Genomic DNA, 134,133 nt, shown 5'->3' with positions numbered 1-134,133 from the left:
TCATAATGGTCTTCGCTGAAGCGTTAGACACAGTCTTCCTTATCTATGTGTGTATATACATTTGATTGGACATAGAAAATTATATTCATCTGAATATCACAATTATACTAGCCGATTAAAAAAAAATAAAAAAATTGTTAAGATATATTATTTATTCAAATGTTCTCTTATATCCTTGAGGCATCGTCCCCTGGTATCAACTGCATTCGAGTTACCTATGATGCTTCCTTGTTTGCTTTTGATACAGGTAGGAAAGAGACATTTACACACATTTTACATGCCTATGGCCCATAAGGTATCGCCCCTGGTGTCAGCTGCCTTTAGGAAACCATAATGCTTTCCTATTTGCTGCTGACACAGGATGAGTCATGGACATGTTTAATTTCTACTTTCTTTTTGGCTAATTATTATATATTTAATTGATCCAACTTTTTGTGTACTTTACATATGTGGATATCTATTTTTCTTTTTTTCTTTTTGGGCTGCTTGTTTGTTATCTATATCAACCACACTTGCAATAAAATGCATTAGTATTAAAAAAAAACTACATACTATAGATTCTTTATCTACGTATTCTTTAAGAACTTAAATAGTTCTCGTTTAACTTTCTTTTTTTTTAACTCATTGTTTGTATTGTATTATGAAAAAATTATTGATGTTGTAATGTTTATGCCCTTTGGGGCCCATAATTGGAAAATAAAATATCTTATCTTATCTTATCATCTATAAAAATGACTTACCGGAATACCTACAACACAGCAAGCTTAGACTCTTTGCAGATGACAGCATAATTATTAGTAAAATAAAAACACAAGAGGATTGTTATAAACTACAACTTGATCTAGACTCAGCAGCTCGATAGGAGTCAGATAGGCTCATGGCATTTCACGCTGATAAATATACCAACATTACCATCTCACAAAAGAAAAATAACTACCGGCATAATTACATCCTCCACAATCTCATTCTCGAATCAGTAACATCTGCAAAAAATCTCGGCATTACCTTAAAATCCAATCTAAAGTGAAACAAACATATAGACTTGTTTTTTTTTAATAAATTTAAAAGTTACAAACACAGAAACAAAATCAAGAGCATACCAGGCACTAGTAAGACCTAAACTAGAATATAGAATAATGAAAGAACAACAAATACAATTAGAAAACGTACAGGGAGGAGCTGCTCGCTACGATTACACGAGCAGTGTCACAAACATGCTAAATCAGTTGAAATAGCCACCACTATAGCTGAGAGACGCTTAAAACCCAGACTTATTTTATTTTATTAAGTTTTACATTGTCTTGTAGCCATTCCATTGCATATTCTGCACAAACAGACATCAGAACAAGACAAAATCATACTCTAGACATTTTCTATGTTGTGATGTTATGCTATTGTTTCAGAAAAAGGGAGAAGGTTTGATACCATTAAAACGTTTAAACCGCTGCAAATGTTTGCACCTGTCCGAAGTCGGGAATCTGATGTACAGTAGTTGTCGTTTGTTAATGTAATTTATACGTGTTTCTCGTTTTTTATATAGATTAGATCGTTGGTTTTCCCGTCTGAATGGTTTTACACTAGTAATTTTGGGGCCCTTTATAGTTTGTTGTTCGGTGTGAGCCAAGGCTCCGTGTTGAAGACCGTATATTAACCTATAATGGTTTACTTTTATAAATTGTTATTTGGGTGGCCAGTTGTCTCGTTGGCATTCACACCACATCTTCCTATATCTACATTCAAACTTCAAAGGACACATACAAATGGAACTTACTACCGCAAACTGTCTTTGAAACCACCACTGTTGACAGCTTAAAAGATCGGCTAACACCAGCTGTTTTCTCGTGCTTGAAGTAAACAAATTCAAACCAAACATGTACATATATTTTTTAATAACAACCTGTATATACAAACACTTAAATTGCTATAAGATATTTTTGTGAATTTGTATACATTTTTTGTCAATCACGCTTGCGCAACAACATGTATTCTTCAGTATTGAAGCCTTGTTGTCCTAAAAAAAAGAAGGTCAGAATTGGGACGTTTAATCCCAAGCCTAGCGCAGAGAAGAATGCCAAACTTCTACATGTTAATTATCCTCGCTACAACTATTTAGGGGTATGTAAGTGGCCCGTTGAAAGGCGAAATTTAAATCCCTATCCAATATTCAAGAACCCTCTTTTTTCAGTGGCAGTCTAAATTTCTCGTCCTTCATCTCGGACAACCCAAATAAATGTATTTTTGCTAACTAGTTCTTGTCCTGAATTTGGATGAAACATTTGCTACTGGACTTTGAACAGACAAAAATCACCAACATGTTAAAATAAAGATGCAGAAGGTAGTCTAAGAGTAAATTATCCATCAGTTGGATAACAATAATAGAAAGATTAACAAGATTAAAAAAGTAACAATTTTGAGATGTTTTAGCAAGTATCCAATGCATTGTTTTGCATTTATCTAGTAAAATGTTTTGGAAACGAAATATCTAACGTGTTAAGTTTGTTGAAACACGAAGCCTCACTACGAACACCGACATAGCGTATACGAGTTGGAAAATTAACAAACCGTACGTATATAACTTGTTTTTAGGACTGAAACCGTTATGTATTATTTTGATTTAATTCATTACAATCGTAAAATTATTTACTGTTATAAACATTTTAAAATTCATACATATACAGCTTTATTAAAATTATTCAACCCGGTGACGTTTAGTTCACATTTTGTTTACTTGAGAACTACTCAGGTTGTATTCAAATTTAGTTGGTCATTTCATGTTGACCAGTGGAAAAAGTTGGTCAAGTTAGACAGAATAAATGGATTATTAAGATTGTTATCAGCAGGTCCCAAGCTTTACATTTGAGGATTCAGGGATTCGACGACTGAATAATATCTACAGTCCGAGGTACTTTAAACTTTCACAATACTTTTTTATTAAGAAAATCTCATTATCTCTATTTTCCGTGCCTAACTATATCAAATACATGTATCCTTTCGGTTGTTCTATTATAATATAAGACTTCGAAGTTTCATTTCATTTACATTCAACGTTTTTATTCGGATTTTTTTTTTACGTTCAACATTGATAGTAAAACCGAATATCTGATTAAAACCGTTGAATGTAGCTGATAAGTCTAATATTATAGGACAACCTTTCGGAAGCATTTCTTAATTCACTAGTTCCTAAAGATCAAACTTGTTACCAACTTATATATGTTCAATTTGTTCCCAACCTTGTCATGTGTGTATATATTTGCCACTTGACTTTATACAAACAACATGTAATCAAATCTAATAAAAACAATTTATTCAGACAAACCTAGTATGGTTACCTTAAAATTTAAAAGGTTTAATACTACAAGAACTTTACAATATAAAGTTAAATGCACATTACTTTGATTTAATGTGAAATGAAAAGTTACGATATCATCTGATGATAAACTCTTACTACGTTTACTTAATGCAAAAGCAAAATGGAAACTGCTACTACAGTAATAAATGTTTTAAAGAATAACATTTTCCAATTGAACCGACGCAAACTATTGCTGTAAGTGATTATAATCATGTTTCAATCAATATAAAGAAGAAAAAAGTGTAAATAATAACTGCAGCTTGTGTTTCATTTGAGATTTTTGAAAGACTTCCCTTTAACCATTGTGGTCTGAATGATGATAAATATTACCAAAACTAATCCACCCGAGAACCAAGTGACAAAACATTTTTAAATAAATCATGAAATGGAATAGATAACCAGATTTTACCGAATTTTATTAGTTTCAGTTGTTGTCTAGCCTGTGACTTCGTTGCATTATGCGAGACATAAGTATTACTATCCGGTGTATACTATTTTTAGAACATTCTTCTTTTTCCAGTACAGAGTCGGACTCTTCTTGAGTGTACATAAATGACTGTTGCTCGTGAAATCATGGGGCATTACCTCCACAATTAATAAAAACAGCAGTAACTATTTACAGGAAATTTCTTTACAAATAAAACTATGTACATCTGGGATCTCAGGAGTTCTAGGTGTGAGAAGCTCCTGTCAAGGCCTCTGGCAGGACGGTAAGGGTGACCTTGAACTCTTCTAGTGTAGCTGCTGTTGTGGCTATTTTCGGTAGTGTGTTCCTTTCCATGGTTGATATTGGTAAGGAGTACATATATTGGTCTTTCAGAGTGCGCTGTTGGTGTGTGCGGTGGCCGCCTCTGGTCCTTAAATCTCCGGGTTTTTTAATAGTTTGAGGGGTCAATATCTACCAATCTAATGTGGATCTTGTAGGCCATGGTGAGTCGGTCTTTGCAGCGGCGATCTTTTATAGGTTCCCATCTTAGACTCTCAATTAAAGTCTTTAAGAGCTGGCACAACCTGGGGATTACGTCTTGGCATTCATTGAACACGAACCTAGCTGCCCTTCTCTGTACTTGTTCTAGATCCTTTTCAAGGTTATGTTGGTAAGCGTCCCATACAGAGGAAGCGTATTCAAGGGTTGGTCTGACCATGGTGGTGTAGGCATTAGCTTTGAATTCTGGTTTACACCGTCCTAGGTTCCTTCTCGGAGAGCCTAGTGTCCTTGATGCTTTGACTGCCGTCTGGTTGATTTGTGTCTTCCACTGTAGGTCATGGTTTATGGTTACTCCTAGGTATTTCCCATGCTCAACTGCATCTAGGGTGTGACCATGTAGTTGGTAGTTCCTACACAGGCAAAATTTGCTCACATGAATTTCACATCAATCTCACGTGAAATTCACATGAAAAATTTCACGTGAGATTCACCTCAATCGAGCTTATACATGAAACTCACGTGAACATTTTCATGTGAATTTCACGTGAATTGAGATTTACATGAATCTGATGTGAAATTTTTCACATGAATTTCACGTGAAATTTGCAACAACAAAAATTGATATTTTTCATGATTTTAATTAAATTTAAAAATTTATATTTTATTTGAATAACTCTATTTGAAAAATTCATGTGAATTTCACATGAAAATTTTTACGTGATTTCATGTGAAATTCACACGAGTTTCACATGAGAATCACGTGAAACTCACAAAACATGTTTTCACGTGAGTTTCACGTATAAGCTCGTTTGAGGTGAAATTGATGTGAATTTCACGTGAGATTCACATGAATTTAAATTCACGTGAAATTGATGTGAGTGAAATTTGCCTGTGTAATCGGTGGGTTTCTTTTGTTGGTAATCCGTATCACGATGCACTTCTCGGGATGGAAATTCATCTGCCATCGTGATTTCCACTCTTTGAGTTTGTTAAGGTCGTCTTGTAGAGTCTCGCTATCCTTTAAGTTCTTTATGTTTCTATAAAATAGGCAATCGTCTGCAAATAACCGTGCCTCAGAAGATGTTGATGGTGGCAGGTCATTAATATAAGCCAGGAATAATAGGGGTCCAATGACTGTTCCCTGAGATGACATCTAGGGGGCCGGATTTGTGCCCTCCAAGCTATACGGATTGTGATCTCTAGCTTATGAAGTCTTGTATCCATTTGAGTGGTACTCAACGTATTCTGTAGTAGATTTTTATGTCTTATGTTTCAGAAGGTAAGAGACCAGGATGCCTCATATTTTGGTTGCATATATATTATTATGCTATGAAGCTTCCGTCTGTCATTTGTCCATTTTTCTTTTACATTCTTTTCTTTGTTCAGTTAAGGCTTGAAAACAAATCTTTTTATTTTCAATTTTGTTTGTATTCCTAATTTATATTCCATCTCTTTTAAGAAAATTGATTGAATCAATAAACGAGATTTCATGTGTATGATCAATGGTTCGCTGGTTTGATTTTATACGTTATCTATTCGTAAGAATTTTAATGCATTTCTAATGAACGATAGGATTCAAGTAGATTAGTTCCCGTTTACGAATATAATTTTTTTTTAACTAAAACGCAATAATATCTATCAGCAGTTACAAATGCATTAAATGTATACTATGGTAGGTCCGAGACTTTATCAAAAATTGTATACTCTCTCTAAATTGTCATTTGGTCACTGAAGTGTGACTGTCAATGATGAGAAGCTCAGAGATTGCTACTGAACACTAAATAGTCTTTTCTCCATGAATATGGTTATCGCTCTTCTTTCTTCGTTTCTTTTCTCCCCTTTTTGCTTATTGATAACTTAACGTCCAGTAGCAAATATTTTAAAACTTAATAGGGAATAAAATAGTTGGTATGTTTTTATAGATGATCTTAAACAACAACTAAATATTGTGCACGACTTCAAAGAAATGGACGAATTTAACTACACTCGATGAAAGTTTAACCGTACAACAGGACACATCCAAATTCATTAAATGATTTGCCTTGTAATAAATAGTGCAAATGCCATTTCATTATCCATTGGGTTTAACATTTCTCAATAACCAACTCTGTAAATGGGATATTAAAAATATTTATAAATTTACATAGCAGGAAGTTTTCTATTTTAAGAACAAACAAAACTAGACCCTTTAACGAGAACTAAAAGAATAGCGTAGTCATATTTCTTAAAGCAGCTGTACCGTTGGGTTCATTCTTTCCTTTTCTATGTTTAATTTCGTTACAAAATATTTATTACAAAGAAACACGCGCTGAAGTACAAGACGTACAAACCATAGATTAGATCAAGTTTTTTTTATTATTATTGCGTCCTCATTTGCTTGCTCTTAGGTTTTTTGTTGGTCTGAGATGACAAACGCAAAAGTTTTCAAAATAATTTTTATGATAATGTCCTAAATTATTTAGTTTAAAAGGCTGTTTTGTATTCTTGGTGATGACCGACTCAAATTTTTACCCTTCGAAAATGGGATTTTGGACTACGCGTTTATGTTTATTTTTTAGTAAATCATGTCCGCGTTGAATGTTTATTTTCAGATTGAGGAGGAAGATACCAAGGAGGCTTTTCAAAACAAATAATTCGAAAAGAAACAACTCCATGACATTAAACGAAACACCAGTACACAAAACATTGCATTGAAAAATTAAGACTTTAGCAACACAAACCCCAACAAAAACCCAAGACCGTTCGATGAAATACGAAATTCCTGCTCCTCGTATGGCACGCGTCATATATTGCCATAGTTTTAAATTCAAAATGTTGGCTGTTCGCCGGGTATATAAAATTGATTAGCAGGAACTATTTCTATTTTTAAAAATTTACGTGATCTTGAGTTTTCAGATTTTGTGAAGGGTTTTTCATCCTGCTTGCTAGGTTAAAATAAAATGGTCTTCATTCAACATGTTCAAATCAAATTAAACGAAAACTAAGCCGTAGACACGGCCGGTCTTTGTCATATACATTCCTGAAGTTGTTTTGCATACTCAAACAAATTATATTATTTTAAAATTTTATTCACAACTGTTCTGGTTTAGGGACATTTAGTGAATTATATTAAATTACACTAATTTGTGAAAATTAATTTCGATCGATATTTTCATCAGGAAAAAAGTATAAAATAATTCAAACATAATTTTAGGTCAAAAAGACTTATTTATAAAGTACACAATCAAAAAGGATTCATACATGTAGGTTTTTTCAAACAACACAATACTGTTATACAATTTATAATTAGAATTATTTCTCACAAAGTTAGGGTAAATATTTACCACTTCCTTGGTTACGGGTGTAGTGTGAAACATATATTTATTACGTGTGTACAAAATTAGTATCACACACCAATGCATGTCGATACAATTGTAAAAAAAAGTAAAATATTTGTGTTTATTTAAACTATATGCAGGTACAATAAATATATACTGTTCCTTTAAATCACTTAATGGGATATCAATTGCGTGTCTCGTGATCAAACTTTAATCAACAGAAAAAGATCGAATAAGCCAATATCTATAACACACAAAAATTTGGTGTCACGCGGTGCATCCTTGGGCTACTTTTATTCAACTTTACTTTATTTGGCCTTTTTAACTTTTTTGGATTCGAGCGTCACAGATGATAAAATTGAGAATGGAAATGGGGAAGGTGTCAAAGAGACAACAACCCGACCATAGAAAAAATAACAGCAGAAGGTCACCAACAGGTCTTCAATGTAGCGAAAAATTCCCGCACCCGAAGGCGTCCTTCAACTGGCATCTAAACAAATATATACTAGTTCAGTGATAATGAACGCCATACTAATTTCCAAATTTTAAACAAGAAGCTTAAATTAAAAAAATACAAGACTAACAAAGGCCAGAGGCTCCTGACTTGGGACTCGGGGTAGTCTTTTGTAGACGAAACGCGCGTCTGGCATATACTAAATTTGGTCCTGGTATCTATGATGAGTTTATTTATTTGTTTTATTGTGACAAAATTTTCCCCGATGTGGCAAAGCCCTGTGTGCTTACCTTACCTCAAGTATGTCAAGTGTTAACATTAGAATACAATCATTCAATCGCATCAATAATTGTAAGGCAATGCCCGAAGTATATTTGTCAATGATCACTCTGACATCTAACGGCTTTTTTGTCAGACAGGCTGTCCCGGCCGTATTTCAGACTTGTAACTCTATATAATCCACACTGCAAGTTATTAAAATGTTTTCCCAGTAACAATTCTTGGCGCGACGTTAAGTGTTCCGAGTTCAATTTCAAAATGTAAGGGTCAGTATAAAAGAATAAGTAACTGTTTATATCAATCATACACATGTGTAATAGGTTCCAGAATATGACTTCCAGATTGATTTCAGTAATTATAATTCACTATTTGTTTCTTACCTCAAATATTAAACTGACGCATATGTTATCGTTGTTTATAGATGAGAACAAAAACTCGCCAAAGATGCCAGAACCAATTTTGTTTACGCCAAAACGCGCGTTTTATCCACAGAAGACTCATCAGTGCAATTTTCGCACTTGCTCATTTTTTTTGTCATGCTTGGTCGCTGAGGGAACTCCCACGCACCGACCAAGCATAAAAAATGAGCAAGTGCGGAGATTTAATTTTAATTAGATTGTCATCAGTGTGTACTAAATAAAAAGATAAAACTTCAAAATTAAGTACTTAGTTTGAGCATTGAGGACCAAAATTTTAAAGTCAAACTGCCAAGTGCTGATAACTAGCGTACATGTAACAGACAAACTCAATGTTTCTCGGATGGAATATTTGAATACTTTACTGGATTTTTTTTATAAAAAGTGTACAAGGCCAATTTAATGTGTGCGATTACATATTAATGGGTTACAGATTTGTGTCTTGTGCATAAATATATCAATTCAAACAGTGATATGAAACCAGCCCTTTAATTATTTATTGGGTTTTATTTAAAAAGAAAAAATTATCTTGACGAGGAAGTCATGTGCAATTTCTTTCAATCCATTGTAATCAAATTTAATGCGTCACTGATAAGCAAAATAAACATGAAACTTCAACGAAAAGGTAATATATGTAGTTTTGAATAAAGAAAAAGTCCATGACCTTGGTAAATGATAAACTGGACTTGTTCTACGTTTTATAATTCTTGTCCATTCCAGCCCATGAGAAAATAAATGCTGATGACAATAATTGTGGAGTTGATTTATTGTAAATACTACTACATGTAATATAGTATAGTAACAACAATATATAAAAGGTCAAAATAATTATAAAAATGTCTTACAAAAGAGAACTGTGTTGTTCAAAAGATCAACAGAAACATCGCTGGTAAAGTAACGTTGTCTGCTCTATGGTCAGGTTTTTGTCGTATTGTATTCCTGTAATATTATGTTGCCATTTTAATGTTATATTTAAGATTGCCATTAAAGTGCGAGGTTTGGCATGCCACAAAAACAGGTTCGACCCACCATTTCTTCTTTAAAAATGTCCTGTACCAAGTCAGGAATATGACCATCGTTATATTATAAGTAGTTCGTTTCAGTGTGTGTTACATTTTAACGTTGTATTTCCATTGTGTCGTTTGTTTTCTCTTGTGTTTGAGTGTGAATTCACATTACTATTAGAGGTGTTACGGTAATTTTCTATCCCAAATTCGTATATTTGGTTTTGATGCTATATTTGTTATTCTCATCGGGTTTTGTCTAATGCTTAGTTTGTTTCTGTGTGTGTTACATTTTTATGTTGTGTCGTTGTTCTCCTCTTATATTCATACCAGATGTGTTTGCGTATTGTACACCCCACATAGCCGAACAGATGCTCCACTTCGGCAAGAGTTTGGTGAACGTCGAGAGAACACCTAAGAGACAATATTTCTATTCCCTCGCCAATTACAGAAGCACGATGATGAAAAAATAAGTATGACAAAAATAAAGAGAATTAAAACAAGTTTTATTTAGTATGGCGTTCATTATCACTGAACTAGTATATGTTTTTGTTAAGTGGAATCCGTTGTCTCGTAAAGAATATCACGCTCTAAGAACCAGATCTAAAACTTTTTATAGCGATCCGAAGGTGGTTCATGTATGTTGTCAGGTAAAACATTTGTCCCATAGGCCTATCCAATATACCCAGGCACTTGTCTTCGACATTCCCCCTATATTTCCCTTAACATATCACGTGATGTATTAAGGTATACATACGGGAAGAAACAGATGCAAGATCAAATTCCTCATTTTCCGGTGTCATTCCGAGTTTCTCCGACCTCCACAAAAGCCAGCCCCTATAACAATACCTACCTATTGTATTTCTTGTAAAATTGTTCCCTTTCTGATCATGAATGAAATAGCCGCCACTGGACTTTAAGCAAGCAACGATCAACAATAAGTCGTGATTATTTTACAATAGATCGTGCTTCATTTTGTGTATACTTTTTCATATGAAATTACCCATAGTGTCAATGATCAAAATATTATTCGTTTGATCGATGTTTACTCATACATATTCAAACTTATAGGTAATAAACTCTTTGTCCAAGGTATTCAAGCGTTTAAGGTATCTGATAACTGATGTCAGGTATTGGTATTGCGTTTTATAAATAGATGGTATTTACTAAGTACACACAAGTTATTACATTTTGCAATACGTATTTACAGGAATCGATTTCGAAAAATACCGGAAAGCATTTGCTAAGTAAGGACTGAATTTGATTAAGGTGAGTTCTGTTTCATCTAAGAATTATTTAATCTAAGTCTATATTGACTCAGGTATGTTTTTTAATTTTATATTTCATAATTCTCATTTTATTATCTGTTTATGCGAGTTTGGTCGAACACAGGTATGTTTATAAATTTCATATTTCATAAATTATCATTTTATTAGTCGTTTATGTGAGTTTGGTTAGTGTATTTGAAGTTAATGTGAGTTTGATCAGCAGATTTAATTGTTTTTCGAATAAAGAAATTAAATCTGTTATCATTTGATAAAAAGGAGGTAAAAAATTGTTAATTGATCGAATCATATTATTGGATGGTGTTTACTGTTCTTTTTCATAATTTCTCATTCATTTCTGGTTCACATATTTGCAGTCCGGGTTCAAACCGTATGTCACAATTATTCAGATTATATTTTTTAAAGATTTAAATACATTCTAGAATGTAAATACCTACATATTTCTATCATGGATATATGAGTATCTATTTATTCACTTAGATGTAAATGACATTAAGATGATGATTCTGTTCTATTTATTCACCTAGGGCATAGAGATCAATACAATGTCCTACTGTTAAATTAATATTTCATATCCCTGCTCGATCAGGTGTGTGTTTGTGTTGATTGTATTTACTCAATACGCTGCTATGTTGTCTTGTAATGTTATGGTATATACGGGTTCTTGTAGACAGATTTGCAGCAGACATGTTTCATTTCGAAATGGCACTGACACATTTTGGGTCACTGGCACTCATACCACATCGTCTTATAGCTATTCACTATATAAGATAAGACGAGTAAATAAATGTGTATTTGTTTTATTTTTATGATGCTCCATTAGACACTTTGGTTTTTCCAACGTTTAACTTCCCTCTTTGTTTATCTGTTGTGAATTTTGAAAAGATCACACTGTAATTATACATATAAAAAAGAAGATGTGGTATGATTGCCAATGAGACAACTTTCCACAAAAGACCAAAATGACACACACATTAACAACTATAGGTCACAGTACGGCCTTCACTTAGTTCGCTTTCCAAAATTTTGGTACTGAAAATATTTGAGGAATTATACTTTCATCCTGCACTTTCCAAGTTTGTCTCCTTTATTCCAATATCCGAAATTTTCCAACTCATTCTCCACCAATTTGGCGAAAACACATTTCACAGATGCAACTTTATAAAGAATCGTGCACTTAAGTTTTGTTTGGTACATTTATGTTTGATGTTTTAGGGGATTATCAAACAAACTCCGGACTATAAGATCGTAGTATCAATAAACTAGTCCATCAACATGTTCCTGTGTCTGTCCAATGTCAGGAAACTTCCCAAAAGCTGTTTTATGTCACAATGTTAATTTTTGGTAATTTAGGAGAATTTTGTTAACTTTACCGTCATTGTTGAGTGTATTCAATGCTATTTCGACTTGATAGGATTGAGGGGGTGACATATTGTATAGACACATGTTGTATGAAGATAAAATATTGGACCTCTACATATTATTTTGTTGTAGTGTTGTTGTATTGCTGTCTATTTGACATACATTCCGCGCAAGACCAAAACAATGTTGACAGCACCATGCATTAAATTTGCATGCGTTAGCGATGTTTTAACTGCGGTGCCCTTCACACTATGTTCTTGACCAAAACTGGCATATTCATGATTAATTGTAATTGAATAATATTATAAAAAAAATTAAGAAGATGTGGTATGATAGCCAATTAGGCAATATTTTGTACCCATGCAGTGCCACCAAAATTCAAATGATGGCAATATAAACAATTATAGGTGACATTAAAGACGACATTCAAAATGTGAAGCAATTCAAAACGAGAAAACTAACGGCCTACATTTATATATTACAGTCAATACAATTTACGAAAAGAAACAAAACAGAAGGAAAAAAATATAACAGAGATGTTTGTTAAAAGACGATCATATAAATCAAGGAGATAAGAAAAAAAGTAATAAACTGATATTTACCCATACGTTATCTGATTTATAAGACTGCAGGTCGAAAGTAATTATGTTTTTGGAATCATGTCTTATCATATTTTCATATGTATTATTTTGTGTTATGATCTGTTCTGACAATGTCCCATAGATTCTCGATTACTGTGCCTAATATGGGCTTAAAAAAATATACTTTAAATGAAAAATATGGAAAGACTCATTTCTTAGTTATTAGCTATATAGAGTTTTTATTGACAGTTAATTCTAGAATCAATAATTTACCATTATATCTTATTCATGTGTTTTTTATACTTTTTTTCCCAGCCAATATTTAATTCATCATGTGTAACCCAAAGTGCAGTAAAGTTGCCTTGATTATAATCAATATTATATTCATTGTAAGTATATGTAGTGTTTAGGTTTAAATTATAGTATAATCAGATAAGAAACCAAAGAAAATATAAATTTTTATTGAATCGGTTATTTGAATAAGCAATTTGGTATCAGAATGACTTTTTATACATTGTATGTGTAGAGATATACTTGTGTTCGGATAGAGTTTTTATATGTGAATAGATTACTTGTGTGAAATCATACATAATTATAACAAGTATAATGAGTTGGTTAAATTCCAATTAAATGAAATTCAAAACAAGACATCAGTTAAATTTTGTTTTTGTGTTTTAAGAACCGCATTTAAGCTATTTCGTGGCGGTCAGTTTTTACTGATGGAGGAAGCCGGAGTGCCCGGAGAAATCCATCGACCTTCGATAGGAAAACGGATAATCCTAGAGTCAATTAAGATTGGAGTCGAGCGGGATACAAACTCACAATCTCAGTGTTGACTGGCTTGCGATTACAGTAGTAACTACTTAGACCACTCGGCCGCCGAGACAACTAATGATATACCACATAATATATAACACAACAGCAATAACAGAAAAAAGTCAACTATATGCACAGCATTAACGAGTTAACATGCTGAAAGCGTGGTGGTTTTTCAAAACTAAACAAATACCATTTAACATAAAAAAAAATCTCTGTAAATACCTTATATAATTTGTTTTCTCAATTGCAATATGAAATAGGGTGTTTAAAATAGAATGTTATCATTTGCATATTAAAATGTAGGTCTTTCTATTTTTTACAGTTGCTTGGACTTGGTCTGCTAATTCCAGGAATCTTAGTGATCATAAACGACGATGGAATCAACGACAAAGTATTACCAGCATTGCAGACTGTCGATTTTGGAGTTTCGAATTTTGGTGACCTTGCCAAAGGACTTTCTATTACACTTATTGTAATGGGGTCTTTTGTGTTGGTTCTGTCGTTGTTGGGTGGATGTGGCGCGTGTTGTGATTCTAAATTGCTTTTGACGATAGTAAGTACAGCATGTTAGCTTCTTTCTTCACTTTAGTATTTATTGTAATATGTCTTATATGTTTTATACTATACACATTTTGATTATGAAACTAAGTGGCAAAAATTTGTAATTTTTTTTGAAGATTATTGTGGATGCTCAAATAATTTCTTGAACCGAATTAACTGTTCGTCCGTCTGGATTTCAAAATATGTAAAAACAAAATCTTAAAGATCATTTCTGTCAATGATGATCTTTCCAGGCGGATTGTGCTATTATAGAATATTATAAAGCGTCTTCCTCCTTAAGATTTTTTTCAAAGCGTTTTATTAGTCACACATGCATATTGCAATTATGTTGTATGAATTATGTTTTCTGTAACATTTTCTTGTTTATGAGGATACAGTATTCAGTTAATATAAAAACAAGTCCTATTAGCATCTCATATTTAGACAACAAGTTCATCATCCAGTCTGTGTAGGTTAAACACTATAACAAAATCTATTATAAATCTTGAGACATTTTATGTGAAGATTTATTTTTTTTATTTTCTTTGTAGTATTCAATTGTAGTTGTCATTCTGTTCATCGGAAAGCTGGTCATAGTAATATTGTGGATTGTATTCAAAGCTGACGTAAGTGCCATATTTGGGGAATAACATTTTCATAACATGCATGTATGTGTACATTTCTGATAACCATATTTTTTAAATCCGTACATGGTTCTCTTTGCGCGAAATTCATTTAGAAATTCGAAGTTGTAGAATCATTGATCCATTTACAAACTTTAAAATTGTAAAATACTCTTGAGACGCTTTTGGGCACTTTTACTTGGGAAAAATTAGAGGTTTAGACATTTATTTGGTCGTCTCGGATTTTAGGCTAATTCTGGTCAGGACAACAGGAGTTATCTGAAAACTACAAATAATCATAACATTAGTCGGCTAGACTGTCAAACATACTATCATATTTTGACTTTTAAAGGATAACTAATAGTTAAGTTTGTGTTGAAAAATAGTGTGCTGGGTGAACCATTTTAGTATGACTGCGTTCGTTACGTGCTTAATCCCGATTCTTTAGAAAGGCCAATTTATAAGAATTCTAAGTAAATGTCTTGTGGTGGTAATAAGTTATATTTTTTTACAGGTAGAAACTAAGTTGAAAGATAAAATGAAAGAAGGACTTCTGGAATTTACGACCGATGACCTTACAACTCACGAAGTCTCAACTGGATGGAATTACCTGAATATGAACGTAAGCACATGCTATCTATATATATATATATATATATACAACTCGTCTAAACATCAACCCAACAATGTTAGATCTGTAAATTTGCTTTCGCAAATTTTTGGTTCTTCCCTCGCCGGGATTCGAACCCATGCTTCTGTGATATCGTGACACCAAATCGCCTGCACTGCAGCCGTTCCGCTAGACCACACGACCACCTGGGCTCTCAAAAAAAAGAGCTTTCGGTGGCCATATGTTACCTTTCCACGTCAGTTTTAATCTAGCGGCGTACTACAGTACATGATATATAAGGCATGAAGATGTTATTGTTACAGATCAGCTAAATTATCTATAGTAAAGGATCCTACAAATTAATGTAAGATACAGTCACAGAAAATAATTATATTCATAAGTACGTCTGAGTCAGTGACAACCCTACAACAGATGTATCCATCGGATCGCCATCAATGATGGTGATACATGGCTGTGTACATAATGTATATACAACTCGTCTAAACATCAACCCAACAATGTTAGATCTGTAAATTTGCTTTCGCAAATTTTTGCTTCTTCCCTCGCCGGGATTCGAACCCATGCTTCTGTGATATCGTGACACCAAATCGCCTGCATATATATCAGCAAAATTAATCTGTTATGTTTTGCAATATCATTTTACACACATGTATACCTTAAAATTTTCAAGCTAAAAAAAAACAAGAAAAGTAATCAAAATATTTTTAAAGCAGGTGATAAGGAATCTTGATATAATTAAATCTTGTTTTTTAAATAAAAAAATGGGAACAAAAAGGTTTCAATTATTTTGTGAAATGACTATAAGTTTCTGGTATTCCAGAATTGAAAGATTTCAATTTTTCTAGGTGTACAGCAGATCCAAAGGGTGATTAATGATCATCTATGCTGGTGTTAAGCTCAATATTTCGAAATTGATGAAATGCAGCAATATAAATGTCTAAGTATATGAAAAAATTCAGTCATTTGAAAGTTTATAAAAAATTAAACCTCATTATCCAAATGGTTCACTTAGACGCCACTCACCTTGAATTAGAAAGGTTAAAGGACAAGATTTTTGTCGAGCATGCAACTTTTGTTGCAGGAAGCTCGACATAGGGATAGTAATCCTACGGCGGCGGCGGCGTTAGCTCACTTCTTAAAACCTTTATATTTTAGAAGCTGGAAGACCTGGATGCTTCATACTTTGTATATAGATGCCTCATGTTACGAAGTTTCCGTCAGTCACATGTCCAATGTCATTGACCTCATTTTCATGGTTCAGTGACCACTTGAAAAAAAGTTCAGATTTTTTGTAATGTTGAATTCTCTCTTATTATAAGTAATAGGATTATTATATTTGGTATGTGCGTACCTTGCAAGGTCCTCATACCCGTCAGACAGTTTTCACTTGACCTCTACCTCATTTCATGGATCAGTGAACAAGGTTAAGTTTTGGTGGTCAAGTCCATATCTCAGATACTATAAGCAATAGGGCTAGTGTATTCGGCGTATGGAAGGACTGTAAGGTGTACATGTCCAACTGGCAGGTGTCATCTGACCTTGACCTCATTTTCATGGTTCAGTGGTTATAGTTAAGTTTTTGTGTTTTGGTCTGTTTCTCTTATACTTTATGCAATAGGTCTACTATATTTGTTGTATGGAATGCTTGTAAGGTGTACATGTCTAGCGGGCAGATGTCATTTGACCTTGACCTCATTTTCATGGTTCAGTGGTTATAGTTAAGTTTTTGTGTTTTGGTCTGTTTTTCTTATACTTTATGCAATAGGTCTACTATATTTGTTGTGTGGAATGATTTTAAGGTGTAAATGTCTAGCGGGCAGCTATCATTTGACCTTGACCTCATTTTCATGGTTCAGTGATTATAGTTAAGTTTTTTGAGTTTTGGTCTTTTTATCTAATAATATATGCCAAAGGTCAACTATATTTGGTGTATGGAAATATTTCATGATCTATATGTCAGTCCCGCACATTTTATTTGACCATGACCTTAATTTCACGGTTCATTACACATTGTTAAGTTTTTGTGTTTTGGTCTATTTTTCTTAAACTATAAGTAATAGATCAACTCTATTTAATGTGTGAAAGCATTGTTAGCTGTACATGTCTGCCTGGCATGGTTCATCTGACCTTGACCTCATTTTCATGGTTCATTGGTCTTTGTTTAGCTATCTTGGTTAATGTTTATGTGACAGTTGTAATAAAGCTTTATACTTACAACTATCAACATAATATTAATGATTAGTTAAGAAGGCGAGACATTTCAGTGTGTGCACTCTTGTTTTATTTTTCGTCTCGATTGATTTTGTTAACAAAGGGATTCAAATAACGGATGTTTGTATGTAATATTACAGTTTGAGTGTTGTGGTATTGATGCTGTCACTGGTACAGGAGCGGCCAATAATGATTACCATAACTCTGCATGGTATCAGGGAACAGGATCTACAGAGCTTCCCTTATCTTGTTGTCCCTCGGCTACATCATCTTCATACACCAGTACATGTACATTTACTAAATCCAGCGCCCCTTCTGGACAACATGCAAAGGTAAAATTAGTGGGTTTTTTTAAATTGTGAACCAACTTCGTTGATAGTCATTACTTTTTGTTTATATGTCTTGTACCATAAAGAGAAAAGAAACTTATAGTAAATAGTCACTGCGATTCTTATGGTTTAAAGCCACTGCAAATACACTTATATAAAACCAACTTGCAGCTCGGTCGAGATCACTTTACTATTTTGTATATTACCATTGTGAATATCGAACCTTCTAAAGTATCTCATACAAAGCCATATGATAACTAAGAGGGGCGAAAGATATCCGAGGTGTATTCAGGCTCAAAGATCGAAAACAAACTGGCATCGTCATGGCTAAAAAAAGCAATCGTCAAGGATTAAAAAGAACATTTACGGGTGTCGGTAAATGAGAACGTATATTTAGGTTGTAAACTTGTGATATTCGTATGATCAGAAACGTAATAACTTTTGAAATAAAAATATAAAGATATTGAGATGTCCGTACGTTGTGAACAGTGAAGTATTTGTTTTGTTCTGTGTAATTTATTTCATTTTGAAGAACAGTAAATTTAACGATAATTATGAAATTAGAGGTTTTATTTTAACTACGGAAATCAAACTAATCATTATGGTAAATATTCTTATATTTTTAACATACATATTTGTCAGCATTAGAACGTATGTTGGTCCAGTTGTAACTGTTAATGTTCACTATTATCAGAATCATTTTGTTTTTTCTCCCGTTTTTGCAGGACATTTACCACTGTTTGTGTTTGAATCAATATATTTGAAAAAAATATTATCGCTTTGAAATCAAAATCATCAAAGAATTATATCGTCAGACTCTTCTTGCAGTATTTTGCGATTTCGTTTTCAAACTTTCCGTACTACCAACTTTGGATACAGGTCCAGATGTGAAATACATATTTCAAAGACATTAAAAAAAATTGCAAGCAACAGATTTTGCTTCTTTGAGTTGCATTATCTATTTTACAAGCACTGATTGCATTTATTTGTTACATATACCTAGACATAAATAATGTTTTCTATGGAACGCCGTAGCTGTACAAATTGTTTGTCATATGAATGTCTTTGTTTTATTTAAACAGGGCTGTTACAATGCATTGAAGGACTTTGCAGATAAATATTCAATTGCATTCATATGTGTTGGCGTCTTCATTTTGCTAGTTGAGGTAGGCATATTAACGTTATTAGAAAAATCGCTTAGTGCTGTTCTGAACGGAATATCTATTATGTGATACATATCATCATCATTCTATTTAAAATTGATTACATTCTGCTAATTTTTTAGTGTCAAGAAAGTAAGAACTAAAGCAAGACGTATTTTCCATGATTCATTGGTCAATGCTAAGTTTTTTTGTGTGTCTGTTTTTTACGAATATAAGCAATAAATAGTAAACTTTTGTTTGATGTATGGAATGGTTGTAAGATGAACATGTCTGTGTGGCAGATATAATTCCTTGGGCTTGATTGTGATAAATGTTTCTTTAAATTTAACCCATATGATCCAATAACATGTATGGTCAGCTCGTACTGGACCATTCGCGTATACTAATACGGTCCGACCATACGCGTATACTAATACGGTCCGACCGTACGCGTATGGTCGGACCATACGAGTATACGTATAAGGTCCGGATCGTACGCGTACGGTCCAAATACTCATACGGTCTGGAACAGATAAATGCAGTAACACCTTTATCTCTAAGACTTTCAACAGTACATAAATCATGTTCAGTAAAGCAAACGAGACATTTCTGCGTGTATTCACTTATGTATAAACAGGAAATAAAAAATCTGCATTCATTTGCTACATGTACCAATTTGTTGTTTTTTTGTTTTTTTATTCTAATATTATCCGGACTCGCAATTTCTGTATCGTTCATAAAAAAGATCGTAATTTGAATACAAGTTTGTATTATTAAAAGATTTTTTGTATTATAAGTAGACATATTTCAATTTTAGGTGGTAGCAGTGATTTTTGCATGCTCGTTGTGCAAAAACATAGGCAAGGACCACGTTGTATAAAGCTTCCCTGCCATACACAGTATGTATTTCTTCCTTTATGTAGTATATAATACGTATAATTTAGTATTCATATTTATTATTGTTATCCTTGAATCAAGTTACATAATTATCCACCATCATATTCTCTCTTTACTCGGAGGAAAAAAAAACCTTATGAATTATCAAGGGTTGTTGTTTCAAAGATTTACTGAAAGGCAGTTGCTATTTTTCCAGGTCCGGTCGGATACAAGTATAAGAAATTTAAACCAACGTTGAATGTACAATCTGTCTACTCTAAGATGAGCTGTTCACCAATGTTACGGTTATAAACCATAAACACATGTAAGAGTCGAATGTGCAGAGATAAACAAATTGACAACACAGATACGATTACCAACTTTTTATACCTTTACATTGCTACACAGTCTTGATGAGTGATATTTCGAGTTTATTAAAGGAACTTTTGAAAATAGTTTTTTTTAAGTGTTCTGGTGGAGAGTTATCTCAATGGCAATTATTCCATATCTTCTAAAAAAATATATATTTATGTTTTCAATATCAACTATTATTGCTTGTATTGTGTTGCACAAGGTATTATTTTTGTTTTATTATATATTTTTCAGGTTTCAAGACAACTGTTAGCGTGTGTTGGAAGAATTAGTCTTAAAACTTGCAGAAAACAATATTTATTGATATTTAATATTTCATTATATATTCTTATCATTGCTAAATGCAAATAGATTTAATTCAATGATTAACATTACAGAAAACTATATATTACAGTTTGAGGTTAAGAAAAGTGGTTCAACATTTATAAAGTGGCCAATCAGTTTAATGTATTGATAAGACAATTCTTAATGTTACAAATTGATGAAAAACCATAAAAAGGGTCATAGATCATACAGTTTTTAATGAATTGTTAATATCCGACAATAATCAGAAAATAGATTATATATTAAGAAATTATGAGGATAGTGAAAGTTTAAATCCTTGGTGTTTTATAAATTGTTCATCTCTTTGCTAATGCATTTCACGATCAATAGTTATTTTCGCATCTATAATTTGTTTTTAATGTACATATTGATGGCTAGTTATCGCTGCCGTTTGTAAATACATTGATTTAAGTTTGAAATATAAGAGAATTCTTGAGTTGTTTCTGGAGTCGTCTGTGGTCAACAATTTAGAAGTTTGTCAATGATACTTGGTAGTCAGTTGTATAAGCATTTGGCATGTCACAATTCATTGAAGATTATTTATCTCTGTCTCTCAGTCATGGCTTTTTATAACTTTTTGTATATATGTAGTAATTATCCGTCCATAGTACACTGTTTCGGTACTTACAGCCTTTTTATTGCCATTAAATAATAAGCGCAGTGGGATTTTTTTTATTCAGAAAAGCTTGAATATTTAAAATGCAGAAAAAAATAACAAATATAACGTTTAGTGCTAAAAGTATTGCATAACTTGTTTAACAATTTACTGTATTTGTTTTGTAAATGTCTATCTCATTGCCATTGTTTCTTTTGAAATTAAAAAAAATATAAAACTAATGAATTATGTGTTATAGTCATTGTGTGAAAAAATATGCATCAGAAGAAGGCGAGTTGGCAGCATATTAGTTCATATTGGCATGTTGCTTTGATCCTCAACGATCACGAGTAATTCTGTTTCACGATAGTCTTTGCTGTTTTGGAAAAATATTTTCGAGTTATAACAGAAATACAAGTTGCATTGAGTAAAATAAATAGTAATGAACTTAGGTCGAGCTAAAATGGACCAATAACAAATAATTAGTACTCAACAGCAATCAAGATGACAGCTCAATTTCTTCTTCCCTTTTTGAAAATTGCTAAATTAATTTTCTATGCCTTGTCTAATGATGGTGTATCTAGAAAAAAAATAACATGATATATATGCCAAACGACGTAGAAGCAAACTGAAAGTTAAAAACTTTATCATGGGCATATTTTGAAAACAAAATATTTAATTAGTACTGAAAGTCATTGTCATAATTACCTTTGTGTTCTCAGTTGAATAGGTGTGTAATTTCATTCTTCGTAAAGTAACGGAACAAGATTTTCTAAAAATAATATTTATAAAGATATTAAATGCGCACAATATTCAGTGTGGACATTGCGATATGGAATTTTAACACACAAAGGTGAGTTTTTTTGCCAGTAGAAAACATTTATGATACAAGAAAGTCTTTAAAAATTGTATCAAGAATCGGCCCACATTTACAGTTAACATTAACACGAATAAAGGGAATAGATTAAAAAATGATGCCATACAGAAAGAAAATTACATTTCAAAACCATCACGCTACTTGAGTTAAAATACTTAAAATATCTTGTTATAAAAAATACGATCTTTATCACAACAGTTTTTAAAAAGCTTGCTTTTATATCTTTTAAATTAAGGTGAAGCTGCGTTAGGTCATCTAACCTTTTACAACTCGCCTTTTGTGTAGTTACTTTTTTTTAAAATGAAATCTACGTGCTAGCAATGAAAATAAGTTTACTTAAAATGTCGTGCGCCTTTGTCTCACAAACAAATACCTACTGTAGCTCTATCGATTGTACAGGACTGTGATATCTGCACTGGTATCTATATATATATATAATGACCCCGTCTTTTTGACATGTCACGGTCATATCAAAAGGAGACTCTTGCATGTGGTTTACATTTATGTTTTCCTGTCACAAGTTTTCATATCGGCCTTATTTGTAACACTGCCATATAAGCGGGAGGTTTGGCCAGCTATAAAACCAGGTTAGATTCTCAATTTCTACATAAGGTAGAATGATTTTGCCGTTTTGAAAAAGACTCCGTTTAGAATTTCTTTGGAGTTTAGAGTTCTGTTATTTTACCTTTTTCCAATGCAAATATACCTTCAAAATCATACCAAATTTCAACACACTTGGATGGTCAAATGAAAAACGACATCAAAGAGTATTGAAAACTAAAATTCCCAAAAGATGTGCTAAGTACGACTATGGCTATATATGCTTTGTTAAAGAAAAACGTTAATGTTTCGAATAAGTATATTCTTTTTATAATCTGTTAATTAACATAAAATTTAGGATCAGTGATGTTTCATTTCAATGTGCCTGTCCCAAGTCAGGAGTCTGTAATTCATGGGTTGTCTTTAATTGATGTGTTACATATTTGCTTTTTCGTTCATTTTTTGTACATACATTAGGCCGTTGGTTGTCTCGATTAAATTGTTATACATTTATGATTTCGATGCTTTTTATGGCTGACTATGCGGTATGGGCTTTGCTCATGGTTGAAGGCCGTACGGTGACCTATAGTAACTGTTCTTAATTTCTGTGTCATTTGGTCTCTTATGGAGAGTTGTCTCATTGGCAATAAAAAAAATTGTCTATCCTGCGAAGCAGAAAGCTCGACATAGGGATTGTGATCTTGCTGCGGCGTTAGCTAACTTCTTAAAAGCTTTATATTTGAGAAGGTGGAAGACCTGGATGCTTTATACTTTGTATATAGATGCCTCATGTTACGAAGATTCCGTCTGCCACATGCCATTGTCCTTGGCCTCATGTTCATAGTTAAGTGAAACTTGAAAAAAAAGGTTGAACAGATCTTTTGTAATGTTAATTTCTCTCTTATTATGAACAAAAGGATAACTATATTTGGTATGTGCGTAGCTTGAAAGGTCCTCATGCCCGTCAAACACTTTTCGATTTACCTCGTTCTAATTTCATTTATCATTAAACAAGGTTAAGTTTTTGTGGTGAAGTCCATATCTCAGATACTCTAAGCAATAGGTCAAGTATATTCAGTGTATGGAAGGACTGTAAGATGAGTTTGTCCAACTGGTAGATGTCATCTGACCTTGACAACATTTCCATGATACAGTGGTTATAGTTAAGTTTTTGTGTTTGGGTCTGTTTTTCTTATACTGTATGCAAAAGGTCTACTATATTTTGTGTATGGAATGTTTATAATCATAAACATGTCTAGCTGGTAGGTGTCATCTTACCTTGACCTCGTTTTCATGGTTCAGTGGTTAAGTTAAGTTTTTTAGTTTTTGGTCCTTTTTTTTATACTAATGGTATATGCAATATGTCAACTATACTTGGTGTATGAAAATATTTTGTGATGAATATGTCAGTCTCGCAGGTTTCATTTGACCTTGGCCTCATTTTCACGGTTCATTGCTCAGTATTAAGTTTTTTTGTGTTTTGGTCTGGATTTTTTAACTATCTTGCTGGTTTATATGACCTTAACCTCTTTTTTTTGGAACATGTAAGGTTTATGTAATATAGCTTTATATTTAGAATGATCAACATAAAAGCAATGACAAATAAAAAAAGTCGAGAAATTTCAGCGTGTACACTCTTGTTTTACCTTTGCCACTAGTTAGTTATCAATGACTAATAAAGATAGACGGACAAAATCTTTTGTATGAAAGTAAGGTTTGTTTGTCTTGATTCGTTTGTATTTGTATGAATAAAACAAATGTGTATTTTACCACAAGGCCAACTTTGACTGAGTTATTTGAAAGCTAAATTTCTTTATAATTACAAAATGCTAAAACGGACAATTTTAGAGAGGTTTGCTATAAATCATATCAGTACTAAAGTACTAACTACTGATCTGATGAAAACCCCGCGGACTGATAGTCCACTAGCAGATGTACCGACAGAGTGCTGCAAAGAATACAGCACGTTATAAATTTCAGGCATCCGAAGCCCTTTTCTGGATTTATCTTCATCTGGAAGGCTCTTAGTCGAGTTTATTTTGTGCGTGTAGAGTCTAGGATTATATTGATTATTTTCCCTACAGATGAAAAAGCGATGCGCTTCTTACTTCATTTTATAATACTCTTTTAATCTTTCAAGATAGTTCATGTAGTCTCATACATCGATTTTACATTCGAATGGACGTTTTTTGGCGTGAATTTTCAGAACCCTTGGGATTCCGTGTATAATGAGTGTCGGTTTTCCATCCCGTTACTCTTTCTAACATATTAAATGGATTTCGACTGTATTGCTTTGTTTTACATCATAAAGGAGGGTTTTTTTGTTTAGAACTCCAACATGATCTTATTATTAAATTTAGCATTCACATTACCTAGCATTTCATTATAGCTGAATAATGTGGTATTGTGTTTGTCTTATTTTTTGTTTGGTGGTGTTTTTGATTTTTGGAAGAAAGGAATTACATCGATTCAAAGGATCACTTACATCTATGTTTTTTTTTTAAGTATGTCTCCCCGAAGTAGAATATTCGGTGAATACATTATTGTTGATTGTATACCCTTTTCTTTTATTCTAAAGGTCAAGAACAAGGAAGTGTGTATTCACAAAAGGTATTTTTCTCTTTAAAGTGGAGTTCGATACTTCTTTTTAAATGGTTTATTATGTTTAACTATAGGCGAGACGCAATATTTAACGTCGGTTTAAACAGAAAGTATTATTGAAGTATACTATATTACAACTTTAATTTATTTTATAATTAAAAGTTATTGTTATATACTAGATCATAATTGGTTTATTTATAAACTCTAGCAGCAAATACCAATTTTTGTGTATAGGCCATAAACTTTTATAAGCAGCATTTCTCTAAATCGTGCTTTGATTTTGCAATAGAATGTTAAACAATTGTTTAACATTATAGGTACGATTCACATTGCAGTGTGGCCCCTAAAACAGTTCAATAATATCAAGTTTCTTTATATATATTTAAATACTAGCATAAATCAAAACTTTTTTCGAAAGTTTAAAATATTAGATATATAAATTGCTATTTGCTTTTTACAATTGATTTTTTACGTAAATTTATCTGTAGTAAAAAAAAACACTATCCTACAATGTTGATTATGTCAAGTAAACCCATAAATTTTGAAAATTTAGTCTCTTATTGCACAAGAAATTGTCCATGGTTTTACTATGCAAGATGATAAAAATAACCAATAGATGAGGACAAATGTAAAAGAGAGAACGAATATTGAAGAACAGTCAACATTATCTCCTCTCACTTTTTATTTGTTATTAACTATTTTTATTAGTTGCTTACGGAAGCCGATAAGGGCCATTCAAAAAAAAAATTATGTCGTAATTACGACATAGCATGTCGTAATTTCGACATAACATGTCGTTATTACGACATCGCTATGTCGTTATTTCGACATAACATGTCGTTATAACGACATCGCTATGTCGTAATTTCGACATATCATGTCGTAATAACGACATCACTATGTCGTTATAACGACATCGCTATGTCGTAAAAACGACATCGCTTAATATAAAAGAATATGTATTATGATTGCCAAGAGACTAAATGACACCGATATTAACAACTATACGTCATCATAATGCCCCCAATAATTAGAAAAGCCCCCGCATAGTCAGCTATAAAAGAGGGAGGCAAGATACCAGAGGGAGAGTCTCCGAAATGCTGTGTTGCGGACAGTGTTATTATTCAATTATTAGCTCCCTTGGTAAAACTCCAAATTTCATATTTAATGCATGTTATTTTTAAATAATTTACATGAAGCTTAATAAGTATATACTTGTTAATTGCATAGCTTTTGTTATTTGAATTCATTGGTTAAAGATATTTATTTATATTGTAAAGTTTTAATATTTGCATCGTTGCAAAATCTTTTGATACCTTCTTTGAATACCTTCAGTGAGAAACTTATATATTTTATAAAATACAATTGATGTTAGTGAATTATCGAATGTCAAATGGCTGTAAAGTTAGAGTAGGTAGTTTATGTAATAAAGATAAAAAAAAAAAGAGTAGGTAGATTATACTAAGTGATGAAGCGAGCCTAACTTGCCAGCTAAGCATCCCATCTCCCTCGAAATAAGCGCATACTACATGGCTTCTTTTAATAAGGGTGAATTGAAGTATCAATCGCTCTAATGCTACTTTCAAACGATGGCCACGATATTCCCGTGACATATAAGTTGTCGAAATACACCCCTTCAATTACTTGAACCTTGGCTTGAGAATTATTTCCCAAGTCATCTTCAGATATATACATTTTAAAATATATATATATAGTAACCTACTCCTGGGTTGTCCACGAAAACGGCAAATAAAAATATAATCCCGGGTTTTTTTTTAATTCGATGAAACGGTTTTCGTTGCTGTTTGGGATTCGTCTTTCAATTACCTCCATTTCATGCACAAGTTTATATTGACAAAAAGTTCCGGCTTCGCTAGTACAGGAATGACTTTCATCACGAAATAGCAGGACAAATCGCGAAGTAAAACATTCCGTGAACTGGTATTAAGTGTTTCGATATTGGTGATTGCACCTAACTGAAGTGACGACTTTAAATGATCTACTTCGGAGTACTTCCGTAACATAAATTTCAATTTATTTAATAAAATGGGATTTTTCCCCCATTTCCAAATTCTTTTAAATAAATCGTTAAAAGCTATACAATTAATAAAAGTTGAAAAATTTAACCTGTGTCTAACCTATTTCCCCGGGCGGGGTCTTTAGCAACATGCACTATTTTTTTTCCGGCAGCAATCATTAACATCTTTCTCCAAATTTCATAACACGATTTGTTTTAATTATCGTAAACATTTAATTGAAACTTTAGCACATTTAACGTCGGAAATTAGCGTCTTTAGGATTTTAGACGTTTTCAGATATTTGGAAAAATTGGCTACCGTTTTGTAATGTATGGAAGCATTTTATTCCTTTAAGACCCAAATATGTAGTTAATAAGGAAAGAATATTGTCATTTTTTACTCTTCGTATATCTAACTTTTGTTTTGATCAATTATATAAAAAAAAACGCCTTAACTGCTTTGAAAAATGAAATATCAACTTGGACAAAATGGCTACCGTTTGAAAAACGACTGTGTAGAGAAGATTTTTTTTGAATCAGCAATATTTGAACTCACATGAGGCAAATATTTGTACTTTTGTTAGATATTATTTTGTCTTACTATTTTTATTCGTTTTCTACTATAATATGCAGTCGAGTCAAATGAAATTTGGTAAACTAACGGCTTTAACGCCACAAAGAACCGACACATGTCGTTGTTCCTGTCAAGAATAAAGAAGATCAGAGAATAAGAAATAGGATCACTATACATAAGAGTTAAAACAGTTTTTCATAAATGTAACGTTGGATTGGGACATCCGTTTTTTCACATAGCTTTCTTTTTTTAATCCTCACATATACTAGATATTACTTAGGAGATGATCAAGGGCTGTAAAAACATAATTTAAAACATATATTGAATTTGTTTTAATATTGGTTCGTGTTTTCTAACATTTTTATATTGTTTTGCGGATGAAATTTCGAAGATTCTGTTTTAAATCCTAGGGGTTGTAGGAACATCGCGCGTGCCCAACGTTTGAAAGTAGAAATAGTGCTATCAATACTTCAATACACCCTTATACCAAGAAGCCATGTAGTTTGCGCTTATTAAAAGGGAGATGGAAAGCTTGCCTTGACTTGGTTGTACAATTTCAGTCCTCTAATAAATCCATATTTCATTCTTCCAACATGTGTGACTGCATAGCTATTCTTCGACCGGTAATCTGTTAATCTAAACGACTTTGACTGACTGTACAGCCCTAGCACTGTGGGCCATGTTAACAGCCCAGTAGCCAGTACTTCGGTACTGGCATGAAAATACGGATTTTTTGTGTTATTAAAATTTGCTGTTACAAAATGATAGAAATTATAATAAATTAAGGAATGTATCTCCCTCGTGCAAAGCTCTGATTTCTTTCACGGATTTGGCTATACTTTTTGGACCTTTTGGATTATAATAGCTCTTTATCTTTTATATAAGCTTTGGATTTCAAATATTTTGGCCACGAGCATCACTGAAGAGACATGTATTGTCGAAATGCGCATCTGGTGCAAGAAAATTAGTACCGTTAATTTTATTTACTACCACTGGGTCGATGCCTCTGCTGGTTGACTATTAGTCCCCGAGGGTATCACCAGCCCAAAATGCGGATTTTTTTGTGTTATTAAAACTTGCTGTTACAAAATGATAGAAATTATAATAAATTAAGGAATGTATCTCCCTCGTGCAAAGCTCTGATTTCTTTCACGGATTTGGCTAATACTTTTTGGACCTTTTGGATTATAATAGCTCTTCATCTTTTATATAACCTTTGGATTTCAAATATTTTGGCCACGAGCATCACTGAAGAGACATGTATTGTCGAAATGCGCATCTGGTGCAAGAAAATTAGTACCGTTAATTTTATTTAATCTAAAATGGTATCTATAATATATATAAGTTTCTCACCGAAGGTATCCAAAGAAGGTAACCAAAGATTTTGCGACGATGCAAATATTAAACTTTACAATATAAATAAATATCTTTAACCAATGAATTCAAATAGCAAAAGCTAAGCAATTAACAAATATATACTTATTAAGCTTCGTGTAAATTATTTAACAATAGAATACATTAAATATGAAATTTGGAGTTTTACCAAGGGAGCTAATACTAGTAATTGAATAATAACACTGTCTGCCACACAGCATTTCGGGGACTCTCCCTCTGGTAGATTTCTTCCCTCTTTTATAGCTGACCATGCGGGGATTTTATAATTATCGGGGACATTATGATGACGTATAATTGTTAATTTCTTTGTCATTTAGGATAATTTAGTCTCTTGCCAATCATAATACATATTCTTTAAAATACTAGTATAACGATGCCGTTATTACGACATAGTGATGTCGTTAAAACGACATAGTGATGTCGTTATTACGACATGATATGTCGAAATTACGACATAGCGATGTCGTTATAACGACATGTTATGTCGAAATTACGACATAGCGATATCGTAATAACGACATGCTATGTCGAAATTACGACATAGCGATGTCGTTATAACGACATGTTATGTCGAAATTACGACATAGCGATGTCGTAATAACGACATGCTATGTCGAAATTACGACATGATATGTCGTAATAACGACATAAAATATTTTTTTTGAATGGCCCTTATCGGCTTCCGTAGTTGCTAATGGTATGATAACCTTTGTGTATTTCTTTTGACTCAAACAGAAATAATATATCGGATTGCGGGTGTTTGATTTCCATCGTCTGCCTAATTCCAATACCAATCTCATGGTTTCATAATACCTTGACACCTATTCCTGAGGTATAAGTAGAAGACATTAGTACTATATTAGTGAAATCGGGACGGTATCATTTGAGTTCAACCCAGTTCATTGGCAACGCAATAGCAGAAGGAACAAAGGAATATTTGCGATCATCTAAATTAACAAAAATATTTCCCAAAAATTCTAAAAAAAAGAAAATACCAATATTTGTATTATAAAGCAACCGAAAGAAAAACACATCAAATCATTCATATTGAAATCATTGGTCATTTGAATGGCGGATTGCTATTACTCTCAAATTCGAAGTCCACCATTGGGAATTCATATCAATAACTCTTAAATGTCTTTGGTAAGGTATTGTTTAAACGTGCCAATTAGGCAATAGAATAGGATGGTTAAAAGTTTTAGATCTCGAGATTTGTTGCGTTTTCCAAACTAACTGAAGTTTACAACCACAGTTTCATCCGAACTATTTGTGTGCCTTAATGTGTATGCAAATCAATACGTCTTATCAAACTTTAATTCCGAAATGTTACTGAAAATTAAAGAATCATAGAAGATATCTACACACAAATTATATTTATATATTCTTTATTTTCGTAGTAGATTGCTTAACAATGTAATTTGAACACACTATTTAGTATGTAAATATAAGAATGTATAAAATATCTACTTTATATTCGTATTAGATATACTAAAACATAGAAGTCATGTGTAACCAAAAGGTCAGCAAAGTTGTACTTGTCATCATCAACATATTATTTATTGTAAGTAATCAGTATTATATTTACTTGTCATCATCAACATATTATTTATTGTAAGTAGTAAGTACTATATAGTTAGATTATGTAACAATGACAACGAATAATTCAAGAGATAAAAAACTGTGAAAAACAGTATAAAACAACGGGTACAGAAATACAAGCAACACTCTTATATGTAAAATAAAACTTCTTTTCAAAATCATGGATTCACACCTGACAATAATATGAATAAAAAGGGATTATGGTGGGAGGGGGTTACCTCAATGAGACAGTAGTCTAACGGCATAAACAACGAATATATGTTTAGAGCAATAGTCAATCTTCAGGAATCTATGGTGGCTATCAAGAATATAATTTTTTTTATTTGTCTTGAGACTAAAAATGTTGTTAATAAATTATTTACTGAAAATATCATAAAAATGTGACATTAGACAACTACTGACATGGCGAAGTTTCAGATTTGGTTATGTACAAGCATATTTAGTATTACATGTACTACTGATAATTGACTAGATAATAAGAGGTATGGAACGGATATTGCTAGCAATACGAGAGATACGTTCCCTAAAAATACGTAGAAGGAATTAAAGTCAGATTTCACGTTACCAAACTTAAAACTTTTGCAGCAAAATGACCATCTTTGTGAAATATAATCAGCCATGCATATCTATAAAAAGCAATTGTTAAAACTATAACGATAACCGCATAAATAAGATTATCCCGATTTAGAGTAATTTCTCGCAATTTTATTGGCTGATATTGTCCTAATAAATTTCAGTACAATTTGTTATCACGTCAATTGGAATTATCTCCCTTATTTATTACGTCAATTGAAATTATCTCCCTTATACCATTGACCTAATAAAAAACAAAATTCACAGTTTTAGATTAAATATCTAAAATATATTTGTTGATATTGTCCTAAAATTTATTTTGAATATTATAATATGTCATATAACAAAATCAGGATAAATTCGTTACACAGTGTTCAATTGTCCTAATACGGAATTTATATGAATTTTATTGACCCGATAAATTCTCGTATTAGGATAATTGCACACTGTGTAACGAATAATATTCCTGCACGTCTCTTTGAATTCTATATCTGAATTTTTACAAAACAGACTGAATAAAATTGAGAATGGAAATAGGGAATAAGTCGAAGAAACAACGTTACAACCCGACAAAAGATAAAAAAAAATATCAACAAAAACAGCACAAGCCCACCAATGGGAAAATCCCGCGCTAGAATGTAAAAATGTAAATATCAGCTATCATTTGATAACAAGGATAAGATGATTGTGTATGTAATTTTTTATAAGGGTTCACCACTTCCTTTCAACAACAAATGAATGGTTCTATCTTGTTTTCGTTATTGTTTTGCAGCTGCTTGGCTTAGGACTGTTGATTCCAGGCATACTGGTTGTTCTAAACGAAGATGTCATTAATGATGATGTGTTGCCAGCATTAAAAAGTGTCAGTTTTGGTGTGACAAATCTTGGTGACATGGCTAAAGGCTTGTCTATAACATTGATTGTACTGGGTTCCTTTGTCCTGGTTCTCTCACTGATTGGTGCGATCGGGGCGTGCTGTAAAATCAGATGTCTCCTGATTATTGTAAGTTAAACTATTAACACGACAACTTGTACAAAAAATAACAATTTATCAATTTACTGTGTTATAAGCGCTTATCTGGATTAACCTTAATCGGGAGCGTAACAATCAGAATATTTGAAAGCCAAAGTATTATATATAAACAAAAACACGTGAGGCTCTTTCATTACAGAGACGTAATGAATGTAGCATTAAAACAGTCTAAACATATTATTCACGTAGATATTTAAAATTTATTGCATTTATAGGAATATCAGTAATGCCAAGGAGTCAACCAAAAACTTAAAATATGAAAAGAACGATAACAGCATCATGACCTAAACATATACCTATGGCCATCAAACACTGCCTAAAAGCTTAAATATGAACTGTTATAGCATAAACCTCTTTTAAACCCACGAGCCCCGAAAAGAGAAGGTAAGAGGTTCCTCGACAAACATCATATATTAATATGAAGATGTAATTTGATTGGCAAGAGACAACTGCACAAAAAGACAACATATCAAAGATATGAACACTACCACAGGTTACCGTACTGTCTTAAAGACAGCAACCGACGATATGCACTTGACAAAGGCATATTTGAAAGGATTTAAAATATGTTCGTGAGCGCTCCACTGATTATCACCCTTATCTCAAAACAGCGGTGTAACAATTGTACACTATGCGGCAATGCATTACGTTAATTTTTATATGTTTTCAATACATTTTGTTTAACATATCTTTTTTATTTCCCATTTTTTCTTTCTTTATAGTACATAATCATAGTACTGATTCTGGCTATTGGAAAGTTTGTTATTGTTATTCTGTGGATTATTTTTAACTCTGATGTAAGTATAGTATAGCTATAGAACTTGGTATTCTGAAAACGTCGCAGTCACCCTACTATAACATTACAATAATAACAAAATACTAAAAAAAATGATTCATTTATGTGAATAAAACAGTTTTATCATAAGTCAACGAGACCAAAACATGACCCAAAATACATGAAAGAGATAAAATTTCGATACAATATTTCAAACTGTCTTGTCTACTTTTCTGCGATATCAACATTTGAAAATACATAAAGATCTGTCAAAAAAAGTAAAAACACAAAAATACTGAACTCCGAGGAAAATTAAAAAAAAGAAAGTCCATTATCAAATCGCAAAATCAAAAGATCGTACACATCAAACGAATGTATAACAACTAGCTAATTCCTGACTTGGTACAGGCATTTTCGTATGTAAAAATTGGTTGATAAAACCTGATTTTAAAGATAGCTAAACCTCTCACTTGAATGACAGTCGCATCAAATTATATCATATTGACAACGATGTGTGCACAAAACAAACAGACAAAATAGGTAAAAATGTCCCTCCCTCATTTCAACAGGATGGAAATGAGTTATCCCACATAAAATGTTGCGAATAATTTTGTCACCATAATAGTTGAATTACGAATAATATAGGGTAATTGGTGTTTCGAGAATTGAATGCTCCTTGTCGTAATTTCATTTTGGTGTAACGAAAAGTGTTTACTGATGCAGATTTTGAATGACCAGCGGTATGACCGTTCTATACTAAAAATGTGCGTACAAATAACGCTTATACAACCTTATATAATTACAAAGAGAATCATTTATTCATTATGATTAAATTTTTGCTACAAAAATAACATTGCGAGATATAATAGCTTTTCGTTTGTTTTCCTATGCGATGTTGTGAAGTTATAATGCGAAGCACGTGCTGTCATGAATTGATTTTTCCCCACATTTATCTTTTTTTGTGCAGATTGAAAGCAAACTGAAAACAGAGATGAAATCTGCACTTCTAAAATTTACAACAGACGATCTGACTACTCACGAACTATCATCAGGATGGAACTATCTAAACATGAATGTAAGTGTTTCAAGTGGCAGATCCACGGAGTGTGGTGTATAGGGAATAGTTCGCCCCATCCCCATTTTTTGATTTGATAAAAGAATGTATCACGTGTTTTGCAGTTTTTGGTGGTTTTTTTTAGCAAAATTGCCAAAATACTTTTTATATAATATTTTTTGGGGAAATATGACATCCCTTCAGAAATCCTGGACCCGCCCCTGATTTCTACTATAAAACTATTCTATCATTTTCTCATTGACACCAAATGAAACACCAGTTTAAAGTAAGAATGGGGAGGTATTAAAATCGGAGTCACAGAAACCTGAAAGATGGACAGAACCTTTCAGGGTGATTTTAAACAGAGAGCCACTGGACAAACCAGCACAACTTGATAAAACCGAAAAGAAAATGGAAATACAATATAGATATACCAGCGGAAAACAATGAACTTGGTGAATAAAGAAAGCATTATGTTGGCTCAAAAATGGTAAATCAGCTGGAGTAGATAAGGTCAGTGAAGAACTCGTAAAGTCAGATGTAGACACAACAGCATCAATACAACACACAATATTTAGTAGATATGGGAGGAAGAAGTTGTTCCTAAAGACCGGAAAGAATTAATACTGGTTGAACCTGCCAAAAAGGTGATATGAAGAATTGCAACTGGAGAGGAATATCATTACTATGTGTACATGCAAAGGTGTTCCTTCGAGTTATTGCCAAGTGAATAATAGATGCTTTAAATGACACCCTGCGGAAAGACAAGCTGGTTTTAGAGGCAATAAACTAGTTACTTTGTAGTGACCACATGTTTTCACACTCAGAAACATACTTAAGCAGTGCATATAATGGCAACACAACATCAGCATAAACCTTGTGGACATTAAAAGGGTTTTTGATAACTTGGACAGAGCCTGCTTTTGGAAAATAATAAGAACGTACGGCATACCTGATAAAATAATTAAATCATGATTAAATTATTTTACAACTACAGATGCTGTGTCCTACACAATGGAACCCAATCCACCTGGTTCAATGTACAATCTGGAGTAAGACAAGGATGCTCATCTCTTCCATTTTTTCCTCATTGTCATCGACTGGTGCATGAGAAGAACACTTGGGAATAGAGCAACTGGAATAAGAAGGTCAATGAATGCAAGCTTGGAAGATTTTGAAGACATATGTCTACTGTCAACAAATCGAATGAACATGCAGAACAAAACATAAACTACACGAAACTGCTCTATCTGTAATTCTAAAGATAAACACACAAAAAAAACCAAAAGATTATAAACCTTAATTACAAAACTAGTAAACAACCAATAACAATTAAAGGAGATAACATAGAAGAAGTGGAACATTTTCCTTATCTAGGAACTAATATCAGTCAGGACTATGACACTAGCAATGACATAATGACAAAGATCAACAGAGCCAGGACCTCTTCCTGCAGACTACGAACAATATGAAAAACAACATCAATATACAGGTCCATAATACGTGTCTTCGTAAAATTTGCAAAATCTTCTGGCCAAATACCAAAGGTAATAAAGACCTATACAACCTAACCTTACACAGAGACATCAGAGCAGAAATTACAGAAAGGCGATGGAAAATGATTGGCCATGTTCTACAAAAAGACAAACATGACATAACAAAGATAGCTTCGGACACCTGCAGTGGGGAAAGAAAGAGAGGGAGACCGAAAGATACATGGCGACGCACACTAGACAGTGAACTGAGAATTTTTGGAATGACATGGGGAGAGGCAGAAAGAAAGGCAAAAGACAGGCAACAGTAGAGGACGTTGGAAATGACCTCATGTGCAAGTACATGCAAAGAGGATTGAGTAATTAAGAAATTAAGCCGTTAGTGTTTTATATTTGTGATTACGGGGCCTCGTATATCTATAGACTAGGCGGAAATTGCTTTGCTCATTGTTGAAGGCTATATGATATATATGATCTGTATTATTTGGTCTCTTGTGGAGAGTTCTCTCAATGACATTCATACAACATATTCTTCTTTTATATTATAGCTTGAGTGTTGTGGTATTGATGCTGTTACTGGTACAGGAGTTAACAAAAATAATTATCATAACTCTGTATGGTACCAGGGATCAGGAACTACAGAGCTTCCCGTATCTTGTTGTCCTTCGGCTACATCATCTTCATACACCAGTACATGCTCATTTACTAAGAACAACGACCCAACTGGACACCATTCAAAGGTATATTAATGTAATGTTTTAAGTTGTGAACCGACGTACCTGACTTTCATTACTTTATGTTTATTTGGCATGTACACGCAAATAATAGTAGCGAATGACAAGAAGACAAACATTTTGTGTGGTTTAAAGTCTAATAAAATGCAATTTTACAAATAAATGTGGTCTCCATTTAACAAACATTTCAGCTAATCTGGACAACATGCACATGTTCATTAATGTATGAATGATATATATCTACCTGTTATCATTTATAAAACAAAACATGTGGTGTGCCTTTCTTTGGTTCGAAGTCACATCCATTTTATAAGTTCGGTCACTTTACCACACGTGTCCATCAAGAATGGCTTAAAGTTTCGATTGAACAAATTTTGACAGTTATAGTTTGCAAAAGAGAACCTTGTTGTATATTCTATCTATTTTGTTTTAACAGAAATGTTGTCAGGACACAAATTGTGATTTCTACTTATGCAACAAAGAACCAAAATCACAATGGTCCATTTTAAATATTCGAAACATGTATACTTAACTTTTGAAAATTAAGATGTCAAGAATTAAGAATTGTAATGCAAAAACGAAATAGATCCACTATTAAAAATATCAAGTACTTTTTGTAAGGGGTTTGCATTTTGACGGAATCATGTTTGTATAATCTGATATGTTTTTCGTTCCGTAATGTATGACACCTATCTATTTTAGTTAGATTTCCATTCTCAGAAATAAAGTTAAAATGGTTAATAAAAAATCATCCATCATCTAAAAATCTTTCTTTGCCAATAAAAAGCATTTGATAATTCTATTTGCGTAATACATTTCTCTTCTGAATGTAATTTAGAGTTTTCGATAGCACAAGAAATGTCTGTTTCCTCTTTTTGCATATGCTCGCCATAATCTTGCATTGAAACCGACAGTCAACATCTTCCAATAATGTCTATACATTAAAATTTTAAGGAAAGTATAAATCACATGTGTCGCTTATAACTCGCGACTAATGTGTAACTGTTCCGGACCGTATGAGTATTTGGACCGTACGCGTACGGTCTGGACCGTATGCGTACTTTTTTAAAATACTCATACGGTCGGACCGTACGCGTACGGTCTGATTAATATCATTAAGAAGTTGTTTAAGTTTATAAGTTACAAATGCATGTAAAGTTCATGTACAGATTAACATAACTTAACTCTCAAATCAATATGGAAAAGTTTAATTGTAATTGGAATAAAAACCTTAATTAAATCTGTAATATCTTGTATTTAGCATGTCGATCAGTAATACATTAATTAAAGTATGATCATAGAAATTTACGATATCGGAAGTAAACATGATGTGGGACGACAATTTTAGAATATAAGAAACTTTACAAAAAAATGCAAATGCAAAGGAACATGAATAAACTACAAACACGTAAATGTAAAAAATATTACATTACTTGTGGTAGCAAGTGTCACCTTGGGCGAGAGTTACCAAAATAGGATTCAGATATACAATTAAATAAATATTTAATTTCAATTGTTCAATTGTTCATTTTATCCATCTAAGTGTAAAGATAACAATTTATCAACTGAAAATAAAGATTGTGATAAATGTTTGTTTAAATTTAACCCATATGATCACAAAACATGCATGGTAAGCTCGTACTGGACCATACGCGTATATGCATACGGTCCGACCGTACGCGTATGGTCGGACCGTACGAGTATACGTATACGGTCCGGTACAAATACTCATACGGTCTGGAACATAACTACTTTTCAAATACGAACGATAAAGAACCAACGATCTTTTCTAAGCAATTATGCTGCATAGTCTGTTGAAATCTGTTCGACTTCGATAGATACCATTGAGGCTAATATTTATATACCATTTGAGTTATGACAAATTGAGAGAAGAAAACAACTTTAGTAATTGAAACCACATCGCCATAATTTATGATAAAACCATAAATGATTAAATATGTTTAATAGATTCCATACAAGTCATATAATAGTGTATACATAAAGACAACAGTAGTATACCGCTATTCGAAATTCATGAATCGATTGAGAAAAAAATCAAATCCGGGTTACATACTAACACTGAGGGAAACACATCAAATATAAGAAGAGAACTACGACACAACAGAAAACACAACACTAAAATGTAACACACCGTCAGAGAAACGAACTAAAATGGTGGATTGAACCTGGTTTTGTAACTAGCAAAAACTCGCACTTTTAAGGCAATGTTAAATATAATACTAAAACGATACCATTAAATGCAAGAATACAGTAAAAGTTAATGCAAGAACATTCAGAAAAGAGAATTACGCAAATAAACAGTACACTATAGTACATTTCGACAACAAAACAACAGAAACACTGAAGCGAACAAAAAAAAAACGACAATGCAACACACACAGAAACAAACTTTACGATAACAATTGTCATTTTCCCGACTTTTTTGGTTTCAAAATGAAACCATTAAATGACAGGAATATAGTAAAAGTTAATGCAAGAACATTCAGAATGGAGAATTACACAAATAAACAGTACAATATAGTACATTATGACAACAAAACAACAGAAACACTGAAGAGAACAAAAAACAAACGACAATGCAACACACACAGAAAAATACGATACGATAACAATTGCCATTTTCCCGACTTGTTTGGCTTTAAAAATATTTTGATATGAGCGTCACTGATGAGTCTTAGGTAGACGAAACGCGTGTATGCCGTACTAAATTATAATCATGGTACCTTTGATAACTATTGTTATTAGACATTAACAACTACTTGTTAAAGAGCTTCTTCAAATAACACAAGTCGAAAATTTTATGTTTCATGCTGCTCCTCTGCCTTTATGAGTTAACGCTCTAGCAGATATCTCTTGTGTGAAAGTACATTATTATATTAATGTGGCTAAAAAACATTAACAAATATTTTACAGGGTTGTTATGATGCTGTCAAAGATTTCGCAACAAAGTATTCAGTTGCCTTCATTTGTATTGGGGTCTTTATCGTGTTGACAGAGGTATGTACATTTACGAAGCAAAGAAGTGAAGAAAGGTATTACATAAACTCATCATAGATACCAGGATTGCAAAATATATTTACGCCAGACGCGCGTTTAGTCTACAAAATACTCATCAGTGACGCTCGAATAAAAAAATGCTAAAAAGGCCAAATAAAGTAAGAAGTTGAAGAGCATTTATGACCTAAACGTTTTTCCAAGATATTGTTTCTTTGTTGTTCACCAATAAGTTTCAAGATTATCGTTCATTATATTATTTACAAATTTGTTTTTATATCTCTGTTTTATTGAGAGAAATAAATTAATGTGAAAACAAACAAGCAAAAGAAAATAAAGAAACACATACTTTTATAGAATGACAAATGTTTTATTTCAAAAAATCATTTGAAAACATACATAGAGTAAAAATACACATACTTGGAATGAAACATGTTTTATTTGAAAGAAAAAAACATTTGGAAAACAAGGAAGCAAAATAAAAGAAAAATACTTATACTTTGGAACGATACATTTTTTATTTAAAAAAAAATATATTAAAATAAACAAGCAGAATTAAAGATAAAAATACACATACTTTGGAATGACACATATTTTCTGGTATCAAAATTTAGATGGCTTTGTGACGGTCCTGTATTTTGATCTAAACCAATAAATAAATTTAATTTATTTGACCGCTGTTCTTTATTTTAGATTGCTGCTGTTATTTTTGCATGCTCGTTGTGTAAAAAGAGTAAGACGGGTACAGTTGTTTAGATAAAAGTTGTGTGTATTTTGTTCTATTTTGTTTTATCATGTATATATCTTAAAATGTGATGTATATTTTATTTTATATTTATCATTGTTTGATTACATTTTGATTTCATAGTATGGTTAAAATTACTGTATATTTAAGTATTACCTGTTCTTGTGGAACAAGATTTTTTTCTGTTTCTCAAATATAAAGATATTTACTGTTTAAAAAATTAAGAATCTGACTCACAAACAATCTCAAACTTTTTTTCTTCTTCTGAATTTGGTAGCAATTGCATGGCAAAATCTCATATCAAGATGTAATTGTTGTAGTTTTTGAAGACCATTGAAAGATACAAATTGGCTTGCAATGATAGTTTTGATGCATGTAATTCAGAAACAATGAATATTGTATTTCCAATTACAAAAAGACTTCTCTATAATTTACAATGTGTATCGACCAATTGAGTTTTGCTTTGTAGTTGTTCAATAAAGTTCATTTATGTCACCGACTGACTGTTTTTAATGTCAATGAAAGCTATATCAAAGTGTTTGATATGATTTTAAAAACTCGGGAAAACAACAATAGCTGTCTACAACAATTTCACTGAGAATCTTTCTTACAGCTGGATATTTCATTTTGTACCTTAGAAAAAAAACACAGCATATATATGTATTCCTATTTAAAATGAGGTTAGCTGCAGACGTATATCTAAATCGCATGTCTTACAAATATGAAAACGTCAAACATTTCGGAATCATTTCTTATAAGATAAATTACATTTGTCACAATTTTCATTCTTTGGAATTCCTTCCGGTTTACTTCTACCACGCCCCATCAAGACTGTTTTACTTATATAACCATGTCCCCACTGTAGCAAAGATCGAACATTAACGATCTCTGTATAAAACACCTCTACTACAACAGCCATTGTAGCCATGACAACATTTAGTCCATTTATATTTCTAGTAATTTTCATAAACGGATTGTTAAATTTATCCATCTGTAGTAAAAACTGATTACAGAAAATGTCTTCTTGAGATCCTTTATGTGTCAACACAATTGTTACATAATGCTGTTGATAGTGGCAATAGAAATCCGAGAAATATATATTACAATTCTCAGAGAACATAATGTTTGCCTTTAGATGAAGTCGAACAGGTCCATAAAATGATATAGGAGGTGGTTTAGAACTTGAACTCAACAAGGTACTATAAAACAGACCGTTAATAGCACCATTAATAATAGAGCCTTGGTCGCCATTATTGTCTTTAATATAAGGTATCATTTCTCCCGATGCAGATTTCAAAATGTCCTTATAATATTGTTCGCTTTTATTCCTATAGAAAAATTCTATCGGTTTACATTGTTGTGCACTTGAAGTCTTACTAAATAGGTATCCTAGAGCTAATATATATAACTGCTTGTAATCATCTAACGATAAATCTGGAATGTAAAGTAAAATTCAATGTGATACTGTTTAAAAACTAGAGGCTCCAAAGAGCCTGTGTCGCTCACCTTGGTCTATGTGAATATTAAACAAAGGACACATTTGAATTCATGACAAAATTGTGTTTTGGTGATGGTGATGTGTTTGTACATCTTACTTTACTGAACATTCTTGCTGCTTACAAACATTCTATCTATATTGAACTTGGCCTAAGAGTTTCAGTCGAAAATGTTAATTAAAATTTACAAATTTTATGAAAATTGTTAAAAATTGACTTTAAAGGGCAATAACTCCTTATGGGGTCAATTGACCATTTAGGTCATGTTGACTTATTTTTAAGTCTTACTTTGCTGTACATTGTTGCTCTTTACAGTTTATCTTTATCTATAACAATATTCAAGATAATAACAAAAAACGGCGAAATTTCCTTAAAATGACTAATTCAGGGGCATCAACCAAACAGTGGTTTGTCCGATCCATCTGAAAATTTCATGGCAGATAGATCATGACCTGATAAACAATTTTACTCCCTGTTAGATTTGCTCTAAATGCTTTTGTTTTTGAGTTATAAGCCAAAAACTGTATTTTACCCTATGTTCTATTTTTAGCCATGGCAGCCATCTTGGTTGGTTGGCCGGGTCACGCCACACATTTTTTAAACTAGATACCCCAATGATGATTGCGGCCAAGTTTGTTTAAATTTGGCCCTGTAGTTTCAGAGAAGAAGATTTTTGTAAAAGATGACTAAGATTTACGAAAAATGGTTAAAAATTGACTATAAAGGGCAATAACTTCTAAAGGGGTCAACTGACCACTTTGATTATGTTGACTTATTTGTAGATCTTACTTTGCTGAACATTATTGTTGTGAACAGTTTGTCTCTATCTATAATAATATTCAAGATAATAACCAAAAACAGCAAAATTTCCCTAAAATTACCAATTCAGGGGCAGCAACCCAACAACAGATTGTCCGATTCATCTGAAAATTTCAGGGCAGATAGATGTTGACCTGATGAACATTTTTATCCCATGTCAGATTTGCTCTTAATGCTTTGGTTTTTCAGTTATAAGCCAAAAACTGCATTTTACCCCTATGTTCTATTTTTAGCTGTGGCAGCCATCTTGGTTGGTTGGCGGGGTCACGCCACACAATATTTAAAATAGATACCCCAATGATGATTATGGCCAAGTTTGGATTAATTTGGCCCAGCAGTTTCAGAGGAGAAGATTTTTGTAAAAGTTAACGACGACGGACGCAGGACGACGGACGACGACGGACGACGACGGACGCCGGACGCCAAGTGATGAGAAAAGCTCACTTGGCCCTTCGGGCCAGGTGAGCTAATAAAAAGCATTTGAAAAAAAGGGGGAAAATAACATTATTGCCAATGAGACAATTATCAATAAAGGCCCTATAAGTATATCGGTGTTCAAAAGTCATAAATCGATTAAGAAAAAAAATTCGTGTTACAAACCAAAAGTAACCATGAAGAAGACACCAACTATAAGAGGATAATAAGGGAACAACAGGAACACCTAAGTGCGACAAAAACAAACACAATCACACATAGAATAGACCTTATCGATAGCAACTGCCACATTCAGGACATTTGAAGAAAAATAATCTTCAACTTTATAATTGTTTGGCTTTCTTACTATTTTATCAAAGTTTCACTGATGAATCTTATGTACACAAAACGCGCGACTGGCGTATCAAATTACAAGCCTAGTAATTGAACCGGGTTTTATGGCATGCAAAACCTCCCGCTGTTCGACAATGTTATGAAATATTGCTAAAACACTATATGACAGAAATACAACACACACATTCGCAAGAGCAGTCATAAAACAAGTAAACACATTTTATGTTTATTGATAGTTTAAGTATGATAAAAAAAAAGATATATAATCCTGAAAATAAATCAACTATTGTGGAACAATAATGGAAGAATGGCCTTCACACAAGTACTTACAAACACAAAAGAAAATTCCCTCTTTCTGACAAAGTGTTTTCACAGAAGCAAGGGTAAATATGGGTAAAGATTGATGTTTGATTTTGAATCTCTTTGAAAGATGAAATCAGGAAACCAATTTTAACATTTGTATTCTATTCAAAGCCGTAGATTTTGGACTTATTTACATGAAAATCAAGAAAATTAGTCCTTCCTTTGGTGTATTTTCTTAACCATGATTAGTTTATGATCTGATTACTTGTTGCGGTCAATATTTATATAAAGTCTGTTGTAACATAAATTGGAATTTTTCCTTTGATGTTTTTATGAAATAATTTGCTTAAAAAGTGTGGTGAGAGAAAACCATGGTATATTATATGCAAATTAATGTTGTACCATACTTAACTAATTAAATATGCAACTCAACTAGAATTCAAAGGGAAAAAGGCGGAGCTTCAGCCATGGTATAACATATTCATGTTCATGTTATTCCATGGCTGAAGCTCCACCTTTTTTTTAAAATGTCTCCGCATCTTAAATATTAAGAAACTGTTAAACGTACTAAAAGGTCAAGATCTTCATTTGTTTTCATTTCATTACAAAAAGCGATAAGATATGTGTACCCAAATATTAAGAAACCTTTTTCAAACTATATAGGATTGTAATGAATTCCCCTAATTTTGGAAACAATTTCTAAATGTTTCTTCTTTAAGTTGTGAAAAAAATGAAATGTGAAACTATCATTTCCTTTGCAAAGATCCAATTAAATTTCGATTTAAAAAAGGGGGTACCTATAGAAAAAGGAATAAATATCGGCTACAAATATTTGTGAAAAAAAATGATTTTTTTTTGCGATCAATTAGGGGAACGTACACTATCTACACTCACTGGATCCGCTACTGTTTAAATACAGTGATTTATCATTAAAATTGTGTTTTCATAAATAATCTAATAATCGAATTAATAAAATAACGGAAGAAAGCAGTTTGTACGAAAACTAGAAATGTATAAATGTGCATTTTTCAATTAGATGAAAATTCTGTAAAATATGATTAATTTGTATGATACTAAAAAAAAAAACCCAATTCTCACCGTCATTAGAATATTATTATTTAATCCTTGTCCGACGCTGGAATCCGATATGTTTGTTTACCTCAGTCTGATGACATTATGAAGTTACTTGCGCAAACAACCATACACGTGGCGCAAAACTAAATAAAAAATCGGGAAAATCTGACATTTTCTTTCCTTTTTGCAAATTCAGGGGTTCTATTACATAAAATACACAAAAGATCATACACGAGGCGCAAAAGTGACTTGCGCGAGCTTCCATTTCATTGGATAAAACTGTAACGTGATCAATTTCCAATATTAGTTGAAGGTCTTGAAGCTGTCAATCATTTTATTTATATTACAAATTTTATATACCATGTGTCTTACTCATTAACATATTTAAACAAACTCATCCTTCGGATTCGTTTGTTTAAATATGTTAACTCGTAAAAACCATGGTCTATATAGTACTTATATAAGATTTCAACTCTGAATAGATTTGGAAAAAAATCACAGGCTTTCAAGAAAATTATACAAAAGCTTATTCATAATCTCAAGATATTTCACCATGAAAATATATATCGATAAATTGTCTTTTTATAATAAAATCTTTTTCATAACAAAGTGGACGAGACCATTTCTTGAAACGCTAAGGTTATTAATTGACTGAGTCAGATTAGGTAGACGTTTCTCTGTACATAACATTGAATAATCACATCGTACGTGTTATAGACATTTAAACTGTCGGGTCGCCAAAGGTTCTAAACGCATACATCAAAATTGACATTATACTAATAACAAGGGATTCAACCTTGTGTATTGATTTTAATGCTGAATACTTCAACATATTTTTTCTTCTCATGCACATGTTTTTAATTGACTATTTATTATATCTAAAACCCCACTGTAGGGCCTCTAACAGACTGAGTGAGCGTAAAATCATTATAGACAAGTATTGCGGTTGTCTACACTTATATCAGAAAACCTCCATTGGAAAAATTGAATGATAAAAACTACTTACATGTTTTAAAAGATATCACGTGGCTGTGGTTAACTGTTGCGGCTATCATGTGCTTATTCGTCCTACATTTCTGCTGAGACAAACGCATCATCTGAATTTCAGTCCATGTCCCTGATTCCAAAGTTAGTGGCAATAAAAATGTTAATTTAAATGAATTCAGTATAAAAACAAAAGTTTGATTCGGTTGCTTTAAGAATAATACATGTGTGAAACCCTCGCTAGATTGGCTGTCTGACTGGTATATCGAATAGGTAGCTGGTGGACAACGTAGAACTGTCACATTCATTGGCTTCTGAAAACCAATATATGATTAATAGCAAAGTTCACCTTTCGTTATATCAAATATTGTCTATTACATGTCGACAGTTAAATATGTCTATAAAAAATCATTTCATACCGAATATGGATTATTAACCATTTGAAAAGACACGTTATCACAGTCTTTTTTCCCTTTAACTATCGCTATTTAAATGATGTGCTTTCTTTAAATAATCATAGCTGTAAACTAAGTTCATCTGGTCTATTCAAGAAAGATAGCACTTACATACTCTCCTGATATCACACCTACGCTTATGTAAGCACGTTTATCATATAGTGAAAAATGTAATGAATAAACTTTCCAATAAGGACAATGAGTGAAGTTTATGTTTCTATGTTCTAGTATCAATATAGCAAGTTCAATTCTCAAGACCTCGTATACAAATCAAGTATTTTCATGCAAGGAAATACTCTGTGACACATAAACTGCTAAGTCAGTGTTATATTCAGAAGAAGTGCAGATGTGTCAAAGTAGTTCATACGAATTGATGAATTGTTATCAGCCCGAGAGTTTCAAATTTATCAAAAACATGTTTTCTCAATAGGCATCGACAATAAATGTTGTTGGTTTTTTTTATGTGGTTTATTGTAAGCTTCTTTAAAAAAATAAGTTGTTTCAGAGAGAAAGGTGAAAATTTTATCCAGATCGCCTCAAATGGACAACATGACGGGTTAAGCAGGATATGTTTTCCCCTTTAGAGCATCCGATCAGCGGCTGATCAGTGGACAACAATATGAATAAGAATATGCATATCCCTCTAGTAAGAATTACAAGTAGCCAGTACTTCGGTACTGGCATGAAAATACGGATTTTTTGTGTTATTAAAATTTGCTGTTACAAAATATTAAAAATTATTATAAATTAAGGAATGTATCTCCCTCACGCAAAGCTCTGATTCCTTTCACGAATTTGGTTATACTTTTTGGACCTTTTGGATTATAGCTCTTCATCTTTTATATATGCTTTGGATTTCAAATATTTTGGCCACGAGCATCACTGAAGAGACATGTATTGTCGAAATGCGCATCTGGTGCAACAAAATTGGTACCGTTGATTTTATTACAAATATCTGATGCCATGTTAATAAAATAATTTGGTATCTTTTTTTGTAATATTTACCAACGCTATACATTGTTCTATCTCACCAGTTATTTTTGTATCATGTGTTCAAGATTGTATTCAATTTAATCAGAATCTACATCTGTTAAGCATTTTATTCACCTGAAGGAAATAATTAGCTATGTATTATGAACAAAAAGAAAGCTTATAAAAGTTTGTTAAAGATGAAATCTATAGGAGTAAGCAGTAACATCATTATATTTGCCAACCGTTGCGTTTCTCTTGGTAAAAGTGCCATTAAATATGTTTACTACACAGAATATGCTACAGTATATCTATTGAAAACAAATCAATTCCAATCTTTATTTTATTACCTTTATATTGCGTTTCATAGGCAATTCGACTACTCTAGTTTCTTTCATTTCAAAGCTCATTGTAACATTAGAGATCTCTGTATCTGCAACTAAAAGTGAAATAAAAATACACTGTATAATATACAGGAATTAAACACCAAGATTATTTTATGCACACGACTCATAATACCAGTAAAGAGCGTATGTTAGGATTTTGTTTAGATCTCCGTACATAAAACACGCAATACTTGATTAACCTTTATCCATTACCACCGTTACCTTCTATACCAACATATAAATTCAAAATATATAATATTTGAGAGTATAAAACTAATAAAGTCCTTAGTTCATAGAATTGACAAAATCTACTTTGTTTTACAACAGCTTCAAAAAGTCATTTCAGTGACCTGACGATACATTTATTAATATTGCTCTTCATTCAATATTTGTACAAAGAAACAAGACTATGCTTTCAAAGAAAACTTATCCGTGTGAAACAAAATGTTTAGACTTATGGTAATAAGGATCTATAAGACTACAAATATGGTGATCCCAGTCAAAATTATTGCACTTTTTGTGCTGACATGAAATTGTCATCGATATGGTAATATTTATAAATTTATTGTTTACAATTATTTTATTTTTTTAAAATACTAAGGCTTTTCTACCTCAGGTATAGATTACCTTAGCTGTATTTGGCAACACTCTTAGGAATTTCGGTCCTCAATGCTCTTCAACTTCGTACTTTATTTGGCCTTTTTAACTTTTTTTTATTCGAGCGTCACTGATGAGTCTTTCGTAGACGAAACGCGCGTCTGGCGTATATACACAATTTAGTCCTGGTATCTATGATGAGTTTATTGACTCTGTGTGTGCAGATAATTTTGGCTATCAATTATTGCCATACATGGGGTCGAACAAAGATGGGAACAATTCCATGTAAGTATACTGTTTCATTTCAAAAATGGATAAGTATTGTTACGGCAGCTATAGTACCAATATAATGAATAATGGAAAAAAAATCACCACAAACCATTAGTAGGAGATTATGACATCAAACCATTCAAATAATTGGTCATGACTAACAGAAACTCCTTTTAATTGCATTGATAATAAGCCCTAATGCATTTGTATTCAGTTGTGTTTTTAATCTAAAACTGGTCCTGAATATGCATGAGTTTGATAGTATTGTACAACATTATTCAACTTAATAATTTTCAAACCATGTTTTAATCAACGATCACTGGTGGTCATCGGCTAATTAGTTTGTTACAAATCTATTTCTAAATCGCGTTGAACTTTGATGACATTGTCAGCTTGCTATGCCTTAAAAAAAAATCGACAGTTCATTTTCTAACACATACGATTCGATATATCCAGGTTTCGATTCTGTCTTTTTAAACACGGATTTCCTAATGCTTGCAGAGTAAGACTTCAGTAAGGATTCGGTGCAATTTCCTCTGAATTATTTCACACCCGGGCAAATTTCAAAAAAACTTTCAATTTTTACTGGAATTCCGTGATGGTGTCACCGCTAAATATGTGCAATTTCAGGTTCTAATAATATTGGTTATTGTCTAAACATCTCATTGATGCAAACTTTGATTTGCCACTTGTATCAAAATTCCATCCACTTGAATAGCAACATGCACTGAATATATATATTTTTTCCATTTCGATAAAATATGTCATATTCTGAAACTCTATTTTAAGAGTATGATACAGACTCTCAATTTCGAGTATGATTTAAAAAAACGTTTAGGTTTTGACCCTGTAAGTGGAACAAATACAAGATGAATTTACTCTACTATTTTAAAATACCTTGCAAGTCTTCTAATTTCCTCTTCGAATGACTACACAGTTGATAAAACCTTCCATCATCGGTCTCTTTTACTGTAAGGCCGTAGATACAAATATCGTACTTTGATGACTCAGGAGAAAATTCAAGTGAAGAACAGAATTTCTTTTCTGATGGATTTAAGAAAATTGTCACGCTTCCTCCTGATGATTTGTCAACAATCAACATATACAACACGTCTACGGTTAGATGAGTCGGCCATTTTATAATCAGATCGAATCTTCTACTACCGCAAAGCTGAGCATGGAATAGAAATGTATTGCTCTGAAAAGAAGACATATTTTTACATTATTTATATAAGAACTAATTGCAATTACGATGTATGATGGCACAAAATATTCGACCTTATACTAGAAAGAAAGTCTGCATATTTTCGACTAGAATTTCTATAAGATATATTGTTTGTATTTAGTTTTATATTCGCCTTGCATTGAGCTCATGTCATATTTCTATAATTGTCATCTCACTTTAACTATATTATTCTATGTAAATTTACGATCCATTGTATAGATGGTGTCCTTTCATTGAATAATTCAAAGTATACTAGTTGATTTCCATTGATCGAGTATGTCTTATTAAATTTGAAACAATAAATGATATTACAAAAAAAATTCTATTTCATCTCTTGATATTCATCCACTTTAAATTGACAATGAGAATCGGATGATTCCAATTTCTGATTGAGGGTTTTTCTTTTCTTTGTGGCATTATTCTAGCAGCGTCATATAAGGAGTATATTGTAATATAGAAGTCATCCTTTGGAAATTTTATGCACATCGTCATCATTTGTTCGACCGTTAATCAATATGTATGTCACACTCTATTCCACTAGTCTAAGCCACAATCTTGCCTTCTTTTCCTTGATCGTGCAATTTATTTCAACGAAATTCTAACTTCCAATGAGCAACACGACGTTTACTAATATAGTGGAGCAGGAGCTGTCATTAATACATATTCAGGAGCACCCTAAGCCAATTTAAGATTTTACTATGGGTTTTTTTTTTTTTAAATATAATGAGACGGATGGGTCACCGTGGTATGTTTCAAGCTATGAGTTATTTAAAATTGTCTTAATTTGCTTAGATTTGTCATGAAAAAACACTCTTGAGTGCATAAAAAAATCTGTAGGATAGAATTTTGAAATAAATTGTGAGAAGATGTTTTATAATATGTTTTAAGAAAATAAAAAGATAAACTGGTGTCACCGAACTTGTTTTCTTGCTTCAGTTAAAAATTATAAATTTCCCTATCAGTCTAGTTAATTTATTATACCTTTTTGATTTAAAAAAAAATCATTTAAATGAATACAATAGGAATGCATTGATTATAAGCATAAAAATGATATGTAAAGGGAATGTAACTCTCAAATTTAAAAAGATTCTAATGATCCTGTGTCGCTCATGTGATATTTCTATTTACAATTGATGCTTAAAATAATGCAACCATTATACTAACGCTTTAGTTTCAGAGATATTAGTAAAAATTACATCACCCTTAATAGTTCTATGTTTAGCCATGTCTGCCATATTGGTTGGCAGGCAAGGTCATCAGACACATATTTTAAACTAGATACCTTGCTGAATTTTGCCAAGTTTGGTCAAATTTGTCTCAGTTGTTTCTGGATAAGATTTTTGAACTAGAGAGTTCGCCATGGTCAATGTGAATATTCAACAAAGGACACAGATGGATTCATGACAAAATTGTGTTTTGGTGATGATGATGTGTTTGTAGCTCTTATTTCACTGAACATTCTTGCTGCACCCAATTATCTCTACCTATAATGAACTTAGCCCAGTAGTTACAGTGGAAAATGCTTGTAAAAATTCTAAAAATTGTTCAAAATTGACTATAAAAGGGAATTACTCCTAAGGGGTCAATTAGCCATTTTAGTCATGTTGACTTATTTGTTAATCTAATTTGATACACAATTTTACCCCCATATCAGATTTGCTATAAATGCTTTTGTTTTTGAGATATAAGCCAAAAACTGCATATTACCCCCTTTGTTCTATTTTTAGTCATGGCAGGCATCTTTGTTTGTTGGCCGGGTCACGGGACATATTTTTTTAAACATGATTCCCTAAATGATGAATGTGGCCAAGTTTGGTTAAATTTTGCCCAGTAGTTTCAGAAGAGAAGATTTTTTGTAAAATAGTAAGATTTACGAAAAATGGTTAAAAATTTACTATAAAGGGCAATAACTTCTTAAGGGATCAATTGACCATTTTGGTCATGTTGACTTATTTGTAAATCTTACTTTGGTGAACATCATTGCTGTTGACCTGATAAACTATTTTACCCTAAGTCAGATTTGCTCTAAATCTTTGGTTTTTGAAATATAAGTCAAAAACTACATTTTACCTCGATGTTCTATTTATAGGGCCATCATGGTTGGTTGGCCGGGTCACCAGACACATTTTTAATCTAGATACACCAATGATGATTGCGGCCAAGTTTGGTTTAATTTGGCCCAGTAGTTTGAGAGGAGAAGATTTTTGTAAGATTACAAAAGTTTACAAAAATTTGTTTAAATTTACAATATAAAAGGACTATAACTCCTAAAGGGGTCAATAGACCATTTTGGTCATGTTGACTTATTTGTAGATATTGGTATGCTCTTATCAGGTTGAAAATTATTGCTGCTAACAGATTATTTCTATCTATGATAATATTGAAAGAATTTCTTAAAACTAATGAAAACTACCAATTCAGGGGCAACAACCCCAAAACAGGTTGCCTGATTCGTCTGAAAATTTCAGGGTATATAGATCTAGACCTGACGAACCATTTTATGCGTGTCAGATTTGCTCTAAATGCTTTGTTTTCAGAGATATAACTCACGAACTGTATTGATCCCTGTGTTCTATTATTAGCCATGTCGACCATCATGGTTGGTGGACAAGGTCATCGGACGCATTTTTTAAGCTAGATAACCCAATAATGGTAGTGGCTAATTCTATTTAAATTTGGCCAAGTATTTACAGAAAAGAAGATTTTTATAAAAGATTACAAAAACTTACAAAACCATTGTTGAAAATTGACTGTACAGAGCAACAACTCCTCAAGGGTTCAAATGATCATTTTAGTCATTTGATTTATTTGTTGATCTTACTCTGTTGTACATAGTTTGCCTCTTTCTATAACAATATTGAAGATATAAATGACCAAAAACTACAAAATTTTCTTAAAAAAAAACAATTCAAAGATAGCAACCCAATAACGGGTTGTTTGATTTGTCACAAAATTTCAAAGCAGACAGATCTTGACCTGATAAACAATTTTATCCACTGTCAAGATTAGCTCTTTGTGCTTTGGTTTCAGATATAAAAGCCAAACAATGCATTTTACCCTTATATTCTATGTTTAGCCATGTTGATTAGTGCATGAGGTCATCGGGCATAATCTTTCAAACTAGAAACCCTAATTATGATTGTGGCAGAGTAGGGTTAAATTTGACCCAGTAGTTTCACAGAGAAGATTTTTGTAAAAGTTATCAGACGACAAACGATGACGGACGCCAATTGATGAGAAAAGCTCATTTGGTTCTGCCCATGGGACAGGTGAGTAAAAAACGAAATACATGTGGAAAAAATGCCGAAATTTTAACAGTTGCTTTATCGCATCTATTGAGGAAAGGAGCTGAAGTCAAACCGGGACTTAAGGGAGGTAAATGGTAAAAGGGAGGAAGATCACTACACAAATGGATACAAGAGAGAAAAAGTAACTTCTTATTCACGTCAAATAAAAACCAGATGCTCCGCAGGGCACAGCTTTATACGACCGCAAAGGTCGAACCATGAACATTTCGGGCAAGTATGGACACAACATTTAAGCTGGATACAGCTCTGGATTTGGATTGTGACTAAATAGTTGACAACAAAGAATGAATGTGGTCGAATAAACTTAATTTTTTTTCACTATGCTGTTAAATATCAATCCCCCGAAAAAAAATATTTGAAGAAATTTTCTTTTTAATTTCTGAAATGATAAAAAAATGTACCCCCTCTCCAATTTGTTTTCAGCTCCCCTTTTCCTTATGCCGAAAATAATCTTAATTCAAATTTTTACTGGAGTTTGCAACAAAAAATACTCATTTAAATACATCATAAAATATTGAAATATAAAATGAAATACAGTCATGGTTAAAATCAATATTAATTAATATAAAAAATACCGTTAATCGTCTCAAGACAATCATCATTTCTTAATACATAATTTTCAAGCAAGGTGAGGTAATCAAATATAAAGTCCATTAAAAATCGTAGGTTTCCTGATATAAAGGGAAGTTTAGGTATATGATATCTTATACTATCAGATTATTACATGGCATTTTTCATATCGCATGTATTATCAGCCCTATGTTCAATATCAGCCCAAGAGCCGCATGTGATATGAAAAATGACACGTTATGATCTTTTTATCATATGCTTCAACAGTAGAGTTCACGGACGTCGGACCCACAATTTTATACATTCAATAAGTAAGTAAGTAAGTAAGTAATTTTCATTGGTTTGAAATCCAAAATTCCAGGATTGATTCGAAGACAATACAAAACATACAAACATATATATCATACCAAATTCATACACATTGTATATTTATATTAGGAGGTGGTACCACAAAGTTATTTAGTACTTAATAAAGCATTTCTAGAAATGTACATGTCGCTTATAATTTTAACATTAATTCTAATTATATCAGTCTCACCACACGTATACAAAAATTCAAATCTTCCTTCATTAGTCATATTTGAAAAAGATGGAACTATTTCACCAATTTAAGAAAATAATTGGTCTCTAATTATATTTAGCTTTGTACAGTTTAAAGTGAAATGAAATTCATCTTCTACTTCTATGAGACAAAAAGGACAAATTCTATCTTCTACAGAGGTTTTAGTGTGACGCTCAATTCAAAGAACAATATTACTAATGCGAATTTTAGCAAAATGCCCAATTATTTATGAAATCTTTCTATCATATGCATAAACAGAGAAAATCAAAGCGCTGTTAGCACTGTAGGCAGTTAACCAAAAACCAAGGCAAGTCAGGAGCCTGTAATTCAGTGGTTGTCGTTTGTTTATGTGTTACATATTTGTTTTTCGTTCATTATAAGGCCGTTAGTTTTCTCGTTTGAATTGTTTTACATTATCGGGGCCTTTTATAGCTGACTATGCGGTATGGGCTTTGCTCATTGTTGAAGGCCGTACGGTGACCTATAGTTGTTAATGTTTGTGTCATATTGGTCTTTTGTGGATAGTCGTCTTATACCACATCTTCTTTTTTTATATAAACATAATTATGAAAACTGTGGCAATGTTGCTTCAACTTTTTTCAAAGATTTAAAAGAACAAACATTAAAAATTCATATATAATTGTACATTTATGTTCATTTAATGAATTAATCATTAAGGCAAATAATTCATATTTTATCAAGGTTTTCAATAGCAACGCACATGACCACGAAAAGTCATGAGTCTTTCATGAGCCAGCAGTGGTACAAATTTGCAATGCTTGCAGTTCTTCTAGTTGATCGTAATTGTTCATATTAGTTGACTGTTGTAGTTCAAGTAGACTTTAGTACGAGCTTGTAAAGGTATGAATGAACTTGCTTCCCTGGAAAGAAAACTGAGTTTGTGTTGTACAGTACAAAAGTTATGAGACACAAATCAGACAAATGTTTACTACTACAGGAATCAATGTATAAGACTATATAATTAAGGGGTGATGACCTCGAATGTTTCCAAGTTCTCAAACAGGAGGGTGTACAGTGACCGTAGGGACCCCCTTATAATTCATTTGATTTGTAATATTGTCCAATACATAAATATATATATTGTTTAAATTTGTGGGTCTCGACCATTATACATTCTCAAACAGAAAGGGGTAGAGTGGCCCCACGAACTCCAACTATATTTCATATAATTTGTTATATTGTCCCTTACATGAATATATATTGTTTAGGGGTAGGGATCTTGACCGTTACCAAGTTTTGGTCATTTTTGTCTCTTGTGGATAGTTGTCTCATTGGCAATCATACCACATCTTCTTTTTTATATAAGAAACTTCCAGCTGTTTTAACTGACCTATCAAAATTGAGAAGAAAAAAGTACACCTTGAAATTGCAGTAATATGTTTAACTTGAAAAGCATTGAACATGCATTACCAACATTTATCACTGATAAAAAAATATATGCTGTTACCAGGAACATATATATTGTTAGATAAACTGTTCCCAGCTTTCACAATGTATTGGATTTTCATATTAAAATTGGTGTACAAAATATTTTCTGCTTTTTCTTTCTTTTAAATATGTCTTTTGGTTTTCAAAACTAGTGTTTATATTTATTTACCATGCATAGATGTATTTTGTCGCCTGTCTGGAATTTTTAGTTGAAAGCCAAATCCGGGATTACCCTTATCCGCTTCCGGAATCGAATCCGATATTGTAATCTCGCAGCAGCCGTTTTGGTTTCATTGTTGTTTTTGACAAATAGTGAGGTACGATTTTACTCGGATTAACACATTATTTATCGGCGATTTTATGTATAAAGCTAGCGGTTTAAGAAAATGAACATCGCTGTCATGAGTAGTAATGATGAAAATGGCAAAAAAAATAAAACTGACTATGTAAAAAAAAAAAGTAGGGGTGTGATAAAGGGTAGGGGTGCGATAAAGGGTGCGCATCAAAGTTGCGCGATATGGATTAAACAGCAGGATATTTATCACATATGCATAACTACTGTATTTACTACTAAACATATGATATTGGTGTCTCGGGATGATACGACATATGATACGGATTTTGCCATGTACTATTCTCTATTCATCATATACTTAAACTAAACATATGATTTTTACTGCATAATAATAGCATTAAGCAGCGTAAATTCCATATTTTTCGAATTGGTGCTTAGCGCAAGCGGGCTGATATAAAAATGTTTATCTCATGCTTCGAGTGTAATCACATGCCTTTCCGTAACGTTATCGCATGGCATTCCGGTGATACTCGGCAAATTCCGGAAAATATACCTCAATGCTACATTTTCACTGAAAAACATTACAAAGTAGTGTATAATCTCAATTTTATTAACAAAACAATTATTTGGATACTGGAAAGCGTACTCTGAAAAGTAATGAAACAAAAAAACTCAAAAAAAAACCCAATCAAATTATTAAATAAATGTGTTTTATTTTTAAATTTCTAATATAATCTACAAAGTTACTTATAAAAAGTTTACTTTTCCAAACAGTGTTCATTGTGTATATTTTTGAATTATTTCTTTTGTCGTTTCGTCCATATTTAAATGTTTTTTTTCTGTTGAGGCATCTGATAGAAAGATTTCATATCGAATGTATACTAAATTTGGGGTCCGACGTCCGTGAACTTTTCACTCTTTGAACTTCTATATGGGAACCACGTTAAAAGATCAATATATGAATCTGTGATTTTTCTCCATTGTTGAAGCATATGATAAAAAGATCATAACATGTCATTTTTCATATCGCATGTATTATCAGCCCTCGGTCAATATCAGCCCTCGAGCCATGCGGCTTTTGGGCTGATATTGAACCTGGGGATGATGTTACACGCCATTATTCCGACAGCCCATTAGTCCGACAGCCCATTGGTTCGACAACCCATTAGTCCGACAACCCAATAGTCCGACAACCCATTGCTCCGACAGCCCAATACTCCGACAGCCCATAAGTCCGACATCAAGCCAAGTATTAGGATATCAGGGTAAACTAAAACTTGTCTGTCTGTTTTATTACGTTTAGATCTATGTTATAAGATATTTTTTAGAAATAACTCCGTATATATAACATAAGGTTGAGGTAGTTCGAATACTTTAGCTGACTTATATAAGCCTTGAAAAATCATTGCGAAAAATGTGACGAAAATTTTCAACTTGGCTGTCATGTGAAAAATGTTCGGTAAACATGAATTTGTTGAGTAATGAACTTGAATACGTATCACACGATATAGCCGACTTCAATAAACCTTTCAGAAATCCTTGTAATGTCGTTCATGAAAAAGATGCAACAAAAACATCCATGGGACAGACGGACGGACTGACGGACTGGCTGGCCGACGAGTGGACGAACAGACAGAGGTAAAACGGTATATTCCTACTTTTGCGAAGCGGCGATATAATGATTGGGTCAACATTAAGACTTTACAATACTAATATCATAGTAAGAATATGATATAATTATCTGTATAACACCGTAGGCCTCAGTCACAATCGGAGCCAAAACAAAATAACCAACCAGCACATTGATATCATATAACAGTCAGCATCAAACAATGTACTACATAATTCAAAAGAACTAACAATATAATCATCATTTGTTTCCCCTATCATAGTTAAGTTTTCTTGTTTTTTCATCGAAGATTTATCATATTTATCTAACTTTTCAAAGTTCTGACATGTGCTAGATTGAATATGCTGAAAGAATTCCTCCCTCAAAATTTGATAATGTGAGCATTCGATTGATAAATGAAGCGCATCCTCAACTTTATCAGCTGTACAACACGATTTTTTGAATATCTGGCATTTTCAATTCTTAATGTAATGGATGAGCACCGATTCTTAATTAACATATGAACTTCCTTTCTCAAAATCAATGATATCTAAATATTTTTCTTCTTGAAAACAATCTTTAAATGAAAAATAAGTGTCAATGCCACAAAACACATAATGTAGTAAGTTTTTACAATTAGACAATTTAAGAAAGACACAAGCAGAAAAAGAATGTCACACATTGTCTTAGATTTTTTACTAGTTGTTATTGGCTTTTATACTGCACTCGTTCTCTTTGGACAGTCAAAATACGTTGACTGTATATGTCATAAACAGTCACCGACCCGATATCACTTTTCCTCGTGAATATTTTTAAAAATAGAAGTTGCCGAAATGTTCATGTCCGTCATATTTGTTTTTCGTAATAAGTTTTGTTGTAAATCATCAGTCCTGCACAATGACTTGCTTCAACCATTATAAAAGAGGCATATTTTTCTAGATTTTGAAATAAGCTCGGGATATAAAATTGGTATCACTACAAATATATTGAGTGTCATCTCTCAGACTATGTCTGATCTATCGCTATTGGAAGTGCTGTGAACTGTCTCCGTATTTCGTGGATTCACATTCCCGAACATGATACCGTATTCATAATTGGAATCGCTAATCTTTTCTGAGCACATATTTCGTCTAGTTATCATCTCATTTTTAAGGATCTGGTTATGTATTTGTCTCTTTGTTTTTCTCAATTTGACTGACGCTACAGTAGTTCCTTATTTATGCGACAAAATTAATTTAAATAAAACTCAGATGACTGAAACAAGGGATAGAAAGGGTTGCAACCAAAGAGGGCGGGTAGTGTTATCCAACTCCGATATATTTCTTTATGTTGTAAATAGTGATGAAACCTCACTCCCCTGATACGCGAAAGGGGGTAACTGACGATCCAGTGAAAGGTGAAAGAAGGTAGATCAAGTCACACACACAAAACACAGCGAACTAGAACAGCACAGACTGACAGTAGACACACAAACGATGAAATGTAAAGAAAAATAAAATACCCAGACACGTAAAACGAAAGCAGGACCAGGGTAAGGACTGAGCAGTTGCAATAAGCATGTGTATCAACTCCAATATACTGAGACTTATATCCCGCATGGAAAGAATAATTGAGATTAAAACGGACAACCGCAAATATTACAGAGAACGGACTTGGTCTTTTTTTTGAGATAATTCCACCTTATGTAATAATGCTGTATTTTGATTGGATGGGAAACATGGTATTTTTCACCAATTTCTATGTTTTAAGATTTTCTTTTCTCTGCCGGGGTATTTGCCATTAGGGAATTCCATGTGCCGGGGTATTTGCTAGCAAATACCATGGCAGATGGGAAATACCCTAGCAAATACCATGGCAGATGGGGAATACCATGCATGTCTAAAAATAACTCAATGAATTATTTCTATTCTAACATGACAAATTCTGTGTCATTATAAATATATGGTTCCAGATGAAGTATTTAGGATAAAAAGCATCATTATTGAATTTGGAGCGAATGACGTAAAAATTCCAGGAATGACGTCATAAATAAAACTCGACAGAAACGAATTGTCAACCGGTCACATAAAACTTGAATTACGTTTCACTGAAACTGATGAACAAAGTGTAGCAGTCAGCCGAAAAACCAGCTTATTATCATAAAAAGGGAGATACATATACAGTCAGTGACTGTACATAAAAAATGATAAGGAAGGATTATACGGTAAATGCAATTTGACTGTGCAAATAGCATGAATAGCACAGCTGCAGTGTATACAAAAAATATACATTCAAGTCGAAATTTCATATGCTACCTGATTATAATAAACTTTCTAAGGTGGAACATTCGGTGGAATTAAACAATTATATCATGCTTACAAGGGGTCGAGGTTATCAAATTTCCCTCGCCTAACGGCTCTGGAAATGTTTACCTCTCAACCGGTATTTTTGGCAAATACCCCTTGTTAGCATGATATATAATATGTATAAAATTTACACATAAGAAAAATGCATTGCCGGAATAGTGGGCTGTCGCAGTATTGGGTTGTCGGAATAGTGGGCTGTCGGAGTAATGGGCTGTCGGAATAGTGGGCTGTCGGAATAATGGTTGTCGGACTAATGGGATGTCACCGTGATAATAAATGCGATATGAAAAATGCCATGTAATAATCTGATATTATTAAGCATGTTTTTAAAACCCTTTTTGGGTCCGACGAATGACATATGACAACGACTTCTAGCCTTGCACTACAACATTTTGTCAGTTATCCTCCGACACATGTTGGTGGTAGACATATTATATGTTGTGTCTAAACTACGTGCTACAATAAATAGATTATTTCGACGATTTCATAAATGAAACTTTTGGGAAATAGATATTTTAAATCCGTTGGATACTCATTGGCTGTATAAAGTCCTTATCAAATACAGATAACGAAAGGATGTCTGACCGTGACACAACTACAAATAACATGAGGGAAAACAAATTTATACTAGTACATCACAGAGAGGGAATAGGACCTTTATCGGGATCAAAGAATTCTTTTTTCGAATTTCGGGACCTCGGGATTTCGTGTTTTTAAGCCTGGGATTTCGGAATCAGGACCCCTCCTATCCCCTTTCATCACAACCAGTGAAACAAAATATCATATTTAGTTGAATGCTTACTATGTATATAAAAGATGATCAAGAGGAATAAAAAATACTTAAGAGACACCCTATGTATCCGTATTGCGTGTTAGTGTAGTTCAATAATTAGATAAAATCAGTCAACTACTTTTGTCATTCAGTCAATTGACATTGGAAAATGGTTTACACATGTTACACATTGTTACATGGATTTAGTAAACATAATAATGATCAATTATGAGTGTACTGAATAGTTTTATAAATAATTATTTGTCACAGCCAAGTTCTTGTCAAGCAGTTAAGCAGAGGACTTTGCATAAAAAGGAGGGGGCGCGGCTCAAGTAATGTTTTAGTGATTCCCTACATAATCAACCACTTTTTTCACGATAAAAGGGGGCGCTTGACCAGCCTATATTTAGAGCAATAATAAACTTACGCAATGCGAATTCACTATGAATATTGAATCATACAATTGTTACTTAACCCCTGTCTCTAAAATAGTCATAAAACATACAAAAAAATCTATCATTAACACATACATTACAAGTCGGGTTGTTCAAAAAGTAGCCTAACCTGTCTCAGCTGTGCACTGCCTAAATCTGTCCCTTTTTGCTCCTATATCATTCGTATGTCCATAATACTAATACAAAGATGATGTGAATAGACTAGTGTACAATGATACATTGCACACACACCAACACACACACAAAATAATGACCTTAACAAGTGTATCCCTTCTCCTGCATCAAAAACAGACAAAAATAGGATTCTAAGCCTATATCACAGGCTCTTGTCTCAGAAAAAAAAATTACCTATATACCTTAATATAACATAAAGGTATATAGGTAAAAAAAAATCTGAGACAAGTGCCTGTGGCCTATATATGGAACTATATATATAAAAAAAATACAAGTGTTATATAAAATGTATGGGAAATACTGTACTGTAACAGATATGTATTAAACCTAGTCGATAACAGACAGTTGAACGGTTATGTTTTTCAGTCTTAATATGTCGTTGTTGGTCTCCTGTCTGTGTCATTAATAAGGGGAATAGTATGCTAATAAGCACCCTTGAATAGAAACTTGCAGACGACGTAATTACAATGGCCGTGAAGAGGTTTTCTTCCGCATATTAAATCTTCCATACAAATATAAAAAAAAATACATTTTGAACAACATACTTACATTTTTGTCCGCCATACGAGTTATCAAAGTCAACTACAGAAATGAATTATCAAAAATATCAATAATTGAAGTGTGTAGATTAAACTCGTTTCATAATCGGTACATCCATGTCTAACTTCCGTATTTAGTAGTAATTTTGGAAAATGAAAATTATGTCAGTCGATGAACTTTCTATTCATCTTATGATCTCTTATCATATGCTATATATAAATCGTATGCATATCTTTAAGGCATTTCCCGAAAACCATTCAAAATACGGAAGTTTGCTGGATAAGGATACATAAAAAATCATATGTTGACATAAGATTGTAATCAAATATTTTATCAAATGTATTAAATGTGGACTTGTTTTCGTTGTATTTTTAGCTCACCGGGCCCGAAGAGCCAAGTGAGCTTAACTCATCAATTGGCGTCCGTCGTCCGTCGTCTGTCGTCCGTCGTCTGTCGTCCGTCGTTAACTTTTACAAAAATCTTCTTCTCTGAAACTACTGGGCCAAATTAAACCAAACTTGGCCACAATCATCATTGATGTATCTAGTTTAAAATTTGTGTTTTTTTTACCCAGCCAACCAACCAAGATGGCCGCCATGACTAAAAATAGAACATAGGGGTAAAATTCAGTTTTTGGCTTATAACTCAAAAACCAAAGCATTTAGAGCAAATCTGAATTGTTTATCAGGTCAAGATCTATCTGCCCTGAAATTTTCAGATGAGTCAGACAACCCATTGTTGGGTTGCTGCCCCTAAATTGGTAATTTTGAGGAAATTTTACTGTTTTTGGTTATTATCTTGAATATTATTATAGATGGAGAAAACTGTAAACAGCAATAATGTTCAGCAAAGTAAGATTTACAAATTTAACATGACCAAAATGGTAAGTTGACCCCTTTAGGAGTTATTGCCCTTTATAGTCAATTTTTAACCATTTTTCGTAAATCTTAGTTAACTTTTACAAAAATCTTCTCCTCTGAAACTACTGGGCCAAATTTTACCAAATATAGCCAGAATCATTATTAGGCTATCTAGTTTATAAAATTGTGATGAATCGGACAACTCGTTGTTAGGTTGCTGCCCTTAAATTGGTAATTTTAAGGAAATTTTGCTGTTTTGGGTTATTATCTTGAATATTATTATAGATAGAGATAAACTGTAAACAGCAATAATGAACAGCAATTTAAGACTAAAAAAGAAGTCAAAATGACCAAACTGGTCAATTGCCCTAAGAAGTTATTGTCCTTTATAATCATGATAATCAATTTTTAACAATTTTCATAAAATTTGTAAATTTTTACTAAAATTTTCCACTGAAACTACACGGACAAGTTCATTATAGATAGAGATAATTTTAAGCAGCAAGAATGTTCAGTAATGTAAGATGTACAAACACATCACAATCACCTAAACACAATTTTGTCATGAACTGTCTGCTTCCTTTGTTCACATATACCAAGGTGAGCGACACAGGCTCTTTAGAGCCTCTTGATTTTCTTTTCATTACTCGTGTAACAATTTTTTTTTCTGAGACAAGTGCCTGTGGGTCACAATCATTATTGGAGTATCTAGTTTAAAAATGTGTCCGGTGACCCGGCCAACCAACTAAGATGGCCGCCATTACTAAAAATAGAACATAGGGGTAAAATGTAGATTTTGGCTTAAACTAGTATCTCTGAAACCAAAGCCTTTAGAGCAAATCTGACAGTTGTTTGTCAGATCAAGATATTTCCGCCCTGAAATTTTCAGATGGATCGGAGAACCTGTTGGTGGGTTGCTGCCTCTTAATTTGTCATTTTAATGACATTTTGCTGTTTTTAGTTATTATCTTGAATATTATAATAGATGGAGATAAACTGCAAACAGAAATAATGTTAACAAAGTAGAATTTACAAATAAGTCAACATGACCAAAATGTTCAGTTGACCCCTTTTAAGGAGTTATTGCCCTTTAAAGTCAATTTTTAACAATTTTTGTAAATTTTTGTTATCTATTACAAAAAAATTCCCCTCTGAAACCACTTGAAAAAATTTAACAAATCTTGTTCACAATGATCATTTAGTTAGGGTATCTAGTTCAGTTAAAAAATGTGTCCCATCACCTCCTTTGGCCGACATAGCTTAATATAGTACATAGAGTAAAATACAGTTTGGGCTCATATCTCTGAAACAAAAGCATTTTGAAAAAATCTACTAGGAATAATTTTTTTTCATCAGGTCAATATCTATCTGCTCTGAAATTTTCAGACCAATTGGGCAAATGATAATTTTAGTAAAAATTTTGCAGCTTTTGGTTATTATCTTGAATAATATTATAGATAGAAATAAACTGTAAACTGCAATAATGTAAAGGAAAGTAAGAGCTACAAACTAGTCAACATGACCAAGTGGTCAATTGACCCAGTAATAAGTTATTGCCCTTTATAGTCAATTTTTAACAATTTTCATAAATTTTGTAAATTTTTGTAACTATTTACAAAATATTTTCCACTCACTTCTGGGCCAAGTTCATTATAGCTAGAGATAATTGTAACCAGCAAGATTGTTCAGTAAAGTCAGATCTACAAATGCATCACCAACACCAAAACACAATTTGTCATGAATCCTTCTGTGTTCTTTGCTTAATATGCACATAGACCCAAGGAGAGCGACACAGGCCTATAGAGCCTCTAGTTTACAATAGCTATATATATAACCCATTATTGACTACTGTTGTACAGTATGGGGTCTTACCACAAACAGTAATCTGGAGAGGATACATAAGCTCCAAAAACGGGCTGCTATATTAGTTTTATCTGTTTCTTTTGATTTTCCATCAACAGTAATGTTTAAAAAAACTTGCATGGATGACTATATTTACGAGGATACACTATTTTCAAGCTGCGTTAATGTTTAAGTGTATGAATGGTCTAGCACCTTATTATCTTTCTTTTACTGCTTGTGCTGATCTTTGTAATTATTGTCTGATGTTGACAACATCAGGACTTCTTCATGGACTAAGACCTAATTCTGATTTTTTTAAAAGAACATTTAAAAATATTCTAGTATTATTACCTGGAATAATTTACCAAATAATATTAAAGAAATAGATAATTGAGATACATTTTTAAGACCAACTGTTCAAACTATTTTCTAACTGAACAGAATAAAGGTGCAGGAAACTAATGTATTTTTTCTGTTTCTACTGAATGCATATGTACTTATTCAATATTTAAGCTGCTATATTTAACTGTATTATGTATTTTATTTTGTATGTATTTTTTTCCGTTTTCTATTTGTATTAGTAGGTTTTAAAGGCCTCATGGAAGATTAACATGTATTACCTTCATTTAATAAAGAATTTTATTATTATTATTATTATTATATTATGGTGGTATCTATCCTTCGATATTAATATAAAATAATCCCCTCCCTTTCATCGTCTGTTTTTCTTTTCCTTATGCATTTAGGAAGTTATCTATAAATTTCGATTTGGGTATTGATTCCCCCTTGCTTGTCTCTTTTTTTTTCTTTGTGCATGTTATGGCGTTATGTATATCTTTATATCCTTCTGATTTTGATATTAATAGTGGCGGATCCAGAAATGTTCCTAAGAGGAGGGAAAATGACTGTAAAAGAAGGAACCATTCCAGTCATGCTTCAGTGCTTCTCTACATAATCAACCTATTTTTTTCCCACAAAAGGGCGCCCGAGCCCCCCTGCTCACTATAAGCTGCCTCTGATCAATCCCCATGCTTTTATCATGTTTTTCTTTTTTCTTATGCATGTTATGGCATTGTCTATAATACTAAAATTACGAGGTCCAATTTTTCAGCCGTCATCACGTAAAAACGACGATTCACAGAATTCAACTTTATATATAACTAATATAGTATAAAGGTGTAGATTAAAAATTACACCACTCCAGGCCCTTTTGTTTTCCACATAATTGATATTGCCAATAATTAAGAAGTTCCGGGTCGAGTCCGATACCGATACCAATAGTATATTCACCTGTTACCTATTACCTTATCTGTACGTTCCGCATCTAACGGGCGCACCACCAAACGGTGTATTCAGGATAAATATGCTATATGTACACGGGTCATAATCACAGGGTAATACTTTAATTCGGTCACGGACCCGTGATATCACGGGTGTGTTCTAGTATATATATATATTTTGATCTTTGTTTTAACTCCGTCCTGATTATCTATTTTTCTTTTCCTTGTGCATGTTATGGCGTTATCTATCCTTCGGCATTGATATTTACCACCCAACCCCCGGATCATCCTATTTTTTATTTTCCTTATGCAAGTTATGGTGTTATCTTCATCCAAAATCATCTTGACCAAGAACTTCAACCTGAAACTTACACTCTCATTTTCTATTTACAGTGGACCATTGAATTGGGATAAAAAGTCTAATTTGTCATTAAAATTTGTTGATTGGACTTCACTTTCATCAAAGACTACCTTGACCGAAAACTTAAACCTGAAGCAGGACAGACAGAGGGATTAACGAACAGACGAATGAAGAGATGAGCAGACCAGAAAACATAATGCCAATGAATAGGGCATAAAAATATGTCCAGCAAAAACATTTGTATTTAAAAGATTTTCTTTAACTTTGCTTAATTAATTACAACCCATAACTAAACAGATGAATCGTAGTATAATTTGTTCTATCATAGGTGGGACATAAAAACAGGATTGCAATATAATGGTAACAACTTATACTAGGAGTCATCTGTTTAGTTATGGGTTGTAACTTGTAATTAAATAAGCCAAGTAAGAAAATCTTTTAAATATGAATGTTTTATGACATATTTTTATGTCCCATTCATGGGCATTATGTTTTCTGGTCTGTGTGTCCGTCTGCTCATCTCTTGTTTTTTACCTCCGACTATCCTGCTTCAGGTTCAAGTTTTCGGTCGAGGTAGTTTTTGATGAAGTTGAAGTCCAATCTACTTGAAACTTAGTACACATGTTTCCTATGATATGATCTTTCTTATTTAAATGCCAAATTAAGAGATTCTCCCTAATTTTCACGGTCCATTGAACATAGAAAATGATTGTGCGGATGGGGCATCCATGTATGCATCCATGTATTTGGACCCAATCTGGTTTTTCTCTGTTATAATTTTTAAAATTTAAGACAATAATTTGAACTTTACACTTTTTTACTTTTTTGATCAAGTTGACTTGGCACTGAGACGCAGACAAATAGTTACGATGATTGATGCAAAATAGGGCGGAATATACCACATGGACAGTTAGACTCATAGATCAAAAATAAACTGACACCGCCATGGCTAAAAACGAAAAAGACAAACAATAGTACACAAGACACAACAAAAAATCAAAGAGCTGAATAGCTCTGAGGGGAAAGACGGCCCTTGTTTCTATTTAATTATGTTTTTTGGAAAGGGGGAGTGGGGTATCGTTTTATAGTTTTCATATGAAGAATGAAAAAGAGAACAGTTAGAACATGTAGAAAGGTTGACATTATTAAAATCAATTGTTGTTGATGTAATTTCATTTCCTTAGTTTAGGATTCAATTTGGACCAATGGAAGAGTTCTGCATCTTCTAAATCTAAACATTTGATTAAAGTTGATAGCTAATTATCTAAAACTCAACTGAATTCTGTCATTTCACAACAACTACAATATTTTTTGAAATCTTGATTGTGTACCACTGAACTGCAGGCTAGGGCCATTTACCATTTTTTGTGACAGTACTCTTGGATTTTTAAGTTTTTTTTTTTGAAAGTGTGGACTGAAAAATCTATTCAGTTTTAAATTTCCATTGTTAAAGTTCCGAGTTACAACTCTCATCACAGGGAAACAGTTACTAATAAAAAAAAAAATATGAGTGATGTAAACTGTGTGAAGCTTGTTTCCAAATCTTAATTTTGAAATATTTGTAAATAATAAATATGTTTAAACTACAAAATGCAAATTTTTATTACTATTTTTTTTACCATTACAATGATTATGTAGGTACACAAAAATTTAGTTTTAATAGAAGACTACTCAAAAATGTCACATTTGAAGTGTTTAAATACATTAACTTTTGTTTTAGTGGATAATTACTCATCAATTGAGGCAGAGACATATAAATACATTTAGTATACATGTCTCTGATTGAGGTGCTCCTGAATTGGAGGAAGATTCTCAGAATTTTTACAGAAAAAGTGGTCTCACTAATTAGCGACAAGAAGCGACAAGAAGAATATTTTTTTCTTGTCGCTAAATAGTCTTATTGACGCTTCTTGTCGCTTTTTGACGCTTTTTGTCTCTAATTAGTGAGACCCGAAAAAAGTAATAAAATCGTTTCTTTCCCCTGTCTCATGTAACCCCACGATCTTTGTTTATTTTGAAAGTTGTTGATGTTTAAATCATCTACAGTGAACAATATAATGTTTAGATTTAACAAATAGAAATTTATAATTAGTGCACGATCTCTAAGAATGATTTAAATAACCAGTGAACTGGTGAAGGATATCCCTGCTTCTTCCAAGAATGACGTCACTATAAAATACAATGTAGGTTGGATATATTTAGAATATCTCGTCATACTAATTTTTCCGGATTGTAAAATAAACGTTAAAAGTGAAAAGGACAGTCTAAGATACGATAATTTCGTGAGAAACAGAAGGGAAATGTGTAAAAAAGTGTTTAAAGTCAAACTATTCATTTCTGGGTCTCCTTCTCTTCAATCTAAGTAAGATTTGTTGGGGGGTTTTCCACACTATATCATGTATAAAAACAAAATGAATGATGTGAGGGAGTGTCACTCTGGTCAACCCCATAGGGGATTGACGGCTTGAAACCGTCTTTCCCCAAAAACTAGAGACTAAGCACAAGAATCCCACCAAAAAATGGGGTGATCTCAGCCAGGTGCTGCAGAAGGGTGAGCTTATGTTATTACAAATCTGGTAAATGGTGTAATTCAGTAGGTCACATTCATGAAAAGGGGAGGGGATCATAGTTATAACATAAGAAACATATCTCATATCATATGTGAAACATTTATTCCATAACGGTCAACCAACTCGTGATGGCAATAGCAGGGCCAGATGTCTGAGCTAAAAAGGAAAGCAAGCATGATTAGTTGTTTAGAATTTTATTCTAGTTTTTAATGTGATAACAACATGATTATAACAAAATACAGTGACAAATGATTAATGTTATTTATGATAAAGTAATTAGTAAATGATAAATAATGATAAACTAGGCTGATTTTTCTGCAACATCATCTTTAAAATTAATACCTCAATATTTATTTGCAATTGAATTTCCGAAATTATGCTACTATCCTTTCTGTTTTTGAATATATTCAGAATTAAGGTTTCCTTGAAAGAACTTTTTTTGTGAATGCTGATAATACAGAATGCTGGGTTTTTTTTAACTTTTTTTTTTATTTTGATTTTAAGGAATGGTATGATACAAATATTAATTTCATATTGGATTTGGCATTTGGTTTTTAGAATGTTTGTGAAAAATAAATTTCGTACAAAAAAAAACAACCCAAAACTGTAAGTGAATACTTTATTTGATTAGTTTGAATATGACAAGAATTTGCATTTATTTTTTTTATAAAGTCTACATTAAATAAATTATAATGATCAAATAACTTCTCAATTCTTCAAGTTCAATGAAACTGTAGTATTTTTTTACTTATGAGACACATACAATTATGATAATTCAATGCACTTTATTTATAGCAATGAACCTGATTGTTACAAAAAAATAAATGGTAAATGGTATGATATCAAGCAAATGCTATGCAAATGAAATACACAGATCTTTTTGTTTTGGTCGTACTTTCATTTAATGAAATGTATATGATAGTATTTATAGTTTACATTTTTTAGCATTTATATCTATAACAAATTTGGATGAACTAAAAATACTGTGACAATGAACTGTATCATGTTTTTTTACAATTTTTGGATTTCATTTCAAATAAGCTATTTGACAACTCACAGATTTGACCTTCAAATGATGTAGCATTGTTAAAATTAAGTTCCTTTAATATCTATGACAATGATTCTTTTCTTCAGGCAGTGAAAATTTAAATAAACAAAGCATAAAAAAAATCAGCTTTAGATTGTAAACATATAACAGTTGATCATGACCACTGGAAATTTGAAAATAAAAATCTATATATATGATATACATGCATGTGTATTTTAAATGTTCTTTTCTTACCATATATGGATATCGTTCCATCATAAAAATAAGTAAAGCCTCATAAAAAAATTTACAATTCAAACTGAATTTGAAATTTTCATTCAAGCAACAAATAAAACCAAACATACTTTTGGTTCTAAAGAATCAGTATCAGTTTATCTCTGTTCTGCAATTATATATATTTAGAGATTATTGTTGGAAATCTCCACGAGATTGATTTTCTCGCTTGAGCTGGTATGGTGAAAGTGAAAAAACGCATTCCAGTTGAGATGACCAATGTTAACCTGTTTATAGCTTTTTTAACCTATGACGATATTGTAAATTTCATTGACAATGGGTACATGTTCCCCCATTCGTTTCCAGTGATGATTTTTTATATCACTTGACTTCCCTGAGAAAGGAAATTGTCAGTCAGCAAGATCAAAAGGAATCTACATTGAAGAAAAACGTTTTTCATTTTCAAGGTCAGGTAGAGGTGAGAATCATCTTCCTATATCTATTTTGCAGTGTTCCAATGAAACCATAAGTCAGTATATAATATTATAATCTTTTTACAATGCTCTACTTTTCTATCTACTGTAATCCATGTAAATAAAAAATGTCAAATAAAATATACATCAATATAACACTTGTCATAAAAACTCTTTTATATTTACAATGTTACACATTTACAGATAAGGCCATATTTTACAAACATGATCACATGTAATCTTGCCATTTAAACAAAACACAACATAAAGAGTTACATTTTACGTGTATAATTCCAAACTTGATTAAAAGTAGATTCTAAGTTGTTACTGTTTTATGTTCAATACATAAAAAATTAATGCCAATCTGTTATCAACAAGTTTTCATCCTATACCGTATAGCAGGTTATTTTTGCACGGTGTTAATTTTCACTTATTTTTGTGGATAGAATAAAATCGGCAATATAAATTCCGCCAATTTAAAAGTGTGCATGCAAATGTATTGTTATTGAATATTTCATTTATACCTTATTCAATGAAAGTCACGAAAATTTTACTTCCGTGAAAATAATCCGCTATATGGTATAAGGAATCAATAGATTTTCATGCAACATGTGTCATCAGGAATAAAAGACAATACATTTTAATCAGATTGGTATAAATCTTCCCAATTGCATAAATAAAACAAACCAGGCAGGTTTTTTATTTAAAGAAATTAAATATGTTATCCATTTATCATTATGATATATGAGAAGTCATGAAAGTATCAACTTCATGTTTTAACAAGTGAAATTATGAAATCATGAACATGTTCTTTTATCAGTGAGAAAATACATTGGTAGAAAAGTTACTAATCTTAATCTGATTCTATTTTTGGGTTCTTATCTTTATAAGTGCTGGGAATATTGTGATTACAGTAAGCAATTCTCGTTTTTTTTATATCAAATGTTGAAAACCTGCTTCTCATATGCATGCTTTTAAAAGTGATCAGTTGTTGAATTTAATCAGAAAAATATTTGGTGAAATAAAATATGTATTGTTCAATAAAATTTATTAAAATATTTTAATTATTTTAATGACTCTTTCAAACTTAAATAGTAAAATTATAAAAGGTACTGAATGTATTTGTACCCCTGATAAAACAAAAATGTTTTCTCCTCCATTGATTATGACTGTACTTAGGCGAGGTTTTGAATCTGTGTCAAATGTTCGGACTCCTTAGTGTTTTTCCATACAAAACAATGTAAAATATTTTGCCCCATAACACCCATTTATTTTTTCATATAAGACGTAATAGCTCATTAAATAGCTCTTTTACCAAAATTTTAGAAGATTCTCAATTTTCTTTCTTTTGCTATGAGACATATTAATAATACCAATGCAAATATAAGGTAAAATGCCGAGTCAGCCTTTTCCCGCCATATTTTAAATCTCAAATATCTCGAAAAGTTGGTCCATGACCTATCAATATTTTTAGCTTATTTTTATCCTTAATTGATGCTCTACCAGCTTATAGTATCAATTTTAACTTCTTAATTTATTCCCTTCACCTTACTTCACCTAAGTACATCCTTAAGAGGATGAATAAAATGTAAAAAGAAAGGTCACACGCAATGTCAGAGTTGAGTTAGGAAAAAGTTTGAAAAGTGGACACTTTAAAGTTTTAGTAGTTGATATAATTTTTAAAAGACAAATTACATGTAAAGCCATTGAAATTGTTTGTGAAATGTCTTTTCAAAAGTTTAAACCCGTCTCTTTAAAAAGTTTTATGCACAATACATTGTTTGAACAAGGCCCCAGAAAGCTTCAACTGGTTTTTGTAAGTTGTGTAATTTTAGAACTTATCTTGTATAAAGCACAATAAACAAACATTTTTTTTCTCTCTCCCTCTCAAAGCTAATGGTTAAGATTTTAATTAATTTGAAAAATTGCATTAGTGAAGAATGATTTTACAATTATTATTTTTTTTGAACTTTTTCTAAATAATATTGCATTTTGTTTCTCAAAAAAATAATTAAATAACCAGAAAATCAGAAATAAGTTATACAAGTACAATGTAATAACATATAAATAATTCAAATATCTGATATGAATACCTAGACAGTGAGACCTGGCTAAACCGAAAACCTGTATCAACCAAACATGTTCTTAAACAATGTCATACCAACTGTAAGCGTTGTGAACCTGATAAAACAGAACATCGTCTAAAACCCCAAAAAGTCTCAAGTCCCAAATAGGTTTGGATAAAACAGGTTTTACTGTGGTACCTAGTCATAAGATTATAATGTTTCATTTTTCTACATACAATTTTTCCTCTTCTGAGACAGACGGGAATAAGAATCATTCCTCTCAAAATGCTACTGTCTACAAACATTGCATGAAATTTTGTCCATAGCACTGCATATTCTGCTAAAATGGCCATGCAACAATGTAAGCCAGTGAAAAATAACAATTCAGTACCACCAAACAATATGATTGTAGAATAGAACTATTTTCAGTGTATCCCTTTGATTCTGCTCTGGAATTCAGCTGCAATTACTGTGAAAAACCTCCTAAAGGGTTGAAAACTATTTTCTAATGGTTATCAATAATGAATGGCTACCATATGTTACATTATCTACTGTCAGAAAGGAAGTTCTGACATGCCCCCTTTTGATTGTTTACAATCAAATGCGATAAAATGAGACATGCTTTAATAAGGCACTATGATCCTGTTCCAGAAATGTCTGGGATGATACCATGCTGCTGTAATTGTGTCCGTAATATTTGATTCTCACTTTTCAGTTCTTCACACTGTTGTCGGAGAAGTTCAAGATCTACTTGTAAACGTTCAGATTCTTTTAAATTTTCAGCCATTCTAGCATTTGATGTTCTTAATTCAGTTATATAATCACAAGCTTTTGATAAAATTCCTCCTTTACTCTGAAATAAAAAAAAGAATATAAATGAATTTTATGTTGGCTAATGAATTTTAATATAAGTGGCAACTATAAGAAGTAGCCCCAAAACAACAGAATTCATCAAATGTTTAATTACTGGTAGCCCACATCATATCATAGCTTTGTGTTGATTCTTTACAAAACTATGTTTTTTAACCTTTGAGTGGAAATCAGAATTTTAAAAAAAATGATCCAATTTTGAGGACTGTTGAATTTTTTTTTTTAAATATTTTTTGGTTTAGGGTCATTTTCCTCAATCTTTAGTATTATAGATGTGAAGTGTTTTGAGGAATCTTTGTCTTTTTTTCCCTATGTTCATCATGTTGTCTGTTGATCTTTCTAATGATAAAGAATACACCCTTTATTTCTTCTTCCATCCTTTAAATACTACTTAGTAAATCCAACCAAGAAAATGTCAGACGTTAAAGTCTGTTAATCAAAAGGCTAATGTCTTTTTTTTTACATGTTATACTGTTGATCATTCCTCTAAAGGTTTGAATGTCTTTTGATTGTGGAAGTTTTGACAATTCTAAAACTTGCTCAGGAATCTGTAGTTCAGTGGTTGTCATTGTTCATATCTGTCATGTTTGATTTTCATAATTATTAGGCTGTTAGTTTTCTTGTTTGAATTAATAACATTTTTCATGCGTGAGCAATTTATGGCCAACTATATAGTATGGGGTTTTCTTATTATTGAAGGCTGTTCTGTTGCATATAACTGCAAACATATACTTCATTTGAACATTAGTAGTTAGTTGTCTCATTCAGTCATTGGCATTCATATAGAATCTCCTTTTAAAAATATTTTTATATTGAAGCAGTTCTTACTTCTATAGGGGCTGGCATCAGTCATTATGCATACAAGCTTTCAAATGATACAATTTAAACATGAAACAAGTGCATCTTTTTTTCCAATAAAATGATGACAAACAAGTGCATATGGCTGTGTTATTGGCCAAACAAATATTATTTTTGTGTTTTTTTTGTGTTTCTAATTAGCATGCAGTTATAAATACTCTGCATTTTTGTTAATGCATTATAACATGAATATAAACATTCATTTTGGGAATCATGAAGGAGACAATACAAACAGTGAATTCATTTCAATTAGTCGTCATCCAAATTTTGTGATTTTATAAAGTGAAAAGAAAATCGTGAAAACCAGATAGAATTAAGGATGGCCCCTTTAATCTCATTCAACATGTTCATAACATCAAATAATAGAAATTTTGAATGGACTTTCCCATCTTAAAAACTCTTCTTTTCAAACCATTAAAAGTGGTAGTGCCCAATTAAAATGAATGTATAATAAGTGCAAGATATTTGTAATAATTTTATGCCTACTTTATTGGTTACCTGCCCTTGTTTTGTATGGTCGGAGGAACAGTCTGGTACTACTTTTGATAACTGAACTATCCAGTTATTAATTTTATCTCTCCTTCGTCGTTCAACTGAAATTTAAATATATATAGAATAATCCTTGCATATAAAATTATCTATCATTACACATTCTGCATTTATAAGTCAATGAAGGCTTCATGGTCCTGAAAGTAATATTTCATAGTGTAAAAAGTTCTTACATTTTCTCATTTGTACTGTTGGTTTGTTTTTAATACACAGATCAGCTTATTTATCAATCATGTAACTTCAGAAAACAAATAGACATGTTTTAATTCCAATGGCAAATAAGGGAACATTCAGAAAGTTAACTTTTACAGCTAAAACATTAATGCTAGCAAGACAAATCTTTGTTTGGCTTGCTTGCTTTGCTAGTAAAGCAAACACTGATTCAAGCAAAGCAGGCAAGCCAAACAAAGATTTGTCTTGCTAGCATTAATGTAATAGCTGTAATGCTTTATGAATGTGAGTTCTGCTTTTTACTTGACAGACATGTTGAGCAAATATTTTTAACATACTATTTTAGAAGTTAACAGTCCCAAGAAGATATACATGTAAGGACATATTATTTTGACTCCTAGCCGATCAGTTTTTGCTATAACCCCGAAACCTGCTTGCTTAGCTGGAAAAGTCTGTTATATAAATGAATATATATTTCATTTTTATTGTAGACTGACAAACAAAGTGTAAAAAGTGCCATCAAAACAAACCTTCATTATGAGTGGCCCTCCTTCTGTCATCTCTCCCTGACCTTGCCCCTTCAACTTTAGGTGTGGCAAATCCTGTGCGAGGTGCAATATTTCTCTGTCCCTGGAGAACTTCTTGTGGTGACATCATCACATAAAACTGACCTATCATTGATATTATGTATATAATATTAGAAGCTGGATACCAATTTTTATCATTTAATTTCTAAGAAATAAAATTAAAAACTTTCAAAAAACGTTTTTATCCTTCTTTTTTTATAGATAGGGAAACTGCTATCCTGGCATTTCAATGATTTTTTATTGGTTTTATTTTTATTATTTTCATTGTAATGATTACTAGTTTAAATTGAATGTATCTACAACAGCCAATTTACAATTGGCATTATTCTCTTTTTATGAGAATATTGTCACTACTGTAACTTTAGTCCTGGAGGTCAATTTCCAGGATTTAAGGAAGATCTGATGGTTTTAACGCTTACAATTGCTGAATAAATCACCTAGAATTTTTCTAATTCATGCTAATACCGAATCTAGCTCACAAAAGTTCTATTAATTAGAATACTTTCATACCACAATGAGATTTTCTACAGATGAGTTCAGGTACTAATAAACAAGTCCCAGTTTTAAAATTATCAAAGTCCAACTCATCTTTTCAGCTCTTAACAAAATGAACTTAATCAAATTAATTTTAGAATTTTTAAACTTTTGATGAAGCGACGGTGTAGAAAATGGTCAGGCAAGTCTAATTTTCGCAGGTCTAATCATTTGAAGAGACCTGTTTATAGTATGTTTTTCGTTATGTTTTTTCGATTGTACTTTCTTTTTTTACTACAAATATTTTTTTGTAATTGTGAAGTCTTACCTTGACCAAGAGAACCATCCTGTGCCCATCCTCCTATAAAGATAAATTACACCATTATAATACTCTCAACATGCACAATCATAGAAAATTTCAAAAACAATTGATTTAAAATAGATTTATGAAGACATTCAAAGTTTTAAAACAAATTATTAACAGTAGAACCAATATAAAAACCCATTGAAATTCCGAAAATTAGAATCTCTAGGGGATGAAGATAAATTAAGTCCATCAAGAAGATAATCTCTCACCTGCAGTAGTGACCTGTCCAGCCATGCCTGCTGTTGAGATGACCTCAGGTTGTGAAGCTTCAACACCTGTCCCACTGACAGCAGGGAAATATGTAAACTTTGTATCTTGTCCTTCAAGTGTGGGACTCCCTCCATTACTGAATGGACTTTGTATGACTGCCTGATAAAATATTAAAGCTTAGACCTGAATTCTGTATTTATAATAAAATCATAATAAGTCAACAAACTTTTGATCGAGTTTTACAAGCAATACTGGACTAAATTAACATGGAAAACACCATTACAAACAAATGTTAGTCTTTAATGAAAGCAATGGCAAAAAGACACAAAATTACTGATACATCTGAACAACAAGACAATGTTAATGAAAAAAAGATTTGGTTTTTAATACCTATACTTTTTCCATTTCACAGATTTTTTGGAAATTTTCCTCCCAGTTCATGCAGTTGTATATCATATGGTATCATTTTTGAGTCAAATGTGTCTCCATCTTCTGCTTTACCAGGATTTTAGCAAAGATACAAAAGTTTTATCATGATATTATAATCTGTTAATGTATTTGTATAATCCTAAGTCAGGAATCTGATGTTCAGTAGTTGTCGTTTGATGTGGTTCATAAGTTTTTCATAAATTGTGACTTGGATGGAGAGTTTTCTCATTGGTACTCATATGATACCACATCTTCTTAGTTAAATATCACTGCTTTCCAATCCATGTTCATTGCTATAATGAAATGAAAATCTGTGATTCAAAACATAGCTAAAATTCATGGCAAGTAAAACTTCAGATAGTTACTGAATTAACTAGATCTTTCCCCAAAACATAAAAATAAACTAGGGTTCTCTGTTCTAGGTGTGCTGCCCCAGTTTTTACCTGAGTTACCTGTGGGAAAGCATTACTTGCAACAACTTGTGCTGTCGTCTCATTGCCATCACCTGCTACTTGTACTACTCTGTAAGTCACTTGACCTGTAAAATACAAAAATCTTATCATATCCTTGAATGACTTCATCTTTCACAACCATGACATTATTTTGTTTCCTAAGTATTTACATGAAAGAAGAATTTCAACACTACCATTTAAGATGAAATCCTGAAGAAAATGTAAATATAATTTATTTAAATACCAAACCGTTGAACAAGATTTACAAGTAAAACATTGAGTGGGATATTGAGGATGTTCATGACAATTCATTATCATATGACTAGTTTGTTTATCATGTTTATAAGATTTGGTTTGTATCCCATTGACTCCCAATACATTTTGCAAATACTTTCATCATTTTGTTCATCATATATTTATTCATCATAATCTAGCATTCAGCAAGAAAATAGCCGAAGAAAAGCAATATAAGAACTATAAATATTTATAAAAATCATATAGGAGTCAGACAAAAATCATTTGTTTTATCAGTAAATAAAACAAGAGTGTTCAATGTTGAATAAGACATATATTGTTACCGTTTTTTTTAAATCAACCTTGTGTTCAGAGTTGGTTTTTTTCAAGTTTATAAAACTTGTTTTATTTGTTATATTTTGACTCTCTAAACATGCTAAACATGCTTTATTTAGTTTAACCTGCTCGCCAAATGACAGATTCTTTTAAAACTTTTGAATAAATTGATAATATTGTAGAATTCTGATGTATGTATAAAGTGTATCACTAAGAATTAGACTGCTTCATGTAATATCATTAACCATGTGACAACAATCCATTGCTTATTATGTGTTTACCTTGCCCTGTATCAGCCCTGAGCTGATACTGAATATTTGGATCCAGAGCTAAAGCTTGTCCTCCAACTGTTTGTACATTTGCTATTGTTGCATGTTCTTCATGATCTCCTGTTTAAAATATAAACATTTTATAAAAAAAAAAATATGTAGGTATATGAGTATGATATAATGTATATATATAATTACCTGCAGTTAGCATGGTTAGTAGTGATTGCACAGATGGCTAAAGATAAACACTGTTTTAATTGTTCCTGAACTAATTTCTTTTTTTTCTCAGTGACTTTAAATTACTGATGTAAGACAAAATAAAACTCCAAAATGTATATTCAAGTGACTGAAATTAATTGCTTCATCATGGTCCTTTTAAATAATATCCTTGAATTCACAGGACATGTCATAACCAATAATTTTTGAAGAACATGTATTGTAAAAGATCACAAGTATAACTTCGGTAATTTTGCATGTGCATATAAATATAAATACCTGGGTCATGGTGTGTTAAAGTGACATCATCTGAATTGTTGGAATCATGATTCTTTTGTTCACTACAATAAAAAAAAAAATAAGAACAATGTTGCATTTTTCTGTATTGTTGTCATGTGGTTGTATGGGAAGCACATTGCAATCCTCACTACTTGTTCAACCTTTCTGTTTATCAATATCTCATCAAATGAAGATGAGGGAATACCAAAAGGTGTAGAGAAAAATGTCCCATGAAGATTATCACACAAAAGGCACCAAATATTGAATATTTCTTGGTCTTACAAATAAAGTGACAATTAAACATCATTAAATTGCTTGAAATACAGAATGTAAAATGATTGGTAACAAGACAAATCGGCACCCAAGTCCGAAGACATTTCGGCATCCATTTTGGACATTTCGGTATCCGCACAAATCGGCACCAAGACAATCCGGCACCTCGTTTTTAAAAATAAATTTATTATCAAAAATTAAAGAATTGTTGCATAGATATTATTATTTGTATATAAAATATGCATTACAAAAAGAATAATCATCATTTAAATAAGCTCTTAAAGATTATGTACGAATAAACATAATTTAATTAAATCATAATTGATTGTTAGATATGTTGTTGATAGTTGTTGTTTGAATAAACATTATTAAATTGAATCATAATTAAATCATAATTAATTGTAGTTATGCATTAATCAGTATTTTATGTTTAAATCTAACAATTCCTCAATAGAGATCAAAAGTGTATAGCTTGTGTTTGCAGCTTGTGTTCTCGTTTGATCCTTACATCTGTTAACACAACACAATACTTGAAAACAATATTTTATTGTTTTAATGTTAAAAGCCTTAAACATAACAGCGTGTGCAAGCCATAATGAGTAAATACCTAGAAACGTATATAAAGGTCAACACTTCTGGGATGCTCTTTCTAGCCAGATATCTCCGTCATCTGCAAATGTCACAGTTTGCAGATGACGGAGCTATCGGGGAAAATGTATTTCTTTTTTTACAGAAAAAAATACAACTTTTAAGGTGCTGATTTGTCTATGTCTAGGTGCCGATTTGTCTGGATGCCGATTTGTCTTTCACGGGTGCCGATTTGTCTATGGTAGTTGCCGATTTGTCTGGGTGCCGAACTGTCTAGAATTCAACATGATTGAATTTGAAGTCATACAGCTACAATGTATTTATAAAAGACTTAAATAGAAAAAACAGATTCCAATTAAGAATCATACCACAATTTTGATATGGATGGAAATTGGAGAGAGGAATATTCAATGTCAGAACTGTAAATGGTGCAACTGTAGTTGCACCATTTCTTTAAATCTGCTTACAGTGTATTACACCATTTGTAGTACTGTTCTATAACAAAATCCCAACTAATAGATTTTCATATTCAACATTTTAAGCATATATTGTTTATATATTACTCGATTGTTTTTACCATTTATCATGTTGGCAAAATGGTTGGTGTATTATTTACAAAACCATTGCTAGCTTAATAGTAGCTGTATGCTGTAATTTATCATTAAGTACCAAATTGTCCAATATTAATACTAAAGTAAAAATGTGAAAGGCTATTTTAATATTTTTTTGATAAAATTTTATGAAATTTACAATTTTTGTTGAAAAACAACCATTAAAGAGTTCATAATCCTAAAATTTGATATCTTACCTTTTTCACATTAATTAATCATTAGCCATATAGTACAAAGGCAGTGTTTTATAAATAATATGAATGTCATGATGAATCAGAATGTTGGAAATTTTTTTTTAGATTTAATATAATTGACTCACAGGTTTCTTGGGTAAATTTAGTCTTAATGACACTTTAAATTTTAATCTGTAACCTACATTAATACAAGGATGCACAATTATTGTAAGGATAAATGTAGCCGGTTCAGTTGGTTGAAGAAAAAAAATATAATAAAATTACAACTGCACTTCATTGTTAATAATCAGTCATTTGCTTTACCGATCTTTATTTTTGATTTAACTATAGTATATAATTTTCAATGTAAAATTAAGACAGAAGTACACATAATTTTTACTTCAGTGTCGCATTACAAAATTGTCATGCAAGCAATCATTGGTCTTTTTCGTGCACTTTTGTTGAAATTCCGAATAATTGAACCGACCTTGCTTCCAGTGCTTGATCTAGCATATCCATGTGACTTTTTGACGATCGTTTGAATTTGCCAGGAATATAGCAAAAGTTGATCACGGGGCCAAACAACAGGTCATGTGAGATGCGAATTGAACATGTGACAAAAATGGCCGTTCTTGCTGAAAAAGTGTGCGGAGAAATACGTCTAAGAGTGCTTAATTCACCGTAGGCAAATTGCTTTTAGTTTTCTTTATTGTTATGAATTAGGTTTCTAAATTGCTAATTTGTGTTAAAACAAAGGTGGTACATTTATAATTTACATCAATGACAAAGTGACAAAGACTTATATCTTACAACATTTTTTTATCGCGCAGTCTTATTGAGAAAACAGAATCGGGAATTCCCGATGATTTTCGATAGTTATCGGCAAAGTTCTATTTCCGGCGGTCGTTGAGACACATTTTTGAGACACTTTCAAGATGTTAGACTTTTTTACGATATTCAGTAAAGGTGGGATTGTTCTTTGGTGCTTTCAGGGAACATCTCAACTGTTTACACCAGCAGTTAACTCTCTTATTAAGACTGTAATACTTCAGGTGAGAAAAATACAGAAAAAGTAACGTAAATACTATATACACGTGACGTGACGTGGGATGTAAACATATGGAAAATTTCAAATAATTGCATTTTCGTTAAATATAATTCTTTTTTTGTATTTGTTAATACCTTAAATGTTACTCACCTGTCATATGACTTGACCATTTTGAAATTTATAAATCATATAAGTCATTGTAAGTTATAGGTGGTGTCACTGGTGATAATGTTAACGTGAAGGTACCCAATTTGCACCTATTTTGACAGATTTTCAACTACGTTACTAGAAAGTATCCTTCTTTATTATATTGGTACACCAATTTGATTTTCAATTCATATGGAATCATAGAAAAAATGGTGTGAACTAACCTCCAAACCATCAATGATTCTGTAATGAGGAGTTCCGCGTACCAAAATTGCATCCATGCTTAAATTTGCACTATCAAAAGTCGAATAACAGAGCTTTTGTTTATTTTTTTCAAATATTTTGAATAATTGGATATTTGTCCATGCTTACTCTTCTTTTTTGTAAGAAATGGATACTTGAAACATATTGTATTTGCTAATTTTTAGAAGATGATGTCGCATGGCGACGTTTCGGTACATTTTGCTTTTTCAGTAAAACCTTTATCTGTTGATAAATACTGTAAACATTTTGTCTATATCTAAATATATTTACCTATGTTGAAAGACGTGCATACTATCTGATCATAAAAATACAACTTGTTTAGTCTCTAGGAATCTTGTAAGATTTCCACTGCTATTTTTGCTAAATAGGTGCAATTTGGGTACCCTTACATTACTTGTCTTATGTCTTCATACTTTATACATGTTATAGTTTAAACATACTTTATTTATATACATTTGTACTATACAATGCTGGAGGTCCAGGGTTCCCGGTGTCCTAGCATTCCCTTTGTGTTGGGTTGGGATTGAATGTCCCTGTAAAAAATTGTCGTAAATGTTAGTGACACATCTCCGTTAATCTGGATAGGGAGTGTACATTGTACATGTTCCACTTTACCGTCACAGCTTTTAGGGGTTCTTCTGATAACGGAGGAATTTATCTAGTATATACGTATATACATACATTGTTGAACATAATACAGTTGATTGGGAAACAAGTAATTACAACTTACACTTTCCTCTTTACTTCATACTTGGTGATTTTACGTAGATCCTGTAACTTAAAACCTCAATTTGTGAATGGTAGAATGGAAACAAGATAATTCACCGCAGGCACTTTTTTATTTACTATGGATCCACACTCAATTTTCATTAATTTTCTGTGTGAGCAGGAACATATATACACTGATATCTATAACTGATATCTATAATACTAAAATTACGAGGTCCAATTTGTCAGCCGTCATCATGTACAAATGTATAAACGACGAAGCAAAGAATTCAACTTTATATATAACTAATATAGTACAAAGGTGTAGATTAAAAATTACACCACTCCAGGCCCTTTTGTTTTCCACGTAATTAATATTGCCAATAATTAAGAAGTTCCGGGTCGAGTCCAATACCGATTCCAATAGTATATTCATCTGTTACCTATTACCTTATCTGTACGTTCGGCATTTGACAGGCGCACCACCAAACAGTGTTTTCAGGATATGCTATATACACGGGTCCTAATCACAGGGTTGACACTACTAAACTGTCAAATTGTTACCTATTGTAGTATTTTAATCAGTAAGACTTTATAAGATAACAATACGAATACTAAAAATAAGGCGTATAGGTACAGTTTTCAATTTGTTAACGGGGATGACGTAAAACAGCGAATCAAAGAATTCAACTTTATTTATAACTAATATAGGACAATGCTGTTGATTAAAAAAATACTCCATCCCAGGACCTTTTGTTTTCCAAATGATTAATATTACCAATAATTGATAAGTTCCAGTTAGACGGGTTCAAACAGAAAGATTTGAAAGCAGAGAAAACTGTGATAACTATCTTATAATCGGCATGACTTTATCAGATGACAATACTTATACAAAAATAAGTCTTGCGCATAATTATATATTATTTCATTGCACTTTTAAAGATTTTTATAATTTTGTGTAACATAGTCTTATGTTATTTACTTTTTGTGATTATGAAATAAAGAGAAATTTTTCATATGTGATTGTTAAATGTTTGAGGCTACTGGCTCTGTAGCCTTTAAACATGCCATCAGTCTGTTTACAAGGAAATTAGGCTATGATAAATTATAGTAATACAGTTAAAGGAAGTATAAATGTAAAAAATAATTTTCAACTTTTTTTTAAAAATTGTATAAAGGTATAAAAATAATGAAAAGTTAGTTTTCAATATGTTTTTTGAATTTTATATTTATATGATTTAATCTTTTTCACCCATCAAACGTTAATATAAGGAATAATTTTGAACGGTGACTAATAAGGGGAAGTAACTCTAGACGTCTAGTTGAAATATGTTTGTAAACCAATACATGCAATTTATTTACGACCTAAAGCTAAGGTAATTAGTGTTAATTAACAGTGTGTTTGACATCAAAGCTGTCGAGTGAAGCCATGCACTTAATAGGTCACTTAATTTGACAGTTTACATAGCTAGATGAACTTCCTGTTCATGGAAGAATTACGAATTTGCCGGTATTTCGTAGGAATATTACCTATGAAATCAATCTCAAGGCTAAGAAATACGGGTGAAATCGGGTCATTTTTGGAATTCCCGGGTTATTTCAATGACCCGGCGGGTGTCCCGGGTGATCCCTCAGAATTGTGAAAATCTCGGGTCACACACGCAGAATACGGGTCAGTTGACAGGTATGATATTCATAATGATAGTTTCTGATATTAATGCTATCTTCAAATGTCATTTAAACTAAGTAATGAGTGATGCCAGTGTATCAAACTTGTAATCTGTCACTTCTTATTTTTCAGAAATCTCATTAATTTCATCACATAACTTTATTAAGGTATAGAAACGCAAATGGAGTAATTGAAAAATAGCACCAATGACATTCCGTAATTCACATACCATAATAACAGGGTTACGCCTCACATCAAATAAATCACTCTTTAAATCAGATCATACATGTATTTGGTCATTTTTATCAGAGGTCGCAGAATCTTTTTTCCCTGGTGGTCCTTGAAGAAAATCTGCAGGTCCTCACTTTTAATTCTATTGAAAAATACTAAAATTGTGTCAGTCCTATGACAAAATTTGGTGGTAAAATCCTGAGGACCACCACTTTTCACGAACTCTGTTTTATATGACAAATATTTCTACCTTACGATAAAACTTGTATTTCATGTATTTATATAAATGTTTGGAAGTACGTGGATAATTTTATTTATTGAGCAGGTCTGATAGTTTTTTAGTCAGACACAATCAAAATCCACAAATCTTGTAAAGTCTTGCTAAGATTAATGTTTTTATCAATTTTATACTGAAAAACCTATCAGATTCATTCTCCTTACATATACTGTTCCAAGCTATGAGTGTGGATATAAAACCCCCATTGAACAAAACATTTTGAGAAACAAGGTGAATTCGACCCTGACCATACTTTTCATTAATTTGCCCACTTAACATGCTTAACACCAAAACTTTATTACTTATCCCACTAATCATGCTAATGAAAAGGCATTACATCCAGTTGAACTTTGGTCTGTCAACTAGTCCCATTAATAAAAAGACATTAATTCCCATAAAGTTCAATCCCACTAATTAGATAAAGATCTAGACAAAAACAAATTGTGTCTGTTTACTATGGATCCTAAACAGGCTGATTTCAATAATTATGTCTCCCGTTTATTTTACCATAACTGAAAAAAAGTCTGAATCTATTTTCAGGAAAGAACTGGAAATAATACATATACACATGAAGCTTTACAGTTGAAGTATAAGCTTGATAATGAATTTGAATTGGTTTTTGTGGTAAGTTTTATTATTATCAATTATAAAATGAGATGTAAGTAATTCAAGTATAAGTCAATGAGACAAAAAAAAAAATATATATATGTAGGTTAATAACATATCAAATCAATTCCAAAAGACAAGTGTCTAGATACATTGTATAAGAAGATGTATTATATATGAATGCCAATAACACAACTCTCCATCCAAATTTGTAAAAAGAAAACCATTGCAGGTCAAAGTACAGCCTTCAACACGGAACCTTGGCTCACACTAAAAAGAAAGCTATAAAGGCCCTTTAAATCATGCAAATATTACTAGTTAGTCTAGTATATAACGGATTAAAACCATTCAAACAGGAAAACCAACTGTTTAATCTGTATAAAAAACAAGAAGCTAGAAACACTTATGACAATGTATGAACCACATCAACAAACTACAACCACTGAACAATAGGTTCCTGACTTCAGACTGTACAGTTTAAATAACTGAATTGCCCAGAATCTAGAAAACTTGTGCATAATTTCAAGGTCTAAATAAGACCTGCTCATGGTGGTATAACATCTGGCATCAATGACAAATCCTTAAACGACAAGACATTAAGATAACCCTAAGACAATCAACCATATAGTGCCTGACTTAGGATATGAAGTGGGATAGTCGATTATAGTCAAATTACTTTTCTTAGCACTCAACCTTTGTATTTTAATCTGGATAAGAGGAATAAGGAAAATACAAGAAAAACCAACAATAACAAACTTTGTGTACAATTTGGAAATTAGTATGGCGTTCATTATCACTGAACTAGTATATATTTGTTTAGGGGCCAGCTGAAGGACGCCTCCGGGTGCAGGAATTTCTCGCTACATTGAAGACCTGTTGGTGACCTTCTGCTGTTGTTATTTTATTTGGTCGGGTTGTTGTCTCTTTGACACATTCCCCATTTCCATTCTCAATTTTAAATCAGTAACAAACAGAATTACTAGTACTTTGTCTATGGAACAGGAACCTAAAGAATATCAAAGTCTGAGACAAAACATTACACAAATAATAGGCAAAAAAATGGAGCTATACAAGTAACTGGATTGTCAAACAATAGACATACAATGCACAAAGTGTCTAACCAGCGACCACAAACATTGACAAAATCAAATGTACAACTATCTCTAAATCATTTGGAATCTTTATAATAAATAATGAATGAAGAGACATCCCCAAGTGTTTATGAGAAACTGTAGGAATTTACAGCTGTTGTCCTAATGCTAGCAAGTTTTAAATGCTCAGTTAGCTTGTTAGCTTTATTTGTATTAAAGCTTGCCCAAGCATTGAAATTACATGTAAGATTGATATCTGCAAACAATATAAGTAGGTTGAGTTACACTAATATATATGTCCAATCAAATTTAAATATAATGTAAACAAGTTTAACTCCACATTTTTATATTGTTTTCAGATGTCAATCTTTTAAATTTCAAAGCTTGAGCAAACATTGATACAAACAAAACAATGAAGCATACCCAACCTTTAACTTGCTAGCATTATGATAACAGCTGAAATGTTTTAATGTCTTCTACAGGAGTGTTGTATTGAACAATTTTATGATTAAATATTTAAATATTTTAAATGTTGTCCATTCATCAGATCTGTGTTATATTTTATAATTTAGGTGGCTTATCAAAAGATATTACAGCTGTCTTACATAGATAAATTCTTGACAGACATACAGATGGAATTCAGAAATAAGTACAAGGATTGTCTTACCGATGGTTTAGCGTGTGGCACCTTTAATTTTAAGGGATCATTTGATGAGATTTTGAGATTGAACGAAGAAGAAAGCAGAGCCATCGCCAAGTCTCAGAAGTAAGTTTTAAAAAAATGAATCTGGATATTTATAGCAGATAACTGAATATTCATTAGGCCAAGATCCTGCTTTATAGAAATTTTGTCTGTCAGACTAGTCTGCTCTTAAAGGAGGGTAATTTACCTAACCTAATAATGACTTCACAGTTCAGCTAGCAAGCAAATTAACCAAAGATATTACCTTTATCTACACACACATTGCATTCTGCTGTAACCCGATTTCTAACTTAGGAACATATGATGAACAAGAGATCCAACACTTACAGTCAATGATGACTTCTCTATCTGATGTTCTTTTAATATATGGAGATGATTGCTAATGAGACAACTCTCCACCAGAGACCAATAAAAAGAAGTTGTAAGCACGAAAATTATCAGTTAAAATGTCAGGTCTACTTACAACAGGAATAAACTATTACTGAACTACATGTATCTGCCATTTTATGATTTAAATCATGTACAATGTATTTGCAAATTTTGACAACTGTAGATTCATTTATATTCATGGGTACCAACTTTTATGGATGGAGTAATAGATGTTTTTTTTTATGGTTATTGCAAACTCTGCATACAAGTCAAAGGAAATTTGAATATTATGTGGAACCTTTAAATCATGGTTTACCGATACCATCAAAATCCATGAGAATGAAAATCAACATTAGTATAGTTTGGTTTTGATTGTTATTGTCTTAACACTGCACCTTATTATTACTTTCTTGGAAGTCAAAAGATATAATTATGTAACATGTCAAATGTCACAAAGTTATTATCAACGAATGATTAAACCAAGTTTATTTATTTGTTTAGGAAAATGAAAACTTTTGATGAATCTTTAAAATCTAAGAAGACTGTGTCATCAATGATAGAAAACAAAAAAGAAGAAAAGAAACCAGCTAAAGGAAAGGAAAATAAACCAGTCAAAGGTATATATAAATACATTGTGACCTTAACATATGTATTCTCTTCTTAAGACCATGCAAATAATAAACAGGGAAAAAAAGGAAAACACCTGTATTGTTAATTTATTTTGATTGGAAGAAATTAAAAAGTAAAATAACAAAAATACCTCATGTACCTAACTCCAAGGAAAATTCAAAAAGATTTTGGTCGAGGTAGTTTGTGATGAAGTTGATGTCCAATCAACTTGAAACTTAGTACACATGTTCCCTATGCTATGAATTTTCTAATTTTAATGCCCAATAAGAGTTTTTACCCCTTTTTTCAAGGTCCACTAAACATAGAAAAAAGTAAAAACACAAAAATAAAAAGGCAAAATCAAAAGTCAAACACATAGTGCAGATTGCTGGAGTCCGTGTACTATGGACACATTCTTGTTATTTAAGAAATAGGTAATTTGAGTCTATGGTTACTAAAATTTTTGGTTTTTTATTATTGCAATTATTGTTATTGTGAACATTGCTGGAGTCTTAAATGCCTTTGAATACTATTTCAGAACAAGTTGTTAAAGAAACTTTGAAGAAAACTGAACAGACAGCTGCAGTCTTGGGTGAAATGGACGAACTAACTATACAGAAAAATAGAGAAAAGATGTTTGCTAAGATGTCTGGAAAGAAACCTGTTAAAACGTAAGTTAAGATAACTTACTTTATTAATAGAGCAACTGATATATTGTTCACATTTCTATTGATAAAGGCTTTATTCGTGTATCATGAAATTTCTAACAAAGAAAATGGAATAACAACAAATAAAATTTTATTCTTATTAAATTTTCATTTTGAAGACAGAATCTATAATATTGAAAAATCATATTGTAACTTTTGTATAGTGATATTGTTCAGTTAGTTTTTGGCTGAAGATTGCATGCAATGCATTCAAACTGCTTCCTTCTGTAACTGGGTTGTGTCTGTATCTCCCAGGGGATAGTTTAAACAAAATAGTGCAGTATGGTGTACATTTCTTAGATCCTTTTCAGTCAATGAAATGCAATTTATTAATTATATGTTAAACTCAGACATTTAAGTTACAATAGGGTATGTATTTAAATAACTCAACTTGTCAAGAAAAATCGTTTTTTGATAAAAATTTCACAAGGTATGCATTGGGTTTGAATCCTTTATCAAATTTTATTTAACTGCAAAACTACAAAGGAAGATAACCCCTATTTAAATTTATAATTTGCCCAACTAAATACACATTCAATGTTTAATTAATAAAAATCCCATTTTCAGATGAAAGGGAATCTTTACCCTTCAGTGCTCACAAGGAATTGGATTTTTAACTTGTGAGCATTATTATTCAAAATTTGTTGTTATTTTTCCTCTTCAGAGCCAGTGCCAGTCCAAAAGCAGAAACTCCAAAGAAGAAAGGAAAACAAGCTACTAAATGGGAAATGGCTGGAACCAATAAAGATGCTGTGTCTCTTGATTATAGTTCTCTAAATGGATCAGGAGATGCTACTATTAATGGAAGTATGGAAGAGAAACATGGAACACCATCTGCTGAAGAAGTAAGTCTTCACAATTTATGGGCATAGTATAAAAGGAATGGATTTGTAGATTACAGACCTATGAATATTTTTTATTCCACAAAGTGGACAGGCCATATAGTTTTACACTTATCTGTCATTCACTATGTGAGTTATCCATGTTGAGTAACCATTTTAATTCCAGTTTGGTTCTGCTCGGTTGATTTTTGCCAAAATTGCAGACCTTGGATTCTGAAATTCTAAGACTGCATACAAGCCAATAAAAAATTTAAATTCATGTTTCACCTGTACTCATAAAACCCAAGAAAATCATTCAAGCAGATGAAAATCTGCCTTTTAATAAGGAAAAATGACAAGGACTCTTCTTTTAAAACTTTCTGAAGATTACAAGAAAATGGCTTAAATGTTGCCAAGATCCATAAAATTTCAATGTTGTAGAACAGAATTCTATGCTCCATTGTTCATAAAGTTGTACTCCGCTCTTATCTTTACGAAAATTACTCCTATAAACCCCTTTTAGAAGATATGAAAAATTCATTCCATGTTATTTTTTTAGCAACGATGGGTAGGACAGATGAAAGGAGGATTGAGAGATTTAGATGAAGAAGAAAGTGAAGATGAAGAAGTAGAAGAAGAGAAAGGAGTTCAGGAGTCAGTCAAGAGGTAAAAAATCAATAGGAAACATTTTAATTGCATGACCTTCAGAGGTTACTTATATTGATAAACAAATAAACAATTGTTCAGAGCTCAGAATTTGATTGATTGACCTTGACATTTGTAACTTTTATATTAAACAGCAAACAAAAATATTAATGATAATACTCCATGGTTAATTCCAAACAGCTGGTCAATCTGATTTTTCAAAAACTCTCAAAATAGACACCAGAAAAAAGTATGTTGATTTCATTGTCCATCTAACAAACAAGCAAGCAAGCCTTAATTTTGTACACATTCAAAGTACTAAGTTGTTTAATTCACATCTCCGTTTTATTTTTTAAGTGGCAAATCTAAGAAGAGCAGTGGAATGTTCAGTATGTTCAAGAACCTTGTTGGATCAAAGACCTTGACCAGAGAAGATTTACAACCTGCTTTAGAAAAGATGAAAGAACATATCATTGGTAAATATGTCATACAGTACTTAGAATATCCTTAAACATGTTGAATGTGAATAATAACTGTTAAAGTTGTTATTTCAAATTAATATTTTCATTATTTTTTGCAATTTTACAAAATGATACAATAGGAGAAAATACATAAATGAAGGACACATATAAAATGATTAAATTTACTTTAATACTTCTGAACATGGAATTTTATGTTCAGTTTCATTCTCTGCAATGAAACTTAAAAAAATATTTTATTATCCGAAAATTGATTTCTCATGTTTTTTTTTTTTCTATTTTAGGAAAGAATGTTGCTGCAGATATTTCTGTTAAATTGTGTGATTCTGTGGCTGCTAAGTTGGAAGGCAAAGTTCTGGGAACCTTTTCAAGTAAGATATGCTTAAATTTAGTTTAAAAAATAATGAAAATGAATATGGGCTTTATTTATTTTTTCTTTAATAGTATGAGCGTTTGTCTCTTTTCTTAAAAAAGAGGGATGATAATTCACATTATCCTTATTTAGAGTAATTTCTCGCAATTTGAATGGCTGATATTGTCCTAATAAATTTCAGTACAATTTTTTATTACGTCAATTGAAATTATCTCCCTTATTTATTATGCCAATTGGAATTATCTCCCTTATACCATTTACCTAATAAAAAAAATAGAAATCTGAGTTGCTTTACAGTCCTAATATTTTTGATTTTTCAGTTTTAGATTAAATATCTAAAATATTTTTGGTTGGTATCGAATTTAATAAATAATATGTAATATAACAATATCAGGATAATTTCGTTACACAGTGTTCAATTGTCCTAATACAGAATTTATCGGGTCAAAGGACAATTGCACACTGTGTAACTAATATTATCGTCCTTCCCTACGCCTATATCACCCTGCTCTGTCGCTCAGTAATTCTTGTATCAAGACTTCAAAATGAGACCAGGCATTATCAACAACGTTACAATTTGAGCGGAGAAGTTATCAGCGACGTCACAATGCGAGAGGAGACGTTATCAAGCTTGCTTTCGCCAAGCATAAAACTGTCTTAGGGAGAGGGAAAAAGACCAGTAATAGAACGATAAACAGATAATCGGGTTTTCTTTGTATAGATATCGTAAAATATCAGCCGCTCGACACAATGTTCGCTACACTCACTCGCCAAAAAGATTCACATTGTGGCTCGCGACTGATATTCTACGATATCAATGTGTAGAAAACCTGATAATCTATACTTATTAGTCTTCCCTGTGTCAATTAGCCAAAGAAAGAAATGATATTGTTTTGATAATCCAAAATGCTCAATCAAAGCCAATGAATAGATAATTAAGTTTTTCTAAGATTTCAATCATCCAAACAGGTTAATATTGTGACCTATACTCCTAACTATAACGACACAAGAAGTTATGTTATCATGAAATTTTATGTGATGAACAGAACGGTTTTCGAAAAGGTAGAAACTGTACAGATCATGTTTATGTATTAGATAATATTGTTAAAAGTAGAAAAAATGCAAAAAAGGATACATTTGTATGTTTTGTTGACGCAAAGAAAGCATTTGATACCGTTGATAGAGACTGTCTAATTTTTAAATTGAAAAAAGTTGGTATTAGCGGTATATTTTTAAATTGTATTACTTCTTTATACAGTAATGTTAATTGTGCAGTCAGAGTAAATAACTTTATGACATCCTTTTTTCCTGTTGCTCTTGGTGTAAAACAAGGCTGTGTTTTATCGCCGACTTTATTTTCTATCTATGTAAATGATTTAGTCTCAGATATTAGAGAAGCAAATTGTGGTATTCAAATAGATGACATTATGGTCTCTATGTTATTATATGCTGATGATATTGCATTGATTGCACCTGATGCAGAGAAACTGCAAAAGCAGTTGGACATTTTAAATAAGTGGTGTGAAAAGTGGAGATTAACTCTAAATAAAAACAAAACCAAAATTGTTCATTTTAGAAATAAATCTGTACTAAGAAGTAATTCTCAGTTCAAATGTGGCGAACTTTGTCTTGAATATGCAGCTTGTTATAAATATCTTGGTGTACTTTTGAATGAATTTTCAGATAATTCTATAATTGCCAAAGAATTGTATAAATCAGCTAATAGAGCTCTTGGTGTTATTAAAGCCAAATTTTGTAAAACTGGTGGTATGAATTTTGATGTATTTACTAAATTATATGACACTTTAGTCAAACCCATTTTTACATATGCTTCCGGTGTATGGGGCATTAATATACATAATTGTATAAATAATTTGCAAAACAATGCTTGTAAATTTTTCTTAGGCTTAAGCAAAAGAAGCAGCAACTTAGCTGCTAGAGGTGATATGGGTTTTTTATCAGGCGATGCACTACTGAAAGTTGAAGTTTTTAAACTTTGGAATCGTCTAAAATGTGACAATACTAGTAATATATGTAAAAAGGTTCATACCTGGGCGATTAGAAGAAAATCGTCATGGGATTATAGAGTTTTACAGTTAGCTCGTAAATATAGTTTGATTATAAATGTAGAAGATGAAATTAATATGAGTAATGTATGGGACTCTATACAAGTTTTTGAAAAAGAATATTGGCACCATGAAGTATGGAATGATAAAAATAATGTCAACGGTAATAAATTAAGATTTTATAGATTGTTTAAAACTTGTATTGGTACGGAGCCTTATGTAAAGGTAGTTAATAATAGATGCCACCGACGTATTTTGTCACTATTCAGAGCTGGTTCGTTACAACTTAAAGTTGAAACAGGTCGATATGCTAGACCACCAGAACCTCTACAAGACCGTTTATGTATTTTTTGTGATAGTAGCCAAATTGAAGATGAAAAACACTTTCTTTTTAATTGTTGTTTTTACTCTGATATCAGACATGAATTATATGCCAAAGCCTGTCTTTTAAATGTTGATTTTGAGAATTTATGTGATGTTGAAAAACTTCGTTATCTTATGTGTAATGAGAATATGGTTCCTCTTTTAGCTAGTTCCCTTTATCATATGTTTTATCGACGAAAACATGTCATCTAGAAATTATATATGTTTTGTTATTTTTAATTTATTTTTTTTAATTTACGAAATACTTTTTAAATGTATCAAAGCTGTCCTTTTATGTATGTATCAGATGTTTGTTTTAATGATAGTGTCTCATAAGTCGTTTTCGGCTGGCATCCTTTTACATAAATGTTGGGTTCTTATGACTTTATGTGTATATATATATATTGATATTGTAATGGATGGTGACACTTTAATAAAATAAATCTTATCTTATCTTATCTTATCTTATCTTATCTTATCTATAATGTTTTTTACAAGTCGATCCATCAGTCCAGTCATTGCAACTACTCTGAAACCACATATCAATAGGAAATTATGGTTCAAAATTTATTCTAGTATTTATAAGCCTTTGACCTTAAGAATTTTGGCCAAAATAAACTACTGCAATAGTGTGTCTTCCACAGCTCCTGAAACAACTAAAGAATTTCATGAAACTTTCAAGATAATAAGGACATAACATGTAGATGTGTGTATTGACAGACAATAAATTCTCATTTCAATGAGTTATGAAGTATCAGTAGTAGACTTTATTGTATAGAAAAATAATATTTTTGTAACTTCTTTATATTATAGCAACTGCAAATACAGTAAGACAGACTTTACAGGATTCCTGTGTTAATATTTTGGAACCAAAGAGACGTATTGACATCCTTCGAGACGCTATGGAATGTAAACAAAAAGGTCGTCCATATGTTGTTACATTTTGTGGAGTAAATGGTGTAGGGAAATCTACAAACTTGGCAAAGGTAATCCTAATGTTGTTATTCTTATAAGCTTGAACTATTTTCCTCATTCAGTGTTACATGAAATGTGCAAAAATTTACCTAACACAATTATTTTGTAGAAAGCAAACACTATAAGTGTAGTAGACAATCCTAATAGAAACAAATTCACATATATCAAAATTTACAATATGTGGTTATTATATTTGGTTCTCTTGTCATTTTCCTTTTGCACAATGTGAAAAAAATAGTTTTTAAAAAGACATGCATACTGCATATGAAAATAGCATAGGTTGAAAACAAATTTTATACATAAAAATTTCAGTTTAATTTTATACAAAAAAATCACATTTAATAATCTGCATATCAATGAAATGCATTTCCAGATTTAAGTAGAAATGTCAGTCAAGTGACCTAGCTGCCTTTCACTGCTTACAGATTTATAATACAAATGATCCTTACTTTCAGATCTGTTTCTGGTTGATAGAGAATGGCTTTAGAGTTTTGATAGCTGCATGTGATACCTTCAGAGCTGGGGCTGTAGAACAGTTACGTACCCACACCAGGAAGTTAAATGCTCTTCATCCCCCAGACAAAAATGGACAACACATGGTACAGTTGTATGAGAAAGGATATGGCAAAGATGCTGCAGGAATTGCCATGGAATCTATCAATTATGGTGAGTGGTTTCTTATAGGAATTTTTTAAAACATATAAATGAAAACAAAAAGAGGTGGAAGATAGTAAGGGGATTTTCAAAACTCATTAGTCTATAAAAAAAACCTGACAATTCTATGACAAAAAAGACAAAACAGCAAACATCTGCATAAAACACTATATAAAAAAACTGAAGACTAAGCAACATGAATGCAAAATTGAAAATGTTTTGGTCGTTTATTGGTATGACGTTGGTGTCGTCGTCGTCCGAAGACATTTGGTTTTCGCACTATAACTTTAGTATAAATAAATAGAAATCTATGAAATTTAAACACAAGGTTTATGACCACAAAAGGAATGTTGGGATTGATTTTGGGAGTTTTGGTCCCAACAGTTTAGGAATAAGTGCCAAAAAAGGCCCAAATAAGCATTTTTCTTGGTTTTTGCACAATAATTTTAGTATAAGTAAACAGAAATCTATGAAATTTTAACGTAAGGTTAATGACCACAAAAGGAAGGTTGGGATTGATTTTGGGAGTTTTGGTCCTAACAGTTTAGGAATTAGGGGCCAAAAAAAGGTCCCAAATAAGTTTTTTTCTTGGTTTTTGCTCAATAACTTTAGTGTAAGTAGATAGAAATCTATAAAATTTTAACACAAGGTTTATGACCACAAAAGGAAGGTTGGGATTGATCTTGGGAGTTTTGGTCCCAACAATTTAGGAATTAGGGGTCAAAAGGGGCCAAAATTAAACTTTGTTTGATTTCATCAAAAATTGAACTATTGGGGTTCTTTGATATGCCCAATCTAACCGTGTATTTAGATTATTAATTTTTGTTTTTTTTTCAAATTGGTCTACATTTAGGTCCAAAGGGTTCAAAATTAAACTTAGTTTGATTTTAACAAAAATTGAATTCTTGGGGTTCTTTGATATGCTGAATCTTAACATGTACTTTGTACATGTTTTTATACGACTGCAAAATTTGAAAAATTTTCGTCTTATATTGCTATCACGTTGGCGTCGTCGTCTGCGTTGTCGTCGTCCGAATACTTTTAGTTTTCGCACTCTAACTTTAGTAAAAGTGAATAGAAATCTATGAAATTTTAACACAAGGTTTATGACCACTAAAGGAAGGTTGGGATTGATTTTAGGAGTTTTGATCCCAACATTTTAGGAATTGAGGGCCAAAAAGGGCCCAAATAAGCATTTTTTTGGTTTTCGCACAATAACTTTAGTTTGAGTAAATAGAAATCTATGAAATTTTGACACAAGGTTTATGACCACAAAAGGAAGGTTGGAATTGATTTTGGGAGTTTTGGTGCCAACAGTTTAGGAATAAAGGCCAAAAAGGGCCCAAATAAGCATTTTTTTGGTTTTCGCACAATAACTTAAGTTTAAGTAAATAGAAATCTATAAAATATTGACACAAGGTTTATGACCACAAAAAGAAGGTTGTGATTGATTTTGGGAGTTTTGGTTCCAACAGTTTAGCAATTTGGGGCCAAAAAAGGGCCCAAATAAGCATTATTCTTGGTTTTTGCACAATAACTTTAGTTTAAGTAAATAGAAATCAATGAAATTTAAACACAAGGTTTATGACCACAAAAGGAAGGTTGGTATTGATTTTAGGAGTTGAGGTCCCAACAGTTTAGGAAAAAGGGGCCCAAACAAGCATAACTTTAGTATAAGTAAATAGAAATCTATGAAATTTAAACACAAGGTTTATGACCATAAAAGGAAGGTTGGTATTGATACTGGGAGTTTTGGTCCCAACAGTTTAGGAATAAGGGGCCCAAAGGGTCCAAAATTAAACTTTGTTTGATTTCATAAAAAATTGAATAATTGGGGTTCTTTGATATGCCGAATCTAACTGTGTATGTAGATTCTTAATTTTTGGTCCTGTTTTCAAATTGGTCTACATTAAGGTCCAAAGGGTCCAAAATTAAACTTAGTTTGATTTGACAAAAATTGAATCCCTGGGGTACTTTGATATGCTGAATCTAAAAATGTACTTAGATTTTTGATTATTGGCCCAGTTTTCAAGTTGGTCCAAATCGAGGTCCAAAAGTAAACTTTGTTTGATTTCATCAAAAATTGAATAAATGGGGTTCTTTGATATGCCAAATCTAACTGTGTATCTAGATTCTTAATTTTTGTTCCTGTTTTCAAATTGGTCTACATTAAAGTCCAAAGGGTCCAAAATTAAACTTAGTTTGATTTTAACAAAAATTGAATTCTTGGGGTTCTTTGATATGCTGAATCCAAATATGTACTTAGATTTTTTATTATGGGTCCAGTTTTCAAGTTGGTCCAAATCAGGATCCAAAATTATTATATTATCAAGTATTGTGCAATAGCAAGAAATTTTCAATTGCACAGTACTCAGCAATAACAAGAAATCTTCAATTGCACAGTATTGTGCAATAGCAAGAAATTTTCAATTGCAAGTATTGCGCAATAGCAAGAAATCTTCAATTGCACAGTATTGTGCAATAGCAAGAAATTTTCAATTGCACAGTATTGCGCAATAGCAAGAAATATCTAATTGCACAATATTGTGCAATAGCAAGAAATTTCAATTGGAGTTATCTTTCTTTGTCCAGAATAGTAGTTGAATCAACTTAAATCATTGTTTTATACAATATACAATGTTTATTCACTTTTACTACCAACTGATAAATTAAAACAATCTTTACCATTCAGTGATAACAAGCACTTTTTTTACATTTTAATATTTTATGATGTATTTAAATGAGTAATTATTGTTGCAAACTCCATTAGAAATTTGAATTGAGATCAGTTTTGGAATAAAGAAAAGGGGGATGTGAAAAAAAAATGGGGGGGGGGGGGTTCAATTTTTCTCATTTGAAATTTCATAAATAAAAAGAAAATTTCTATAAACATTTTTTTGAGAGGATTAATATTCAACAGCATAGTGAATTGCTCAAAGGCAAAACAAAAATTTTAAGTTCATTAGACCACATTCATTCTGTGTCAGAAACCTATGCTGTGTCAACTATTTAATCAAAATCCATTTTTAGAGCTGAATCCAGCTTGAATGTTGTGTCCATACTTGCCCCAACTGTTCAGGGTTCAACCTTTGCGGTTGTATAAAGCTGTGCCCTGTGGAGCATCTGGTTTTATTATGGGGCCAGTTTTCAAGTTGGTCCAAATCGGGGTCCAAAATTAATCTTTGTTTGATTTCAACAAAAAATTGAATATATGGGGTTCTTCGATATGCTGAATCTAACCATGTATTTAGATTTATGATATTTGGGCTCGGTTATCAAATTGGTCCACAGTGAGGTCTAAAGGGTCCAAAATTGAACTTTATTTGATTTCATAAAAAAATGAATTCTTGGGGTTCTTTGATATGCTGAATCTAACCATGTATTTAGATTTTGGATATTGGATACCGCAAAGGGATGGTAAGAAGTGTCTTTGGGAGTTATGGCTCAAACAGTTAAGGAATAAGGTGCAAAAAAGGGGGAAAAGGGTTTCCAGGTTAATGGACAATTACTTAAGTACAAAACATAATTTAAAAGCAGTGTAAGGTTGGAAATTGAAACTCATTTGAATATCTTATCAAAACTGCTTTTAAAGTATATTGGAAATTTGCCAAAAACTTTATTATTAATAAATTCCATTGGAAATTTGCCAATAACTTAGTTTAATGAACTTCATTGGAAATTTGCCAATATAAATTGTTGCTGATGAAGCTTTTTTTTTTATCTCACCTAAACTACTTTTAAATTATGTATATTGGAAAGGAGTAAGTTCGATAAGGGTCATATTTGGCCCAAATTATAAAGTTCAATACTACTAGATAAAAAATGGTTTAAGTTGACCTAAATGCATGTGAGAAAGTGTTATAGAACAATTTCTGTCATAGTTTTATTCTAAAGCCTTGAATTTTACATCCAAGTTAGGTCAAAATAAGGGACTTTGGTGAAATATTACAAAATCGACAGGATTTCAGCCAAATTTAAGATCAGTAAACATCGAGCGCAGCCGTCGACAACCTTAATATTCAAGCTAGACATGTAAAATGTCTTTACAAACATTCTTGTCAAAGATCTTTTTTGGCGACGTATGCTCTCTATGTTTCCTGTCCAAATATTCAATGGAAATTTACCCATTTTCCTTGTTTTTTCGTGGAAAATCAAAATGAGTACTATTTGTGACGTCATGAATAATACGCTGGAACATAATTTTGCAACAAAAAGAATTCTTTTCTATCTTGTCACTATATTAGCTATTATTCATTGTGATATTGGTTAATAATTCCCAAATTTGAAATTTAGCCTAAATAAGGGGGCCAATTTAGTGCCTTATCGAACCTACTCCTTTGCCAATGACTTTAGTTTAATAAATTTCATTGGAAATTTGCCAATATAAAATGTTGCTGATGAAGCTTTTTTGTTTATTTTTAGCGATGATTATTGTAGTTTCAAGACAATAAATTAGAGTTATCTTTATTTGTCCAGGTTGTTTTATCACCGTAAACCAATGCTTTATGAAATATTCTTTGAAAATTTGAATTATCTTTCTTTGTCCAGAATAGTATTTGAATCACCTTAAATCATTGCTTTATACAATATACAATGTATATTCAATTTTACTACCAACTAATAAATTAAAACAATCTTTACCATTCACTGATTACAAGCACTTTTTTTACATTTTAATATTTTATGATGTATTTAAATGAGTAGTTATTGTTGCAAACTCCATTAGAAATTTGAATTGAGATCATTTTTGGAATAAGGGAAAGGGGTATGTGAAAAGAAAAAAAAAATGGGGGGGGGGGGGGTCATTTTTTTTCTCATTTCAGATTTAAAAGAAAATTTCTTCAAACATTTTTTTGAGAGGATTAATATTCAACAGCATAGTGAATTGCTCAAAGGCAAAAAAAATGTTTAAGTTCATTAGACCACATTCATTCTGTGTCAGAAACCTATGCTGTGTCAACTATTTAATCACAATCCAAATTTAGAGCTGAATCCAGCTTGAATGTTGTGTCCATACTTGCCCAAACCGTTTAGGGTTCAACCTCTGCGGTCGTATAAAGCTGTGCCCTGCGGAGCATCTGGTTAATATTTGGGCCCAGTTATCAAATTGGTCCACATTGAGGTCTAAAGGGTCTAAAATTGAACATTATTTGATTTCATCAAACATTGAATTCTTGGGGTTCTATGATATGCTGAATTTTACCATGTATTTAGATTTTGGATATTGGACCATAATAGGTAAATGTCCACTTTAAAATTCTTAAGTTTTTAAGTTTAAGTTCTTAGACCACATTCATTCTGTGTCAGATACCTATGTTTAGTGTTTCCTGCAGCTTTTAAAAAGGGCAGGGTAATTGTTAGTTCAGAGGGCACATTAGGCGCGATGGACAACAAATTAAGGGCACTTACTTAATATAAACAGGCAATTTCTATAAAATGGATTCATTTAAAACATACTAGTTTAATGCTATAAAAAGGACATATACATCTGTAATTCCCTAAAAACAGGTTGACACATTCCCTGATATCCAAATCATCTATTGATTTGGTATTTGCTGACACTAGAACAAGATTGTTTACAGTTGACACATTCAGTCTATTTCTGCGTTGTGAAACTGTCATTTGAACTTTAGAAAATATACGTTCCACTGGTGCAGTTGACAGAATCAAGGTTTCACAAACTAACAGTAAAAAGTTAATGTTAGGAAAAGTATCAGCCAACATAGATGATTTTTTTGACAATGTTGAAAACATATATCTTGCAGAGCATTTTTCTCTTTCTTCTTTAAAAATTTGTTTAATTTCATTCCATTCTAATGATTAGTATCTGTATTCACTATTCAATCTATTGCAGTTTGCTAATCAGCTGATTACGAAATCGATTACAAAATGGCGTCCTAGTGAACTTTTGTTTACGTTTGAAGGGAAATAACTCGAGCGGTATTCATAAAATATGTCTTTCAGTACCGGTTGTTAATTACGACGATAAAGGCATGGCGTCAGGAATTTCGACAAAATTAGGACAGGGCACCAAATTTTTTTCCCAAAAAGGGCAGAGCGTCGAGAAATCGCGACAGGGCGCCAATACACGCCAAAACCACCTGTAGGAAACACTAATGTTGTGTCAACTATTTAATCACAATCCAAATTCATAGCTGTATCAAGCTTAAATGTTGTGTCCATACTTGCCCCAACGGTTCAGGGTTTCGACCTCTGTAGTCGTATAAAGCTGCACCCTGCGGAGCATCTGGTTTGATGTTGTAAAAAACAAAGTATAATTTCATTTTTGATCAAAATTTAAATACATACAGTTAAACAGTCTGCACCGTTAGCCACTAGTCCGATGCCCCAGACTAGTAAATATTGATTCGGACTAGTGAAAATTTTCAAAATTTATATAGTCAAATAGGGACAAGTTTTGATATTTAGTTTCTGGACTAGTAGATGAAAAAGTTAGCTGAAAAAGTTTTTGGCGCAGACTGTTAAATGATAAGTATGAGTGGGATCTATTTCATTGCTTTAAAAAATTAACAAAACTAACAAGTTTTGAAAAAGTACATAGAGTCATGTGTATAGAATTATGTTTAAAATCTGTTCCATGCAAGCAGAAATTGATCTTTTGAAATGCATTATTTTACAAAGTTTTGAATGTGTGTTATGTTTCATTTCAGCTCGTGACTGCCATATTGATGTGGTGCTTGTAGATACTGCAGGTAGAATGCAGGACAATGAGCCACTGATGAGGGCTCTTTCTAAGGTAAAAAAAAAATCAAAGTTTGTAAAGTGATTTGCCAGGATGAACAAAGACATTGTAAGATTACTGGTGGAAACATTGAAAATATTTAGGAATCAAATTTTCTAAAGGTTTATACATTATAAGAATTATATTTTCTATGATGATATTTTGTAAGAAATAGCAGAAATTATATTTTATTTAAACAGTAAACCAATGTTTTAAATGTTTAGACTGTTGCTGTGTTCAGTTTCTAACATCTTGCCCATTTCTATTTTCAGCTCATTAAAATAAACCAGCCGGATCTGGTTTTGTTTGTTGGTGAAGCCCTGGTTGGAAATGAGGCTGTTGATCAGCTGACCAAGTTTAACCAGGCCCTTGCTGACCATTCTAATATGACAAATCCCAGACTTATTGATGGGATAGTTCTGACTAAGTTTGATACTATTGACGATAAAGTAAGTGGAATTTTATTATAAATTTAAATGTCATGCTTATATTTTAAATACTTTGTAGTAAAGTGGGAAACTTACAGAACATAACACGCTGAATCTTTTGAAGTTTAACAATTTTATAATTTTGTTTGATTAGGCCACACCAATTTAATTTCTTGTTCTACGGATTTTTGGACTTCAAAAATTGGGGCGAGTGAGCGATTTGAAAATTTTAATAAAAAAATATTTAATTTGCAAATTTTTGAGGCGAAGCTTAAAAAGTAGAGGCGAGCGATTATAATTTTTTTTTGTAAACATAAAATAGTAGGTTTTGACTATATTAAAACTTGATTTATCACTTGTACCTTGACATTTCTTTAATTTATGAAATATTTTTCCCCTGTTCATGCTGTTCAACAAGAAATAATTGAATAATTAAATCTGGTCTATGTATGTGTGACTGACAATGAGACAATTCTTCATCCAAGTCATAATCAGGTTCAGAACAACCCCTAAATGTTATGAATATCCCTTTTATGAGGGGTCATTATATAAGTTATAATATATTTTTTTTGTAAAAACACTTGTACAAAAGGGCTAATATTTCCCCAAAGAACTATAATATTTGGTTTTAATGGTCAAAACGTGCCCAAGAATTTTGTAATATTCCTGGACTTTAACCATGTTAACACATTTACTTTAACAGTTTAATATTATTCAAAATATGTGGACCCATCCCTCTTTTAGAAAAGTTGTTTAAAATATAATGTATTTCTCCTCTTTTTGAGTAAAACATTCTAAGTTGTCAAAGGTTTTGTATAGTAGCACTATACAAATCCTTAGTATTTCTATTTTCTTTTCTACTTCAGTAAACATGGTAAAATGACCCCTTCAAGGCCCCTTGTCTGAGAGAAGGTTGTTCCCAACCTGATAATAACAAACATATGTCAAAGTACGGCCTTTTACACAGAGCTTTTATCCCGACCAATCAGCAACCTTTAAGGGACCACAACTTAGTTTTGTACACAATTCGAAAAGGAAAACCAACGATCTAATTTATATTTCCAAACGGTAAAATACCAATGAACCACATCAACAAACGATAACGGCTGAACGACAGGTCCTTGAATAAACCTGGACAGGTACACAAACCTGCAGCGGGTATGATCGTCACCATACATTATAATTGCAGTTGAAGGCAAATCCTTCAGAAGTTCTTTGTACTTTATTTTAACAACGAACATTTTTATAGGGAATACAAGTTAGGGGGAAAGAAACTAACGTTTTGTTCTGTACTGGTATTTCCGGTTATATATTTATATCGGAGCACTCCAGGTGAAATAAATTGGTTTCATGCTGAAACAAATATTCTTGCAGATATTAACAGTGTTGTGGGGGTACTGATAGGTTTAAAATCGTTATATAAAGGCTAGACTGTGATTTTATAAACAAATGTTGCGATCTTTTTATAATATTTACAAAAAAACGGTGCGGGAAATGGACATGATTTCATTTCCGGATGCGGGAAGCAGGAATATAATAAAAATAAAAAAATTCTGTTTTGAAAAAAATAGGTGCGGGCGGGTCCGTCGAACAAGGAATCAAATTGGTGTGGCCTTAGTTGCAACTGAGGATTGAATATTTGATGTTAATTGCTTATGACATTTTTCAAGTAAATGTGAAATTTGCCTTTCAAATATCTAGTATGAATTTCGGTCTGGTGAACTTGTAGATTATTCCAAAAACATGTGCAAAGCAATTTTTATTATACACATTAATGACTGACAATTCTATTTTAACGTTTGCTATAAATTTGTGGTGTTTCGTATCAATTTCAATGATTTTGGGGACCTGCTAGAATCATCCACTTGTTTGCAAGTTTGATATCAATTGAAAGGATTCCACACATGGCAGGAGCTCTTAACTCTAATCTGAATTAACAAGCATTGTCAATTTAATCCTGTTACCTTTGATAATTATTTAAACCACTGGGTTGATGCCACTGCTGGTAGACGTTTCGTCCCCGAGGGTATCACCAGCCCAGTAGTCAGCACTTCGGTGTTGACATGAATATCAATTATATGGTCATTTTTATAAATTTCCTGTTACAAAACTTTGAATTTTTTCGTAAAACTAAGAATTTTCTTATCCCAGGAATAGATTATCTAAGCCGTATTTGGCACAACTTTTTGGAATTTTGGGGCCTCAATGCTCTTCATCTTTTTACTTGTTTGGCTTAATAACTATTTTGATCTAAGCGTCACTGATGAGTCTTATGTAGACGAAACACGCGTCTAGCATATTAAATTATAATCCTGGTACCTTTGATAACTAATTACTACCAAACGTTTGGTGGTTCTCTTCTAGCACTCAAGCTACCACTACCAATAAAACTGACCGCCACAAAATAGCACAACAGTACTGAAGGCGATGTTAACACCAACCAGTATTTTCATTGACTTTTGTATTTTTCAGGTTGGTGCTGCAATATCTATGACATATACTACAGGACAACCAATTGTATTTGTTGGTACAGGACAAACCTACACAGATCTCCGTAATCTCAATGTCAAAGCAGTTGTCAATGCTCTGCTCAAGTAATCACAAGAATGTCTTGTGTCAGAGGCTTAAGAAATGTTTTACGTATTCAAAGATTTACTTATTACAATTCTGATCTAATTTTTACATTTGTATTGTATCCCTGTCTGAAATAACTGATATTCTGTTATAACTCTAAACAACCAAATTTATAGAAATGTGAAACTGGTTTTTTTTCTGATTGAGAATTTTTTGTTCAATGTCATGGATATTTGTTATAAAGTTAAAATTTCTATGGTATATGGTATAGAAAAGTGCTCAGATATTCTGTAATAGACATGTCCTCTCAAATCAACTGTCATGGTTTCTCTCAATGTAAATACTAAAAAACAGTGATACTATAGAATGATCATCCCTTTCAATATTTGTTCAAGCATTTACTTTGACACATAGTATTTTATATTTCCAACAATCTATTGAAAAATGACACTATATGAAATCTAAATAAATCAGTTATGAATTATTTTTAGAAGATTTGTATAATTTTTTCAGAAGGTTCATTTATCTAAAAGTTATATTGTGTACAAAATCTTACTGAAAATCTTAGTTTACAATGAAAATCTGAAGTTTACAATGCCTAAATGAAATACTGAAAATATAAATATATTATGAATGATCTTTTCAAAACTAGAATGTGTATCACAAGAGATTATCTGTATCAATATGATATTGGATATATACCTGTTGTCTCAGTCCTTATTATTTAGTGTATGCTATGTTAAATTTGATCTGTTATTTTGTCTTGTTACAAATATTTCTGATATTTGCATCATCATCATTATTTCACGTTTTTCATTCACCATTTTTAAATCTATCATTAAATTTGATTAGATATCATAAGTAGGTCATGTGCATTGGATATGGAAGTTAATGACTGAAAGCATTTTCATTGGCCATCTTTTGTCATTCAAAAAAATTTGCTTTAAGTGCTTTTCATTCATTATTTAATACTCCATTGAGCTTAAAATGCTTTGGTGTTTTTGTAATTTTAACTATTAATATTCAAGCTCATTATTGCTAATTGTGAATATAACAATAGGTCTGATATTACCCATAAGGCAGTTGGATATATTTTTTTAATTTGATAAGTTTGAAAAACATCTTGTGATTAAGCAAGATTTCAATTTGTAATTTTCATACCTTTATAAATATATCATTAGTATAGAAAGCTTACCAAATTAAAAACTTTATTATTTCAATACTTTTGTAACAACAAAATTCATTGAGTGTGTAAGTAAAGGTAAAATCTTTGGCAAACTTGCTTGTTAGCTGAACCATGAAGTCATTATGAGGATAGTTATACTACACTTCTTTTTGAGTAGTCTAGTCCTACAGACAGATAGATAGGTTATATATCTGACTTGTCTACTCTGAAAGGAGGGTATTATACCTCATCTAATGACTACACAGTTCAGTTAGCAAGCAAGCTTACCAAATATATTGCCTTTACCTACACACCCAATGCATGTAAAGAAACTACATTCTTTCATTGTTCCTTTTAATAGTCATGTGACTTCCTATTTTATATTTGTATGTGAGTCATGTGATGAAATATTTTAAACTTCCTTACCTCTGTTGTTACCTGTATTTTTACCTGTTGATAATGTGTATATTTTATTTATTATTGTTTTGTGTTGTGATTCGCATAAAAATGTTCTTGTTTTCTTGATGTTTCAACAGAGCAAGACATATATCTGAAAATATTTATTTAGAATATGAATAAAAGTAAAATTTTCAAAGGGGCAATTACTCAATTAAGTAATTTATTTGTTATTGTATTCTGTACTATAAGATATGGATTGGGTTCACCTTTGTTAACTTTTTATGAAATAAATGAAAAATATTGTTGATCTGATTTCTTAACAAGTTTATTATATATCAATAGTGTCTATCAAGTAGCTTAAGTTCAAAAAGGATATAACACCATGACTGAAAGAAAAGAAAAAAACTTAGTGCATATAAAAAAACCTTGATGGACCAGCGAAAACTCAACCTTTAACTAGAGGTAAACTCAAATGCTCAAAACAAATAATTTGGAAGTGATTTTTAATCCCCCCTCCCTTCTTAGTGGAGAGGGGGTATCAAGTTTTACCCCTTTCTGTCCTTTGATTACTTCAGTTTGCCTCAGTCAAATGTCTAGAAACTAAAACACAGGATTTCATAACGCACAAAACACAGATCAAGTTTTAATTTTGGTGGCTTCACTTTTACCCTTCTAAAGTTCTGCTCCCATCCATATTTAGAAATTGCAGAAATATTTCGTTTCTGTTCTCTAAATGAATTTTGCTTAAACCGAATGTTATGAAACTTCTGCACAATGTTAAATACCACAAAATACAGATAAAATTTGAATTTTAATGGCACCACCTTTGGTAGTTCAAGAGTTCTCTTTAAAAATGGAAAATTGTTGAAATTTTCATTTTCTCCTACTTAGGTTTGCCTCAACCAAATTTTATGCAACTTACACACCATATAATTTCCAAAAATCTCAGATTCAGTAAAAACTATTGTTACCTCGAATTTACAGTTCTCAAGTTATATCCCTTTGATATCTCTACCTATTACGATTTGGTTACAGTGCTTAAAATCTTTAGATCCTTTATGAGTTAATTTAGAATACTTAAATGAAATACAATAATAAGTAAGCAATGAACGGGGTTGTTAATTGTGATATGTGCTTCTTTGTTAAATATTTGTTTGTTTTTGTTGTGATTAAGATCATGACATGGTGTTGACTGCTGTACCCCTTTTTTGACATTTGTACCTATTATGTCTGTTTGTTTTATTCATGCATCGTTGTCAATATAATGGACTTTGATGCAACTTTCATACAAGTGAGAGGTTAAGCGCTATAAAACCAGGTTTAATCCACCATTTCTACATAAGTACCAAGTCAGGAATATGACAGTTGTTGTCCATTTGTTTGATGAGTTTGTGCTTTAGATTTTGCCATTTCATTAGGGACTTGCTGTTTCGGATTTACTTCGGAGTTTATTTTTGTGACTTAACTTTTTATAATGTTTTATTGAAGAGGACGCATCATCTCTGTCCCATGAACTAATTCCCAATTTATTAATTAAAGCAATGAACATGGTAGGTTAAGGTGAATATTCAACTCTCAAGTATGAATTATGTTAGCCTTTGTCACTCAATAGAATAATATTAGATTTCAGAAAGCACAATATGGTTAAGAATTTATTTTACCTGTCGAAAGGAAAAGACAGATGGGATCAATAACCCTACTAATTTTTGATAAAAATTGTTTTGATAGTCTGAGTAGTTTATCTGCAGTGATCACTTGCCTGTGTTTGAAGTTGTGAGTTTTAACCCATCATTGGCAGGTTTCTATCGACTCCAATCCTTTTATTTTTAGGGTAGCCAGTTTTTCTGTCAAAGGTTGGTGGTTCAATCAAGGTACTTTTGCTCCTGACTGTCAATACTTTAGTTGTCAGTTTGTTTTAGATTTGCGAGTTTGACTGTCCCTTTGGTATCTTTGGTCCCTCTTCTTTCACTTATGATTTTTTTTTAATTGTCATGAGGACTGCATATCTTTCATGTCTCAAAACAAATAAAATGCATTCAAATATCTAAGAAAATACTGAGTAGTTTAAAAACATGAAAATGGTTGACAGCAAAGACTATCAGCATGGTTTTAATAAGATTACTCAGATGTATATATATTTCAATTGATTTGAATTTACCATACTTGGCCATTAAAAACTACCAAATGTATTTGAAGATTTGAAAACTAATTTATATCAACTGGACAAAATAAAATGCAACCTTTTCTTTAATTTTTACAGTTATTATCAATCCTACATTATAAGAAAATAGTATATTTCCTAACGGAAACGTCTGTTTGAGTGTATCTCATTTGCCAATTATAACATTCAGTAAATTGCAATAGGAAAAACATATACAACTTGTCATGACCGTCAACTAAATTAATTTTTTATCAATAAAAAATAGGTGATCTGATATGATTGCATGAAAAAGCTATCCAACAAAATGGTTGCAATTAAGCAAGGCCTTTTTAAATACTGGCATCTCTCTAAAGGTGGGATTAAAATTGTTCATTTATCTTATTATATTAGCTAAAACATTTCCTAATTACTTTATAGAACAAATAAATTTAAAATAAGATATTTCGTCCAGTGGCAAAGGTTACTTTTCTTCACTATCTGGAGTTGGCAGTTTATGAAAGGAAAAGGAGTTTTATGTTTTGTTAACATATTCACAATTTTGACTCAAACATGATTGTAGTAACTTTTAGCAGCAGTAAAAAAACAATATTCAGTCAATGTCAGAAAAATATAAAAAAAATCGAATTCTGTACTTAATGTTGTAGTGCTTTAAGAACCTCCCCTCTTTCCAGTTTATAAGCCTCATAGAAAAAGGTCGATATTTTTCTTTATATATATGCCTTTTCTATCTTTAAAAAAAAAATGTTTTTTTAAATGATTATAAGAAATGAAACACATTTACAATTTTTCCTTTTTACAACGTCCACAACATGAACAGTTACAACTACATTTATAAACATTTGGATCAAAGTTAGGTAGTATTGGAATATATTTCAACCATGATACATTTTTCAGTAATTTTGAAATGAAAAGTATTTCATAAACTGTCACATCTTCTTCATAATCACAATCAGAGATTTCTTCTACATCCTGATTAGAGGTATCCCACTCTGCTAAACCACGCTCTAATTTAGACCCTGAAACACATAAATATAAAAGCAAATGATATGGTAAAAATTAGAGAGAACATAGTTTTCATAAATTTTCAAAAACATTTTGAATATCACGAGTTTTTGCGTTTCCCTCGGTTTTAGTTTGTTACCCCGATTTTGTTTTTTGTCCATGTATTTATGAGTTTGAACAGCGGTATACTACTGTTGCCTTTATTTATCACTTTATGTAAACCATTTTTGCAGTATTTAGTTTATGTTTTATATATTATTATATATTATCGTATATATTACTGGTCACATAATAGGTTTGTTCTGATGGACCAACGTTTAACCTAATGAATTTGAATATTTTGTTTAACCCGTTAATCAGTTATCCTATTTTCAATTTTTATTCACGCTTTTGTTAAAAACAAAATTGATCTTACACTGCAGATATTAGGGACACACTTTTATACTCCGTTGGTACACGTAAGAATAACACATTGCTTATTATTATTTCGGTATCCAAAAAAATTATATGAACCCTACCACGAGAAATCAAACGGAAAGTAATACGATTATAAGTCCATATTATACAAAGCTAAAAGTTTATGTCTCTCATTCATAGAAACATTTCCCTGTGTTCCTGACAGGTGCGCGATTTGCATACGCGGACTCGTTAGTTTTTAAAGTTGGAAATTGCGCTGAATTACCTGAAATTGTATTGTCTAAGAAGAAAGCCACAAATCCACCCATCATTGGATTTGATAAAATAGTTCGTAGTAAGCTATCAAGGTCTGGTGTGCCTACAAAAAAATTAAAGCTATTGTTGAGCAATAATATATTATCATAATAAGACTGCATATATATATTTATATATTTATAACAGAACTTCAGTATTTAAGTTAATAATTGGCTTATTTTGTTAACACTGAACATAGTTTTGGTGAGTCTGTACATATCTGACATCACTTCAACTTTAAATTTAACATCAAACAGTTCCATTTAAGATACGTCTTCTTTTATGTATAACTTGGATATCAAATTGTAGTGGAAATTGCTGTGTATCGATATACCTTTAAGACTATACTTTTTTTTTTTTTTTATCAACAATGGTTAAAACACACAATAACGGTAAACACCAATTAAAAAATTGAAAGAAATGTTTAAAAGCTTAAGATGTATCCAGAATGATATCGGTTTGATTAATATAGAGAATTCATCCTTATTCTTTTTTTTAATCATAAATTAACCAAAAGTTTTCTCTTTTTAAATGTTTTACACTTCTGAATCTAGAGAGATATTTTACTGTTGCATCCAGTACGAGTGTTCCTCCATTGTTTAACGCCATACGGTGACCTTTAGGTGTTTACATCAAAGTTCTTTTTCTCCTTCTTAATTATCAAACATTTTATGTATTTGAACTATTTATAAACATACTGTATCACAATACTTAGAAATACTTAAGTGGTAAAAAAAAGGTGTTCATTTAACACATACGCTAACAGATCATCACATTGGACTTGAAAACTTGACATAAAAGTAACGGATAAGTGATGAATGATACCAGAATTAGGAAGTATATTCAATTTAAAATATTACCTGTTGACAGTGACTCTGGATTTTGTTTTACCCAATGTGGAACCATTAATCCAATGAGCAAGGATATTCCAATGACGGCTAAATTTCTAGATGAATTTAAGTCTATATACTGGAGGTTTGACAAAACCAGACCAAGAAATGTTCCAAATCCAACAACAGATACGCCTCCAATGACAGGGTCAGGTATTGTTACAAATACAGCAGTAAATTTTCCCAACACAGAAAACACTATCAAGATAATGGCGAAAACTTGATAAACTCTTCTACTTGCGACCTAAAATTAAAGCATCACAAAGTGCAATTATTTTTATAGTATTATCATACGAAAGCAACGTTGAAGGCCTCCTTTGGAGAGCGCTATAAAATATCATAACGAAAACTTCGAAGTCATATTTTAATTATTCTGCTTTATTTCCCATATAAAGAAATGTCTATACCAAGTCAGGAATGTAAAAGTTGTTTTCAATTCGTAGATGTGTTTGAGCTTTTAATTTTGCCATTTGATAGGGGACGGTCCCTTTGAATTTTACTTAGGATCGGTACTTTTGATGTTTTAATTTTAAAGTATCTTACGTACCTTTGTCATTCCAATTGTACCAATATTTCCACCATATGTTGTTGTAGCATGTCCTGCTCCAAAGAATCCAGCTATCATACTCATGAATCCCTCAAACGCTATTCCACGGTTCATTGCATGGAGTGGTGGTGGAGGAAGATGGGACATTTTTGCACATGCGTAGTAATCGGCTATCGAGTCTATGATTGAAGTCAGTGTAGCAGTAACAAAAGCCACAAACACACCACCATCAAAACCAATTGCTCCAAATTGACCTAAGTAGAGAAAAGTTCGATACCTCATGTGTATTTAACAGAATGAAAATAAAACAAAATGCTTTAATTGGTTCAGTACATTTAATATAGAGGTCAAACATACTTAGATACTAACAGTTTTCGTCAATGTCAATCACATAAGAAAAATATATAAATGGTTCCCACAAGAATGTCGATCGTCTGTCGAATCACAAAACAACAAAATGTGGTCGTATTCCAATTGTTGTGCATATTAAGAGTGTCACAACATTTTTTTGTGTTATCTTTTTGATGATATATTTGTTTATATTTATAGTAATTAAGATTACAACGCAATTTTTACTGTTGTATCTATTTTTTTACATTTTTACCTAACATGTCTGTTTCTTTTGTTCACACATTGTTGTCAATAAATAGAAATTCTATACGACTGTCAACAAGTGAAAGAATAAGCTAGCTATACAATCATCATCATCTATGTATTAAGTCAGAAATATGACAGTTGTTTTCCATCCATTATTATATTTATGCATCACATTGTGGGTCATGCCGAGATCGATGTAGTGAACAACGTTTGTTATACGTTATAATGTTTCACAAGAAAGTTTAACAAAAAATGTATACAAGAATTTTAAATAACCTGTGTACCCAATTTACATGGTTTATACAGTTTATTTGGTGGGGAAATCCCCTAGAAACGATGCCCATATATATAATTCATCCATTTTCTGTGACAACAGTTCATTTCTCTACTGTATCCCCATCAAGTTCATGTTTGTACTATGACCATTAAGGGTCATTTATATTTATTTTATATTGTTCACAACGTTAATGATAGAATAAACTTCTAATGTGGGCGATTTCAAAAATTGAAAACAAGACGTTTTATTATTTCATGCGTCCAAAGCGATTTTCTGACTGTTTACCTGTCTCTGCTATATATTTTACTAAAGAATCATTATTATTTTTTGTTCTCCTCCAGCTCAACCATGTGCTTCTAGCATGGAAATATGAGACATTAATATGCCTTATATAGTAAATGTAGGTAAATTATACGGATTTGCTCTAACCTGGATATGGGACATAGAACCATGGCGTTTTATTGATGGTACGAATACCATAGTCTGCTCTTGCTTTATACTGTTCACTGTTTGGATCATCCGAAATAGAATTTGTACTAGTCATGATTGCAGATACCGACCAACCAATCATCATTGATAGAAGAATCTGTATACATAAAATGAATAAGTAACGAAGCATTTCTATTGTTTTCAACTAATCAAGTAACATGTTAAAACTTTTACAGTTACAGTTTCACGTAAGAACAAAGCAATTTTATATATTTGATATTTTTATCACGAAGATATTAACGTGGATTCATTGGTGCGGTGTTTAATAAGAAATAAAACAATACTTTAGACCACCACGTGCTTATGGTCTAACTTTGAAATGTAATAATTATATGATTAAAATGTAACAAACACAATAAACAGTTATCAAAGGTACCAGGATTATAATTTATTCTCTGACGCGCGTTTCGTCTACATTAGACTCCTCAGTGACGCTTATTTCAAAATATTCATAAAGCCAAACAAGAACAAAGTATAAAGCTTCCATATGTTCTTTTCAATCAGAGTAAAGTCTCGATGGCGCATAGTCATAATAATGTTCTAAGGTAGGGTGTCACGTTTCGCAGCGGACTGTTACCATGTGAACTTACAGAATACGTTACAAACCCTACTCAATATGTTTGTCTAATAAAGAGTACGGTTCACATTTAAATCCCATTAACATGGCTTCCTCCTTATGTGCACGAAATAGTACTTCTGGATATTAAACTCGAATCCCTCATCATCTTTTTTTGTGAAATGGCTTCGAGGATGAATTAACAAGAGGATGAGTTTAAGGACGCTGGCAGAGCTTTTAGTTAAAACGGAAACATAAATAGTTACACTTTTCATAATGAATTGATTAATTATGACTTACAGCTAATACTTGTTGTAAAGGGAATCTTATGATGTGACAACCTTGTGATCTAGTCCATACTGGTAATGGCATGGCCCATCCTGCTAGATAAACTGCTAGTATGATAGCCACAGATGCCGTTCTGCAAATACAAAATGATTTAGTTTATAGTTTAAACCGAATTTATTAATGAAAAATTACAAGAATAAAATATTACAATGTTACATGAAGTTCAAATATGGGATTCGGAAACAAGTCTAGAAAAACTTATATAAATCCGACTCCCATGACTTAGTTTAACATTTCATGTTTCTAAGATGCTCAATGACAACTAAATAACGTCTCTTCATCTTTCTGTGTTACGGAAGCGTATTAGGGACATAGAAAAAATAAAATTGGCAATGAACTTTTTTTTCAAAGTCGAAATTTTGACATTTCAAATCTCGAAATTTTGACTACAACTTGAAATATTGACTTTTCAAATCCCGAAATTTTGACTTGAACTTGAAATTTTGACTTTATAAAAAGTAAAAAATTCAACTTTGAACTCAAAATTTCGACTTTTTTAAACTCGAAATTTCGACTTATTTCAAACTCGAAATTTCAAGGTATTTTAAACTCAAAATTTCGACTTGTTTTAAACTCGAAATTTCGAATTATTTTTAACTCGAAATTTCAACGTATTTTAAACTCAAAATTTCGACTTATTTTAAACTCGAAATTTCGACTTATTTTAAAGTCGAGATTTCGACTTTTTTAAAACTCAAAATTTCGATTTTCCTCAGTATTTAAACGTTTGCGTCTATCACATTCACAGTCATTTATATCAACAAACGGAGAGCCATATACATCATAAATTTGATAGGCATATTTTAATAAACTTATCCATTTTAAAGAGGTACGGAAGCGTATTAGGGACACATAGAAAAAATAAAATTGGCAGTGAGCTTTTTTTTCAAAGTCGAAATTTTGACATTTCAAATCTAAAAATGTCGACTTTAACTCGAAATTTTAACTTTTCTTATCTTGAAATTTTGACTTTCTAAAATCTTGAAATTTCAACTTTTTTAAAACTCGATATTTCGACTTTTTCTAAACTCGAAATTTCGACTTCTTTTAAACTCAAAATTTCGATTTTTTGTAAACTCGAAATTTCGACTCTTTCTAAACTCGAAATTTCGACTTCTTTTAAACTCAAAATTTCTACTTCTTTTAAACTCAAAATTTCGATTTTATTTTAAACTTAAAATTTCGGCTTTTCCTCAGTATTTATACGTTTGCGATTACCACATTCACAGTCATTTATATCAACGAGGCGGATAGCCATTTACATCATAAACTTCATAATATGAAAAAGAAAATGTGGTATGATTGCCAATGAGACAACTATCCACAAAAGATTCGTAAGCATATTTTAATAAACTTAACCATTTTTAAAGAGGTTATTTTAGATAGAAAATCTTGTTCTTGCCAAAGAATAAATAAAATATGTTTCACGTTTAAATACATATTTCAAGTCTGGACTTCAGATATGTGTATCAAGTAATCCCGCTATTCCGACACACCTATAATATTGCGACATACTTTTATTCAACAGTCTAATATATAAAGCCAAGGGTTAATAGTTGTGTTATAAGAATGCAAACTTCCAAAACTAGAAAACTGAGGCAGCTCATTTGTCGTTCTGAATATGCCAGTCATTTTTGGCTACTAGTACTTGATTTACCATTGTTTAAACAAGGCAAAGACAGTGACTTGCTATTGGTATACCAAACAGGCCTTTGCAACTGTGATGCTAAATGTCCTCAGATTTGACGATCCTATGACAGTGTCGTGGAAACTAAAACATTGAATAGGGGGGGGGATTCTCTCAACATGCACGTTCTTTACGAATGGTTTCTTTAATATAAAATGCTTATCCATATCTTAATTTAAGAACAAAACCAGTTTCTGAATACAAATTGCCAAAATAAGTGGATGGCGCTTTAATAATTTGCGTCCATGTCTACTCCTTCTAAAATTGTAACAACTGTTTGAATACTAACATCAAAGTTTTAAAAGTACTTAGAAAAAGTAAAAAATTCGAGATTTCAACAGTCGAAATTTTGAGATCAAAGTCGAAATTTCGATTTAAAAAAAAGTCGAAATTTTGAGTTTACAATAAGTTGAAATGTCGAGTTTAAAATACGTCGAAATTTCGAGTTTAGAATAAGTCGAAATTTCGAGTTTTAAAAAAGTCGAAATTTTGAGTTTAAAATAAGTTGAAATTTCGAGTTTAAAATAAGTCGAAATTTTGAGTTTAAAATAAGTTGAAATTTCGAGTTTAAAATAAGTCGAAATTTCGAGTTTTAAAAAAGTCGAAATTTTGAGTTTTAAATAAGTTGAAATTTCGAGTTTTAAATAAGTCGAAATTTCGAGTTTAAAAATAAGACGAAATTTCGAGTTTTTAAAAAGTTGAAATTTCGAGGTTAAAGTGGAAATTTTGACTTTTTTATAAGTTGAAATTTCGAGTTTCAAAAAAGTCGAAATTTCAAGATTTTAGAAAGTCAAAATTTCAAGTTTAAGTCAAAATTTCGGGATTTGAAAAGCCATAATTTCAAGTTAAAGTCAAAATTTCGAGATTTGAAAAGTCAAAATTTCAACTTTGAAAAAAAAGTTCACTGCCAATTTTATTTTTTCTATGTCCCTAATACGCTTCCGTACTGTGTCATTAAAGCTTGTAAATCAGGAAATGCTTAAAAAGTCGATAAACAATGAATACGAAATTTGATTCTTATTTATTCATTTTGAAGTGAGTCTGAATTAGAATATTCTACTACTAAAAACACTTCCTTAGAAATTAAAGTAAAAAAGTTTAGAAAATTCTTTATAAATTAAAGTAAAAAAGTTTAGAAATTTTTTTATAAATTAAAGTAAAAAAGTTTAGATAATTCTTAAAAAACAAAGTAAAAAAGTTTAGATAATTCCTTAAAAATTAAAGTAAAAAAGTTTAGAAAATTCCTTATAAACTAAAGTAAATAAAATTAGACAATTCCTTACCAATTAAAGTAAGAAAGATTAGACAATTCGTTAACAAATTAAAGTTAAAAAGTTTAGTCAATTCCGTAACAATGAAAGAGAACATTTTACACAATTCATTAACATACTCTAAGGTTTCAGCAGCACTACTTACATGGCTGATATGCCCCAATGTGCGTCGCAGAGATTTGTGACAACTGAGTAGAATTCTATTCCAATAAGAAGTAATGTTGGAATAACTGTTATTGGACCTATAAATTTTACCATTAATCCGACCAGTCCCGTCAATCCTATTAAACAATGAAACAGCCCTGCAAATACTAGACTTCCTTGAAGCTGCAAATACAATATGTAGTGGTAGATTTAATTAGATTAAAGACACTCAACAACATCATATTTTAAATTCTGTATGGGGTCATCAGGAAAACACAAAGTGATATTCATAAAGTAGTTTATAGTTTACTTGAAAAATAAACTCATTAACTGTTAAAACTAATTAACTTAAAATGAAAATTAAATTTAAGCTAACAAAAAAAGACATTAGTCAGTAATAAGTATTGGGAAATAATGAGGAAATTGAACAGTCTAACATATAAAGGAATCTCTTATAAATATTTGTTTGACTATTTTTAAATAAATTAGAATATAAATTTTGTGAGTCACTTTTAAATAAATATATTTACAACAAAAACAGATAATTCCACAGTACCGTTTGTAATCTTGGGTATATGTAATCTGAGCGTAACCTTTCAATGTTAAAGGTCTCATTCCCCATTGTAAACAACCTCTCTGTGAAAAAGAAATATTTAATATTCATTATTTGTTTTGAAAAAAAGATGAAAAGAATACTAAGATGCTTTAAATACAGTGTGGGTTTTTTTTGTAATTGAAACATTTCTGTGAATCGTCTAGAATCTACATGAAAGTACAACTCATATTACAATGTTAGAGTGCATTATTTTTTACTTCATGCAGCTGGGATTTTGTTATTGTAACATCGATAGTATGTTAATGTTCACAAGAGTTTGCAATTTCGTGATTTAACTTTACCTTGTGATCTTACACAAGTAGGTTTCTTATTTTGCTGATGTAATTTTTGCACTGCGTTTTTCCACTTCTATTGTATTTTGTATTGAGTTTGCATGTAATGTTACTTATTTATTCCTCTGCCAAAATAAAATACCATTAATACGGTTATTTTAGAAATTTAAAGTTAGCCATCAGTGATAAAATGAAATGTTATCGATACTATCATTTAATTTTACTTAAGAATTGGATGCTTTTTTTTGTAACCTCATTGGGGTGTAAAAGCGTTGACAGAAGTTCATTTTGTATGAAGCGCGGTAGCGCTTCATTCTTAACATGTGCACACAGTAAACGCATTTACAACCCTATGAAGTTACGAAAAGAAGCATATAATTACATTTTTAGCTAGGATCATGAAAACACGATTTTTATCAAGTTTTTATTAAATTTACCTGTGTACTTTATTGTGGGACCTCGTGTCATCATGAATGATAAATTTTACTGTGTCATGCAATTGCTTTAGGAGTAACGCGAGACTGCAGTGTAGCCAATTAGTATAACGTTTTATAATGAAACATACATCTTATGTTATTATTATTAATTAAACACATGAGGTGATAGACATCGACAGAACTCCGGAGTCAAAGTGAAAATGACAACGCAATAGAAAAACAAACAAAAGGACAAGTCAACAAAAGACTGCAAAAAAAATCAAATTAAGACAGTAAAACAGGAACCCAACCATCTTAAACAGAAAATGAACATGTCAATTATATTATTCATGACTATTGAAATACGGTATACAGTTGCCTTTATTTATTTCCACACAAACATTTTGACTACTGGACTTCTGAAACAACCGGAAACGAGACGTCCACCACCAGTGGCAACAACCCAGTGATTGTAAAAATCAACGTGTAAATTCCCAATCGGGTAATTTTGACAGAGAATGGATTTTAAAATTTTAAAACTGTTTGTATAAACATTGAACGACAAAAATATGTGACGTATATCATTTTCTGACGTCAGACACGCGAATCAATGAATGTGTTTGTAGATAGATGTTTTTGTGTTCTGGTAAGTTGTTCCTTTTACAATTGTTAGACGTTGATGACTGAGCACTGTACCCATATTAAGTCTGTTTAGTTCACGCATCATTGTAAATATAACGGAATTTGATTTGAGAGGTTTAGCGCTATAAAACCAGTTTTTTTCCACCATTTTCTACATTTGCAAATGCCTGTACCAAGTCAGGAATAGGAAAGTTCTTATCTATTAGTTTTTATGTGTTTTGTCATTTGATTTTGCCATGTGATTAGAGACTTTCCGATTTGAGTTTTCCTCTGAGTTCAGTATTTTGTGATTTTACTTTTTGCAATGCGGGCGATACATGCACAAGAGGATACACTTTCCCTGTCGATGAGTCTACTTTATAGTTCACGATATTACGACCGGCCTGGTCCTATACTGTTATGTACTAGTAGATCAAACAAAAAATGATTAACAAATTACCAAATTCTGATATATATATATATTATGTCAATACTCCTTGCTCAAGCTCTCAGTTTAATTGAGATAGAACTGATGTTTTTGATTTATCTATACCAATGAAAATTTACCTGTGCTATTATTGCCTACAGCATTTGTTGGACACGCCCACTCAGGTAGTGATGCAAGTGCTAAAATGGGTATAACATATGCTGGAGTGGGACCTTGGAAAACAGGTAATCTGTAATAAAAGATTCCATTCATTCATGTGACTTGAAATAAAGAATACTAGTATATATAAATGCACATACTGCCGTTTTAGATGATATTTGAAAATATTGCATCTTGTAGTCTACTGACTATTTCAGTTTTAATGATAACATGGATAACTTGAGAAAGAAAGTGATTGAATTGTTTGTGATTTTAACTAAATTAAGGCTCATTTGTTTAAAAATGAAAAAGAGGTGGTATGAATTCTTGTTGAAAAACTATTTATCAGAGCCAAAAGATGTGAATAGTAACAAGTCAAAAGTAAAATCACAAAAATACAGAACCCATTTTTTTTTAAATTCTAATTTGTATTGACGACCTCAAAGCCATGACTTTATCGTGTAGACCACCTTTGATTTCTTTGGCGATTATCCCATTGAAAAGTACTTTCCTTGCTGAACTGGAAGTACTCATGATATTTCGGTTCTTTGGTCAACATATTTCGAAGGTTACGGTTGTTTACAATGTTAGAGGCATCACATCTAACCTAACGTTATCAGTCGTTTAAAAACATAAATCTTTAGACTTACAGATGTCAATACTGATATCATGCTACATGTGTTTACAGTAAACGAACTTATTTTCACCAATTTCGCAAGAACAAAAATAACGCAAATATAAATCGTTGCAAAAATGTACATCGAATAATTTCAATATCTAAAAATTAAATTTTGCGAAATGGACTAGAAAGGGCTAAACACAAAAGTATCTATGAAAATAAGTTGGTTCACAGTATATAATTGAAAACTTACAAAAGGTGTGGAAAATGTATAATATATGAAATGGAAAAATGGGATTGGAAGGTAACTTTGATTGAACTGATTTATAGGATTTTCTTACCCCAGAGTAGATTACCTTAGCCGTATTTGGCACAACGTTTTTGGAATTTTGGGTCCTCAATGCTCTTCAACTTTGTATTTATTTGGCTATTTAACTATTTTGATCTGAGCGTCACTGATGAGTCTTATGGAGACGAAACGCGCGTCTGGCGTATAAAATTATAATCCTGGTACTTTTGATAACTATTTACACCACTGGGTCGATGCCACTGCTGGTGGACGTTTCGTCCCCGAGGGTATCACCAGCCCAGTAGTCAGCACTTCGGTGTTGACATGAATATCAATTATATGGTCATTTTTATAAATTTTCTGTTTACAAAACTTTGAATTTTTCGAAAAACTAAGGATTTTCTTACCCCAGGAGTAGGTTACCTTAGCCGTATTTGGCACAACGTTTTTGGAATTTTGGGTCCTCAATGCTCTTCAACTTTGTATTTATTTGGCTTTTTAACTATTTTGATCTGAGCGTCACTGATGAGTCTTATGCAGACGAAACGCGCGTCTGGCGTATAAAATTATAATCCTGGTACTTTTGATAACTATTTACACCACTGGGTCGATGCCACTGCTGGTGGACGTTTCGTCCCCGAGGGTATCACCAGCCCAGTAGTCAGCACTTCGGTGTTGACATGAATATCAATTATATGGTCATTTTTATAAATTTTCTGTTTACAAAACTTTGAATTTTTCGAAAAACTAAGGATTTTCTTACCCCAGGAGAAGATTACCTTAGCCGTATTTGGCACAACGTTTTTGGAATTTTGGGTCCTCAATGCTCTTCAACTTTGTATTTATTTGGCTTTTTAACTATTTTGATCTGAGCGTCACTGATGAGTCTTATGTAGACGAAACGCGCGTCTGGCGTATAAAATTATAATCCTGGTACTTTTGATAACTATTATGGTGGAGGATATAACCTAAGTTGATGAAATCCAAACTTTTGTAGGAAAAGAAAATGTTAAGAAAAGAGGGGGAAAAATACCAATCTCCAATGAAATTTCCAACGGATACCAAATGGCAAAAGCTCTAACACATCAAACGAATGGATTACAACTGTCATGTTCCGGACGTTGTACAGGCATTTTCGTATGTAGACAACCGTGGATTAAATCTGGTTTTATTGCTAGCTAAACCTGTTACATGTTTAACAGTCACATAAAATTCCATTATATTAACCACGATGTGTGAACTAATCAAACAGACATTTTAGGTAAACAAATATATATTTTGAAATGGGGAACAGGGGAAACCGCTGTGTCATAATCCTGATTGTAGCGCTTCTCTGTTACATATCGTCCAAAGCCAACCAGTCTGAAAAGTCTGTGACTAGCAATATAGGGTTTGATATTAATTAGTTTGAATATGTTTGAATGTGGATTTGTAACAGGGGTTTCTTAGTTGGGGACTGTATGAACTAGCATACTAAAAATCCGACTCAGTGTCTCGATCTAGTACAAAGCAGGGTTGATATTCATATCACATTAACATGTATTAGTCCTTAATATGCATACCAATATGCCGCTCGACCCTAAGCAGTTATTCAGCAGACTGACGTCATGACAGTGGCTGACTCTGTTCCGGAATTGTGACTTAGTTTCCTACGACTATAATATTTATAGTTACCGGTTATTATAACTTAACCTATATTTTTCTGATTCTCTTATATAAAAACTTGAAAAAGGATTATCCGATTTGTTGAATAAGTGAATTGTATGTATACTCATGTTGATTGTAATCGGAATAGTAAGCTGGACAAAATCGTATTCATCATCAATATAACAAACAATATTTATAATACTAAAATATAACCATCAACATTAAAGAGCATACCTTGATGGCAAATAACGTTCCCCTGTTTTTTTCTTATTTGAAAAAAGGTATAATTTCACACCTTTATAATCAGCGTTTATTCTGTAGCTATCTCACCTGAAATGAGTTTTGTATTCAACTATTACCATTACACCTGTCGGAATGAGTTTTTAACTGTGTATATTCAACTTACCTCACCCCAAACGTTACTTGTAGGAAAGTTGTCAATCCGGATAAGAAAATGGTGGTAGCCAAAAGTTTGGCCTTCAAAACTTCATCCTCTTTGCCACAGACCGAACTAGCTACCAGTACTGCTGTTATAACGCAACCAGGAAGGGACATTAAAATTTGCTGAATTGATAGAATGCATTCAATAAAAAGGAAACATTATGCAATAACATCAGAGACAAATTATTGTAGAAACATACATTGATTCGTTTGTGTTTTCTTATCCTGCCAATCCATTTCCAAGCATTCTGAAGAAATTCAGTTTGTCTGGATGAGATCTTTTTTGACATTATTAAACGTATATTATTAAACTTTTAAATCGCTCAAGTATAATAAAGTTGTTATCAAACGAATAATAGTAATACAAGTATAAGTCCTTTAAGTGATTTTAAAAATTGAAGAAATTTAGTAGACAACACAATTTAGATAAAAGTATATCAAGAAAAGTTTCCAAATATAATCAATTTTAAATTAACAGAAACATTTAAAAAAATGATGCACTTGTATATGAAATGACGATTCTAAGCTATTACATTTAACTATTATCTTGAAATCAAATTGGGAAATCCAAAGCACGATGTATCTAATGTATTTTTGTTATACAGCTTGACCTTAATATTAATATCAAATTGACCAAACAGGGTTAGTTCCAGCCAATTTCAAAAAAGAGGGTTCCAACCATTTGTCCTCATTCAAAAGCTTTGATTGCAAAAAAAGGGTTCCAACCTCCGGACCTCCCGTTTTTTTGTTATCTACCACTGCACAAATTGCACAAATAATCCTGATAATATTACCTGCACAGCAAAAAATACAGTTAGTAAAATCGGAGGACTATCACTGACTTTGTACACCAGTTTCCAAGACTCATCAATTATTTCTACATCCTTTTCTGGGTCTTTTTCTTCTTCAACTTCTTTAAGCTTTGAGAGATACAATCCAGCATCTGATGCCCGCGAGGACGAGACAGATGTTCGTTTAGAAGGCAACTCAATGGGGATCGTCGATGATATAGACCCATTCCGTAACATGAAAACTGGATTCTGTAAAAACAAAAATAAACAATCAAAGATCTTGAGGTTCTCATACCAAATCTTGTTATTCCAAACACATGATCTGAAGAGTTAATCCCTTTTCAACTGATTTTTATAGTTTTCTCTTGTGGTGTACTGTTACACAAGTGTTCCAGGTTAACGGATGGTCTACGTGCCTTCAAACTAGTTTAACCCCGCCACAAATTGTACGTGTCAGTCCCATATGAAAGCCCCTGTTATTCAGTGGTTTTCGTTTGTTGCAGTTTGTTTTTTTGTTTTTCGTTCATTATTTTTTTAAACGAAAAGTTCACAATCGAATGGCAAAATCAAAAGCTCAAATATATCCAACGAATGGATACCTGTCATATTTCCTCTCGACTTGGTACAGGCGGTATTTTCTCATGTAGAAAATGGTGGGTTAAAAGTGGTTTTAAAGCTAGCTTAACCTCCTTTGTATGACCAGTCGCATACAATTTCATTATATTGACAACAACGTGAGAGCAAAACAGACATAATAGGTAAAATGGCAAGAATAGGGGTACAACAGTAAACATTGTGTTGACACCTCAATCACTATAAAACAAAAAATAATATGTAAACATACATTTACCATGGCACAATAACAATGACGAGAATGATTTTGTAATTCGTCTTTTTGTACAAGATTATATAGTAGAAAAAACTCTATTTCTAAAATATTTCTTTGAGAAACCAGAATCGTTGCCATTTGTAATTTCAACACTCAAAATGATTTTTTAAGAGTTCATTGAAGAAAAGTGGTACATTTGCGTTCTCCCTTATGTATTAGCCAACATCCAAATGTTAACATGGTTAATATGTTTAAATATCAAGGAAAACATAAACTCTTCAGCACAAACAATGTTTCAACATACGCTATTATGATAATGAGGTCTTATACATTCTATGACAGCATTAGATATAAAGTGAAGAGATGTGTTATGATTGCCAATAAGACAACAGAGCATAAATGACATGGATTTCAGCATGAAATAGGTCACCATATATATGCCATCTTCATTGTTAAGTTTAAATCATCAAGTATGAACAATCAAACTTTGTTGTACATATCCATAAAAAAAGCAATGTGTCATTAATAACTGGCACATCTTAAATTATAAATTATTCACAATGAACTTTACAACTTGTTAACGGAGGGTCTACGTGCCTTCAAACTAGTTTAACCCCGACACAATCTGTACGTGTCAGTCCTGTATTAAAAAGCCCCTGTAATTCAGTGGTTTTCGTTTGTTGCAGTTTGTTTTTTTTGTTTTTCGTTCATTGTTTTGTATAGAAATCAGGCCGTTATATTTCTTGTTCGAATTGTTTTACGTTTGTCATTTTCGTGGTCTTTTATAGTACGGTATTGGTTTATTCGTTGTTGAATGTCTTACGGTGAAACATAGCTGTTGATTCTGTGTAATATGCTCTCGTGTGGAGAGTTGTCTCAATGGCAATCATACACATCTTCTTTTTTTTTTATGACAAACGATTGTTTTTTTGAAAGGCTGAATGTAAGAAACGAAAAGTTAAATCACAAAAATACTGTACTCCGAGTAAAGTTTTAAACGAAAAGTTCACAATCAAATGGCAAAATCAAAAGCTCAAATATATCCAACGAATGGATACCTGTCATATTCCCTCTCGACTTGGTACAGGCGGTATTTTCTCATGTAGAAAATAGTGGGTTAAAATTGGTTTTAAAGCTAGTTTAACCTCCTTTGTATGACCAGTCGCATACAATTTCATTATATTGACAACAACGTGAGAGCAAAACAGACATAATAGGTAAAATGGCAAAAATAGGGGTACAACAGTAAACATTGTGTTGTCATCTCAATCACTATAAAACAAAAAATAATATGTAAACATACATTTACCATGGCACAATAACAATGACGAGAATGATTTTGTAATTCGTCTTTTTGTACAAGATTATATGGTAGAAAAAACTCTGTTTCTAAAATATTTCTTTAAGAAACCAGAATCGTTGCCATTTGTAATTTCATCACTCAAAATGATTTTTTAAGAGTTCATTGAAGAAAAGTGGTACATTTGCGTTCTCCCTTATGTATTAGCCAACATCCAAATGTTAACATGGTTAATATGTTTAAATATCAAGGAAAACATAAACTCTTCAGCACAAACAATGTTTCAACATACGCTATTATGATAATGAGGTCTTATACATTCTATGACAGCATTAGATATAAAGTGAAGAGATGCGTTATGATTGCCAATAAGACAACAGAGCATAAATGACATGGATTTCAGCATGAAATAGGTCACCATATATATGCCATCTTCATTGTTTAAGTTTAAATCATCAAGTATGAACAATCAAACTTTGTTGTACATATCCATAAAAAAAGCAATGTGTCATTAATAACTGGCACATCTTAAATTATAAATTATTCACAATGAACTTTACAACTTGTTAACGGAGGGTCTGCGTGCCTTCAAACTAGTTTAACCCCGCCACAATCTGTACGTGTCAGTCCTGTATTAAAAGCCCCTGTAATTCAGTGGTTTTCGTTAGTTGCAGTTTGTTTTTTGTTATTCGTTCATTGTTTTGTATAGAAATCAGGCCGTTTATTTCTTGTTCGAATTGTTTTACGTTTGTCATTTTCGTGGTCTTTTATAGTGCGGTATTGGTTTATTCGTTGTTGAATGTCTTACGGTGAAACATAGCTGTTGATTCTGTGTCATATGCTCTCTTGTGGAGAGTTGTCTCAATGGCAATCATACACATCTTCTTTTTTTTTATGACAAACGATTGTTTTTTTGAAAGGCTGAATGTAAGAAACGAAAAGTTAAATCACAAAAATACTGTACTCCGAGTAAAGTTTTAAACGAAAAGTTCACAATCAAATGGCAAAATCAAAAGCTCAAATATATCCAACGAATGGATACCTGTCATATTCCCTCTCGACTTGGTACAGGCGGTATTTTCTCATGTAGAAAATAGTGGGTTAAAAGTGGTTTTAAAGCTAGTTTAACCTCCTTTGTATGACCAGTCGCATACAATTTCATTATATTGACAACAACGTGAGAGCAAAACAGACATAATAGGTAAAATGGCAAAAATAGGGGTACAACGGTAAACATTGTGTTGTCATCTCAATCACTATAAAACAAAAAATAATAAGTAAACATACATTAACCATAGCACAATTACACTGACAGGAATGATTTTGTTATTCGTCTTTTTGTACAAGATTATATGGTAGAAAAAAACTCTATTTCTAAAATATATCTTTGAGAAACCAGAATCGTTGCCATTTGTAATTTCATCACTTAAAATGATTTTTTAAGAGTTCATTGAAGAAAAGTGGTACATTTGCGTTCTCCCTTATGTATTAGCCAACATTCAAATGTCAACATGGTTAATATGTTAATATATTAAGGAAAACATAAACTTTTCAGCACAAACAAAGTTTCAACATACGCTATTATGATAATGACGCCTATACATTCTATGACAGCATAGATATAAAATGAAGAGATGCGTTATGATTGCCAATATGACTTGCCGTCAAAGCCTAAATGACATGGATTTAAGCATGAAATAGGTCACCATATATATGCCATCTTCGTTGTTTAAGTATAAATCATCAATTATGAACAATCAAACTTTGTTGTACATATCCATAAAAAAAGAAATGTGTCATTATTAACTGGCATATCTTAAATTATAAATTATTCACAATGAAGTTTACAATTTGATGGATTTGAATACTGAAACAAGTCATGTCCGATAATGGTTTTCTTTTTTAAATTGTGACTTGGATGCCTTAACTGCACGCATACCACATATTCTTAAACCTAAAGACATAACAGGTAAAAATGTCACAAATAGGGGTACAGTAGTCACCAATGTGTTATTACCTTAATCCCTATAAAACCAAACAAATATGCAAAAGAAGCACAAAAAGGCATAGACAAAGCACATTAGCTAATATGAAAGACAAGAATACAAAAATGTATACATAGTATAATAGCACAATAACACAATGACGGGATGTATAAGTACAGAGCCACGTCATATGTATTAATAAAAACACGAAAAGGGATATAGAATAAGCACATAAGCAAAAAAAAAAAAAACCCACAATAATACAAAAATTGTCATAGAACAATAACACAATAGCGGGATGTATAAGTGCAGATAATTTATTGACTATGCAAATATTTCGTTATCAAGTCTGTAGGTATATAAATGTATAGGTCAATGAACTTCGAAACCTAAAACAGTACTGTACTGTGATTAATCGTGCACTTAGAGACTGGGTTACCAATTACTTTAGTACTACTCTGTTTTTGTCTATATATATTCTGTCTATTTATTGACACTTTCTGTATGAAGTTTTCCGGTTTTCTATAATTACAATGGATTGAATAATTGTGTTTTACGGTATGGTTTACTATTTCTGTAAAATATTGAGAATAAAAATAATAGGCCACATTATATCCGTTATTAACACAATCAACCTTCGGATCGCCGTATTTACTTATTTCATAAGTCAAGCTTGAAGCCCGGAGCTTAATGTAACTTATCTAGATCATACGATCGAAATAATAGTAGTTATGATATCTTCCACAATACTTTTATATATTACAAAATACCGACACATAAATAGGTTCGTACATCACAGCACTTTCAGAAGTCTATACAATGCTGGATGTGAAACGAGTTCCTTAACACTGGTGTTTTTGTTAATAACATAAAAGTTATTTTGAAAATGTTTCAGAAAAGGTTGAGGATTCTAAATCCGCCTCTGTAATGGAAGCTCACCTGCTATACTTCGTTAAGAGTTCTTATGATTCAGTTTAATTTCTCTAATTCATTTGCAGTATTTGGACTGTGGATATTTTAACAAAAAGCAATATACAACCTTAAACCAGTTACATTACATCAATCTAGTTAAAATTCATATCTGTATTAGTTTCAGAGATTCATTCACTTGTATACCTTATTGATGAACATAATGTTCGATATTTTTAGCTCTTAAATTAAATAGAGGAAACATGTATTGAGACACCTTGTCATTTGTAGTCTATAATGATGTAATATTCACTCGTAATTATTATGCAATGACTTTTTTTTTATCAAATTGTCTTTAATTTTCATATTTTTTCTCTTATATGGGATTTCATGTGGTCGTTCTTAGAACCATGAAGAATGCATCACCATGCTTGAAACAATATCAAAGTGTCCGGTCTTAAATGTATATACATTAACTCCATTCAGTACACTATGATACGGTATGAATCTGTCAGTGGACAAATAATTAAAACTACTTCAAGTGTCCGGCGGCTCTTCGTAAATTTTTTGCTGACCCCACACTATAAAATATCAATTGGAAGCTAATAGTTAAAATACATATGAGAAACAGCCTCCTCCAAACATATATTAAGGCACTTTATTTGCATCATTGAAAAAAAAAAATTTGTAGAAAAAAAATTGTAAAGCTGTTTAGAATTGTCTAAATAGAAATGAAAATCATCAAAAAGAGGCACAAAAACGATAGAAACAAAGAACCGATTTAAGAGTACTCGATGTTACTGAAAGCTAGTTCATTAACAACTAAAAAATAAATCATGGGCTCACAGTATCAACCAATATACTTTCAACGGATTTAATATAAAGACGTCATAAACAGTCTGAAAACTCACATCCGTATATTTTCTTTCAGTTCAATCTGGTTGTGTTTTGAATTTGTTTCATATAGTTTCGGTTTTGGGTTGTGTATTTTTTTTTTTTTTTTTTTTGGGGGGGGGGGGGTTCTTGTTAGGGGACGTTGACGTCGTCAATTTCGGCGTAATTTTCTTAACAGGGATTCAAATACCAAAAATTTCATCCACATTTTCTTTAAAAAATGCATGATTTCGATCACCAAATTCAATATAGCATACAGTAGAAAACGACACCCCCTGAATTACATGCTTGTTTTCATCATTTCAGTATTTTCTAACTTATATATATGCGGAGACGTTTTTGGACAGGTGTCACATATATCATAAACTGTCATCGAGAAAAAAACATGTTTTATTATAATACAGAAATAGAACATTAAACTTTAACCTATAAGGATTACTTACGATTTCGCCTTTATATCCATCATCATTTTCATCATTTTCATCCGTAGACCCTTTCGATCGTACAGAGAACTTTCTTTGTCTTACAGCTTCTTTTCCTTCAGCTATAGAAGGTCTTCTAGCATACCCACATCCGAATACTTCCATATTAGTGTTCCCCTTATTGTTACCTTTAATACAATGGATGAGTAGAGACCGTTACAAACTAGTATAGTTATAAATGATATTTCTATCAATCCGTGGTACAGAGGGCGTGGCCATGGACATCATTACATTATTTAATCATTTGTTTAAAAATAAATTAACAGCTTCATTAATATTCTTTACCGACGTGGCTTAATTGTTTACATTTTGTTTGTTTGTATTTTTTAGAAAACAAGTATACGCTTTCGATACTTTTCCTGATATCAACCTCTTTCTTTTGTTATTATTTGGTGACAAATTCTTGATTTGTAAATATAACATATCATTTTGGTACATGAATTTATCCTAGACATTGTGCATCAACTGGAGGAATTCAAAGAAACATTTACTAATTTGAGTTGGAAATATCTGAACATCAATTCCTTGGCTCAATCGATTCGTAAAACCTCGAAGGATATTCATAAACTGTAAAATTACTTATATGTTGTTTAGGCGACAAAACAGTAAACAATAAAAACGAACAAGTCCCCTTCCAGTGTAATTTAGAAAAACGCAATCTCTTATTTGGTGGCTATTCCAAACGTTAATGTGTTCCATATTTGTATTTCGTTCATTTTTTTACACAAATAAAGCCGTTAGTTTTCTCGTTTGAATTGTTTTACATTGTCTTATCGGGGCCTTTTATAGCTGACTATGCGGTATGGGCTTTGCTCATTGTTAAAGGCCGTACGGTGACCTATAGCTGTTAATGTCTGTGTCATTTTGGTCTTTTGTGGATAGTTGTATCATTGGCAATAATACCACATCTTCTTTTTATACCAAACTAATAAAAAAAAACACATACAATCCTATTTTTGGTGGCTGCTCCAAGCCACTATCTTGTAGTCTCATTTTTATCTTTATCTCCCGATTTTATTTGCTTAGAACTAGTATTTGCTATCATTGAAGTAAGCCATCAGTTGTATCTTTGGTTAAACACGGCCTTTTCTATGCTACGTCGTAAGGTAGTTCAGACCTAATTTGATAGTTGTTCCAACTTTAAACTTGTAGTCTTATAGTTTAATAACGGTGCATTACATTTTCGAGCACCTTCCTTTTACATTTGCGCTCATTCATTGCACAGGAAAACAGTGCTGATTTATACATATCTAATTTTTTTTTATCTCTTTAATACCGAAAGTCTAAGTTTCCCGCTCACCAACGAGAGGAGTTGAATGAAAAGGTGTGTGTGTGTGTGGGGGGGGGGGGGGGTCGAAAGTGATTAGTGTCGAATAATATGCACAAAGTTAAAATATAGCAAATTTGAAGAAAAAAAATACCGATTTATATTAACATTTGTTACATGAAGCATGCATGACCTCAAATGGAATGAAAAAAATGCGCGCAAACGCTAAAAAGCTAATTCGATATGCGCAAATATAATACACAAAGTGAAAATATATTGAAAATGTCACTGAGGCGAGCGCAAAATAATCGAAAAAAATGGTAGTTCCTATTCAACATGCGACACCTGTCAAACCTCATCATAATAAAACCTTATATAAAAGTCACGAGTGAGGGGATAATTGCACACCCCCTATAGTTGTTGACAATTATGTTATTGTTATGCGGACTCAACACAATTATTACGTGTTACGTACGGCGTTTTACGTTTCCGCAAATTGGCATTACTTTTCCGCGAAAAAAAGATGACGTTTCCGGAAAAAAAAGTTTACGTTTCCGCAAATAATTATCTTGCTTTTCCGGAAAAAAAGTCACTATTCCGGAAAAAATAAATTATTACTTTTCCGCAAATAATTCAGGAATACCTATTGTTCGAAAGCAAAGCTATAAGAAAAAAGTGAATATGTATTAAGTTAAAGGTCATCATAACTTGTAAGTAAAATACATAATTAACGTATGTTCAAAAATATATTGATATGAGTTCATAAGTCAGTTCTGTCAGAATATTTGTAGCCAACACGTTGTACAAAGTCCATAGTAGCACATTCACCGTTTACAAGTTTTGTATTTTGTTCAGGAAGGAAGTCCATCTTCTCCTTTTCATATTTCCTAATGGGTGCTTTTACAGTTAGAGTTCTCGTCTTTATGTAAGATGTTGTCTTCAGTTTCAATAACACATCGACAACGACAAATATGGTAGGATGGCTAGCGTAAAACTGCTCGTTCAGGTAGGCACGAAAAGACTCGACACCATTCGGCAGACCTCATGCATTTATCGTTAGATGGAGCATCGGCAACGAATTCAACAAAGTCTTCTTCAACCTTGTTTAAGTTGGCAAGTACTAGTAAGCCAAACCAAAGATTTATCGATGAAGTTTAACTCACCCTTACTCGAGTCAACTAGTTATATCTAGTAAATTTTAGCTTTACTGAGATCAGAACATTTTCTTTATTAAAAAAAAATAAATAAAAAAATATCATATTTGTACATTCAAATCTTTATAATTTACCAGGTAATTTTGCGGAAAAGTTATAAATACAAATTGCGGAAACGTATACTTTAAATTTGCGGAAACGTAGTATCGGGACTTTGAAAAATTAGCGGAAATGCAATACGTCCGTTACGTATTGGTGATAAATGTCATACATGTAATTGACATGTAAAACATGGCGACATTAATGATAGATTTATGCGTATAATATACCAGGTTGATTAATAATATTAAAATAAATTTGGTATTGAAATCCTTTTGTATATAAGCATAGCTCAATACACTTTTGAACTGTTTATGAGAAATCATTTTCAAATAATTGTTCTGAATGCAAATACCCCACGTGGCTAACTATGCATGTTTCTATATAAAAATAATTATTTTCATCTTTATGCTTAGTTAGGTTCATTAGGGCGACAGTAATTAGCAAATATTCAAGTATTGTAAATCCTTAAGGAAAAGGAACCACAGGAATCAGGAAGTTTTCGCTGACTAGTTGTTGCTAGTTATTGTTCGTTAACTTCACCCTGGTGAGAAATAAGGGACAGTGAAAATAATTACTTAATTTTTTTCTTTATTTGCAGTCAAGGGTCAACATGACCATGTTTAATGTAAAATCTTATACAAATGTGACGTGACCATAGAACTATAAACTGGTTTAAACATCTATGGTGCGACTTATCCTTGAACTTCCAAATGAAAAGTTTAATGAACAATAATGGTGGTTGTAAACATCAAACATGTCAATAGATGGATTTCTTACAGAAACTATCGAATAATTAACTGTAACAAATCCATATTCATTTACATGAAATGTTTGTTATCTCAGATAATGTGAAGATGAGCTTATTTTACCTTGCGGCGAGATACGACGATATACTAAGGTGACACCATGATTTCCCGCGCTATCGTATTATCAAACGTCCATCCTTTGATTTTATCTCATATAGCTGTATACTAAAATCTTATTTGACGTACATAATATGGCGTTAATGTCCATTTATAAAGATTGAAAGTATGTTTAAAATTTATTCAGAAGTTAGTCGTTCAACATGAACCTGACACCACGTTGAAATCGGATCACAGCTAGGTGGGTATAGTAGGCACACCAGAGATTAAGCTTCCTTTTAAGTGTAATGTTCGAATGATAATTAAAAAAAAAGAATCAAACTATTCCGGTATAGCGAAGATGTTCATGTTGTAGAGCAATTGGATCCGTACAAAACAATAACTTTTTGCTATCGATTGATTTAAGGATTTAAGGAAATACTGAAATATTTTTCTGTCTATGAAGGAATAACTCCAAAAATGGGGTGCACATTGAACAACCTTTTCAGTCATTTTAGAATTCAATTCTAAATTCCATTTTTAAGCGATAAATCAGGTAAAAAAAAAACGACGGTGACGTCATGGTCACATGAAAAAAGGATGTATATGAGCTGATAGACAAAAACAATAAAGCCAATTAGAAGACGTACGCGTGTTACATCATAATTAAATAATGCCTTAATGAGAAAAATAATTAAGTTTATGTATTTACGCTTACACTTAATTTATAG

At 31.9% G+C, this 134,133-nt stretch overlaps 6 protein-coding genes across 10 annotated transcripts; 3 read left to right on the top strand and 3 right to left on the bottom strand.

Annotated features, from left to right (window-relative positions):
* Positions 1-2,698: 2,698 nt before the first annotated feature.
* LOC134721989 (tetraspanin-18B-like) lies at positions 2,699-21,522 on the top strand. Of its 2 annotated transcripts, XM_063585383.1 has the most exons (10): positions 2,699-2,902; positions 10,958-11,016; positions 13,292-13,365; positions 14,118-14,348; positions 14,887-14,961; positions 15,473-15,580; positions 17,941-18,132; positions 19,212-19,295; positions 20,089-20,170; positions 20,754-21,522. In XM_063585383.1, exons 3-9 carry the CDS (start codon positions 13,309-13,311, stop codon positions 20,149-20,151), a joined length of 810 nt encoding a protein of 269 aa, XP_063441453.1. In that variant the 5' UTR covers positions 2,699-2,902; positions 10,958-11,016; positions 13,292-13,308; the 3' UTR covers positions 20,152-20,170; positions 20,754-21,522. The 2 variants fall into 2 exon arrangements, with proteins under 2 accessions (XP_063441453.1, XP_063441454.1); XM_063585384.1 differs by lacking the exon at positions 10,958-11,016 and having other exon boundaries at positions 2,720-2,902.
* A 516-nt stretch (positions 21,523-22,038) lies between these two features.
* LOC134721990 (tetraspanin-9-like) lies at positions 22,039-40,963 on the top strand. 2 transcript variants are annotated; one of them, XM_063585386.1, is made up of 9 exons: positions 22,039-22,291; positions 25,434-25,465; positions 30,926-31,003; positions 32,387-32,617; positions 33,370-33,444; positions 34,390-34,497; positions 36,518-36,709; positions 39,638-39,721; positions 40,412-40,963. In XM_063585386.1, exons 3-9 carry the CDS (start codon positions 30,947-30,949, stop codon positions 40,472-40,474), a joined length of 810 nt encoding a protein of 269 aa, XP_063441456.1. In that variant the 5' UTR covers positions 22,039-22,291; positions 25,434-25,465; positions 30,926-30,946; the 3' UTR covers positions 40,475-40,963. The 2 variants fall into 2 exon arrangements, with proteins under 2 accessions (XP_063441456.1, XP_063441455.1); XM_063585385.1 differs by lacking the exon at positions 25,434-25,465.
* On the bottom strand, positions 40,286-62,089 carry LOC134721985 (phytanoyl-CoA hydroxylase interacting protein-like). Of its 2 annotated transcripts, none has more exons than XM_063585376.1 (5): positions 61,898-62,089; positions 49,482-49,782; positions 47,682-47,770; positions 45,930-46,221; positions 40,286-41,897 (listed from the first exon to the last, which is right to left on the bottom strand). In XM_063585376.1, exons 1-5 carry the CDS (start codon positions 61,910-61,912, stop codon positions 41,209-41,211), a joined length of 1,386 nt encoding a protein of 461 aa, XP_063441446.1. In that variant the 5' UTR covers positions 61,913-62,089; the 3' UTR covers positions 40,286-41,208. The 2 variants fall into 2 exon arrangements, with proteins under 2 accessions (XP_063441446.1, XP_063441447.1); XM_063585377.1 differs by lacking the exon at positions 61,898-62,089 and adding an exon at positions 61,284-61,402.
* A 7,035-nt stretch (positions 62,090-69,124) lies between these two features.
* Positions 69,125-81,214, bottom strand: LOC134721984 (upstream stimulatory factor 2-like). 2 transcript variants are annotated; one of them, XM_063585374.1, is made up of 9 exons: positions 81,035-81,214; positions 78,903-78,964; positions 78,420-78,527; positions 77,560-77,654; positions 76,687-76,846; positions 76,439-76,471; positions 75,580-75,720; positions 74,816-74,922; positions 69,125-73,454 (listed from the first exon to the last, which is right to left on the bottom strand). In XM_063585374.1, exons 1-9 carry the CDS (start codon positions 81,064-81,066, stop codon positions 73,236-73,238), a joined length of 957 nt encoding a protein of 318 aa, XP_063441444.1. In that variant the 5' UTR covers positions 81,067-81,214; the 3' UTR covers positions 69,125-73,235. The 2 variants fall into 2 exon arrangements, with proteins under 2 accessions (XP_063441444.1, XP_063441445.1); XM_063585375.1 differs by having other exon boundaries at positions 77,569-77,654.
* Positions 81,215-81,403: 189 nt separating this feature from the next.
* LOC134721983 (signal recognition particle receptor subunit alpha-like) lies at positions 81,404-106,045 on the top strand. Its single transcript, XM_063585373.1, has 14 exons — positions 81,404-81,599; positions 85,432-85,515; positions 87,161-87,354; positions 88,162-88,277; positions 88,808-88,940; positions 89,641-89,821; positions 90,357-90,463; positions 90,800-90,918; positions 91,206-91,292; positions 94,537-94,709; positions 95,154-95,364; positions 102,024-102,109; positions 102,367-102,543; positions 104,995-106,045. The coding sequence occupies exons 1-14, from the start codon at positions 81,483-81,485 to the stop codon at positions 105,118-105,120; spliced, it is 1,911 nt and encodes a 636-aa protein (XP_063441443.1). The 5' UTR covers positions 81,404-81,482; the 3' UTR covers positions 105,121-106,045.
* Positions 106,046-107,721: 1,676 nt separating this feature from the next.
* Positions 107,722-130,207, bottom strand: LOC134723798 (solute carrier family 23 member 1-like). The gene is made up of 12 exons (XM_063587347.1): positions 129,999-130,207; positions 123,642-123,887; positions 122,813-122,970; positions 119,833-119,942; positions 117,897-117,976; positions 117,342-117,523; positions 114,191-114,311; positions 113,275-113,431; positions 111,972-112,225; positions 111,395-111,668; positions 110,506-110,598; positions 107,722-109,837 (listed from the first exon to the last, which is right to left on the bottom strand). The coding sequence occupies exons 1-12, from the start codon at positions 130,140-130,142 to the stop codon at positions 109,599-109,601; spliced, it is 2,058 nt and encodes a 685-aa protein (XP_063443417.1). The 5' UTR covers positions 130,143-130,207; the 3' UTR covers positions 107,722-109,598.
* Between the last annotated feature and the right edge of the window lie 3,926 nt (positions 130,208-134,133).

Source organism: Mytilus trossulus, chromosome 6 (genome assembly GCF_036588685.1).
Source record: "Mytilus trossulus isolate FHL-02 chromosome 6, PNRI_Mtr1.1.1.hap1, whole genome shotgun sequence".
NCBI classification, from domain to species: Eukaryota; Metazoa; Mollusca; class Bivalvia; order Mytilida; family Mytilidae; genus Mytilus; species Mytilus trossulus.
This window is presented reverse-complemented; position numbering and strand designations above follow the sequence as displayed.

What these genes read in the sequence shown, in the direction of transcription:
- LOC134721984 (XM_063585374.1), bottom strand. Translation starts at nt 81,066, where the DNA reads ATGGATATGCTAGATCAAGCACTGGAAGCAAG. An exon ending in TGGACAGGTCACTACTGCAG is followed by an intron (nt 76,472 to 76,686) that starts GTGAGAGATTAT and finishes TTATCTTTATAG; the next exon opens with GAGGATGGGCACAGGATGGT. An exon ending in GGATGGTTCTCTTGGTCAAG is followed by an intron (nt 75,721 to 76,438) that starts GTAAGACTTCAC and finishes TATCAATGATAG; the next exon opens with GTCAGTTTTATGTGATGATG.
- LOC134721989 (XM_063585383.1), top strand. Translation starts at nt 13,309, where the DNA reads ATGTGTAACCCAAAGTGCAGTAAAGTTGCCTTGATTATAATCAATATT. An exon ending in CTTCTGGACAACATGCAAAG is followed by an intron (nt 18,133 to 19,211) that starts GTAAAATTAGTG and finishes TTATTTAAACAG; the next exon opens with GGCTGTTACAATGCATTGAA. An exon ending in TCTTCATTTTGCTAGTTGAG is followed by an intron (nt 19,296 to 20,088) that starts GTAGGCATATTA and finishes TTTCAATTTTAG; the next exon opens with GTGGTAGCAGTGATTTTTGC.
- LOC134721985 (XM_063585376.1), bottom strand. An exon ending in GAAATTAGAAGACTTGCAAG is followed by an intron (nt 47,771 to 49,481) that starts GTATTTTAAAAT and finishes TTTCACTTTTAG; the next exon opens with TTGCAGATACAGAGATCTCT. An exon ending in CGTGATATCTTTTAAAACAT is followed by an intron (nt 41,898 to 45,929) that starts GTAAGTAGTTTT and finishes TTTACATTCCAG; the next exon opens with ATTTATCGTTAGATGATTAC.
- LOC134721983 (XM_063585373.1), top strand. Translation starts at nt 81,483, where the DNA reads ATGTTAGACTTTTTTACGATATTCAGTAAAGGTGGGATTGTTCTTTGG. An exon ending in AATTTGAATTGGTTTTTGTG is followed by an intron (nt 85,516 to 87,160) that starts GTAAGTTTTATT and finishes TTTATAATTTAG; the next exon opens with GTGGCTTATCAAAAGATATT. An exon ending in GGAAAATAAACCAGTCAAAG is followed by an intron (nt 88,278 to 88,807) that starts GTATATATAAAT and finishes ATACTATTTCAG; the next exon opens with AACAAGTTGTTAAAGAAACT.
- LOC134723798 (XM_063587347.1), bottom strand. Translation starts at nt 130,142, where the DNA reads ATGGAAGTATTCGGATGTGGGTATGCTAGAAGACCTTCTATAGCTGAA. An exon ending in TATACCCAAGATTACAAACG is followed by an intron (nt 117,524 to 117,896) that starts GTACTGTGGAAT and finishes TTGTATTTGCAG; the next exon opens with CTTCAAGGAAGTCTAGTATT. An exon ending in CTTTACAACAAGTATTAGCT is followed by an intron (nt 113,432 to 114,190) that starts GTAAGTCATAAT and finishes TTATGTATACAG; the next exon opens with ATTCTTCTATCAATGATGAT.
- LOC134721990 (XM_063585385.1), top strand. Translation starts at nt 30,947, where the DNA reads ATGTGTAACCAAAAGGTCAGCAAAGTTGTACTTGTCATCATCAACATA. An exon ending in TCATCAACATATTATTTATT is followed by an intron (nt 31,004 to 32,386) that starts GTAAGTAATCAG and finishes ATTGTTTTGCAG; the next exon opens with CTGCTTGGCTTAGGACTGTT. An exon ending in TCTTTATCGTGTTGACAGAG is followed by an intron (nt 39,722 to 40,411) that starts GTATGTACATTT and finishes TCTTTATTTTAG; the next exon opens with ATTGCTGCTGTTATTTTTGC.